The sequence below is a fragment of the Zootoca vivipara genome, chromosome 3 (genome assembly GCF_963506605.1).
Source record: "Zootoca vivipara chromosome 3, rZooViv1.1, whole genome shotgun sequence".
NCBI classification, from domain to species: Eukaryota; Metazoa; Chordata; class Lepidosauria; order Squamata; family Lacertidae; genus Zootoca; species Zootoca vivipara.
The window spans coordinates 96,570,164-96,686,103 of NC_083278.1; the positions used below are offsets into that span (position 1 = coordinate 96,570,164).

At 40.5% G+C, this 115,940-nt stretch overlaps 1 protein-coding gene across 4 annotated transcripts; it reads right to left on the bottom strand.

Moving 5' to 3' along the window:
• Window positions 1-834: 834 nt before the first annotated feature.
• SYT14 (synaptotagmin 14) lies at window positions 835-72,555 on the bottom strand. Of its 4 annotated transcripts, XM_060273031.1 has the most exons (9): window positions 72,001-72,555; window positions 66,375-66,422; window positions 58,453-58,535; window positions 48,505-48,669; window positions 45,444-45,662; window positions 16,966-17,234; window positions 14,826-15,275; window positions 10,246-10,435; window positions 835-6,057 (listed from the first exon to the last, which is right to left on the bottom strand). In XM_060273031.1, exons 3-9 carry the CDS (start codon window positions 58,484-58,486, stop codon window positions 5,744-5,746), a joined length of 1,641 nt encoding a protein of 546 aa, XP_060129014.1. In that variant the 5' UTR covers window positions 58,487-58,535; window positions 66,375-66,422; window positions 72,001-72,555; the 3' UTR covers window positions 835-5,743. The 4 variants fall into 4 exon arrangements, with proteins under 4 accessions (XP_060129014.1, XP_060129013.1, XP_034967146.1 ...); XM_060273030.1 differs by lacking the exon at window positions 58,453-58,535; XM_035111255.2 differs by lacking the exons at window positions 58,453-58,535; window positions 66,375-66,422; window positions 72,001-72,555 and adding an exon at window positions 46,799-47,798 and having other exon boundaries at window positions 48,505-48,632.
• Between the last annotated feature and the right edge of the window lie 43,385 nt (window positions 72,556-115,940).

A 115,940-nucleotide genomic window follows, 5' to 3' on the forward strand; every position in this document is an offset into this window, starting at 1 on the left:
GCATCATGGTAGAAAAGGGTCCTAGCATTACACCCAGTCTCCAGCCACCACGTTTTGTTTTTTAATTGCTATTTGATTTTAATGAGAGTCTGGTGGCCATGGAGGTGGTCTCATGCCAGAGCTTTTCACGCAGCTCATTTCCCAAGGGTTCCCATAGTAAGGGAGGCTAAATAAATACATAAATCACCACAGTATCAAATTAATCCACACCTAGAATTTCTGTCTGTGGTTCAAAACCCTCTTGCAATTAATAAGAGTTCTGTACTTGGTTTAAAATAGCAGCAGGCCAAAAGATAAGCAGTGATGCCAGCGTCAAACAGAGAAATTATCTTAATGCAACAGGTCCCAGCCCAGTTCTAGTCATAAGCAACTAGGTGTACACAACATCCATAGTCCTGAAGGGATATACATGTTCCCAAACCCATCAAATACTCCTCCTTTCTCTATGTCCAGCAGCAGCAGGTAGGGCAGAAGATGCAGCAGTGAACCTGCTGCTTCTCACCTTCCCGGTCCTGGTAAGTGCCTTACAGACTTTGAACAGAGCAATTTGCCAAAAAGAGAATCTATAATTAATCTCTCTTTTCATGAGGACAGATATTCTATAACTGCTATTTGAATGAGGTGTTCCTCAAATGATTCCCTTTCTTTTTAGCTTTACAGTAGACAAATTCCAAGCTGCTAAAGGATGAACAGGATATTAAAATCAAGACAGGGGATTTTAATAAAAGCTCATCCATGTTAAAAGGGGTACTATACTTTACACATCATTCACATAGCATCTGTGGTTGCCTAATGTCACTTGCCTTTAGTGGCATCATCTATTCGTTTATTTAAAAAAACTAATATCCTGTCCAGGTTTTCTTTTTGTAAAACACCCAAGATGGCTGAGCATAACAAAAATGAAAAACCATCACTATTTAAAACAATGTAAGAGAATCCAAACATGAACAGTGAGTCAATCTACTACACTAAAAGAACCAGGCACCACACTATTCCCAACCTCACATAGGATGCAATCTCTGTTCTCCAAAAATCAAGAGCAAAAACAAAAGCCCTAATGAGTTTGATCACATGAGGCTGATTCCCACTTCTGAGTCAAACCTCTGGCCTGCCTATCCCAGTACTTCAGTGGCATTCAAGGTTTTGGACAAGAGACCTTCACCAAAGTTGCTACCAGAGTTCCTTTCAACTGCATATACCACTGATCCTGCCATAAAAGCCATAGTCCTCACATAAAAGGCTTGCTGGCATTCAGCAATAATCCACAGATTAGCAAGAAAGCAGTTGGAACAGTTGGAAACGATACAGAGAATATGCCAAGTCAGAGTTTGAAAAGCATGACGGCCCCTTTGCCAACAGCATTCAAGCAAGAATATTTCCAAGACACCCAAAATGAGTACATTAAAATGCCTCGCTCTCAAGCAGTGCAGAGCCCTGCTAATCTCTGGGTGATCTGCTAGACAGGAACTTGCAGCAACACAGTCCCCTTGTGAGAGTCCACAACACCACAAGGCCCTTTCCCTAAACATACAAATCAAGATATAATTTCCACTCAAAGAAAAAGAGGGTTGTAGCTAATTACGTTCTACTCAGGGTAGACCCATTACATTAATGAAAGTAAGTTAGCCATGTCTATTAACTTCAGTGGGTCAGTTCTGAGTAGGACTAGACTGGGATACAACCCACAGTACTTTCAAGTGAAAAATTGCAATGTTTGGGTTAAAAAAATGGGGGCAATCCATATGATCTTTTGGGTGCAGCTGCTGGTACAAAGTTGCATGTGTTTGGCAGGCTCTCCTGCCCCAGATAATATTTTGTATTTATATCCTGTTGTTAGGGCAGACCAGCCTTCGCCAACCTGCTGCCCTCCAGGAATTTTGGACTACAGCTCTTATCATTGCTAGCCAGCACAAAACATCTGTAAAGTATCAGGCTGGTGAAGGCTGGATCAGACCATGTAGATACTTCCCACACTAAAGTCAGGTAGCATGGGAAATGCCCCTGTGATCTAGTACAACGTGGGAACTAGCTTTAGAGAAGCAGTGTTATGGCAGCAACTACACTGAGAAGGCTATACATCTGTTGGCCCTAGCTCACACTATATTTTGGTATCATGGTGGTGGAAAAGCTAACCACATCCTGCTTTCCTAAGCATGTTACTCCACCATATAGGAATAAAGTGTTAACTCACCTATTTTGTTGTGTGTACACAACTGGAAACTGCACATACACTGTCTTTTAAAACTTGTACCTGTGTTACTACATGTACATGCCATTTCCAATTTGTGTACACATTATGCAGTTATTGCATGTGACAGTTTACACAGACTTTATATGATTTCCCCCGACATCAAAATGCTATGCACTTAGGACAATTCTTGCACTAAAAGGAGTCACTGAACATATTAATAACCCTACAGCACCATTTATGCAAATTGTTCTACTATGGAGATATGACCCCACTCAGTTGAAAATGACATTAATCTGTTGCCTTGAGTTAGTTGGAGAAGGGCTGTGTGTGGAATCTAGTAACTAATACAGTAATGATAATCCCAAAAAACAAAAACAAAATCACTGAAAGGAGTGTTCTATTGATAGGATCTTATGTTAAACGTGACTTGCTGAATTCCCTTTAGGTCTTTCTAAATACATACCTAAATAAGTTTGTTGTTTTTAAAAAGTTGTCTTATGGTACAAAAGTTGAATTTTCAGTTAATACCTGTACAATAATCCTGTAGAAAGATGGAAGAAGATTTGAATGTTTCTTACCCATCAAATGCTTTATGTGTACAAGGTAATATCCAAACAAGGCAACCAATGTGAAAATTAGGGCAAAGGTGTTAATATGACAGATTGTTGTACAAAAAAACCCAACAATGTTCTTAAAAAAATAACTCTGCTCACTTCTATCTTGCCTTTTAGCAGAATTACTCAATAGCTGTATCTATACTGTACTTTAAAGAGCAAAGAATATGCAGAGGTACAATCCTGATTAGACAACTTTCTGAATTAGGAATCTCTTAGGTCATAATCACCAACCAAGTAATACATTTTTAAAATTAGGAATATTGTTATGAAGCCACAGTTTATTCATCTGTTCCTTCTCTGTATGAATGCATAATCCAATCTTCAAGGCACTATGACAGTGCAAGTCTTACAGCGCAATCCTAAATATGCTTACTCAGAAGTTTAAATGAGTTCAATAGTAGTTATTTTCTGGCAAGCCTTCTTGGAACTGGAGGCTTAGATCTATAAGTGTCTCCATTTTAACGAAAAGGTTGTAAAGTGAGGACTTCTGAAACAAAAAATCTTGTAATAAGGCTTGTATAAGGATGCACTGCGAAGTCAGTAAGAAACAAAACTGGAAATATTATACTATACTGAACAACTATTAGCATTATTTATGTTTGCAAAAGTTCCTGAATGGTTTTCTTTTAACAAATTATATTTTGTGTGCCATACTCTTCATGCAACACAGGAAGGAAAATTCATTTGGTAAATCTTTAAATCAATCAAGACTTAAATCATTCAGTTCAGCATCACATTACAGTTACAAATTTAAGTGGTGAAACATGAAAGGCACTGAATAACAATTTCAAGACAACAGCTGGGAATTTTTAAGGAGGTTCTTAAGAATTTTGAGACTGGGAACATTGCACATATTTCATATGATGCACTTGTATCCATTCATGCAAGAACTGGATCTCAAACTTAGCGGCATTCAAAAATATTGTGAAGAAAACAGAGTGATAAATATGCAATTTCTCAATCAGCTCACTCTAAATAAATAAAGGAAACATGAATCTTTTTTCACAGACTCACCTCATCCAGAAATCTTAACTGAATCTGGCACTTACTTAGGAATTCATGAGCTCTGACAACACTTGCAACAGATAGATTCCATCCTCAGATATGCATAATAGAAGTTCTAGGTGCTTATTTAAACTGTACTAATTTTTAATCATGATGCCAACCTCATCCTCAAGGAAAGCTTCAGTATCACACAGTATCCCTGAAATTTACCAGTAGTTGAAACAGAAAGTGGTGAAACAATTTATTGCAAGAACTTTAAAACTAGCAGACTCTAGTCATACTTTCCTTTGTGCTTCACATCTCATAATGCATGTAGGTGCCGTTCAAAGATTTATATTACGATTAACACATTGCTGAGGTTAAATAAATTGACAGATGTCATACAGGTTTATTTCCCTTATTTATTATCTAAGATTACCGAAGTCCTTATTCCCAGCTGTATTAATCCTTAGATTTTACCACTTTTGAATTTTCAAAGGTTTGTAATACAAGGTTCATATAAAGACCAACTGATTTAATGACAAAGAAATTTTACTAAAGTTATTAGCTGTAGTCCTGCACTCTGCTACCTAAACAAAAATACCACTGGTATCATCAGTGAGACTGGCCAGAAACTGCATACATGATCATAGCTGCCAAGTTATCCCTTTTTTTAAGGGATTTTCCATTATGCTGAATAGGCTTCCTCGCGAGAAAAGGGAAAACTTGGCAGCTATGTACATGATTTCAACCATGCTCTACTTCTGGGGGGAAATAGGATGACTTTAGTTGTGTCCTGGTGCTTCTGTTCATGCAGTGAAACTTTTTTTTAAACTCGATCTCCATACTGTGAAAATTCCTGTCAGTTTCAAAGCATGGAGGGCTGCTATTTGAGAAACACATGTCTAAAGCTCCCTTAGGCACATTGAATTAGTTGTGCAGCTCTTTAGATCCTATGTTTTCAACCTGTCTAAATAGGCCTGTGAGGGATCCATAAAAAAAAAAATCACTGCATGACATAAAGTGGAGATTATTCCTGAGGTGGACTCAAAGACAATTTGATCAATGCCAAAAATATTGAGACCTGATTTGACAGATCCTAGGAAACAACATGCAAGAGGATCCTGCATGGTAAATTGGCACAATAGTTCAAGAGAGCAGAAAGATTTTTGAGAGAGGCTTCCCTTCCCATGGTGTATACACACACATCTTTCTTTTCTCTCGCTGCTGCCACCGGTCAAACAAGTCTGTAAGTTCCTGAAACAACACAAAAAGGTGTTTGCCAGGGACGAATTGTGATGGGTTTATTATGCACACCATTAACAGTGATTCATCATTCTAACAACTTCCGCTCTTGGGAGCGAATAGGGAGTTACAACCCCCAGCCTAAAGCAGGCACCACAGAGGAGCTGTTTGTGTATCTGATAAAACATGCAGGAGTGCTCTTGCATGTTGTTCTTCAAAATTAAACTCCGTTAAGGAAATGCTAAGTTCCTAAGGGGGTGGGGAAGCAATGTTCCAACTACTGTGTGCCAAAATCCTAATTTTTGTGTTCCACTATTTAACTACTCCCCCAGCTCTCTAAATCTGCTTCTCGACAAGTCATATATAACACAGCATAGCACCTCTAAGAAAACAAACACAACCAGAGAATTTTGTAATAGTAGATGACTTACACAAAATATCTATTAGTTAAATGGAAAACTGAGATGTGAACAAAAACAATCCTGAAAGTGTCAAAATAAGGAATTGCTCTTTCTTCTGCGTCCAGTGCATGTCACCTGAACTCAGGTGATGTTAACTGAAGATGTGAAAGTAAATTCTGCTCCACGGCATTTTGTGCATCTGTAAAAGTGGAATGTTGAATTGTAACTTCTGCAACACTTCTCTTGGTTGCACCTGCGGGGCAGCCTCGTGGAATCCTGACATTACGTGGAGCCGCAACTACTCATTAAGATTCTAACAACGAGTGCCACCTACATACTTGCTGTCCTTTGGATTCCTTCATCTCAGTCCAGTGATTTAGTTCCTCTTCGCCAGAACTGTTCAAACCTAAAGAAATCCAGCCTATCATTTCCTTTCGTTTCATGCTGCGTTTATTATACACAGACAATATGAGTGTAACGTCAGAAAGCTGAAACAGTGCCACCTGGAAAATAAAGGTCTCTTTGTAGACTGGATTCGGTTGCCCTCTTCGGATAGATGTCTTGCATTTGGACATCTCTTGGCCCATAGAATTCAGCAACGTCAGCTTAACAAACGTATCTACAAAATAAACAATGTCATGCATAAGATGCTTTAGACAAAGGATTTCTCCTACGAAAATACACCAGACTATCTTTAAGGTTATGGCGTATACCATGTTGAAATTTGAGTAGTTGACTAAACTTAAGCCATGTTTAAAAAAGGAAGTAAACATTGAAGTTCAACTTTTACTTAATTGCATTATCCTTACATAACAAGTTTACTTAAAGGTATACCTCATAATCCTTCTATCCATTCACCCCCTGCTCACTTGCATAAAGCAGACATGTGTAGCATTAACACTCAGCAAGCTACAACTGGCCACAACACTGTAAAGCATTTCAGAGTTTTCAGATAATGTAAACAGGTGGATAAAAAGAGAAATGAAATAAAGAAATAATTTACAAGTAAAAATATATGTATGAGATGGAGTGCAGTGGTGACATCATGGGCGCTCAGATTGAAATGTTTACTGGGGGGAAATTCTCTGCATGGATGTGGTTCAAGGGTTGTCAGTTTTTTCTTTGATTTGTGAATATTTACAATGCCAAAAAACAAAATGCATCGACGAGCTGATGTTTACTCATCTGAGTAAAGCTCTTCATGCCTAATTTTTACTATTCAATGTATTGTTTTGTTACATTATTTGGGCACAGTTGCTTTATAGTGCTTTTAAGAAGTACTATGCTAGAACAATAGCTCAGATATTCAGGCCACGATCCAAAATCCTATCTGCACAGGGGGAAATATTCCAATGTTGATAGAAGAGAACGGGAAAGCATCTATCTGTACACCAGAGCTACTGAATCGTGGACATGAATTCATTAATACATTTGACACCAAAAACTATCAGTTTCATTATAGTGTTTTCCACTTTGTCTGGGAAAATACACTCACGGCCACTGAATGCAGCATGCTGCATCCATATCTGTATTTCATGGTATTTAGAAACAGACAGTTTTTGTGTCTTCTTTTTTGGCTTACCTATTAAATTAGACTTCACATTTTAATTTTCAGATCTTTGAAATACCATCATCCAGTCAGAGATTTGGTCTATCTCCATTATAAGAGTGAAATAGTTAATTAAGGTAAATTGTCATAAACAAACATGGTGGCGAGTGGTGGAGAGCTTTGCTGCTGGCAACTTTCTTTTGCATGAAAAAGACAACATCCAATTAGTCTCTACAGGAACTCACCTCGTATTATATAAACCTGTCCACCTATCAAGTGTTTTAGACAACAGAACAGTCCGTCTGACAACAGGGGGTGGAAAGCAGTAAAAGAAATAATGACCAGATGTCAATAGTTGGGTGAGAGAGGATCAAAGGTTAAAGTTTAAGAGGAAACACTATTCACCAGAGTGGAAGAAAATGAAACCTTAACAAATCAGTTTAGAGAGAGGGACCAAACAAAAGGATTGGCAGGTACAATTTAATGAAATGAATTCTGTAAGGTCACTGTGTAATCTTTAACAGGGAAAAAAATTACACCGTTTCAAGTAATGGGATATTTTAGTATTAATTTATATTGTGTTTCTAACACAGAACATACAGATTCATGCAAAAGATTATGCTACAAAACTACAGAAATAATAGTGTCACCTTTATCGGACCATCCTCTTTTTCATGCAAACTCCAGCTTTTTGAGTAAGGGTCAGTTCAATGACCTCAAACTAGTGGAGCCTCATTTGAGGTCAATGGGATTACAAAAGGGTAAGCGGTCACTGAATTGAATCCTGTATATATTACAAACAACAAGGTGAAAGCTAATTGGATTAAACGTTAGTTTGATCAATACACTGGTTGTTGTGGTGTGTGTTTTTTTTAAAAAAACACCACAACACTATTCTGTACATTTAATGCTACTTTACACCATCATTCATCTGAGATAAATTATTACACCAAAGTGCAAAATCTTGTGATCACAGACCATCTAAAGCTTAATGGCTGCTTAAACGCACCCATAAAGCTCTCCTGTAAGCATAGGCTTTCTACTCAAACTACAGTGTCTGGGAAGCCTGAGTGAAGAGCACAGCGGAGATTAATGCCTAGATCTGTTCCCAACACTGCAATGAACAGACAGTAAAATTTGGTGTGTGCATCACAACACCTGCATGTGCAAGGAGATTCTGGATCAGGGCACGGGATTCCTCAACTCATGACTGTGATATGGGTCCATTTCAAACAAAATGGAAGGAGATATAGGGCAGAACATGTATAACTTTTTTCTTGTCTTGGATCTTCAAGGCTGTTTAAAAGATTTTTTTTAAAAAAAAACAATGCTTGCAGCAACCCAAACGGATAGATAGAAGTGTATACAATTATGAATGGCATGGAAGAAGTGGATAGAGAAAAGTCCCCCCCCCCTCTCATAACACTAGAACTCAAGGACATTAAGCTGAATGCTGGAAGATTCAGGACAGATAAAAGAAAGTATTTCTTCACACAGCACATAGTTAAACTATGGAACTCACTCCCCCAACAGCAGAGATAGCCACCAACCTAGATGTAGCTTTAAAAGAGGATTAGACAAATTCATGGAGGAGAGGGCAATTGATAGCTATTAGCCACAACAACTATCTCCATGGTTAGATGCAGTAATACTTCTGAATACCAGTTGCTGGAAACAGCAGGAGGGGAGATTGCTGTTGCACTCAGGTCCTGCTTGCAGGCTTCCAACAGACATCTGGCTGGCCACTGTGCGAACAGGATGATGGACTAGATGGGCTATTGGCCTGATCCAGCAGGCTCTTCTTAGGTTCTTACAACTTAACATCTTGGTAGCAATGGTTGTTGAGTATCGTACCTAGTTTGTCTTTTCTCCTCCCAAGGTTCCGACTACCACTGTGGTTTTCTACTGCTTACTTTTTTCTTGACTGATTTATATATGATATGTGTGGCTCCCAGGGGCTAAATTTGGGTGCTAGCACAATGTACATCTGATTCCTGGGCCCACTTGCACATTCTGGTCCCGACAAGTGAACAAAAGGAACTCAATTATGCCCAGGTCAAACACATTCCTAGCCCCATCTGAGGCTATGGGGTGGAGAAGTCTACTGGGGCCAGGAAAGGAAGAATTCACAGTGGAAGAACAGAGCCTTGACAGTCTTGTGATAACTAGGCTGGTAGGTGGGTGCCAGGCTGCTGCAGGGAAAATATGTGGAAGTTCCATGACATCCTTTTCATCTATTGTTGGCGGCATGCCAGGGCACAGGAGAGGTTTAGATCGTGTGGATCCAATGTCTCTTTCATTCTTCCCTGACATGCCCCCCTTTCCTTACCAACACAGCAGAAGCACTGGTAGCAGAAGAGACTTCCAGTTACAGAAGTGCCCTATAGGGGTAGATCTCCTCTGCCTGCAGATCTCCCTCTCCATCCATGGAGTGGGAGGTCTGCAATTTCTTAGGATTACACCCTTATTTGCCCAGTTTATCCATAAAGGCAAGCCAAACCATGGCTCAGCATGACTGTTCAAGTGCACAGGTACTCACAGTAAAAATCACAGCCACTTTGCTCCTTTCTTGTCTTGCTACTGCTGTCCAACCCAATGCTACCTCAAGATTTGGCTCAGCATTATGTCTGAACTCTGGTTTGTTGTTTGAGTACCCCATACAAACAAGAAGCAGGAAGCAAGAACAAGCCACAAGTCTTCCTATCTGTCTATCTCTAGAGTCTTCCTATCTGTCTATCTCTAGAGTGTGCAACATTTCTTCATATCTGGTATCAGGAATAAATATAATATAAATCATATTATACTATGAGAATATAAAATCTAAATTATACATGTCGGTATCAGTTAAACTCTCACACACTGATAAACTCTTACAAGAGGATCCTTAACCGCAGTAGCATCAACACATTTACATAAACATTCATTGGCATTCACTTTTAAAATACATTATAACTTTTTATATTGGCTCTGTGATGTGAGGCATTAATAGTTTAGCAATTAATCATTATGATAAAGGCAATTTATTAGTCAGCCAGTCATGAAAAATTAAAAGGATCTTGTCAAATCACAACTAATATTTTGAATTTTAGATTTCTGCCATTTCCCCAATGACTGGAAATATAAAACATGAAACAGATTAACTGATGATTGCAGTATTTCAGTTTGACTGGATAAAGCTAAATGATAGGATTGAAGTCCCCACCAGTGAAATCCCCCCAAGTGCAGAAGTATTAGGATAAAAAAAAATATTCCACTCACTGGGTGGTCTGTTTGCTGCCAGGTTTTTGAAGTGGCTGCCTTTTATCACTTCTGCTGCTAGTCTTCCAGTTGTGGCATTATAAAGCAGTCCAATGAGGATTTCTGGAGCTGAGCCATGTGCCAGAGACTGACAGGAGGAGGTACTTTCACTGCAGGACATTTCTGACATGCTCATTTGGGAGTCGCAGCCCTAGAAGCAAAAGCAAAGCGTTTGCAAGCATTTTAAGCAGCCAAGATACTGAAGAACCCATTCCCAGTATTTATATTTCCCTAGATTTTGACTCTACAGTAACTTGATCTTAACAGTGCTTGACAGCTTAATGAAAATAAAAAATGGGGGTGTGGATCTGAAAGAACAATACATATAAGAGTGAAATATAACCCTCCTCAAAATATAAAGAAGGCCACTTTCTATGCCAACAGAACCAGTATCACAAATAGGAATAATAAGTTCTCAAAGTGCTGGAAAATGCTCAGTTTTCCTCTTTGAACAGAGCTGCATGTGATAAACTATGGGTCAGGAGGGAAAATTCATGCACAGAAAGGTTTTCACTACCCTCTTGGTCTAAGAATGAATTCCCATGCTCAACGCCTGCAGAGACACACAGTGTCCCTGCACCATTCATACAACATTAAACCAAGGACCAGCCCTGATCACCTTCTACCAGAGAGATCAATTCCAGGAACCTCTATCTTTCTATAACAGCTGTAGGAGAATGCAGCAAGGCGAGATTCCAGGGGCCCCCAATGTTCAGAACAAAGCTGAGGCAAAATATCAAGCTGTGAAATTCGATGCTCAATTCACCCACCCCAGAAAACAATTAAATCTCATCACATACATTCTAAGCCAGGATTACATTACCATCCCAACCCAAAGAACTGGAATTACCTTGCCTTAAGTCAGAATCGCAGTATGATAAATCTGGTTGCTGGAAATCAAAAGGTATGCTTCTGCAGGTTTCCCATAACTGCAGGCAATGGTCTATCACTGACACTCAGTGTGGACCATGTTCTTATAAATTAGGAATCTTTTCCAGAAAGCAGTTGCAAGCACGTGTTTGCTGCTATGAAGCACATTCTACTCAAAATGATTGCCCTGTATTTGCCTTTGTTTGGGACAGTAAATAATGTAGTGGAGTTAGCGGAGTCTGTAACCTGAAACGTCTGTAACCTGAAGCGTCTGTAACCCGAGGTACCACTGTAGCTCAGTCAGATGCAATTGGAAGCCTCGTCCAAATTCACTCCAGTGCAGGGGATTGCTCTGCTCATCTACAATCCTATATCCACTTATCTAGGAGAAAGCCACACAGAACTCATTGGTTCTTACTTCTGCATAGACCATGGGTAGGTAAACTAAGGCCTGGGGGCCGGATCCGGCCCAATCGCCTTCTAAATCTGACCCGCAGATGGTCTGGGAATCAGCATGTTTTAGTAGAATGTGTGCTTTTATTTAAAATGCATATTTGGGTTATTTGTGGGGCATGGGACTTCGTTCATCCCCCCCCAATAATATAGTCCGGCTCCCCACAAGGTCTGAGGGACAGTGGACCTTGCTGAAAAAAGTTTGCTGACCCCAGGCATCGACTCTACAGAATTGCATGAAGTAACTAATCAGAGTTTTAGAATAATTGGTTAAAAGACAACTTCTCAAAGGCCTTTGCTTATAATTTGTTTGTTTTTTCCAATCTCAAGAGGGCAAACTGGTAGATGCATTATTAAAAATCTCCTTCTGTCTTGGGCAAAAAACACTGATTAAAGTAAAATCAAATGAAAAACATAATTCCTTCACTGAGTATAATCAAGAGACTCAAATCTTTAAAAATTATTACATACAGCTGTAATTTATTACTACCGAGTCTATAAAGTTATATCAAATTTCCTTCTGAAAATCATAAATGATATGTGAAATATATGCACAGGCAAATTATTCTAAGAACAAAAGTATCACGCTATTCACAGATCAGCTTTGTTCCCAAACTTAAGCTACTGTGAATAATATACTCTCAAAATGAAATGACAAAACAGAATTTATATGTTTTGGCAAATCAGTGTTCCAACTTCCTCAACAGACATTTGGCAAGGTAGGAATGGCACCCTTGTGCCACTTTTCTCATTTGATGCACAATGCGGTGTCTTTATAAGTTTTCTAATAAAAATTATGCATTACATCTTAGTGGGTAAAAATGAGAAGATAGATTATTTAATTTGTTTGGAATGTGCTGTGACAGAGCATTAAAATTATTGCCTAGATACCCTTTTTATAATCTACATTAGTGTCAAATAGTGTCATATGCAAGGCATCTTTCGCTGACAAACATACTTCACAGCTATGTAAGAATGCAGTCATAAAAACTTTTCAAACATTTGATTAAAGGGTAAGCAGGCACATATCAGTCTATTTCTGGTTTATGCCTCTTTCAAACAATGCTCTTTCATAAATCCATTTCATCATGTTTCTGCATTAATCTGCAAGATTTTTTTAAAACGCACAAATGTCAAATTTAAATAAATATTTTCTGAACATATTTTATCTCTAAATATGCATTTATAAATGTATTTTACCTCAAATACTTTACATATTTTTGAGTGGAAAAACTGCAGCAGAAAATTCAGAGGCGTGCTAAATCTAAAGAACAACTACCGGTAGGTTCCAATCTGCAAAAATAGCTTGGGAGGTGTGGGTCAGCTCAGTTTCTATCAGCATTCACAAAGAGCAACTTCCTCAGGCATCCCCGATAAAGGGATCCCAAGTCAAAAATCACAACCTAACATTAGAGTTACCCTGTTTCTCATATTTTAAGACATACCCATAAAATAAGCCATAGCAGGATTTTTAAGCATTCAAGGAATATAAGCCATACCCCGAAAATAAGACATAGTGATAGGCGCAGTAGCAATGCCAGCTGCGGCAGGAGGAGGAGGAGGAAAAAAATAAGACATCCCTTGAAAATAAGCCATAGTGTGTTTTTTTGAGGAAAAAATAAATATAAGACATGTCTTATAATATGAGAAACACGGTAACTACACATAAGGTCAGTAGTAGCATGACACTGGCATCACTGCTGCTTACCTGGACAGGGGTGGGAAAAGGCCACAGTCCTACCAATGGACCCATGTAGCCCTAACCTCACTGTTGTCCTGCCTTGTCCAGGTAAGCCGCAGAAATGCCAGTCACAGGAGGCCACAACACACACTGCTACTGATTAAGCCCACTAAAAATCATGGTCTTAAATGCTAATTCATGGCTGTGAGTACTCTGAAAGAACAGCCCATTATCAAAATAATGTCAGTCACCTCATGATTTTTTTGGCAAGCTTTATAGAACACACACACGCCCCTCCCAAGAGAATATTGCATGTATGTATGTGCGTGTGTAGATCCACTATTCTTTGAGGAATCCGTTCTATAAAGAAAGCATATGACCTTACTGTAAGCGATAGATAGCCCCATTGTCCTTAAAGTCTTCTGACGGCAGACAGATGTTTCTCGAATATAGCATATGATGCTCCCCTGTCTCATTGCAAATTCAGTTGGGAAGGATTTGGTTGAGTGCTGCCTGCACCTGATGCAGGGTGGTTCACTCCATTTGGCAGAATCCAACCGTACTTCTCACAAGGTGATACAATAAGCACATATCTGAGGAACCCAGAGGAAACTGTGTAGTAAATGCAGGGGAAACTAACTGGAGCTTAGGAAGCTGAATCATTCTGTTTCTTCTCTTTTCACCCCTCTGCCCCCCTACCCGTGTTTGTCTCTAGTACCACCAGCTTCTCAAACCTAGACTTGAGCAACAGTTGTTCGTTGTGGATCTGTTCAGACAAGCCACTTACATTATTTCAGAGAGCTCACACATTCCAACTTAGTAATACTCATCTTGTATTACACAAATGAGAGCCCTGTTGTTTACGTTACATTGTAGGATAAAATGATGTGCACACATTGAGCTGGATTAATTACCTCAGATTTACCATTTCCTGAAAGCACCCCCTCAGATGATAATTATTACAGAAGCAACTATCAGAGATCTCACATTTCTTTCTGTCTTGTTCTCCATTGGAGGAAACCTCCCCGTATTTCTGATAGCATCCTGTTACAGAGGAATCTCGGCTGACACGCAACAGCAAAAGCAATACAGTTCAAAGCACAATTAATAGCATCCATCTTTTAATAAATAATAATAATAATTAACTAATTTACTATTTTCAGGTGGCTTACGCACACACACACACACAGACACAGAGCTCTCAAAGGCCAAGATAAAGAGGTGTGTCTTTAGCATATGACAAAAACTAAATAATGGTAATACTACATGGAGCTTTGCTGGGAGGGAATTCCAAAGTTTTAGGGCTACTACCAGGGCCAGTCCAAGACATTTCAGCTCCTGAGGTGAACTCCAAAATGGATGCTCTTCTTCCCCACCAGAAAAGAAGGGGTGAGCGAATTTCATTAAATAAACCAACTACTCATCGCCCCGCTGTAACGATTTTCCTGCTGTACAGAAGTATATTTCTTTGTGGCACAAATAACTTTTCTAATCAGAATCCTTGGTTGTACACTTTTCTGCATGATTTAATACTCACGGAAATAGGGTACGCTGGCTCCAATGTCACTGGTACCGACATCTTCCCTTGAAGATTTAATTTGGTTAAGTAAAATATCTTTTCTCCCAAAATCCTCTCTCTTTTTACACGGCGTATACTGTACAGTCTAAAGCGCACTGCATAATTCCCAATCATCTCAGACTCAATGTGATTAAATTTAAATGTCTCAGTGAAGACAGGGCATGGACCCCGCTGGATGCTGGTCTTTGCTCTCTGCTTCTTGATAGGAAGAAGAACCAGGTGTACTTGCCATAAACTTCCACTTGTCCTGCTATAATTTGGAATGTCTGTGACAGCTGTCACTGTTATCAGAAGCCTCTGTTCCTGCGAGTCGTAGTCAAAAGTCACATCCAGGGTGCCATACTTAGCTTCTGGTTCAGGATCAAAAGATTTAGGGAGCTGTGATGATGATCCTCGAGCTGACAGATCCTAAATGAAATGGAGCAGAGGTTTTACATACATTCACGCCCATTTAGACATCTATAACTGTATCGAAACACTATGTGATACATTTTGTTAAAAGTGATTTCGCGAGTATGTCTTTACAAAAATTGTTAAAATTAAAATGCTTGTCCTCAGTGACGGAGTATGATGTTTTTATTCCTTTCACACACAAGGTATTTGAATATTCAAGGAAGGACAGCATGCTGTCAGGCAATCAAAGAAAAAAAGAGAGGGCTTCTTTTACAGCTTGTGAAAAGAGCCAATCAGAAGAGAGAAAGGCAAGAATAAAAGGTTTATAGCAATAAGGTGAAAGTGTTTGGGAACAGTTGGGAGAACTGGCTAGGACAATGTTGAAGGAGTCGGGAGGAGTTGAAGAATTAAATGACGATTTAATTCATCAATGGCATAATAAACCATTTTGAAATGTTTGCATAAAAATAAATAAAACAGAAATAAAACATAGAAACAAGTGACAATTTTTGGATTGTGCATCCTGCTACATAGAAGCAGGGGCTGTAGAAATTGTACTTTTAAAGGCACGACTAGGACATGCCGTTCATGACATTATCAATTGTGGGCATGGCATTTTAAAAGTTAAAAGCATGTGCAGGAGGTCTGATCTGGATCAGGATTCTGATACAGGGAATGGGTGGGTAAGCTAACCCTTTCCCCCTACTATAGTCACTTTCAGGATTAGGCCTTCTGCACCTGCTATGTCTACTGGGGGGAAAGAACTTCCATTGGTGATTATTATTATTATTATTATTATTATTATTATTATTATTATAGCTGTTTCAAAACACCTGGTGATTCTTCAGAGTGCCACCTTCCTAATTGCATGCTGTACATTTAAACTATCCAAGCACATTATTAATTATAAGTAAGAATGAGATTCACATGTGTAGCCAAATCTGCTAATAATTTATGGTTGTGGTGGATGACGGTGGTGTTATCTGTGTACCAAACATTAAGATTGCAGTCAAAGAATTCCACTGAAAAGTTAGCAAGCCTAACTATAATAGACTTACATTTATATATTTATTTGTTGCAATTACTTCTTTCCCACCTTTCAGGATACAAACCCTTCCACGGCAGCTTATTAGTGACATAGAATTACTTTTTTAAAGAATGCAATATTTTACTATGAGGATAGTAAAAAGTCATGGCTATTCTTCCCACAGGGCACTTGGTGGAGGAAAGGCTCGGGGCAGAGATGGGGAAGGAGAAGTTAACTTCATGCCCTGAGGTGGTCTTCTGATATGTCAGAATTGGGGAGTATTTTTCACCCCGGGGGCCACGTTTTCTTCAGGGCAAGTTTCCGGGGGCCACATGGAAGTGATGAGTGGGGCCAGAGGGAAAGGTGGTTTTCACCTTTTTACAGTAGGCTAGTTTCTACATACTCTCACACACTCCTTGATCCTCTATCCAGGCAAGCAAAAAAGCATTGCCACATCCTCTCTGATGTAAACTCTAGCAAAGGCTTTGATAGAGGCTGCATCTCAGTTCTCATGCTCAGCAGGAGGAGCTTAAAGAGTTCTCTGCCTGGGTGGTGCATGTATGGGTCAATGGGGAAAGCCATGTTTCAAGGCCTGACTGAACTGTAATGTATTGGAACCAATGCTGCTTCAGTATATCCTGAATAATTTTGGTACAATTGGGAGAATGTGTGGTTTACCTCTGGGCTAAGGACTGCAGTGCTGTCACTGGGTACATCTTCTTCATATCCTTTGTTATGGAAGCTTTCTATTTCATGCCCAGTGCTCCCTTCGCTTGGGCATTTATACGAGCATCTTGGACTGTTGCTACACTGAGAGAATTCACATTTGCTGTCACCAACTTCGGAGGGCGTGCATGAGAGATGCGGGGAACCACTATCATCTTGGTAGGGTGGGGGCTGCAATTCATCAAGAGGAGGTGTTTGTCTCATTCTCTGAATGCAGTTTGCTAGGAATAAATAACAGTTATCATAGGCTTTCATTCTGTAAGAAATGTGGCTGGAAGAGAAAAACATCATTTGTTTAGCATGGTGGTGCTTTACGAGGAATTCAAACATGGTGGCCCTGATCCAAAGAGTTATGTGCTGAGCTTGGTGCATGAAGAAGGGACTGCATCCCTCATCTCTAGGTATGCTCCCTTACCACTCCTGCCCCATGGATCCAGATACTCTTTTGCCCTGCCCTGGTTATCCTGAACTTCCAAAACGACCCATTGTCACCTGCTATCCAACAATGCAGCACCGGGTTGCACAGGGTTGAATTCTACCTCAAATTGCCGCCCGTGCCTTCTCATAAAAAGTACTTCCTAGGTGTGATCTTCTGTCCTTGATAAGATTCTGACAATTCTTGTGGCTTCTTTCCTTGCCTAACTTTCCTAGCTTGATACTTGAATCATAACCCTGAGTCTGTCACTATGAGGCATGTGCTTGCTTGACTGCTATAGTTGAGTTCATCTCCTGGTTCTGAGGTCTAAGAGCTCATCTACAGTTCTGATTCTGTAGTGTATTCAGTCCCAGTCTAGATCCTGCAAAGACAATCAAGAGTGCCAAATGTTGCGGCTACGTTTTCCAAAACATATAGCCAAGTTCTTTTAAATGGATCCTTATTTTAACTTTGCAAGTACTGTAGTATATTTTAAATATTATTAGGGGGCTGCACCATTTAGCTGTTTAAAAGCTTTTTAACTGATCAAAAGGTGCCCCCAATTTATAGGGAAACACATTGTGTTAAATATGAACACATATAAAAAGGGCATATATATGGTCAACAGCGTATTAGAATAGGGTTGCCATATTTTAAAAAGTGAAAGTCCAGCCACAAAAGTTGGCAAAGTTGTTGAGCTTTTTAAAAGAAAATTCGCCCTTCTGGCATGGGTTGCCATACATTCACGGACATTTCAGTGATTTCCACTGTTTCCGATGGCCAAATCCTGGCTATGTCTGGGAAATTCCAGACGTATGGCACCTCTTAGAAGAGGATTCCAGCTTCTTTTTCTATGACACAGGAGGGAATATATCTTCTAAAACTGTGTGTTCTGTGGCACATACATGCCTTGTCTGAAAACAAGAAGGCACTCCCCCCCCCAAAAAAACCCAAGTCTCTTATTCATATGCAACTTTAAAATTGATTAATTACTTATTAAAGGCTGCAATCTTATACCCACTTACCTAGTAATAAGTCCCATTGAAGTCAGTAGGGATTACTTCTGAACAGATATGTATAAGATTGCACTGTAAACCTCAAACAATTTATTAAATAACTTTAAGAAAGAAATAAAGAATGACAGCCCTAATATATTTCAAGACAGTACATAGTCAAGTAGAACCTATGAACACACTGCATTTGCCCCCTCCCCCCAAATAAGACAAAATAGAAACAAATTAGTGTTTTCCATTAGCAAGGATTTATATGAAGTAAAGTTTGAAGTAAAGTGTAAGAGTATATGGGATGCGTCTAAAAGCTGGATAAGATAATGAAGAAAAGAAAGGTGCATTTTGGAGTCAGGAAAGAAGCAGAGAAGTGATTAATGCTACTAAACAATTTAAGTGGGTTGCAAATTTCCTGTAGAAGGAAACAAATGGAATCCATATTAACTGCAACCATTACTGTTTCAGAGGTAAGCTCCATCTTATTCCTTCTTTTTTCCTCTCCTTTGAAATGTTCAACTTTTTCGTTTCAATTCAGTTTGGTCTCTTGCCTTACATGTTACTTACTCACAAAAAACACACCATTTGCTAGTAAAGTTCTTTTGCATTGCGTGTCTTGCAGTCTCCCACAGGTCTTCATCATCTCCACTCTTCTTGTTCTATATTTGGTTTCCCCAAACCATGCCTACACTGTCTGCCTCATTAACATCTGGAAACTGCTGCCTTGTCTCGGAGGTTCAAAATCCCTAGCCAGAGAACTGCTCTACCAAATCTGGTTTTGCACATTAGCTTTGAGCTTCTCATGAGCTCCTTTAAATATTCAAAATAATCAGAAAAGGGCCTATTGTTATCAGTGAGCAACCCAATTCCAGCTTCCTTGTATAGCTTGATAATTTTTTGCAAGTAATGCTTTGTAATCATCATGGCTGGTATCTTTCTCAGCAGCATACTTGCATCTCTCTCTCTCTCTCTCTCTCTCTCTCTCTCTCTCTCTCTCTCTCTCTCTCTCTCTCTCTCTCTCTCTCCTCCCCCCATTCCTCTCTCTCCTGTCATTCCTCCACATGCAGGATTATTCATGTTTATTTTTAAGCTAACCTAAGTTTCCAAAGTTTTCGTGCTTCAGGGGCTTCTCGGCAAATGTTAAAACAATTTAAATAAAACATAAAATGAAATACATGTTTAAAAATTAAAGAAAATCCTTTATTTTGAATGATTAAATACCCACAGAGGTTTCTGCTATGCTACTCCAATGAGCGCAAATGGAATTTTCATGTTTTAATATTTTTGAGCTGGGAAAAGTTCATCTCGCCAAATAACCCTGCACCGTGAAGACAGTATAGAAGATAAATAATAAATATTTAATGAAGACCCGGGGCGCTTTCCCCCCTTCTAAAACAGAAAGATTACACGAGCTTACGCAAACATTGTTATTTTACAATGAAGTGGGTTGTCTCAGCATCCTGCTACAGAGGAATCTCGGCTTATACCACCTGCCTACCAAAATGGAAACAACATATATTAAACATGAAGGGTAACTTGTGCAGCGAGAAAATAAATATACCTTACGAGTAGATTACTGGGTTGTTTGGGAGGAAGACAAATCGTTTTGATTTCATTTCCAAATAAATTGCTACTTTGGACATTCCTAAATTCTGAAAGCAAGCTGAACTCAGGGAATGTGCATTCAAACGCATTATAATGCAGTGAAAATTTACAGTTGCCATTCGCATCCTCCTCTCCCTTGGGTTTTCATCTACTCCCTTGGGTAGATGAAACCCTTTGGTGCTACTAAGGGTGAGAAAGGAGAGGCCCACTTCATCAGCTCAGCTGAGAAATGAACTTCTCTTTGGCTCCTCCTCTCCCTGGACTGTCTCCATTATAGCTGGTCATCGTATGAAAAAATAAATAACTCCAAAAACTAGGGCCCAAGTTGGCTTGTTTCCCTCTTTTCTCCCCAATCCTATTTCCTTTTGCATCACGTTCAGTAGACAATACATTTGCACGCAGGAACTATATATATATATATAAAACTTTGACAGTGGTTAAAAAGTTGCACGTGCTTTATAAATTGTTATTACTGTTGTCAGTAGTGGCAACGATAAAAAAATTTGTTAATCATGCTATGTATGTGTAGTGCTGGGTGACAAAATGGGGGAAAGGAGAAGGCACTTGTGGGTTGCGCCGCTAGATGTGTTGGAAAAACCATGGGGTGATTTCATCAAATCATAGAATTGTAGAGTTGGAAGAAATCCCAAGGGTCATCTGGTCCAACCTCCTGCAATGCAGGAATCTCAGCTAAAGCATGATATCATACCTGAAGGAGCATCTCCACCCCCATCGTTCACTGAGGTCCAGCGCCGAGGGCCTTCTGGCGGTTCCCTCACTGTGAGAAGTGAAGTTACAGGGAACCAGGCAGAGGGCCTTCTCAGTAGTGGCGCCCACCCTGTGGAATGTCCTCCCATCAAAGAAATAGACAGCTATCTGGCGGTTAGAAAAAAATCTGAAGGCAGCCCTGTTTAGGGAAGTTTTAAAATGACTGATGTTTTAATGTATTTTTAATCTTTTGTTGGAAGCTTCCCAGAGTGGCTGGGGAAACCCAGCAAGATGGGCGAGGTATAAATAAACTATTATTATTATTATTATTATTATTATTATTATTATTATTATTATTATTATTAGACCATGGCACCAGGCAGCTTTGATGGGAGCAGGGAGCAGGAAAACAAGCACTAACCCTGAGCTGGCTGGGTCCGGGAGGTATGCTGAATGAAAGCATAACACACACCTATGCTGGGTACCACTGACTATTTGGCTAGCACATACCTGCACTGTGTCCTTTTGGCTGGCCCCTGCCTCCACTAAGTTACTATACTTTGTCACCTTGCCACACAAATGCCACCATGTTTTGGTGAACCATGCTCACATTGGAGCCCAAAAGCAATAAATAGCGCAGCTGGGGGGGGGGAAGGAAGCAAGTTTTGTTTTTCTTGTGCTTAACGAAATAAGCTAAAATTCAGTTTAGAAAATAACACCCCCAAAATCCCATCGAAAAGCGAGAAACTCCTAGAATCTGAACCTATTAAAGAAATGTGTCATAACAAGATTTTCCATCAGTAATCAGCTCTGTACTAGAAAGGAGCAGAAGAAAAAGGCAGGCTGACAGAATGAATGAACAAGGAGGGAAGAAAAAAGGAGCAGGGAGTGGCACTTACATTCACTTGAAGGCAGCTCAGCTGTCTTGCTCAAAAGCTGAAATAAGCATCAATCAGACAACCCAGTTCTAGTTTGCTACCTACACAACCTATTCCCTTTAACTGATTGCTGGGCAGAACAATCCAAAAGGAAAGGAGAATCGAAGGTGAGCAAACCGCCTAATCCAAAGCCCCATAGGGCTTGTGTCAGTATGGCAGAAAGCAGTGGTGTGGGTTCTTCCTCCTTTTCATTGGTTCACTGCTACATTTAAAAAAAATTAAAAACAAAATCCATGCCATTTCTTCCATGCAGCACACCTGCAGTATCTGTTCCCCCTGTTCTAGATTGGAGACCCAGGAGTGCCTAGAATCCCATGATTCTTTTCTCTCTTTCTAAGAAATGTGGGGAGGCTGGAGAAGTAGTGAAATAGGGAGAAGGGAAACTTTCTAGTACCAGCTCTCTTCTCTGTGGCTACCATTTTATTTCCCCGGAATCCCTCCTTGGAACAGCATAATTTAATCATTCTGTGAGAGGCTTCTGTCAAAGCAATATGGCGTCCCTTGACCAGCATTGCCCCTCTCGCCGAAAAGCTACCTAAGAATCATCCTATGGGGGAATAAACTTTCAGCTGAGACTATTTATTTTAATGCAGGCTGGGCGTCTAAGTCAGGGTTTGGGAACCTGTGGACCTCCAGACATTGCTGGACTACAACTCCCATCATCCTGATCTTTGGCCATGCTGGTTGGGGCTGATGGGGGCTGGGAAATCCACAACAACTGGAAGGCCATAGGTTCCTCACTGCTTGTGGATGAAGGAGATGTGGGCAGAGATTTAACCTTCTCCCCATCCTGCAGGAAGACACTTCAGCTCAGAATTGCTCGACCCAAACTGCTTTATCACCACCATGGGAAAAAATACAAGGTCATTATGCCAATTCAAGAACCAGAATGAGTTCCTTCCTAATGGAAAGCTAATCATCAGAAGGCAATCTGACTGTGGGGAGACACAAGTACTGAACAATCTACTCTCAAGTGCTGGTTTTACCACCTTATAGTCAATAGTGTCACAATGGAAGTTGTAAAAGCATATTGCAAAAGAATGCTGATGTATTTACTATTTACAGTTATTAGTTTACACACTAAACATTTTCATGGGCATAAAATGTAACATTTTAGACACCTAATTTGAAATTACTGTTTTATACAGCTTGTTAAACAACCCATTTGAAGGTAGCAGATAAGTAGCTAATTACTAACAAATCTGACAGCTACAGCTGCAAAATGTTTGTATGATAATTCCAAAATTGAAAATGGTTTATTGAAGATCCATTCAGAAGCTAAATGACTTATCTGAAAAAAAACATGATTAAAACATTCCAATGTTTTCTTACAAGGATACAAACCAAGACCACTTTGATTTCTTCTACGCGGAAAAAATCGTTGCATGTTGGGACTGCTTAGTCAATAAAAAGCAAATAAGAAAATAATAATTCTAGCCCTTGATGCCAGCAAAGTAGAACAGGGAAAAATTGTACAGCCAATCTTTTAAAACCATGTATTAACTGGTCACTGTTTTGAAGGTGTGGAAGTTATTTAATAGCAAATAATAAAAAAAAGTGTAGGATTTTAAAACATATAAATAGGGAGATTTGCATTTAACTCCTTCACTTTGGTCCCAATTCAGATTTATGATTTGCACAGCAGAGGGTGGAGGACTGTCATTTGCTTTTCTACGAGTGGGGGCATAGTGGCGGGCAAATGGTTAAGCCCCTTCTCCCAAGCTACACTTTATTTATTTGTTACATTTATATCTGATATTTCCTCCAAGGAGCTCAAGGTGACATACAAAGCTCTCCCGCTACCCATTATTCATTCATTCATTCAAATATTCAGTTAACTCATATCCCACTCTTCCTCCTGAGGTAGACCAAGGTGGCAAAGATGTCAATAGTAGTAGTAGTAGTAGTAGTAGTAAAAGCATTCTTAAAACAGTAAAAAACATTATAGAAACTGTGAAAAGTGTTCTCTCTGCTAGTGATCTGAGAGTTATATCATACCCTCCAACTTCATTCATTCCCCCCCAAAAAAATATCTCGGTCTGAGGGACAGTGGGCTGGGCTCCTGCTGAAAAGGTTTGCTGACCCCTGATCTAGTCTCTGAGCCATTTCATCTCAGCAACACTGTTTTATTTCACGCCCAACCTCCCACGCATGCCCACCTTAAGATTATGGGGAACAAAGAGCTATGCATGCTTCCCATATCTTCATCCAGTGTTTTATCATGGCTGTATGCAACCTGCACATGTCTCATAGACGAAAAAACTTACAGAAGAGAAAACTGGATGGGGATAAGGGAGGAAAGGCCCCATAATACTCCCATGCACTGCCTAGAGGAGAAATGGAGCTTGACTGAGCCCTGTGGGGACTGCTCTGTGAACAGATGCTGCACCTGCACCAGAAAAGAATTATCATTTAGTTTCGTTTTTCATCTCTCTCCGCCACCCAATCAAAACATTAGTAATATGGATTCTGTATGAATTAAGCATGAATTGGCTAGGTACCAGTGGGAGTTTTTCCCTAATGTGAATCACTGTGCTTTGGAGGGGATTTTTTTTACCAAGATCACAGCTGGCGAGGGAAGGTTTTAAACCTTCCCTACCCACTTGGAATGTTATGATCAACAGTTGATAACAATGATATGGAAGGGGGTAAAAATAGGATGGATAAATTAATGGATATGTAGCTAAATAAGATGCATCTGAACTGCCATGGAAACCTGGGTGGGGAACTCTATGCAAATTATTGTATAAGGATGAAAAATATAATCTGTAAATATAAAACTGGAAAAAAACGTTAACCTTTAAAAAAAAAAATCTTCCCTGCCCACATGCTGACCACCAGCTCTCTCTGTGCCCGGTGGTATATGTTTTTAAAAACTCACAATATGGTGGCTAGTAACATTGTAAATATAATATGCAGTTAGGCCATAAGCACATGCAATTGAAATAATCACACATTCTTTTCCTGTTTCCCCATGCTTCCCTTCCTTTTCCTTCCTATCATCATAAGATAGGTTGCATCAGAAGGTAAATAACTTTTTGCAAATCTCATCAGACTTCCACGAATTGAACAGCCACCCCTGCTATAAAGTTCCCTTGCCTGGAGTTATTTTTACTGTATTAAGGTTTCAATAACAGGAATAAAATTATTTCACGGCTCTATGCAAAATCCACTTATCTACTTGCTTAAAATGTTTATCAAAGGACATCGGTAGGGACTGCTGACTGCACCCTACCTTAAAAGTAGTGATTCCTGCAATGCAGGGGGTTGGACTAGATGACCCTTGGTGTATCTTCCAACTCTCCAGCTTTATGATTCTAAAAGAAAATGGTTTGAATATAATGCTCACAGTAAGATTATTTTGTTTCAAGTTTTCATAGTATGTATACCACTGTTATGGTACTTGTCCCACTTCACCAAAGCAGCTGTTTTAAACTGTTATCATAGAAGACTGGTTTGTTTATAGAATTATAAACCAGAATAGAAGTCGCAGCATAATCAAATACTTTCAAATTAACTCCTATTAGAAACAATTGTGGCTGAATAATGTATGACCATGAAATGAAACAAAGATTGGGCTTGCAAAATACTGTATCATGTGTTTCCCCAAGCTGCCTGAATTTCAGTTAAAAACAACGATAAGTAAGCACTCTTGTTTTCTTGTACAAAGTTGCAAAAAAAAAAAGTAGGCAGGGACAGTTTTGCACTATCATTTTGGCCATTCAACAATTCTTGAATGATGAAGTACATGGTTTAACCAGACACCATATTGCAATTTACTTTGAAGTAAGAAATGTGTATTGTAACATAGGGTAATGTTAGAATTTTGATAGGCGATCACAGCTGCAGCAGAATTAGTTTCTATAGCAACCAAGAAGAAATAATGTGGTGAATTGCATTGTAATACACAAAGATGGGTTCCTTGCAAACAGGATTATTTTGCTAAAAGTTTAGCCTCCCCCCCTTTCAAATTAAAACATTTTCTCTAAATAATTATTCTGTTTAATTAGTCTAAAAATGTTGCTTGTTAAATCCTCCTACACCCTTGTGCCTGGACAAATATTACATTGCAATTGCTGTTCCTATAAATAAATTCAAGACATGTCCTTAAAAAAGGGGGGGGGGATTTCTAGTCTAACCTGAAGTATCATTTTCAACAATGTGCGTTGCATCATTCCCTTGGAAAGAAAGGCATATATTAAACATACCTTGGAGTAATTCCTTAGAAACTGCATGATGGACTTGGGAATTAAAACTGAAATGCACCATCTAAAACCTTTGGACACCTGAGATGTATAGAAGCTTTTATCAGCATGTACTCTCTCATGGCTGGCACGTGATTTCACAAATATATTAGTATTCAAGGTACCATGGACTTTTTCAGGACAAGGTTTTTTTATTTAAAAAAATCAGTTCAAACATATCTTTAAAATCTCAAAGGTTAGTGATTTCTACCAGCAAAACAAACCATTGCGTTTTGTTTTAAGCTATTTATGGCAATTAATTACAAGCATATGTCTGAGCCTTTTATGCATTTTGCCCTCATAATGCGACCCATTACTGTGGCACAGTCTATCCCCCAGAGTTCCAAAGTATCTTTGGCGTTGCCATGGATACCAACGACATGCTTTCTCTTGCAACTGCTTTGTGTGTCTTATCAAACACCAGAAAACTGACACAGTAGGAATCTGAGCCATCTATATAGGATGAATTTCTAATCTCTTGGTACTGTTCCTTGAGGTTCCCACCCCCACCCTTAGAAACAAGCTGCACAATACTGTATACACTTGAGTTCTAAATGAAATGAATTCGTAGATTAATTTTCAAGGGGGAAAGGAGTCATTTAACCCAACTGACTGCATTCCAAGAAAAAGAAAAAAAAGTGTCAAAAAAAAAAAGGTTAGGGTTTCAGTTTCTAATGCTTCTGCACTGAGTAGCGATAATATGAGAGTTTCAGAAATAACACTGAAGTTCTCAAGCAAAGAACAGCTTATATTCAGCTTTGGCCCTGAGCTCACGTGGCATTGTGAGACATTTCAAAAATTATTCAGTGGACCAAATTTAGGGACTCTTTTCTTATATTTATAACTATATCCTGCCTTTCTTTTAACTAAAGGGAGCATATTCAAGGTTCCTGGGCAATGAATGGTCAGAGGGAGCTGAATGAGAGGAGGTAGTGTTGGAAGCTGAAGAGGTAACAGGATTTAGTGAGCAGGAAGAGACTGTGGCAGAGAGCAGTGCAGACTCAGAGGCAGGAGAGGAGGGGGGTAGGGTTGGGCGATAACTGATTTTCAACATCACGATATCACCAGTTGAATATCATGATATCTTGATATATCACAATATATATCTACGGTGGCAGAGAGCCTTGCCGGGCCTCCCCCCAGTGGCAGAGGGTCCCGCCATACCTCCCCGCAGTAACAGAGGGTCCTGCCGTACCCCCCCCCCCACAGCAACTGAGGGCCTTGATGAGGCTCCCTGTGGCGGTGGAGGACCTTAAAATGTATACTAGTAGATTTAATAAAAATATTAAATAAACTTCCATATAATATATTTAATATATTTTCAACTAATTTAAGAGTTGTTTAAATGATGTACTCATGTACTAGTCAAATTGCATCTGCTTCCCCACTCAGAGGTCTAAGCGGATTCTATGCATGCATAAGCCCCACTGGGTTCAACTAAACTTACTTCTACTTTCCTGGGAGTAAGCCTCATTGAATTCAGGAGGGCTTGCTTGTGAGTAGACATGCATTTGCTTGCACTGCCTACTGCAAAACACCCAACCTCCCATTTCAGCATAAGGCAGCCAGCTAAATCTTCTGCCCTCCATGTACCCCCAGAATGACCCCCCAAGCCTCATCCCACCAATCTTTCCCTTTTTATCAAAGGGAGGGGGAGGAGTTTGGATTTGATAGCCCGCTTTATCACTACCCAAAGGAGTCTCAAAGCGGCTAACATTCTCCTTTCCCTTCCTCCCCCACAACTAAAACTCTGTGAGGTGAGTGGGCTGAGAGACTTCAGAGAAGTGTGACTAGCCCAAGGTCACCCAGCAGCTGCATGTGGAGGAGCGGAGACACGAACCCAGTTCACCAGATTATGAGTCTACCGCTCTTAACCACTACACCACACTGGCTTGGGAGGACAAGCAAGTAAATTCTTTAAATAAAGAAATAAAACCTTCCCTTTTGATATGGAGTGAAAATGTTTAGGGGGGAGCAGCATAAACACCACCAGAAAATAAAAATAAAAACTCTCCCTTTTTTCCTAAAAGGAAAAGGAAAGAAGTGCTGTTAAGTGTCCACCTGCCTTGTTGAAACACTTATCACAATGATATTTCAATACCGGTACAGTGGTACCTCTGGTTAAGTACTTAATTCATTCCGGAGGTCTATTCTTAACCTGAAACTGTTCCTAACCTGAGGTACCACTTTAGCTAATGGGGCCTCCTACTGCCACTGTGCCGCCGCCGCACAATTTCTGTTCTCATCCTGAAGCAAAGTTCTTAACCCGAGGTACTATTTCTGGGTTAGCGGAGTCTGTAACCTGAAGTGTCTGTAACCCAAGGTACCACTGTATTCAAGGGTGTGGTGATTTATTGCACAGCCCTAGAGGGGGCCCAGGATGCAAGAGATAAGGCAGGCTGCTGAAGAATCCAGGGAGTTTCCCCCTCCTGCTGTGAGCAGCTCCCCTCCTCTCTCAAAGAAATGAAGAGGATGCAGCAATGAGAAACAAGATGATGGAGCCTTAGGCTGCAGGGGAAGGAACCGGGGAAGAAGCTTTAGAGAGCAGTGGGAAGGCAGAGACCTTCAGTACTCACAACTGCTTCACTGGGGCAAGGGTTGCTGTGACCACTAGGACTGAGCTGTTTTGTTTCCTTGAATAAAAATAATTGTGATGCTGATTCTCAATTTAACACACCTGAGACAAAAAAAACCCCATAAATATCATCTGGTGTAACAAGTGAGACATGCAACAAAAGGTCGCACTGTGTCCTTTTCATCCCCTAACTGTTCAAAGTTAATCACATGGACAGGATATTATAAACTGTAAACTGCCCAGGAAGGACAATTAATTCCACCCCCATTTTCTGTTTTCCTTTCCAGCTGACACTCAACGTTCTGTGGCTCCTGGAAGTCACTCAGCATGTTCAGTCCTCACTGGGTTGTGGTGCATTCATGCTCGAATAAAGCCCTCTCATTTCTCAGTGGCCATTTGAGCTCCAATCCTGTTGGCATCGCTCAACAACCTGGGTTTGCCATTAGATGCAACAAGTGGCACCTGCAAAGAACATTGTAGTAATATATAATCACACTGCCATGCCTTCTTCCAGAATTTTATTAGCTGTAAGAAGCTCAAGAAAAGCAATCCATTCTTCTTTCCTCCTAATTTTTTCACTTTCCTTTAACAACTGACCCTCAGCTCAGTCTTCAGTCTTTAAGCAGGGGCATTTTTGCAAACTTTGGATTCCCTCCAAAAATGCTGCTTCTGCCTCAGTGTCTCCAATTCAGATTCTTTCCTGTTTGCACTCACACCTGAGTTTGCTATTAGACAGTGATGTTATACAAAATAAGAACTCTGAGAAACAGGTTGCACAGTTGTAACTGATGACACAGTGATGTTTTTTGTTGTCAGCCTTTTTCTCCTGCCATCATGCTAACTTACATGAATTCATACCATCAGATACCAAATCCAGGTTCGAGGCAAAAGTATGGCAAATTATACTTCAGTGAAAGCCCTAAGTTTATATTAATCCAGCTCATAAGAAATAAGTACTAGAAAAATTATAGACTACCAAAAAAAATTCAACATTCACATTTCAAGTGTGGCCTGCTAATCAAAATAAATTTTTTTTATTATTATTTTACTTCGATCCAGACCAACACGGCTACCTACCTGTAACCAAAATAAATTTGTATGTGTGTCCTTAGCACCTGAGTAGCAAGTCCAATTGGCTTAGTCCCAGGTGAGTATTTATAGAATTGCCATCTATGGGTCAACGCTAACCCTTAACAGGACTTCAACAGATATGGCTATGGTTGCACTATAAAGTATTTGTGACAAATTTCAGCATATAAATCACCCTCCCCACCTATGCACATGGATACACATTCTCTCCATCTGAGGCCTTGGGTACTAAGTCTATCCTCACTGTAATGGCTATTCATTAGCAACAGATCAATTGAATCCCCTTGGCCTTTTGACTTCATTATTTACAAATATAATTGTCCAGGAGGGGCTGTAGACAACTGATTAAATGTTGGGAGATAGTCCATTTAAAAGTAGTCAGTAGTAAGTGGTGTTCTCTCACTTTCACTTCCTGTTCTCAGGCCCAGAACCAAGACTACTGTACCTTGTAGTCTCAAACTATGTAATAAGTTCAGCTTTACATACCTCTGGCAGTATAACAAGCTCAATCAGTGTATTTCCAGTAGTGATTATGTTAGCTTACCACATGGCAAAAGGCCACAGATGGTCATCTCCCCTTGTTGTTAGCATCACCATGCTGCAGGTCATGTGTTTCCATCCTAATTCAAGTTGCTGGGAGTGATCAGCCTTCTGTTCTGAGATTCACATCTTCCAAATATGTACTCTTATTAGCTCTATTTTTAACCTGCCACTCATATAGTATACTTAAAATTCAGAGCATGTTTACATTATCCAAACAGCAGGCTAATGGAACTGCAAACCAGACAGTCATGCATAATTCAAATCAGTATCCTAAGGCTTGCAACTTCTAGTCAAAGATGCCTCTAAATTAGATAGGGTGTGACTTTAACATGAAGAAAGTGTAGCTAATTTCTTCCTTTATCTGACAAATTGATGCATTTTGCAAAGGAATGCTATTAATGTGCAACATCCATATAATAGTGCATTTGTAAACTACTGGTAGAAGGATGAACTACTACAAAATAAAATTAATCTGGAGACTGTAAAACCAAGTCAATAAACTCTAAATACTAAAAATATAAACTAACTCACAAATTGGAAATGAAAACAGGTTTCTGAAAACATTTCTATACAAGCCATGGAAAAAGGCAACATGCTGGAACTGCTGAGAAAGGACTTTGCAAAGACAAGAGGAAGATGGCCCAGAAACTATTGGATCAATCTTAGCAAGCTATTTCTGTGTCCCTGAGGGTAAATTAGACAAGATGCCATTAGCAACTGTGTCAGTGTTTCTGTTTTAAATAGTTAGCACAAGAGGGGTTTGATTTGGACCAGGACCCTGGCTAGCAAGGGGATAGGACGCAGGGCTTTAGCACTTGCTGTGGTCCCAATCTTGATCATGCCTGTTATTTCTATTGGATTTCAATTTGTGGGGGGGGGGGGTTAAAGGCTCGAGGGCTGCCTTTCCCCATATGGACTGACCCAAATCCCACATTCATCCTCTGAGGACTTCTTTGTATGCCCCCTCCACTAGAGGCCTGGAGGGTGGCAACAAGAGAACGAATCTTTTCTGCAGTGGCTCCCCTTTTGCAGAATACTCTCCACAGGGAAGTTCAGCTGTTGTCTTTATTATACACATTATACATCTTTAGGCAACAGACGAAAATGTTCCCCTTCAACCTTTTGGCTGAAATGTGTTTGTGGAAGGGGGAAGGGGTTATTGGTTTGTGGGTTTTTTTTGTTTTTGTTATGTATTTTGTGTTTTTTATATTGTAATTTTATGTTGTGAATGGCCCTGAATCTACAGATGAAGGGCAGTAAACAAATTTAACACAACAACATCCACACAATTGTTAATTACACAAATGGCATCTCACCTAGTTGAACCCTGAGTCTGAATATCTGTGAGGAAACAGGATATGAATGACAAACATGGTGTGTAAAGCCATGACACTAAGTAAATTTAGAATTAAAGTCTCAGTACTGTAACTTAATTCTAAATATGTATCTGGTCATGTAACAATAAAGCAAATGCTTCCAGATAATACTTTCTGTTCTGTTAGCAGAAAACAACCTGTTGGTTTTCAAAGCAGATGAGCAAGCTAGCTAAAGACAAAAATCAAATAATTTTGAGCTGAAGGAAGAAGGTGCTGATCCACGTTAAAAAAAAAACTGTTCTGAGAATGTACAATTCTAATGCTTCATCTACAAGTTTAATCAGGTCAAAGTAGTAGACGACAATATATATGAGCACAATCTCACAGACCAAATGTAAAGTGAGAACCCACAATACTGAAAATATGTAAAACAGATACGCGAGAAAACATATTTACATAATTACTTTGATATAGAATGAGAAAGGTCACATGATGAATTTAAAACTGCAGGCAGCCATGTAAGTCCATTGGGGTGGGGGAGTTAATCCAAGAGCAACAGTAGTGTAATACCTTCCATTACAAAATTTAGTGAGCAAGATTTTAAGTTCCTCAGAAATTATCTTTCATACTGAATTCTCTTTTCAGCAAAGAAGTGAGGAATAAGAAAAATGAATTGTTTTAGGGTCTGAGCTTCTGGGAACCAATCTTTGGATAGGGCTAATTACATGATTCCTCCCTAGGCCAATGCTGCTCTCCCCAGGTAATGTATGCATGTGAACCAAGGCACACTTATTTACCCGAGAGTAATTGGAACCTTGTTTAAGTGTTCAGTACCTGTGGGTATGAAACATATGAAAGGACCAGCAGGAACATAACTCTGCCCCCTCAAAGATGGCACCAGCCAGACTTTTCCATCCAAAGTGTGATTGGCATCAGTTTGAAGGAGTCCCCTTCTACATGCATAAGGTTTCCATCGCGTGGATGAGAACTCAGATTAAGCAGGTGGGGTAGCCCTATGTGGTGAGTTCCAATTGGCACTGAATGCCTAAATAAGGATTTCAGCAATCCTCCCAGTTTTGATCCCCTCAACCTAACTCTGTAAGTGGCAGGAAAAACTACACTCATTTATCTTCTCACACAAAAAGCCATGAACAAACTCTTAAGTTTCTGCATCTCCCCTCCTCATAAGGAGTTGGGGAATTCTCAATACATCATCAACCATGTGCTCCACATAATCCCATACATTTTAGAAGATGAAACAAAACAATGGGTGCAAGTAGAGATAGAGATAATTGGAAACATCCCCACCTCAGTGTACCCATTAAACCCCATCGCCTTGGAAGCAAACATGATATGGAGGGAAGGTTTGGTAACCTACTCCCACATAATCATCTTTGTGTTAGTTCAATTCCTGCTAAAAAGGGGGGTTGGATATCTCTACCATTACTACCAATATAGTGGTATATTTCCTCTATAGAAAGAGATATAAAGACAGATGAAGTATCAGACAGTTTCCTACGTATTGAATATCACTCAATGGAAATGTTTCTGTCTCTGATATTTTCCAAGTACATAAACTCAAGGTCATCTTAAGGACTTTATTTTCCTTTTCTTCTTAGACTTCAAGCCACAGACTGGTGGGTTGGCAGGGTAGGGGGATTGAATGAAGCAGTCCTAGCTACATACAAACTCTGTTCCGTTCTCCCAATACTGTACTGTCTTCATGCTTCTTCAATATGGCTCTCTATACCTGGTGGAGTTCCCACCCATTCTGCATCCTGCAAACTGCCTTTTCCTTCAAATCATCCTCAAAAGACTTCTACACCTACAATACGTCTTTTTCGCCACATCAAACTCCACCACCTCTTTATTATTGATTTATTTTAGCGATTTATAACCCACCCTTTAACAGTTCCCAGGGCAGCTTACATAAGTTTGTGACAATAAAACAAATTCAAACAAAAACCAAACCCATTATATGCTCATCACATGTATCATAAAGGTAAAGGGACCCCTGACTGTTGGGTCCAGTCACGGACGACTCTGAGGTTGCAGCACTCATCTCGCTTTACTGGCTGAGGGAGCCGGCGTTTGACCACAGGCAGCTTCCGGGCCATGTGGTCAGCATGACTAAGCTGCTTCTGGCGAACCAGAGCAGTGCACGAAAACGCCGTTTACCTTCCCACCGGAGCGATACCATTTTATCTACTTGCACTTTGTGCTTTCAAACTGCTAGGTTGGCAGGAGCACATGTATCATACCAAAATCTTATTTTTTGATGATTCTGTGCAAGGCAAAAAGTGTATCCAATTATTTATAAGGACAAACTTGGGTAAAAAAGAATTTTTATTTTTATGACAGGTGTAGGAAATCTGTAATCTTGAATTAGAGCTCCCACCATCTCTGGCCAAGGATCATGCTGGCTGGGGCTGATGGAAGTTGGTTTCCATCCTTATCTGGAAGGCACCAGGTCCCCATCACTACTTGGTGCATCATGCATATATTTTACATATATTTATGTAAAAGAGCTGACAATTCTGTTCTTCTTTATGATAATTACCGGTATATTAAAAGAGCAATGTTACTTTATTATGCTTATGTATGCCCATTTATATGCAAGTTTGTTGTGCTAAATGTTTGTTCTTTGTATTTTCTTATTTTTAATATGTGCAAATTTTTCAACAATGCAATTTTTAAAATTTCTTCTTATTTGAGATGCTTTGTTTGTAGCCCACACTTGTTAACCCCAAGGGGTTCTGGCGCAGAGAACAAATAAAACAATCAATTAAAACAACTGTGCATCAAAACCAAAATATTAAAACAGTAGAACCTTCTCCAAAATCGCATAATAGCACAACTAGTAAAATTAACTTCTCTGCCTATGAGGGGGAATCCTGCCCTTGGAAGCCTTCTTCCAACCTCCATAGAAAGGTTCACCATCAATACCTCCTTAGAAGACAAGGCAAAAAAGATGGCATTCTGTTGTTGCATCTTGATTAGATGTCATTTCAACACATTCTAGAATGTGGGATACTTATTTTCCATTACACTGAAACATTTTTAATGGCCACATACAGTAGGGAAAAGATAAGGGGAGGACACTCCTCCTGCTCCAACAGTGCCCTGGATCTGGCAGTTCCTGAACCTCAAATTCTCCCTTCCTCAACCGTTTATATCTGTCTGATAAAAACTGGCTACAGTAAAGCCTCTCTAGGCGGCTGCATATGCTCTACTACTGGGCTACAGTCCTTCTTTGAATAGGTACCACAACCATGGATCTTATGGTTATGGACGAGTACTGTGCCTCACAAGGCCAGCATCCATGACAAATCCAGTAAAAGTTGTGGGTGTGAAATCAGGTTTTCTAGATGTTTGGCAGCCATTCCTTCTTTAGAAGAATGTTCTTTGAGCAATTGTATACGTTAAACCACACAGACACACACCATGTTTTACTTGCAAATCCTTGCCAATAAACAACTGGGATCATGCCTCATCACTAGGGTATGCCTGATCCTGTGAACAGCTAACCCACTGCAAAACACTATAACACTAGCCGATAAACCTAAAATTATTTCTGGTATCTTAAGGATTAAACAGGCACGTGTCCTCTTCTCCTTGAATAAGTAGTATTAGGTAGCAACATGCAGAGTTAAACAGAAGTATTAACTCCAGTCGTGTTGTTCGCTTAATAGTAAATGAGAAAGGAGGGGAAATGATTTCAGACATAACCATCCTTCACCACAGAATTCATGCAAGCTGATGCAGTCTTTAATCTCCCCACAACAGCATACATTATGACAAACCGCTTGGATGCAGCACAATTCAACATGTAACTCTATCTTCAAAACCTTCAGATCAATTACAATCAATGGGATTTTTGCCAGTGACTTGGATAGAAGGTGGGTTTGCACCCACAGTGCGGTAGGAAAATTTTAATGTTCACTAACTATAAACACATTACAAACACCAGCCTTTTCCAGGAGCCTACAGTCTGTTATTGCTTTTAACTTGGCAGCTTGTAGCTGGAAGATTCTGATGCTGAATTGTTTGGAGAGAGAGAAAGGCATCTGGAAAGAAACAAGACACTAGGTTATCAAAAATGCTTCAGTTTGTTCCTTTCTGTCAGCCTACTTTATGTCATGAAAACAGCTTTTAAAAGCATTTCACATCTTCCTCTGCACTCTTTCATTTTCACTATTAAAAATAAATTCTTTTCTAACCAGGCCCACTTCTATGTTAGACTATGTAATACTGATACCTAGCAAATGTACAGCTGGAAGGGCTGTTGCTAAAAAGGCAAAGATGTTCTTAAATTGCTATTATTATTATTATTATTATTATTATTATTATTATTATTATTATTACTACCGGTATTAACATTGTTATTTCTACCACCCTTTAAAAAAAGCTAATTCAAAAAAGACTATACTAAGGGTTCATCCAGCCTTTCTTTTGTGCCACATTTCTAGGCACAGGTCTGGGCTTTAAAGCTCTGTGTCACAGCAGGGTGGAATTTTTTGTCTCGGAGCATTCAACCTGTGTTTTACTGCTGAACTGGAGCAAACAGCAAACAGGTTTTCCATGCAAAGCGTGGTGCAACAGGAAGTGTGGATGAGCACTAATGTACCCTTTGAGAAAGGCTATACAAGATATGTACTAATGATTTCCCTTAAGAATTCCAAAGGAAACTAACAAAAACATTATGTGCAAATTCACCTAAATAGTAAATTCGAGAATTTGCTTGTAAATTAGTTTGTTGAACACTTAGCTATATCTGCAGCAGCAACCTATAGTCAAGCCAGGATTATGTCTGGAACAATCATGCTTGAGAAGTACACTAGGACCTAGACAGTCACCTGATGTCTTAGATGCACTTTCTTCAAGAGATAAGTTTAGGATAAAATCCTTTATTCCTATATTAGATGCACTTGAAGCCAAATTTTAAAAAGTACCATATACAGTGATGCTGCACAATTGTTTTCCCATTCGTACTATTCTGATAGCATCTAAGCAAGAAATTCAGCAAGGTGTTGAACTGTTAATAAGAAGATAATAATAAATTTTTGTTTATATCCCGCTCTCCCCAGCCAGGGCCGGGCTCAGGGCAGCTAACACCAAATATATATTACAATAAACATAATAGTAAAAAAACCACAGTTAATTAAAATACGGCTTATAATACAGCTTAAAAATGCAGCCTCATTTTAGTAGTACCCCATAAATCAAGACCATAAAGGGAGGAAACATCAGATATTCACCTGAGCCAGCTATCCATGCTGGTCCTACATGGACCAGCAAAAAAGCCAAGGGAAAATTTTTATACCAGATCCAGGGGTCAGAGTGAGTCAAAGGCCTGGCAGAACAGCTCCATCTTGCAGGTACTGCGGAAAGATATACAGTGGTACCTTGGGTTACGAACACGATCCGTTCCGGGACGCAGTTCGTAACCCGAAATGGCCGTAAACTGAAGTGCCATTTTGCACTTTGCGCAAGCCGCGTGCGGCAAAAATACTTCCAGGTTTGCAGAGTTAGTAACCCAAGGTGTTTGTAACCCAAGGCGTTCGTAACCTGAGGTACGACTGTATAATAGTATCTTGAAATGCCATATCTGCTTAAAGGAACTGTCATTCTTGTAACATTTTAAGTTTTATATATATATATACTTCATTATTTATATAAAATGTAAAATGAGAAATAAGAGAAAAATTATAGGAAATATTACATGTTGAAACATGTTTAATCATAGCTTGATCTTCCCATACTGGTAAGTCATCTTTTTAAAGTATTCCCATTCTTAAAACAAAGAAAAAAAGATTAATATGGCCACCTAGAGGTGAAAAGAATAATCCTAAAGTAGCCCATATTTGTTTCTGAGTATTTTAAACTAATAATCATGAAACAAGTATATCATGAGCTGGTATGCCTACCAGGGAACACCAGAAAAATATCAGTACAGTGCATTGGTACAAGGTACTTTGTTTTACTAGCATAACTATTACTGTAGTTCAACCTTGTATAATGACGCAAGCTTTCTGATTGGTTTGGCCAGCTAAACTTGTAGTCTCCCCCCCCCCCACACACACACTATGGTGAAATATGAGTTTACAACACTGTGCTTTTTACAGTATTCAATGAAGTAGGAATTGACTAGTCTGCTCTTCAATACAAAGATTCCCATAATGCTAATTTAAATCAGCAGCAATGAAGTTAAAAAAATTAATATAATAATTCCTCAAAAGAACTGTATATTGTTTTGGGAAGTGTGAATTAGATAACTTGCATTCTATGTGCTGTAAGTGGGTAGTTAAATTCAATCCATCCATCCATTCATCCATCCATCGTTGGGAAGAGGCTACAAACCTATGATATGCATCTAGTTACCACACAGACCATTAAGGCATGATATTACACACCCACCCCCTTTATCTATCCATATACACACAGCCATTTGTGTGTATCATATCCATCTTGTAAAGGTAAAGGTACCCCTGACCGTTAGGTCCAGTCGCGGACAACTCTGGGGTTGCGGCGTTCATCTCGCTCTATAGGCCGAGGGAACCGACGTTTGTCCATAAACACCATCTGGGTCATGTGGCCAGCATGACTAAGCCGCTTCTGGCAAACCAGAGCAGCGCATGGAAACGCCGTTTACCTTCCTGCCGGAGCAGTACCTATTTATCTACTTCCACTTTGATGTACTGTACTTTCAAACTGCTAGGTTGGCAGGAGCTGGGACTGAGCAACGGGAGCTCACCCCGTCGCGGGATTTCGAACCACTGACCTTCTGATCGGCAAGCCCTAGGCTCTGTGGTTTAGACCACAGCGCCACCCGCATCCCACTATCCATCTTGTATTATAATGTATATTTTTTGTATTATGCACACATCTGTTCCTAATGAAATTATCCTAGGGGTGGTAACTCTATTTCTATCAAAGGAATATTTTTTTCTTCATACAGTATATGTATGTGCCAAATGTTAAGTCACTGAATGGCAGTGATTGGTGTGTAAAATACGTTTCAGATGGAAAGTGCTCCATAAAATTTCATTCCTTCACATCCATTATTTAGCAGATATCCTTAGGAAAGGACAAAACTCAGTGGCAGAGCACACACTTTGCATGCAAAATTTTAAAAAACCAAAAACAATATCCCTAGGTACCCCAATATAAAATACAGAAATGTTCAACCCCTGAGGTTTAGAGAAAATCCCGGTGAGCTTGCTGTAGCAGCCATGAGGTTAGGCTACTCAGCTTGTAGAAGATAAGCTCAATAATATAGTGAAAAAATCCAGATCTGTTTTCAGGGTAGGCATTCATTTCACAGCAGTCAATCTTTATCTTTAGTTGGGGTTTGTTGGACACTTTTGTTTCCTGCACCAGTTTTCCAAAGCATGCAAGTTACCCCAGCAGAGACAGATCACAATAAACCTTTATGCACTACTACATATCAGTTATGGTTATACTGACCTTGCATGGGAGTTGAAGCAGAAGCTATAGGTAGCAGTGTATCCTAAAGAGTTCATCTCTAGGCTGTATGACAGAGCAGTGGAGTCTAGGGTGGGAATAGAAAACCTCTGGCCTTCCAGATGTTGGACTCCAGTTGCCATTGTCAGGGATGAAGGAACGTGTAGTAGAATCTGGTGACTGAAGTTGAGTGTGTTTCTCCCTATCTAAGAGGCAATGAGCACCACACAAGGACTAGCGTACTCCTTCCTCCAAAGCTGTGATTCTGCCAGTGGGTCAGATCCTATCAATCATGTTAATATTGATGCAGTTAAGAAAATATTCCTTTCATTCCTCAAGGTGACTTCAAACAATTCAATGTGGTTTAGGTAGAATTTTTATAGGTGTAAAACTATATATATAGACTCGCAATGAATAACGACCTTCCTAATTCTTTCTATTAGCTAAAAATACTATTTAAATAACTAATAAGTACTATTTTTCAGGGAGTCTTCTCTTCTCATGAGGTGGACAAAGTATTGGAGCTTCAGCTTCAGGATCTGTCCTTCCAGTGAGCACTCAGGGCTGATTTCCTTCAGAATGGATAGGTTTGATCTTCTTGCAGTCCATGGGACTCTCAAGAGTCTCCTCCAGCACCATAATTCAAACGCATCAATTCTTCGGCAATCAGCCTTCTTTATGGTCCAGCTCTCACTTCCATACATCACTACTGGGAAAACTGATGCTGGGAAAGATGGAGGGCACAAGGAGAAGGGAACGACAGAGGATGAGATGGTTGGACAGTGTTCTCGAAGCTACGAACATGAGTTTGACCAAACTGCGGCAGTAGAAGACAGGCGTGCCTGGCATGCTATGGTCCATGGGGTCATGGAGAGTCGGACAAGACTAAACGACTAAACAACAAGTACTATTTTGGGATATGAAAACCTACTACCGTATATATTTTGAAAGATGGCTTTTCCGTTTCTACGGCCAACTCGTGAGATAGGGCCTACTGTTGCCAAACTTGGGACAAGGGTTTCTGAGACTGGGGCACTGGTTTTCATTGGTGTTGGGCATCCAGCCACCATTTTGAATCAAGATGCTGATCTGAAATGTGACTTTGGTGTGACTTCATCCAGTTTTTGGTGTGATGGGTACAACTATGCTGATTTCATACTCAGCCAAGGTGGAAATGGCAGTTTTCATCAACACTGGGATGCCGGATGCCAATGGGACATTGTGCATATGGAGACATCAATCATTTCACAAATGGAATATTGATTGGTGGGCAAAGACTCACACCATCTATACAACATTGTATCCTTTTAAATACTTTTAAGACAATCAAATCTGCTTTTCACCCTCCATTGACTCATGAAACCTTATGGAGAGACACTTTAATTTGATTGCCTTTCTTGGAACATCTAAAACTACAACCAGCATCGACTATTCCCACCCCCACCCCTGTACAAATACTAAGCTCTGTTTTCTTTGTATGGGTATGTTTGTTACTTGAAATTAAAAAACAATTTTAAAAATAATAAACTGATACAAAAAAGTAGAAGTCTGATGTTCCTGACAGAAAGTAGTATGAAATGTCAAAATAAGAGCAGGCAGGGCTGTGAACTGCTGCTGCCCCATGTAATAGCAGATGTGAATTCAATTTGCCACATCTTGTCTTATGCAAGCATATCCCCTTTATTTCTGTTTTTCTTTTTACATTCTGGAGAATCCTTTGAGGAGATCCTTTACTTAGCCTCAGAGTTTCAGGCTCAATGATCCAAATCAATATCCTTGCCCAAGGGAGTAATTTATTTATTTCTCATCCAGCACCATTCTTAAGTACATTTCTTGGTAAACAAGAAAAATAGTTCTCTATTATTTTATATGTGTGTTTTATATAAAGTTACACAGATTGTTATCTATTTAAAACTTCCATATTAAGGTTGCAGTGATATTTTTCTAAAGCCCAAAAAATAAACATATGTTTCAATATAATTTATGTTGAAGGTTTAAAATGTCCCTTGATGTCCATCACTTCTAACCTGAGATAGAAACTTTTTAAAAAAGTTCTTTTAAAGTTATACAGGCTGGTAGTGCTTGTTAGCCTCCTTTATGGCCTGCTGCTTCCTGCTTTCTCAGCCACTATAATCCTATGCTGCGCAGATTTTTCTCCACCACGAATCTGATGCAACTGTGAACGTCCTTCATTATGTTTTCCTGCATTCAAAGTAAATTTATTTGTGATATTGTAGTAATATTTCAAAAGTTTCTTAAACAAAAATAATTTAGAAATAGCCTAAATATGTTCATACATTTTAGGAGAATGTGTACTCTAGTATAAGAGTCAGTACTAACAATACCCTGACAGACAACTTGTGTTTAAATGGTCCACGTACTTCAGCACTGTTAACATTAAACCTGCAAAGTCATGTAAGATCACAACTCCTTTTTTGTTTTGACTGAAATGCTGAGATCACATGTGAGTTCAGCTTTCTGAAGTTACATTGCACTAGCAATAGACTGCTAGTGTGAGCCAATTTTTAGGGCAAACTAATCAAGAGGTATGTTGCTAGAACCATAAAGAATGGGGAAGATAACAGGGATGAGAAACTCATGACCCTCCAGATGTTATGCTATGTTGCAACTCCCATCACCCCTGTCATTTGGCTATGCAGGCTGGGACTGGTGGGAGTTGGGAGTACACAAAATATCGGGAGGCCACAGGTTCCCCTTCCCTGTCCTAGAGAGTCAACTCCATTTCTATTAGCAAAAGTTGTCTTACTTGGTCACCTAGAGCAGGTGTCTTCAAACCTTTCAGACTAAGGATCAACTTTTAACCCAAACATGCTTTGAGGACCCATTTCTTAATATTTTCTTAATCTTTTACCATATATTTATATGGTGGTAGTACTCCTGTTGCGACCCACTTTGAATCAGGCTGCAACCCATTAGGCTGCACCCTAACAGATGAAGACCTAAGACAATTCTGACTCACTCCTATTGAGAAAGTGACTGGCTATTTACAAGCCTAGTGCTGTGTTGCTTGCAGTAACACAAATGTAAATCTTAATTTACTCTACCTGACTAACAAATACTCAGAGTAAACCTACTGAAATGAATGACACATTAGTCATTATGAAATCAGTCCATTGGTTTCAGTGTCTACTTGGAGTATGACTTAGTCGGATACAATCGTATGACTTATATAACTACATAAGAGTTGAATCAGAAATGTTTTCATTCAGTACATTTAATACTACAGAAGAAAGATCAGAGTGGTGGATTGTCAGAAGAAGGGCATGGCAGGTTGTACTGTCCCCCTGAGCCACACTATGATTATATTATTTTAGAGAGTTTCCTGTACTCTGCCTTACACAAGTTTTCCTGTACTCTGCCTTACACAATCTAATGTGCAAATATATCAATAGCTCTATAAAGAACAACAAATCCCTCCCACTCACATTTGCTAGACACAAAGCCTGCTGGTCGTAATTACATCAGGCTTGCATGGTTCACGTCCAGTTTTTGCAATAGTTAAGCATCTGGTAAGCATAGAATCTTATGCAGATGAGAAGGATAGGTGATAGTCATTTGCATATCAATGACTTCTAACTGCAAATTGCCATATATTTCAATACAGCCTCTATATCATGGGTAGGCGAATAAAGGCCCAGGGGCCGGATCCAGCCCAATCACCTTCTAAATCTGGCCCGCAGACGGTCCGGGAATCAGTGTGTTTCTACATGAGTAGAATGTGTCCTTTCCACCTCTGGGTTATTTGTGAGGCATAGGAATTTGTTCATTCCCCCCCCCCCCCAATATAGTCTGGCCCCCCACAAGGTCTGAGGGACAGTGGACCAGCCCCCTGCTAAAATGGTTTAGGCAAGTGTGAGGAGAAGAGGAAATACTATGAAACCTTATGAGAACTTCACATGAAGCCAGAGAGGTAATGAGTAAGCATTCATCCTTGCTCTTCCAGGAATGGACAGATCAGATCAGCAATGTCCTATTTCACTGTCTTATGAAAAATTGTAAGGATTCCAGCCATAGCACCAAAACTCCATCATGTCAAAATCTGCTAAAGTTCTAATAGGATCAATGATAGTCACAACATCATTAGAGCATGCTAGGAACTTGACTTATGTAGAAGTCACTGATCTACCTAAAAGTGAGGCTACATCAAAGGGAGATGAGGGAAGCAGTGTCACCATCAGTCTGTAGAGAAATAACCAGGCTCCTCCCCCAATCAACTGTCAATGGGCAGCAGCCATTACATCAGGTAACAGCAGAAAGAAGCAAGTCACTCCATTGGCTTGGCTGAGAGACCAGCAACTTTGGATCCCTCTTTTCCTTGAACTCTTTGTAATTAAACATTAGTGCCTGGATTTGCTCCCCCCACCCTTCTATCTCAATCTATTTTTTATTGTATCATTTAGACTGGGAGCCTGAGGACATGGACTGTATTGTTACCTATAAGAACGTAAGACTAGGATGCTGATCATTTCCCAAAGACTCCTTTCAAACTGACTGAAGACTTGTCACTATTTTACTATGAGGAAAAATAAGCCTAAACTTATTTGCCACTTTAGAAAGGGAAGAAGTAATGCCTGCCCCAAAGGGTCGCAAAACACTTAAGTTACCTTAAGAAAAAGCAGAAGGAGCTATCTCAAAGGTGGAAAGAAAAATCATTTCGTTAACATCACCCAAAAATCTTCTAATTTTTGGCAAGGCCAAAATTGGTAAGACACTTTGTTAGGGAAATGTGGATTTACAAAAAATCTTATGAAAACACTTCATTAATTAGTAGTTGACACAATATGCCCTCATGAAGCAGGAAATATTAATTAATATAAGAAAAAAACCTTTTGGATCAGCCAATGACCCATCTGATCCATCCTGTTCTCACAGTGGCCAAACCAGATGCCTATGGGAAGCCTGTAAGGAACACCTGAGCACAACCACACTATTCCTACTTGTGATTCTCAGCAACTAGCAGTCAAATATATACTTCATCCAACAGTGGATGTACAACATTATTGGTTGAGAAGCTGAGACTTTCAGATGAAAGAGAAAATAACAGATTATTCAAATAAATTTATCCCCTACTTTTATTATCTCAGAGACAGATTCTATCTCCCTTTTAACTAGTCCCCAATCCAAAATTATATGTCTGTTGTTGATGATAAATCACTTGATGATGATTTCCTGACCCAAACTCTGAGCACACACCAGAATTCCACTACCTTATTAGAAGTCATCTAAGACAGAAAAGATAAGCGTCACACATGGTATGGTACCTTAGAAACTCTTGAAATTCCCTTAGACATTACAGTATGGTAATGATGATGATTACATTTATGAATAATCTTCCAAGGCGATTTACAGACAGTATTATGTGTTTCTTCCTAATTTACCCAACTAACTTTTTTCTGTCTCAGAATAGGTCCTTAAATAAACTGACACATATATGTAAAACTCTAAATAAATTCTGCTATAGTTACACAACTAAACCAGATCATCACCAGAGTTCTCAAAACGTGAGTTTTCTATCATCCAGCTGGTATAGAAGTCTCAGAGGATGTATAATCTGGTATCCCAGTAAGAATATAATAGGGCTAGAACATGTACCTTTAGCTCACAACAACAGTGATTTCTTAACAATCTCATTTATAAAGAGTCAGTACAAACCAGGGTGACCAGATGAAAAAGAGGAGTGCACCTTTAACACCTGCATAGAAGAGGTAAATTTGGGATGGTGTTGTTTGTATGACAAGTAACACATGTTGAAAACACCTCTTTTACATAGCTACTAAAGATGCAGTAAAGGTAAAAGGACCCCTGACCATTAGGTCCAGTCGTGACCGACTCTGGGATTGCAGCGCTCATCTTGCATTATGGGCCGAGGGAGCCGGTGTACAGCTTCCAGGTCATGTGGCCAGCATGACAAAGCTGCTTCTGGCGAACCAGAGCAGCGCACAGAAACGCCGTTTACCTTCCTGCTGTAGCTATTTATCTATTTGCACTTTGATGCGCTTTCAAACTGCTGGGTTGGCAGGAGCTGGGACCGAGCAATGGGAGCTCACCCCGTCGCGGGGATTCGAACCGCCGACCTTCTGATCGGCAAGCCCTAGGCTCTGTGGTTTAACCCACAGTGCCACCCACGTCCCGCATTAAAGGTGCAGAGCCCTGTCTTTTTCATCTAGTCACCCTGAAACCACCATATACCAAAGGCAATTTATTATCAGGAAATGTTTACAAACTTTTCTGTACATAACAATAAATTGTAAACTTCTATGCTTTTCGTTAAACATTTCCTATATGAATATAGGGAAAATGCTTGGAAAGCACAAATATTCAGAAGGTAAAAGATCAATAAAATAAATCCAGTCTTTCCCCCTAAATCCCTAACTATTTAAGTCAGGGTTTTAGATTTTACTGGCACCTTTACTGTTAATATCTTGCAACCGCTGTATCTTTATCCTATAGTGCTTTTTGATGAATGTGAAATAAGATGAAGTAAAAACTATTGTAAATAATGTCATACCTTCATCTATTGAGGCTTCACTACTGTACCCATCATACTCTGCAGACAGAGGGCTATATTTTTGTCTGGTTTCCCAAATATAGTTTTTCTGTTGTCTGTTATCGCCTGCTGGTGGCCTTGAACTTTGTGTTCTGGATAAGGCTTCGTGATATTTACCCAGTGCCTCATCTTCACTTTCAGATGATGAACCATGCTGATCTTTATTTATGTATGAGTTGTCTATTTTGGAAAAAAAGGAGGGGGGAATGATAACAGATGGCACCACAAAGGAGAGTGCTAAAATTATAATGGGTAAACATTTAACTGTTAATACATTTTTTTCCTAAACAGAAGGTAATATAGTTCACATTTTAACCAAGTTTAGGCAAGAGCTCAAACTTCACAATAAATGTATTATCATTAACATTATTTTTTGTTTCTGTTATTCCTGGAAATATTTATTTTAGTCTGAAATATTCAGGCTTTTAAAGGGATGAACCAAGGTTGTTTCCTAAATACATGCCTTTTTCTGCAGCCCATGGGGAAGATTCCCCCCTCCCCATGCATTTCATTTTGTTTTGTCTTCCCTCTTTGCCCTATCACCCTTAGTGGATTCAGAAAGCTCTTCTGTAACTTGATATAGGGGTTTATCTTTCTTGTTGGATAGATACATTTATTTTCATGTATAACTGCAAAGTTTGCGATACCTTCATGGCTTCGCTAGCAATCGCTTTAAATGTTTGTTTTCCTTCAATTATTAGAGGTATGACATAGACTATTTTATAATTTATGCATTGACTGATTTTAGAGGAAAAAATATTTTTGATAATATTATATATATATGACTTGTTGCATTACCACTTCATGATTTGTATGTTAGTTTTCTCTCTTTTAGTATTACTCCTCATGAAAAGCTATATGTAGTTTATAATATGTTAAGTTCCCAGATAGTATTTCTTATAATAAAACGACCTCTGCACACTATGTCCTGATGCACTAAGTAAACAAACGCGTATAAATATAGAATTCAAGAATCATGTACAAAATATTCTTGTTATCCAGTGAATCCGTTGAAAGATCTAGCAAAATTTAAGGGAACAGAAATATTTTTTAAAAAATAGTTGATTAATCACTATTCAAAAGTTAGTAGCATTAATCAGGAAAGAAAATATGTAACCAGTTTTCAAGGAGTGTGAATAAAATTAGATAAAGCAAACTTCAGAGAAAATAATATACATATCAGAATGAGTTTCTACTAAGGAGACTGTTTTAAAGATCATTATGAATAAAATCTAAAAAAACAGTTGGGAAAAGAAGTATGTAGTAAAAGATCCAGGAAAGGCCACATGGATAAAGTATGATATAAGACACCTCACCTTTTTCTGGCTTCTTCTTACTACTCACTTCTTTTGAGAAACATTCTGATTGTTTAGCCTTTTCCTTTTTACTTTCTTTTGAAAGAATAGATGGTGCATTTTCTTCCTGCTTTGTTACAGACTGTCTGTGGCCATCAGAAAATGGTTTGCATTTCTTTTCTTTTACTTCCTGAACCCCATGAGCTTTTTTAGACTTTAACTTTTGTAATTTTGGAGTTTGCTCTTCATTTTTTTCTGAATTCCTGGAAGCAAAACTGTGCACTTCTTTGGTGTTTTTGAAGTCAAGTCCTGGTGACCTTTGTTTTGCTTTTTTATGCAATGGGCCCTCATTTTGTTCTACTGCGGCATGCAATTCTTGATTTAGTTCTTTATTAAGGGACTCATCTGGTCTATATGTATTGCAGTTCTGCCTAATATCTTTTGGAAAGGTAACGTTTTTCAAGTCTTCTTTCTCTTTATTTTCCTCTTTATCTACTACAGATTTATCTTCTTGTGCGGTAGCAGTATCATCTGTCCGAAGGCTGTGGATCATACTTGTTACCTGTTCTGTAACTGAGTCAGCTACTGTATAGCTGACATCTCCAACAGCACTGGTTAGATCATCTACAGCATTACTGAGTGTGTCAACCAGAGAAGACATAGAAGGAAGGCTCAGATTTTGTTGAAAACTTTTAAAAAATGCCATGTTTTGATTGTTAGTACATTATTGTAGTGGAAGAGCTACTACTGCTTTGAGAATATGCTATTCCTCAAATGCATTGCTATTGTATTTTTTAAAAAAGTATCCTAAATCCTATCCTTTAAATTGTGGAGTCTGCAGATTAGTCATTCTCTAAATTCTGTTACCTGAAAAGCAATAAATAGGAGCAAGTGTTTCCTACGACATGAAGTCAAAATCAATTGATAAAAATCAATTATGTTTTTTATGTTGTGTTGTATGTTGTGTTGTATAACCAGACATTTTAAATATGATATGTAAATTGTAGAATGTACTCTACACCTGCAAAGAAAAAGTTTAAACGTATTTAAAAGACAGATATACTGTATTGTTTCAAAACACTAGCATATACCCCGCATTGAATCAGTTATTAAGAAACCATAAAACATAATTTTTAACATTGCACTACATTCTTAACATTGTATTCACCCAGACCACAATAATTCTGTACCCATGGGCAACAGTCTGTACGAATATAAGCATACAACCCCAGTAAAATCAACAAGTTTATGCAGTCTAAACTCTATGTTGAACTGTGGTCATGGAATATAACTCAGTTCAAATATGATTATTGTGTGTTTTCCCTCTAACTTTGAATGAATGATACACTGCAAATAAGAGGTTCGTCCTACCACTTTTGAGATTCAGAAACATCTAAGATTTTGTCCCTCATAATTGAGAAAATATGGTTTCCTGGTATATAAAAGCTATCATCTAATTATTCTTATTAAGCATATTTGGGAAATATAAAACCATTTGTTTCTTTCCAATATCTAAAATGTCAACCCCTTACACAAGATTCAACAGACCCCAAAGCCATTAAATTTTGACTAAGCACTACAGATGGATTAGTAAAAGTATTCTGGACTATATAAGATATGTATTTTATTCAAGTCAAACTTTTATGCCTATATAACATTATTCATATGATATTACACCAGGGGTTTGCTGTCTTTCAAAGCCATAGACCATAGAATTTGATACTTACAAAGTTTGTCCTGTGAATTTTTTCTGGCATTGTATCGTGAATTGAGGTCTGGGAAACCTCCAATATTCTCAAAACACATCTTCTTGTTAATATATAGAAAAAGAATCAACAACAGGATAATAAACACTCCAACTGCTGACAGAAATCCAACTGCCTCAGGAGATACTAGAAAAAACACAAACAATGACCAGACTGGAAAGCCAACACATTTCATTAAACTAGATTGTTAGTAAATCACACCCCAGACCCAAACTTCCATGCAAGCACATAATAGGGGGAAGATGAAACAAGAGACCTTGTTTCATATTCCCCTTCAGTCAAGTGGTTACATGGGCACACTGCCTTTTCAGTGGTGGTAACAAGTATGTGGAACTCCATACCCAGGGGAGTTGCTTTGCTTCTTTTTTGTTAGTTTTTGGGCATTAGGCCAAGATGGTTTTATTTTAGGCTCAACAGAGTTCATAGAATAGAATTCAACTGCTGGTACTGTACTGTACTTTGAATGCTTTTATTTAACTCTTTTACCTTGTTTCATTTATTTGGTCTTTAGGTTATTTACTAACATTTATTATATTATCATATTGTTTATATATTTGCCTTGTAGAGTTAAAAGAATAAAATAAAAACCTTTAATAAATAAATATTAATTGCCATCATTTTCATTACAATATAATTTTTCAGCCTACTTTCTTTCTTTTCTTTTTTTTAAAAGAGTTTTTATTGATAATTTAAACAAATACAACAATAAAAACAAAAACATAACAAAACAATTCAGCACACTATCAGATACAAAAAATCCCCCACCCCCACCCTGAGTCCTACCCCTACCCCTATCCCTGTTCCTTCACAACCTAACTTAGACTTATCCATACTATACTTGTTTCCGGTCACACACGTTGTTACACGGTAAGTACTTAATTTCTATAACTACTAAATTCACAAGAAAATTATGATTATTACAATGTCAATAACATTCATATAGCTAATTTACTCTCTTTTTATTTCTAGAGTCCTGCTACATCAGAGAGGAGAGACGATTTATCTATATAAGTGCTCAGATAAGCGGTAAGTGACTCCCATTTCCCTACGTTGTCCTCCAGATTTGTTTCTTTCAATATTTCGTGTTTTCTTGCCAAGTTATAATATAAAATTAATTTTTCTAACCATTCCTCCTTTCTCGGGATTTCTTGTGATTTCCATGCTCTTGCGACTAGTAATCTTGCTGAGGCAGTCGCATAGCTCACTACACATCTATCTTTAGATTTTATATCCTCTCCCAGCATTCCTAATAGGAAGATTTCTGGTTGTTTTCTAAAAGAATATTTCAGAATTTTTTTCAACTCATTATAAACTAATTCCCAAAATTCCTTGATACGATCACAATTCCACCAAACATGAATATATGTGCCTATTTCTTTGCAACATCTCCAGCAGATATTATTGGCACTAGGGTACATTTTAGCTAGTTTGGCCGGCGTTAAATGCCATTGATTTTGCATTTTAAATAAATTCTCTAACAAATCGTAATTTGGAGTAAATTTCGAATCTCTTTTCCATAATTGTTCCCATTTCTGTAAATTAATTATTTTACCCAAATCCTGGCTCCATTTGATCATATAATTTTTTGTTAGCTCCTCCTCTGTTTCCCATTTTAGCAATAATTGATACAAATTGGATATATATTTACCTTCATTATCGATTAAAATTTCTTCCAATTTTGATTTATCTTTTTCAAATCCCACATTTTTGTCTAATTGAAATCTCTGATTGATTTGGAAGTAATCTAGCCACGTATTTAGATAACTTTTGATTTCTGCATATTCTTTTAGTTTCAATACTCCTTTTTCTTCCAGGAGTACTCGATATGTAGGCCAAATGCCCTCCATATTACGCCTCCTCACTGCCAATAACTCAGCAGGGGAGAGCCACCAGGGGGTTTTTGCTTCAAAGAATCTCCTATATTTTATCCAAACTTTGAATAGTGATTTCCTAATTATATTAAACATGAAAATATTTCTCTTGTCTACTCTATCTTTCATCATATAATGATGCCAGCCAAATCCTAGCCCATCACCTTCTAGATCTAATAAATCAAAATTCCTTAACTCTATCCATTCTTTGATCCAAACTAGTGCCGCTGAATCGTGATAGATTTCCAAATCTGGGAGGCCATATCCCCCTCTTTCCTTGTGGTCAATTAATATCTTATATTTTATCCGGGGTTTTTTCCCGTTCCATATAAATTCTGCTATGTCTCTCTTCCAGTCTTTAAAGCATTTCTCCGTTCCCAACAATGGGAGATTTTGGAAAAGAAAGTTCATCTTGGGAACCACACACATCTTAATAGCTGATATCCTACCCATAAATGATAATTTTAATTTCCTCCATACTTCAAATTTCTTTCTAATTTGTTTCCAAATTTCCAAATAATTGTCCTGGATTAAGTCAATTGATTTAGTTGATATCTCTATTCCTAAATATCTCATTTTCTTACTAATTTTGAGATTTGTATTCTCTTGTAACACTTTTTCTTCTTTTTTCTCGAGGTTTTTAACTAATATTTTTGTCTTATTATAATTTATTTTTAGGCCGGCCAATTCCCCATATTCTTCTATTGTCTGGATGGCACTGGGAATACTTGTAATTGGGTCTTCTGAGGTTATTATGATATCGTCGGCAAAGGCCTTTACTTTATGTCTTTTATTACCGACCACAATCCCTTTGATTTCTTCCTTTTTCCTTATTGTGTTTAATAATATTTAAATATTAATATTTTAATAATAATATACTTTCAATCAGGTCATCAATCACAGATCTACTGTCAAGACCAATGTGTGTATATATCCCCATCCTGACAACTGTGCAATCTATGAGGCATTGGCTGGAAATGACAGCAATTTTATGTCTACTTTTATGAATTGTGTTTACTTTTATATTTCATAAAAGCAATGTGACCCATTAATGAACATAATGTTTAAATCAAAGTTTAAAATCACATCATTTTGGATTATAACCAGGAAATTTTTCTTAATTTTTTATTTTATTTTATTTTTGCTGCAAATAAAGTTACCACACATGGAGATCTATGTGGAACCTGTCATTGTGAATGAATTCAACACATGCTTTCTCATATCCACTACAGATATACAGTATAGTAAAATCTTTGACTTGGTCAGGTAACAAATTGACAGCCAGTGCATGTTTAATGTGTTGATTTGGATCCCACACCTGTCAGTAATCTGGACCTGGTTTTGAAGCCACTGCTTTCTCACTCCAGCTTCCTCTTCTCTTTGCTTGCCTCCAGATTGACTAGTGGCCATCCAACACCCTCGAAAGTTCTAACATTTAGTCTTCCAAGGGTCTAGACACACAATTCTAATTTTATTGTATGAAGTTCTATTAAGGATTAGTGCTTGTCGTACACAACAACCACTACAGAGGGATTTGCATGCATTTTTGTATGTCACAAGTCTGTGACTGCAAGAGACTGTGAATCTGGGGCGGCCACACCAACTTGAGTGACTTACACATTCACTTTAGCTATGCCTGCCAGTGGCATGCAACCCTGTTTTCATCTCTAAATTGTTAACAATGCCTTGCTTTAGGTGCTGCATCAAATTTATGAAAACTACTTGCTGTTTCAATTGGCTTTTTATCAAGTTGTGGCTAATGGCTTCAAGCATGCAGGTGTTTCATTTGCCCCCATTTTCTCTGACTATAATGCCACAGCACAGAAACAATCAATTAAAACAACAACATCTTCACGTGAACAGCATTGAAAGATCACAGAACAATTGAATTCAAACCCTTTTATTGTAAAAGGGTACATATTTCATAATCTTTGGAGTCTGTTAAAACCCAAATGCATAAAATAGTTATTAGGGTTTTTAAAAAGTAAAAGTAAAAAGGTGATTAACTACATATTCTTGAATTTTTTACTAGCCCCATTTTATTGCAGAGGTTACTCCTGCCTGTACAGTTCTTCTGCAAGGGCACTGTCCCAATAGGATAAAACTTTTTTCAAACATAGAGTATACCAGTAGCTGGTTTGCTTATTAGCTTAATGTTAAATTTAGTGTTTAATGTGATAATATCAATTATAGATCTAAGGTCATTTTCTGAGGTTAAGAGAATACAGCAATTAATACCTTATGAAAGAATGATACTTTAGCTTCAGCTAGACTAATTAATTATTCATCTACCTTAACACCAAATGCAAGTATTTGGAATTATCTATCTTGTATCAATTTGCATACATGAACCCATCTTTAGAACTATAAGCAGCCTAATTTTATCACATGTGAAAAAGACATGACTATTCTGATAGTTTTCTTAAACCTGTAACCAGTATTTCTATAACCCCATGAGGGATTATGTACAGTACAGTATCCCTTGCTGTTTGCATTCCATTGTGTAACATTAAGCATTTAAATCTCTTAAATGAACTATTAAGCACAGGTAGGTAGCCGTGTTGGTCTGCCGTAGTCGAAACAAAGTAAAAAAATTCCTTCCAGTAGCACCTTAGAGACCAACTAAGTTTGTCATTGGTATGAGCTTTCGTGTGCATGCACACTTCTTCAGACACTGAACAAGTGTGCATGCACATGAAAGCTCATACCAATGACAAACTTATAACCACAATTATTTTATGGACAGAAAGTAACAATAACTCTCATAAAATTTAATTCAACAAAATTATGCAGAGGATGCACTCCATTAAAAACACTGCTAAAGTTATACTGTATCCTAATTAATGACCCACAATAATATTAATTGCTTCCTGAAAATTATTACAACTTTCAAAATACAACAGATTTTGTAAAGACTATCTTAGAACTGCTTTTATGAGGTTGAACAGTTTTATTCAACATAGCAGATGTACAATGACAAAAAGAATGTAAGTTCTATCAAATGAACTAAAGTAATTCAAGGAACATTATTATATTTCAATCACAGAATAACAGGTGAAAAAAATTCAATGAAATCAATTATCATAATGCACTGTCAATACTAGCAATGAATTCAAAGGTTATAAAGAATGCTAACAAAATTAGTATTTGGCAACTTACCATGAATTAAATTTCATTATATTAGGACTTTAGTTTTCTATGCCACACAAATCAACATATGTTGTATATTTAAATTTGTTTTATCTCTTTCCAAAAGAAATTTCAAACATATTGGAAAAGTATTTTTTTTGAAGAGTAGCAGTATCAAGAGCATTAAACCAAAACAAATACCTTTAATTTTAAGAAAGGATAATCGCTTTAAAATAGCATTTATAAACTTCTTTTTTTACTTACATAAAGTGTTGACTGTTCAATTGCTCCAATAGTGTGTGAAACTATATATTTATCTTACTGCATGTCAAGACAGTTTAATTATTAATGTGGTCAATGCAATAGTATCTGCCTTGTGTACAAGCCAAACTGGTACTTGATCTGAAACCCCAGGATGGTCAATGAACATGCTCTTATTTTTAAAAACACAATTCAATGGGTTGTATTCACAGTAGCACTAAGGGGAATGTTCTATGAGAGCAGGGATTTCTCCTTGCACAAGGGAATGTTCACCTTCTCTCTTCTCACTTGTGTGTTCCCTAAATCTGTTTTGGGGGTTAGCCCAGCACTCGAGAGCAGATTTGGGGATGGCATGGGATGTAAGGAGGAGTTAAGTCCCTTTGCACAAGACAAGATACTCTTTATTGTCATTATCCCCTTGCGGGAACAACGAAATTACTCAAATGCAACTCATTCTATTTGTGGAATTATTTAGTTGAATACTGCTTAGTATTAAAAGTTATGCTATTTTTACAGTGATAAGGTATCAAATACAGTATTGGTATTTAATTTATATAATAATTAATTCACTATAACTAAATCACTTCATTTCTTTCACAATAGTATAGAATTTTAAAAGTTTAAAATAGGCATATAACAAATAGGCATATAACAAATAGGCATACAGTACTAAAAAGTTCATATTTTAGCTCAGGGGTCCCCAGACTTACCGCGCAGTGGGCTGGAGGGCAGGGGAGTGCGCGCGCAGCGGGCCAGAGGGTGGGGGAGTGCGCGCCCGTGCGCATGCGCACACGCACACGGGCGGGGAAAAATCGCCGAAAATGACCTCTTCCGGGTCGGGAGAGGCCCATACGCATGCGCACAAAGGATTTTCGGCGATTTTTTGCCGATTTTTAAGATCGTCGCCGCGCCGCGCGCCGTAAGAGCATGCGGCGGCAGCGGGCGGCGGGGGTCGTCGCGGGCCGGATTGGGAGGCCGATTGGGCCGCATCCGGCCCGGGGGCCGTAGTTTGGGGTCCCGTTTTAGCTGCTTCTAAAGATCCTCATTAATCAAAGGGTATTTAACCAACCTTTGCTACATTTACCCATGGGATGCATGCTGCAACAAAAAACAAGTCACTATTGGCAATATCTGTAGCTCTTTATATGCTTTCTTGGCTTAATAGGCCAGTGACCATTTAAGACAGAGACAGAATCATTATCTGCCATGTTATCCCAGAGACCAGCCCCAGTGTTAAAGGGGTAGCACAGATATCACTGAAACTATGGCACAAGAAAGCAGTCCGTTTCAGTGGAAGAGGCATATTCCTAGAATCTTATGTTACTTGCTCACAACAAGCAGACAAACAGAAATCCACAGCAGAGATGTTGGCAACTGCCTTAATTGATTCAGAAATAAACCAAGGCTCAGAAAATATTCCTCCTTCCAGTCAGCCCAGAACCCTCCCCATCAATTCCCCACTTCAGCTCCCTTATTTTCTTTTTCTCAAGTCCTTACCTGACCAGGCAGTGGTGACAGTAGTTGAAGGAACATATGCCAGCTATCCTAGTATGCTGGCTTGCTGACACACTGTATATCAGCCCACACCTTGACTTGTGAGAGATGAAGTAAGAGGCTACTGCAATTTCTGCAGCCTTCTGAACCCATGGATAATCTGGGTTTATACGTTTAAAACGCATGTTTAAAAACATGGCAGGGAGATCTTCTTTATGACAACCATAGTTTAGTAGTTCACATTAGTAGAGACGTCATATAAAAAATAAAGTTTTTAATAATTATTGGCAGTTTCAGATTGTTGTCAATTAATACTGCTCACTTTAAAAATACTATTCTCCGATTCTTTTGAAGCAGGTGAAAACTCCAAACATTACACTGCAATTGTAATCACTTCTACGGTATGCTCACTCAGGCTCAGGGAACCAGATGCAAAATCTATTAAATATAATTTACAATGGAAAATAGGTTTTATCTGGCTAACTCATCCCCAGAGCAGCATCTCAAAATCAACAGAAATAAGCTTTTAAAAAATTCCTTCCAGCAGCACCTTAAAGACCAACTAAGTTTTTTATTTTGGTATGAGCTTTCGTGTGCATGCACACTTCTTCAGATACACTGAAATAGAAGTCCCCAGACGCTTATATGTAGAGAAAGGGTGGGGAGGGGTATGAGTGATTGACTGACTGACTGAAAGAGAAGTTGCTGAATTGCAACTTATCACCAAGCTTAAAACCATGGAGAGACCTGGTTTGAACAGAGACATTGGATTCTTATCTCATTATACCGGTACATGATAAAGCGATCTTCAGTCATCTCACCCCTTGCTTTTTCATGCAAGACCATTTGCAGTTGTTTACAGTCGTCAACAGCTATCAGTCAGTCAATCACCCATACCCCTCCCCACCCTTTCTCTACATATAAGAGTCTGGGGACTTCTATTTCAGTGTATCTGAAGAAGTGTGCATGCACACGAAAGCTCATACCAAAATAAAAAACTTAGTTGGTCTTTAAGGTGCTGCTGGAAGGAATTTTTTTATTTTATTTTGACTACGTCAGACCAACACGGCTACCTACCTGTAACTAGAAATAAGCTTGTCATTACTAACTTAAGTCCACTGATGTCAATGGTTTCTATGATGGCAAAAAACAACAACTCATATAGAGATTTCTTTTGCATAGTATTCATTGGCCATGGTTTTCATGGGAAATTGTTTAACGTATTTCATAAATTAGCCATTAGATGGCACTATAGGTCAACTAGATTACAAAGTGCAAACCCTACACTTTAAATGTTCTGTTCCCACTAAATAAGTACCACAGATAGTAACTATTGCTTACTCAAATATTGGGTAGAATCCAGATAAAGCTCAACATATTTAAATCCTTTTAATTTCTAAGAGAGGGAACTTAGCAAGTGCTTAACTCCAACTGAAACGAACAGGCCTTCAAAGTGCTTCATTTAAGATGGATCATACTTTCTTGTTTTATGAAGATAAACATAATTTTAGATTTATAAAGTAATGAGCACTGACCCATGCAACAAGCTCATCTAAAGGCTCATCATTTCTAAATTTAGGATTTGTCCTTTTTTGTTATGATTATCCGTATTTATGAATAATGGGTATCAATAAATAGAAAATTATCTCTCTAGAAATCAGCAAGCTGGTGCAATTACATGAATTTATTGCATTTATTTTAGTGAGATGCAAATGCACATAATTGTATCACATAATTTAAGTAACTTAATGACAGATCATTGATTACGTCCAACCTAAATCTCTAGCTAAACAAATAAACTGTGACAACAAGACAATGAAAATATTTAAAGAAACATTTGCTACTGCTTAACCACATAACCCTGGGGAATGGAATACCTGCATTGAGCAGGATCAGTCATGTCTACATTATTCAATATCTCTAACGTATTCGTCTGATGCATTCTAGATTACATTCAGCCTCATTCATAACTCAGGACCAATTTATATGTAACCAACCACTGAATTGTGAGAGAGGTTCTGCATAAATGAATCACATGCCGCACCAGTAGCGTCTATTTCTAGGAACCACATGGCACAATTATATGATTACACCTACATCAACACCAGAATACTAGTGCTAGTGTGAGAAGTAACCACATTATCCGCTGATTTCACAAGATTCCTATAAACAAATTGTATTCAATGTGACCTAAGAAAGCAATTCCCTTATCACATTAGCAGGACAAATTACAGGTTTTATGAAAATAGCCGCATAATGTAAGCAAGAGAGCCACACCACAAATAATGACAGGTTTAAAGGGATCCTCCAAGTTGAAATGCTTTTACAGTGGTACCTTGGTTGTATAATGGCTTAGCTGTCAAACAAATCGGCTCCCAAATGCCACAAAACTGGAAGTGAATGTTTCAGTTTGCAAACGTTTTTTGGAAGCCAAACGTCCGACGCGGCTTCCACAGCTTCTGATTGAGTGCAGGAAGCTCCTGCAGCCAATCGGAAGCTGCGCCTTGGTTTTCAAACCATCTTGGGAGTCAAACGGACTCCCCGAATGGATTAAGTTCGACAACCAAGGTACTACTGTACTAAAGTCTCTCTGCCATATTCCTTAACATTCAAGAAAGGAGCAAGCTTTTTTCCCATTGTTGAACTTTTTATATTATATTGAGGTCCATGAAGTTCAATGCTTTCAAAAACATTACCCTCATAATTTGCTGAAGCACTAAATACTCTAAATACTGTAATTATTCATTATATTTCCAAAAACAGAATTTTTGTATTATAGTTATAAACACATTGGTCTTCTTTGCACATAAGAGACAGATCATTCCAAATCTGATCAAATTTTGGTTTTAGATTGTAATTCATGTGAAGCAAATCAAACCACAGTTGCTAGTTCAGACATAACTCTAATTCAGGGACTGAGGTTTGTTGCTCCTATTTGAGCTAGGGGAACGGCAGTTTTACTGCAATATTCCGATACAGTCAGTGTCTAACTTACTTTACGCTATACAATTTTTGGTTTCACAGAAAATATTTTATACATAGTTTAAAACTAAGAAATCCTAGTCATCTTTACTCTTTTAATATATCTGTACCACAAATTCAATAGGAAATGTTGATTACTTTGCTTTTTTTCTTTTGAGACATGTTACGGTACCTATGTCAAAGCTGCTTGTCTCGTTCTCTACCATCCTTCACACTCTCATGTGCTCTAACTACACCCAGCAGAAGGTCTATAAACTAGATGAAAATGGGGAGGGGAAGAAACTGAATTACTTTTTTGCTTCAAAGTCCATATGTTTAACAAAGATTTAGACAAAAATTAGCCCTTCAAGCAAAAATTAGCCCATCAAGCAATTAAGACTTGCACAAAACCTTAATAAACATTGTGAAATATGTATTATAAAATATATGATATAGTGATGGGATAAAAACTAAAAATATAATTCAATGAAAATAAATTAGTTCTTTTAAAAAAAATTAATAAGGTTAATTTTAAATTTTAACACAGAACAAGCGGAAGTCTGAATTTACAAATCTAAAAAATCTTATGCATTTTTACCTCAAAGTAAGTTTATTGTATTCAGTTAGGCTTACTCCAGCTAAGTGTGCACCGCAAACAAGACTGCCTCCATGCAGCACAATTCTCTACATGTCTACTCAGTTCTGAGTAAACCCACAGATTTACTTAGTATTTGCTTCCTGGTGAGTTATAGGATTGTGGTTATAATCATTTTCTCTAGTCCATATAATATTCATTGGATGTATACAAACTATAAAGTAAGGCTTTTCCCCGGGAAACCCCCGTTTTTTCATACCGTTTCCCGGCAGTCTCCCGTATCACTTCGTCTCCCGTTATTCTCCCTTATATTCTCCTGCCGGCAGCCATCCCCCCCCCCCTGCTTTCCCCATCTACGTGCACCGAAAATGGCCGGCGCCGGCACCGAAGGTCACGCCTACGCATGTCCGGAAGTGCGTAGACGCGACTTCCAATGTCGGCGGCGGCCATTTTTGGTGCCCATAGATGGGCAAAGCAACACCGGAAGTTGCGTCTACGCACTTATGGACATTCGTAGACGCAACTTCCGTTGCCGGCGCCGGCCATTTTTTGTGCCCATAGATGGGCAAAGCGACACCGGAAGTTGCGTCTACGCAACTTCCGGTGTCACACGGCTGCTGGTCCCGGATTCTGCAGTCCAGGACTTGGCAGGTATGGGGAGAGGGCGTAACCCCCAATTTAAGGAATGTGGGGAAAGTGAATGAAATATGTACAGTACCACATGTGGTGGACATGCAGGAAAATTAAAGAGTTTTGGAATCTTATTTATGATAAAATGAAAAAGATTTTTAAATCAACATTCATAAAAAAAAGACCAGAAGCTTTCCTGCTTGGAATCGCTGGCAAAGACATACCAAAAAATGTAAAAGAAAATATTCTATACACAACAGCGGCTGCCCGAATATTAATCCCGATGAACTGGAAAGGGGAAAGGGTTCCAACAAGATTGGAATGGCAGAATAAATTAATAGAATATGCAGAAATGGCACAATTGACTAATCGGTTGAGAGGTAACACAAAACAATCATTTATGTGGTTGTATGTGACATCTATGGCTGCATTTGAATGACCTCAATATAAAATAATAACAAAGAAATAAGGAATATTGGTACGAAAAGTTGTACTAATATATTAGAAAATATGAAAAGATGATGGTAATAATCATATGTACATTCGATATTAGAAATTTTAAATGCACCAGGAGTTGATGGGAAGTCTAGCACACATTAGTAAGAACGTTGAACAAAAGAGATTGTATAAGATTGAATCAATTTTTATTTGTATATTTACATAAGATTACTTACATAATATTGTTTTTTGTTTATATAAGTTTGTTTTTGTTATGTATGAAACTTAATAAAGCATGGGGAACTTTTTTTTAAAAAAATGAATGGTTTATTTCAGGAAGGAACTGTGCCAGTGGGGCAGCCAGGTAATTTTAGACCCTGAACTTAGTGGTCTTATTTGGAGGGGGGCATTATGCACTCATATATGTTACTTCAGTTATGATGCCTACTATTAGCATTGCTTCTTCCCCACTGCCATTCTGTGGTTTAAAACTGCACATTTTATCCTTCTGCTTTCAAAAAGTGTTTGACTAATTCCTGCACCAAAGTAAACTTAGAAGCTAGTGGATAAGAGGTCAGAGCACAAATGGATGGTTTTCACAATGAGGGAGGTAAGGAACTGTATTGAAACAAGAACTTTTTAAATTATTCATTAATTATCTGGAGCTAGGCATAAGCAATAAGATGGTAGAGTTTGCTGATGACACCAAATTATTCAGAATGGTTAAAAACAAAACAAACAAACAAAAAACCTCCAAAAGCAGCTCCCCTAACTGGCTGAATAGGCAATAAAAAGGTGAAATTATCTTACCCACTCAAATGCTTCAATCTGCAAAGCTGGCACTTTGACAAGTGCCATCTAATGATGAAAACCTCACTGTAGTTTCTGGTAACTGCTAAAAACTTTTTTGCTGGAGGGTGAAGTCAAATGGGCCTTAGAAAGCACTGCTAATAACAAGGCCAGTGGAAGTGATGATATTCCAGCTGAACTATTTAAAATTTTGAAAGATGATGCTGTTAAGGTGCTACACTCAATATGCCAGCAAGTTTGGAAAACTCAGCAGTGGCCAGAGGATTGGAGAAGATCAGTCTACATCCCAAAGGAGGGCAGTGCCAAAGAATGCTCCAACTACCGCACAATTGCGCTCATTTCACACACTAGCAAGGTTATGCTTAAAATTCTACAAGGCAGGCTTAAGCAGTATGTGGACCAAGAACTCCCAGAAGTGCAAGCTGGATTTCGAAGGGGCAGAGGAACTAGACACGAAATTGCAAACATGTGCTGGATTATGGAGAAAGCAAGAGAGTTCCAGAAAAACATCTACTTCTGGTTCATTGACTATGCAAAAGCATTTGACTGTGTCGACCACAGCAAACTATGGCAAGCTCTTAAAGAAATGGGAGTGCCTGATCACCTCATCTGTCTCCTGAGAAATCTCTATGTGGGACAAGAAGCTACAGTTAGAACTGGATACGGAATAACTGATTGGTTCAAAATTGGGAAAGGAGTACGACAGGGCTGTATATTGTCTTCCTGCTTATTTAACTTATATGCAGAATTCATCATGCGAAAGGCTGGACTGGATGAATCCCAAGCCGGAATTAAGATTGCCGGAAGAAATATCAACAACATATGCTGATGACACAATCTTGATGGCAGAAAGTGAGGAAGAATTAAAGAACCTTTTAATGAGGGTGAAAGAGGAGAGTGCAAAATATGGTCTGAAGCTCAACATCAAAAAACTAAGATCATGGCCACTGGTCCCATCACCTCCTGGCAAATAGAAGGGGAAGAAATGGAGGCAGTGAGAGATTTTACTTTCTTGGGTTCCATGATCACTGCAGATGGTGACAGCAGTCACGAAATTAAAAGACGCCTGCTTCTTGGGTGAAAAGCAATGACAAACCTAGACAGCATCTTTAAAAGCAGAGACATCACCTTGCCGACAAAGGTCCGTATAGTTAAAGCTATGGTTTTCCCAGTAGTGATGTATGGAAGTGAGAACTGGACCATAAAGAAGGCTGATCGCCAAAGAATTGATGCTTTTGAATTGTGGTGCTGGAGGAGACTCTTGAGAGTCCCATGGACTGCTAGAAGATCAAACCTATACATTCTGAAGGAAATCAGCCCTGAGTGCTCACTGGAAGGACCGATTCTGAAGCTGAGGCTCCAATACTTTGGCCACCTCATGAGAAGAGAAGACTCCCTGGAAAATAGTACTTATTAGTTATTTAAATAGTATTTTTAGCTAATAGAAAGAATTAGGAAGATTGTTATTCATTGTGAGTCTATATATATAGTTTTACACCTATAAAAATTCTACCTAAACCACATTGAATTGTTTGAAGTCACCTTGAGGAATGAAAGGAATATTTTCTTAACTGCATCAATATTAACATGATTGATAGGATCTGACCCACTGGCAGAATCACAGCTTTGGAGGAAGGAGTACGCTAGACCCTGTATGGTACTCATTGCCTCTTAGATAGGGAGAAACACACTCAACCTCATGAGAAGAGAAGACTCCCTGGAAAAGACCCTGATGTTGGGAAAGATGGAGGGCACAAGGAGAAGGGGACGACAGGGGACAAGATGGTTGGACAGTGTTCTCAAGGCTACCAACATGAGTCTGACCAAACTGTGGGAGGCAGTGCAAGACAGGAGTGCCTGGCGTGCTATGGTCCATGGGGTCACGAAGAGTCGGACACGACTAAACGACTAAACAACAACAACAAACAAACCTACTAGACATATAATTTTATTACATCTATTTTTTGTGAAACTGCAGATTTTTACTCATATTTTGATAAATTTTATTTTGCCTATTGTTTTTATTGGTGTTTTAATGAATTTTTGTATTGTTTTATGTAAAACTTAAAAACATAAGAGGTTTTTGTTGTTTAAACAGTATATAAAACTTGTTAAATAAATAACATAAAGTGTGGTTCAGTGTAAGTAACAGCAAAGTGATACATTTCATGGTAAAAAAAATATCCTAACTTTACAAGGCAACTTATGGAGTCTGAGCTGGCACTGGCTGACCAACAAATAGCTCGATGTTGTGGTGGATAGCTCAATGAAAACAATTGATCAGGATGCTGCAGCTGTGAAAAAAGTAAATCCCATGATAGCTATTATTAGGGAAGGAATCAAAAATCAATCTTCCAGCATCACATAATTAAAATACAAATATATGGTGTGTCCATGCTTAGAAGTACAGTACTGTGTACAGTGGTACCTTGGTTCTCAAATGCCTTGGTTCCCAAATGCTGAAAACCCAGAAGTGTGTGTTCCGGTTTTCTAACATTTTTCGGAAGCCGAACGTCTGATGCAGCTGTCGGCTATTGTTTCCAGGGCGTCTGCACCAATGAGAAGCTGCGCCTTCGTTTTCAAACATTTTGGAAGTCAAACAGACTTCCGGAACAGATTAAGTTTGGAGTTTTTGTTTCTGCAATTTATTTTGTGTTTTTGAGGCTTTTTCAGTTAATTTGTTTTTGTGACTGTGTGGAACCCAATTCAGCTACTGATTGGTTGATTGTGTGACTGTGGAAATGCATAAAAGTTCCCCATCTAAACAATGACTATCATCAGTGCAGGTAAGGAAATAATAATAATTTTAATTTTTATCATCTACAATACTGTTTTATTTATTTTATAGTACAGTACATTGATTATTGCTTTCATTTTATGGACCAATAGTCTCATTAGATAGTAAAATTCATGTTAAATTGCTGTTTCAGGGGTTGTTTTTAAAAGTCTGGAATAGATTACCGGTAATCTGTTTTGCATTACCGTACTTTCTATGGGAAAGCGTGCCTTGGTTTTGGAATACTTTGGTTTTGGAACGGACTTCTGGAATGGATTAAGTTTGAGAACCAAGGTACCACTGTATTGTTCTGGGCATGCCATCTCAAAAAGTTATGTAGAACTAGGGGCGGGCGGGGAGATATTAAAAAGGGGGTAACCAAAATGTTTAAGTGGGTAGAGCAATTCCCAGTTTATGCCATAAGGTTACAACTGTGTTTTGGGGTTTGTTTGTTTTAAGGGCATTTAAGCAGTGACATGACATGAAAGGTTAGAAGTGTGACCCTACTTTCATTTGTTAAGATACTTTGGAGGATATGGCATTTTTGCTATTAATACATAAACAAAATTGGTTCTGTATTTATGTATAGTTGTGCTTTTATTCTATGTTGGAAGCTGCCCAGATTGGTTAGGGCAACTCAGTCAGATGGCCTGATAGAAATATTATTATTATTATTATTATTATTATTATTATTATTATTATTATTATTATTACTACTTCTTTAAGAGTTGTCTAATAAACAATATGTCATATGGAAATAAGTGGACAAAGCTACACTATGCAACGTTTTAAAGCTGGAAATCACCAGACAATATTTCAGTTGATTGTTACCAATGGAAATTCAATCAACCATAGCCAAGTACTTATCTAGTTTCATTGGGTTATATAATCTTGATTTATTAAAGAGCTAGTAAGTGGCTTTCAAAACACAAGCATTATGATAATAACAGACTAAAGGAAAAATACATATCTAGTTTCATACCTTCTAGAAAACAAACTGGTGATGACAAAGTTATTTTGCTAATGCTTAAAATATTTAACCATTTTACTTCCTATTCTCAATGCTCAAGGCAACAATGATAAAAATATGTTTCCTCACATCCATTCAGTCTTAATTATTTAAACAGGGGCAGGAGTATCTGGAATAGTTTCAAAACTCTCTCTATATCCCACAGGTTATTGGAATTTAGGCCTCTTTGCAAATTAGCTTCACCCCTTTCAAGTGTCAGAGGTGGTGATAGACCAACAAAAGGAACAATGCTTCCAGTTCAGTGGCGCATTGGGTTATCTCTACAAAACATTTTGCAAAACAGCCCCCATAAGCACACTTCTGTTGCTAAGAAAAACAGAAAACTAAAAGGCTGAACCTGAGGTAGGCATAAGATGCCATCTGAATGCTTGTGGCCCACAAATAGTATCATGGTGTAAATTAATCAGCAGCCAAGGTGTATAAGGAAGGGTTCACTCCTAATAAATTCCTCTTTGCACAGTTTTGTGATGGTTCCATGTTTGTCTGATACTACTCTGACATAGCATTTTGGTGTTGGCACTTTGGTGCTGAGATAAACCTGTATTTATCCAGGCATATATGGGATGTTACTATGCTGCTCTTACTGATATGCCAGACAACTATGGCTATGCATTAAAATAAACTTTTGACTTGTATTTCTGGAACAGCAATTTTCCATGCTGCACTGCAAGCCTCTTTTGAAACTGAAAATTTCAAATGCAGATTGTGATACTGAATGGGAGTTCAAGAAGAAGAATAAAAAAATAAAATAATTCCCACTGGACAATCCTAGTGCTTTGGCATGCTTAAAATAGCTTGATAAAGGTTTAATTTATTCATTGAGATTCCTGCATTGCAAGGGGATGGACTAGATGACCCTACAATTCGATAATTCAATTATTTTATTATTCTATCACATTTGTAGTATGTCCTTCCTTAAAGGGAGGTCCATCTCTGTCCATCTCTGGACCAGGTCTTGCCTTTCAATTCTTTTGAAATGGCCCACCAGTCATCTTTCACCCAATTTTTTGCCACGCTGAAGGAGATTTGAACCAAGGTCTTCCCAGGCCAAATCTAAGATTCCATCCACTACACTACAGTGCTACAAATTGCTCTGTAGCAAGCATTTCTCACATGAAGACTGCAGGAGATAAGTTGGCCTGAAATAGGCTTTACTACATGCAAAAATACAGAAATGATTCTTAAGCACAACTAGATTGAATTTGAAGCAACTTCCTGTAAATCTGATTGCAAATTTTAATTAACAGTCATTTATCTGATAGCCTGTGATGAGCAGGAATCACTTAAAAACAACCAGGTGAGAAAATTTAGTTATATTTTTATTTCCAAGAACTACATATCGCCAGATAGTCTATTAAACATTTGTGTGTGTTAGAGAGCAACCCTAACTCCCACCCCACCAACAATGCCAGGCCTTTGCAGAGTAAAGGAACAACCACTGCATCCCATGTCCTACCACTCATGGTAGTTACAGCAGAGTACAGCAGAGTAAGAGATAGGACAATTGAGCCCAATTCAGACCTGATTGCTATGCCACCTCCCAGCTAGCACAATGGCTAGGTCCAATTATAACATACAAGCTGTGAAGCTGGCCCAGGATCCAGCAGATCTTGGGCCAGCTCAGCATCAGCCTCTTCACAACATAGGAATGCCCCATTCCAGGGCTGTGTGCTGCCACCACTGGTGGGGACATTCAGCAGTCAGTGGGAGACCGGCTGAGCTGAGGAGAGATAAACATAAGGGAGGGTCTGGATTGCTCTTTCTTTAACTCTTCTAGGATGTTCCACTATTAAAAAAATGTTTACATATTTAAAAGTATTAAAAGAAGTTGCTTACCTTTTCTAATGCAAATTAGTTCATGTACGCCACAGGGTCTTTCACCACCTGTTCATAGAAAGAGAGTTAAGTGGGGAAACGATACAATATATTTCAGTATTCATAAACTTATCTTAGGCGGGCTTAATAATCATCCAATTGTATTTTTAATTATTTGAAAGACCTTCAAACTTACAGTGGTACCTCGGTTTGAGACCGCAATCCGTTCCACGGAGGCGTTCGCTCGCCGAATGCACGCTTCTGCGCATGCGCAAAGTGCCGATAGAGCACTTCTGCGCACGCTGTGCATATCACTTCTGTGCATGCGCAAGCTGCGCCGATCGCTTCTGTACATCCGATGCCGCGGAACCCGGATGTAAACACTTCCAGGTCCACGGCATTCGCTCACCGAAGCGTTCGTAAACGGAGGTAGTCGTAAACCGAGGTTCCACTGTCCAGGGGTCCCCAAACTACGGCCCCTGGGCCGGATGCGGCCCAATCGGCCTTCCAATCCGGCCCGCGACGACCCCCGCCGCCCGCTGCCACCGCCCGCTCTCACAGCGCGCGGCGCAGCGACGATCTAAAAAATCGGCAAAAAATCGCCGAAAATCCTTTGTGCGCATGCGTATGGGCCTCTCCCGACCCGGAAGAGGTCATTTCTGGTGCACTTCCGGGTCGGGGGAGGCCCATACGCATGCGCACAAGCGATTTTCGGCGATTTTTCCCCCGCCCGTGTGCGTGTGCGCATGCGCACGGGCGCACACTCCCCTGCCCTCTGGCCCGCCGCGTGGTCGGCGCGGCGGGCACCGGCCCGCCGCACGGTAAGTCTGGGGACCCCTGGTCACTGTACTTACAGTATCAAATGGGGGTTACTAGTTTCTTATTCAATCCTCTATAGACAACAGTAGATTCAAAATACGTATATAAATTATAATTATAAATCATATTGGAGCTATTTACCTTGGCACATAAGTATGCAAGCTTTGCAGTTATACAGAGTATTTTACTGGGCAGAATGAAATTTCAAGCCAATTAAAATGAGTTGTTCCCCAGAGCAAGTAACCCAATCAAAAGCCATTTGTACATTTACAATACTTAAGTGTCCAAAAATGTTGGCTTGGCTTACTAGCCAGCCCTTACTTGTGCTTGTCACCAATCACTTCCCATCTCTTGAGATGCAGGGTCATCTCACATTTTGGCAGCATATGGGTAAGATAAGAAACAGCAGCAGTCTTTCTTATGCTGATGGGAAGGGACTCCTGCTATTTCTTACCTGCTTAAAAATTGCAATGGAAAAACGAGCCTGTGGGCTGCTGTGTATACTTGTCCCTGGCAAGTAGATTTGTGGATACCTGTAATACTATACTAAGCAAGACTATATTGCTAGGAGTTTGGGGTGTTGAGATGTGTGCCAGAACCTTCTAATCCCTGGATCCACCAAGTGTTAAAAGCTAACCAAGCCAAGTTAGCTTTCTGGTGAGGCGATTAAGGAGCTTGGTGTGAGATGGTAAATGGGTGGGCCCCCCTTACTCAAGAGACAAGCCAGAGTTTGGAAGAGAGTTGAGAGGGCAGTGATGTGATCTAGAAATAAAGCAGCAAGCTGGAGACAGATGCAGAGAAACATTTGAGAGCAATACTTGATTTATATTTGAATCTAAGGCTGTGGCTATGGGAGAAACAAGATCCTTTTGGGGTATTAATGCTGGGAACCCCTCCATTGTAGGCTTGGGTTGTATGTACAGTGGTACCTTGGTTTACAACCATAATCCATTCCGGAGGTCCATTTGTAAACCAAAACAGGTTGTAACCCAAGGCGCGCTTTCGCCAATGGAGCCTCCAAAATCTGTTCATAATCCAAAAAAACGGGTTGTAATCCAAAAAAAAGGTTGCAAAGTGGGACACGCACTTACGGATTTGACGTGTTTGTAATCCAAAACGTATGCAAACCAAGACGTATGCAAACCAAGGTAGCACTGTATGTGTAAATGAACCATATATCATAAAGACACCACAGTCTCCACTGTGCCTCATTTCGAAAAGGAAACATAAACCCTGGGAAAGTGCCCAGAACCCCTGGAAAATTGCACAGCATGGAGACTGGGGTGGCATGCAACATTAAGACGATTCGTTCTGCGACCGTCTTCGTAAGTCGAGGTTTTCGGATGTCGAAGCGCCGCTTGTGCGCATGCGTGAAGCGCAGTTTCGCGCTTGTGCGCATCCACCGAATGCGCACGCCGCTCTGTTTGGTGAAAAGACTTCTGGGGTTAGGAAGTCGAAACCTTCGGAAGTCGAAGCGTTCAGATGTCGAGGTATGACTGTACAGTGGTACCTCGGGTTAAGAACTTAATTCATTCTGGAAGTCCGTTCTTAACCTGAGGTACCACTTTAGCTAATGGGGCTTCCCGCTGCTGCGCCGTCGCCACTGTGCAATTTCTGTTCTCATCCTGAAGCAAAGTTCTTAATCCGAGGTACTATTTCTGGGTTAGCGGAGTCTGTAACCTGAAGCGTCTGTAACCCGAGGTACCACTGTATATAATTACTACAAAATGTGATCCTCAGTCCCACCAGCCAGGTTTATTCATTAAGTCTTTAGCAGCCAGAGATTCAGCAATTATTTCAAGAAATTGTGTAAGAAAGTTTATTTCACTGTATGTAAAGTAAATCCCTTCATCCATGTACAGTGAATAAACCTATATGCTTCTTAATTTCTGAATTTCAGAGACTGGGGTAGTTATATTTACAGTACCTCACTATTTCCACTACTATTCAATCAAATTTGCACCATGGACCTTTTTTAATGCTCTGGGTTATGACAAGCATAATTACAAAACCACACCAAGGTTAAGCAGCAATATTATGCTGCTAAAAGCAGTATTGACCAGGCAATTGTGCTGGGTTATAGAGGGTGTGGAACTTGCTCTCATTGGACCAACTGCATCCTTTTGGATTGTAAGGGAGATAGCACAAGATCCACAAACAAAATGCCTTTCCTACTCAGATAACTTTGGAAGCAAGACCTGCAAAAGCTCTGTGCCTGAAGGCACTCACATCACAGGGATCGTTTGGCAGATAACAGGGCTAACAAAACATATCCCTCAATGAAAACTATGTGTAACTCGCCCTCCAAGATAGAGTAGGGAAGGGGGAAAATGAAGTGAACAACAAGAAAAAATTAGATTTCAACCAACAAAATGCAAACACTGACAGTAAAACAGAAAGCAACCTGGAGACAGAAGACCAAAGAAAAAGATTTAGAAGCAACAGAAGGTGAAAGGAAAGATAAACCCCAAAACACCCATAGCAACTCGAAAGTATTTCTGACAGAACTCTTCAAAGCTTAGGTCAGACCCAACCTAATCAAAGCTCTGTGTTAGTAATGTCTCCCAGCATCATCTGGCAAACAATACTTTGAAAAGCTTAACTATAGTTTGACATGATGTCCGAAATGATGAATCATGTTTTGTAAAGCAGAATCGCAACCCATGTTTTGAAATGACGGACCACTGCTCCACCTGCAGAGGCTACTGTACCATGAAAACAGGAGAAAAAGTGCCAAGAGGTACTCTTAATTCTCAAAATAAAAAAATTCCTTCCAGCAGCACCTTAAAGACCAACTAAGTTTTTATTTTGGTATGAGCTTTCATGTGCATGCACACTTCTTCAGATACACTTAATCCTCAGTTCAAGCATATAATGGTTAGGCACCTACCCAGGGACTCAGAAGGGCCCATCACTGATATTTCTCTTGTATTCTACGTAACAAAATTAACACCTAGAACCATTCCCTACTATTACAGGATCTTCTCAACACTTTAAGAATGTATTTTCCATTTAGGAGTTTTAACAAATATCCTATCTTTAGTAACTTTGGCTCTGAAAAGTGCACTTTAATGAAGGCAAGATGTATATCAATAAAAAGCTACAACAAAACACCCAACAATATTAAGTGTTAGGCACCTCTGGAAGATGCAGGATATAGATTTAATGAATAATATATGTGTTCTCTTGTTATTAAATGTGATGAATTGTAAAAATAATTAAAATAGTTTTAGATATAAGACATATTCAGATATTTGCATGATAATCTCCCTCATTTTTTCTTTAAAAAAGAAAATCAATGTCTACAAGATAAACAAACAGGGATAATAAAGATGGCAATGACTACTAATTAATTTGATCAAGACAAATAACTGTCTTCTAAGACAGGCCAAAACACCAGACAGCATAGTTGGAAATGATCAACAAAGACTGCACTACTCTATTAATGTCATGTGTTGTTACACACTTTTCAAGACTATAAAACAGACACAACCTAGTTGGCTAAGTAGAAAATTACTCTGTCCATAAGAACATTTTCCAGCTCATCAGTGGCAATGAATTCTCCCCCTCCACAAACTCCCTGCAGTGTCAACCAAATGTACTGAATACTCCCACACTCTACAAAATTTAAAAGGTATATTTGAAAAGAATGGAGTTCAGAAAGACCAATGACTGCCTTCCTTGGGAAGTGGGGAAAGAGCAGCTCATCTCTCTCTCTCTCTCTCTCTCTCTCTCTCTCTCTCTCTCTCTCTCTCTCTCTCTCTCTGTTTGCAGAATTTTAGTTGTGAAGCAGCTAATTAAAGTCTGCCTGAAGTCTACCCAAGTCTTTCTGCATCATTTGAATATATATTTACCCCCCCCTTATTCAAATGATGCAGAAAGAGCAACAGACTTGAAAACACTCCACGCAACCAGCTGTATCCAGGGCTGAGGGAAGCATCTCTAGAAGATGGGTCAGGCGGTGGGGAAGGGGGGGGGCGTTGAACCCTGCTTGTTTGCAGCCCCCACCCCGAAACCCAGCTGCGTGACGGCAGCCTTTGCGAGGCTGGTTTTATTTCTCTCAGGCACTTATTAAAGCATTCACATAAAGGCTTGCCAGAAGGCGTTTGGCGAAGTGAGAAAAAGAAAGCGGGTTTCTTTCGCCCCGCTTCTTCTTGAGGGACCTTTTCGCCTTCCAGGAGCTGCTGCTGCTGCCTGTGGCACAGGGCGGGGGGGGGGGCTAAGACAGACACAACTTCTAAGTAAAACGGGTCAATAACGGTGTAGCAACTACTATTCCTGAAGGGGACTTAATTTTTACATGCCACTGAAGAGTCAGCCACCTACACCATGTAAACAGACTATACAGGACCCCCCACCATTATATCGGCTTGTGTTTGCGGAGGCAGCTGCCTCTCGTCTTCGGCGCCCACAAAAAAAAAATCCTCGACTCCACGGGGAGCAAACGGCCGCCGCTGCCGGGGGTCGAGCTGAGGCAGCGCCTGCCACCACAGGGGTGGAGAGAGCCGCTCCGAGCGCCCCTTCGCCCCCGCCGCTCACTTTGGGGGAAAGACCACTCATCATCATTCTCCCGCGCCCGCCACCCTGGTTTGGGGTTTTTGTTCTTTAATTCTCATTCTTTTAATTTATGCGTTTGTTTATTCCGCCGCCTCTCCTCAGGGGCAGGAAGCCCGCGCGCGCGCCCCCCGACCACCACCACCACCACCCACCGGCAGGTACCACAGCGCCGTTGCTCGCCCCTCCCCCTCGCCCCCCTCGCCCGCTGCCCAGGTAGGGGGAAGGAGGGGGGTTATTCGAGAGGAGAGGAGCCCGTTATTGGCCTACTTACCATCAATCGCCATGATCTTCCAGGTGGGCCGTACCAAGTGGAACGCACGTAGGAGGCACACGCTGTCGGGCAGATCCGGGAAGGAACAGCGGCGATGGGGAAGGGAAGCGCCCGAGGGTGGGGGAAGGAGGAAGCAGCGGCAGGAGGAGGGAGGGGGGCTGTTAAACAGAGCGGAGCGTGCCAGGGCTGTGGACCTGCGCGTGACTCCTCCTCCCCCCCTCCAACTCCTCCTCCCTCCCTGCTCCGCGCGCCCAGATTCGAAAGTGCGGCGGTTGCTTCTTCTTCTTCTTCTTCTTCTTCTTCTTCTTCTTCTTTTCTTCTTCTTCTTCTTCTTCTTCTTCTTCTTCTTCTTCTTCTTCTTCTTCTTCTTCTTCTTCTTCTTCTTCTTCTTCTTCTTCTTCTTCTTCTTCTTCTTCTTCTTCTTCTTCTTCGGTTTCTGCCGGCGCGCGGCGCGGCAGTTGACACCATCTCGCGGACCGACGGTCGTCCCACATTCTCCCGCTGTCAGTCAAGCCGCGCGGTGAGGCCGCCGCCGCTGCCGCTGCAGTCTCCCAGCGCGAGCCAAGCCTCGCTGCTCAGCCTCTTGGAGGCCGGGCGTGGGTGTGAAGGAGGAGGTGGGATGTTTGGGTGTTGCCTCCCTCTGTCTCACCCGCCGTGGGCGTCGCCGGATAAAAAGGCCTTATGTGGAAAGAGGCGCGCTTGAGGCAGTCTTATCTAAGGAGAGTCGTGCGCATCCAGCTTCCAGAGAGGGTTGCTGCATTAGTTCAGCGTCGCAAGCGGAGCCAGGGCCGGCAAGGTGAGATGACAGCCTCAGGTAGCAGGATCCACCCGAGCAGCAGATCCCCATGTCGATCTATCTTTCACCACCACCATCCTGCCTTTTTTCTGATGTAGATACAGTACTGTACTGTATTCCCGTACTCCAAAGCGCATGTGCATATCCAAGGGGAGAGCAGGGGGGCAGCTGCCCCCCAATCAATACAAATCTGAGGTTCTCCCCTCCCCCCAACAAAAAATCTGCCTGCACACTGGGTAGCAAACCCAGAAATAGTACCTTAGGTTAAGAACTTTGCTTTAGGATGAGAACAGAAATCGCGCGGTGGCAGCGGGAGGCCCATTACCTAAAGTGGTACCTCAGGTTAAGAACAGTTTCAGGTTAAGAACGGACCTCCAGAACGAATTAAGTTCTTAACCCGAGGTACCACTGTACTGGGCGCCAGAGAGGGCGCTGCAACAATGATGTAGAACAGAGCGTCAGAGGTTGGTAGGTGGGTGTCAAATTTTAGGGCCACACAGGGCGCTGCTGAAATTTGAGAGCCCAAAGTCTGTTACTGCTAACTCTTCCTGGGTGGGGAGGAAAGCGCCATTTCGAGGTCTGCCTCAGGTGCCAAAATGTCTTGGGCTGACCCTGAGCGGAGCAAGGGCTCTTGTGGCAACCACAAAGCAGTGGCGGGTCTTGTGTTAGATTTCAGTGGCACCCTATGTAATGCCAAAATTCAGTGCCCCTCCGCCTCTTGTGCTCCATTGTAAATCATAGTGGTGGCGCCCACAAGGCTCTGCACCCAGTGCGACCAAACCGGTCACGGCCCCCTAAATTTGCCTTTGCATGAAGACTTAACAGATTTCTTACACCATAGGTTTTCATGGTGTAGTGGTTAGATAGTGGGAGATACTGGGCTACATATCCCCACTCAGCTTTGAAGATCACTGGGTGGCGTTGGGCCAACCACTGCCTTCCAGCCTCACCCTCACAGGGTTGTTGTGGGGATTACATGAAGATTCGGGAGAACCATGTATGTGAGCTCCTTGGAGAAAAAGGCAGGATATAAATGTAATAAATAAATCTTCAAGTGTTTTAAGTGTTATCCTGAGCTACAGGAACATATACAGGGGTGCAGAAATTGTACATTCAGATACATATATGCATGCATATTACTTTCAAATATAGACTTACACCATGGCTTATTCAGAAGTAAGTCCTATGGAACTCAATTGCACTAACTCCCAGATAAGTAGGGTTAGGGTTGCAGCCCAAGAAATTCAATAGGACTAAAGTTAGTCACGATGTAAATTTGTTACAACTAACTTTAATCCCATTTAAGATCTGGGTTACAAGCCAATCTTTATTCAGAGCCATTGCTGCTTCATCCCAGAATCCTTGGTGTGTAAAAGGAAAGATGATGACCAATTTAAATCCCACCTAATTCAATGTAAGCTTCTATAACAAGAGAAATGTGCCAGAAGTTGTACAAAGATGGTGGATTGGTGTTTGTCCTCTGGTCTTTTGTTAGTGTCATTAATACCCTGTTTCTCCTAAAATAAGACATACCCATAAAATAAGCCATAGCAGGATTTCTAATCATTTGTGCAATATAAGCCATACCCAGAAAATAAGACATAGTGATAGGCGCAGTTCTGGAGGGCCCCAAGGAAGAGGTGAGGCTGGACGTGTAATAAAAAACAAGACATTCCCTGAAAATAAGCCACTGTGGGGCTTTTTAAAGGAAAAATAAATATAAGACATGTCTTATTTTTTGGAGAAACACGGTATGCATGGCACTTTACAAGTATAGGTGCATTTCCTGGGATTGACAACCTTATTTTATTAAATCCAATGCAGAACTGAATACCTAAATAGTGGAAAGATGGAATATAAGCCTTTATTTACACAAAGCAAGAGTGGGTATTTTAGTGCTATTTACAATTAAGGCAAAGTTAATATATGTTTTATGATACAAGTAGGCAGTACTTATATTAAGGGGGGGGGGTTGCCAGATTTACTCTATCGTTATTTGGAAGAATCCCAACAACCAGCAGGTCCTAGGGGTCTACCAGAAACTAGCAACAATCTACCTTCTGCCAACATTTGGCTGCTGCTGAACCTATTTCTTGTCCACCACACAGAATGTATGACTGATACCTGGAGGGTTTAAAATGAATTTATGTTAGCTCAACAAAATTGGCAGTGGGGATTTCAATCATATATATAAGAATTGTTGAGAATACTTATTTTTCTTTTTAGAAGCTTGTGTGCTTTTAATGTTATCATGCTATTTGTGTGTTTTGCATGTTTTAGATTTGTTCTATGGCTCATAGAGACTTCAGTATTAGACAACTAGCAAATAAATAAATAAATAAATAAATAAATAAATAAATAATAGTGTGCTACCCTAGAGGTACATAAGTTAACATTTCTATGACTTGTAAGACAAATGGGAGACTGAAAATGTTATTCCTGTGCCCATTTTCCTGTGCCACTTAATTCCAATTAGCAGGCTGCTTAGTCACGAAAGTGTTCCAGTGTTAGAATTAAAGGGGTGGCTTCAGGTCAAGAAGAGTGTAAGTTGGCAGAGATATTCAGATGAAGCAGGTACTCAGTGTGCCAGTACTATGGCTAGCTATAGTTAATGCTTCCTATCAGCTCCTTTTCATCTATACCTTTTTAAAAATCCAGATTCTCTTTAATCTGTTTTTTTTCCTTATTTTGAATATGTCTGGTTTTCTCTGTCTTTTCCTCTGTCTTCTGAAAACTTTCATTTCTGGACCAGTTTTCATTATATATATTTGTACTACACATTTATAGTTCATTATAAAAGAACAGGGAGGCTTACAAGAATTAATACACACAAAAAGATTGAAGAAAATGCATAATAAAATGAAATTCACAATTTATTAAGTCAAGGTCAACTAATATTTTACTTCATCAGGATATGCAAAATGTTTTAGCTTGACTCCAAAAAGCAAAAAATGGAAGCTTCTAACAAGAGAGCTCCACAGAACTTGAACTGCATTGTCTGCACTTCATTTACATTGTCTTTCACCTGTAGAAGGCACAAAAGAGCAAAAGGTTTAAGGATGAATATGTAATGGCATTACCATAACAGTAGCAGGGCTATCAGAAGGAGCCATAGCACCATCCTATATAATAATATGCAAGTGTCTCTGCGTCCAGTCCCTGTGTCCCTGTGTCCGCGCTACTGCGCATGTGCCCCACGGACACAGGGATTGGACGCAGAGACAGTTGCTCGCACGCCCAGGACACTCTCATGGAAACTGGCTCTCGCCGAGGCTCCCCGGCCGGGTCCCGCTGTGCCGAGCCTCACATGCCCGCCGCCGCCGCCCTCCTTCCCCGCCCACCTGCGTTAGCAGCCGCTGCGGCAGGAATAGTTTGCGGCTCTTTCCCCCACACCTCCGCCTCTCTTTTCTCGGCCAGCTCCCTCAAGCGCCGGCGCTGCCATTGCGGCCGTAGGGAGCTCCGACACTGCCAGGCAGGAGCCCCGCCTCGTGAGGGGAGCCTTTGCCTCAGAGGGGAAAGGCGGGAAGAAAAAACGCAAAGAAGGAAAGAGGGCTCCGCACGGAGGAGGAGGAGGAGGAGAGGGTAAGGAAGTGTGCTTCCTTCCTTCTCTCTCTCTCTCTCTCTCTCTCTCTCTCTGCGTCTCCCCTCACCTGCGCCTCAGTCCCAGAGGCGGGGAGCCGGAGTCATCCCCCTCGCTTGGTCGTGGCTGGCGGCCTGCCCTGCTCCTCACTGCACCCCGCCGGGCAGGTCTACTCGGGAGGAAGCGGGCTTCAGAAGGCTGCCTCCCCTTCTCCTCCCAGACGCAGCAGCCGAGCACATGTTCTAGCGCCCGTTTACTAAACGGGCTGAATGACACTAGTTATAAGAATAAAGAGGAATGAAGGTGCTGAACTAAAACTCAAGTACCATTCTGTATTCACTTACAGACACCAGAAATTAAAGCTCAGGATGTTGAATGATTCCCAACCCTCTTCCCCCCCCCCCATGCTTTGTGGCTGCTTACTCATAGCTTGTTTTCCATCAAATGCCCTCCAGCAATATTCTTCTTCAAGTAGCTTATTAGAGTTCCTTGCCATCCCTTCCCTTTTGCTGCTCCCTTTCATTTTGTCATTTCTTTATTCTTTCTGCTCTTTTACTCCTATGTACACCAAACATTTGAAAGTGGAAGTGTTCCCAACACACATTCTCTGCATTTTTAGTGATTTGTGTTCAAACCTCTCTTCCAACATTTAAAATCATATGTTTGTCTTCATCTGTATTTTATATTCACCTGACAGACACAACAAAATAATAAAGCATAAAAAGACAGTAATAATAAACCTAATTTGGGAACTAATTTTTGGTCTTTCTGCGCTCTCTCTCACACACACACACATTCAAAGCTGGATTAAAAATAAATTGATATAAAATACTGGTTAATGGGAATGTTAACAATCCCATTAATTATATAGTTATTTCATAAAATTTATACACTGCTTAGTTGTAAAAAAAAACCCAACAAAAACACCCTCAAAGCAGTTTACAAAAAAGATAATTAGTAATAGTAGCAAGTATTGATAAAGATACTCAGAGGGTGTTCAAGCAAAAGTCTGTGGTTTTCTTCTCAGGGATTTTCTTAATCCAGCAAATGAAGGGCAAGTTGAGATAATTATAAAGCAGTACGATGACCTTAATTGATTTGAGAACTATGTCTACATCTTTGCAAAATTTTGGCAGCAATACCATATGCTTTCTGTTCCACCTTAATTAGTATATCATGCAAAATGTTTCTCATTTGATGGATTTGAATCTTTTGTTGACACAAAATGAACTTATCACTACCTGAAGGCCAACTACATTTTAAATGGCATATGTATCTGCTGGGTTTACACAGATGACAGGTTGACACTTCTAGTCTACATAGCAATTGGCATTTCTGTGCACTCTGACTTCCGTCACAGTGTTCTACTGCACCAGAAGCAGTTTAGTCATGCTGGTCACATGACCTGGAAAGCTGTCTGTGGACAAACGCCGGCTCCCTTTGCCTGAGGTGTGATGAGCGCCACACCCCATAGTCTTTGACTGGATTTAACTGTCCAGGGGTCCTTTTCCTTTACCTTTAAAGGTAAAGGGACCCCTGACCATTTGGTCCAGTCGTGACCGACTCTGGGGTTGCAGCGCTCATCTCGCATTATTGGCCGAGGGAGCCGGCATACAGCTTCCATGTCATGTGGCCAGCATGACAAGTCGCTTTTGGCAAACCAGAGCAGCACACAGAAACGCCGTTTACCTTCCCACCGGAGCGGTACCTATTTATCTACTTGCATTTTGAGGTGCTTTGGTTGGCAGGAGCTGGGACCACGCAACGGGAGCTCACCCCGGCGTGGGGATTCGAATTGCTGACCTTTTGATCGGCAAGCCCTAGGCTCAGTGGTTTAACCCACAGCGCCACCCGCGTCCCTTTACCTTACATAGCAATAAATATGAACTTGATATATTCAGTTAAAAAAATAAGAACTGGTCAGAAATATAGATGCTAGACATAGTGCTGGCTTGGATTAGCTAGACTGAGAGCCTGTGGAGCAGCTCCTGCTGGAGCATGAATCATCTCACTCCAGAGACCTGCTAGAAAGCGGCAGATGTAAGATCCCAGAAGTCGATTCAAACAGCAGGATGAGGGTGAGTCTTTCAGGACCTGGGAGAGCTCCCAGCAAATGTAGCAAACAAGACAGGCCTTGCTTAGAGTCTTAGACGATAATCTGAGTTTAATTGAGAGCAAAGGTTACTTAGGCAGATGTCAGGCCTGCAGGATCCATTTTGTTTTTTACTAGATCCTGAGGACCACCAACAAGAGCCAGGCGCAAAATCATGGCTCAGGATGTAGATATACACAGAAGTTAGGAACAGGCTGCTTCTGAGCACATGCTTAGCCCAATAATTTGCTTTCAGTCCCAGGTTTGAGCTCAGTTCTTTCATGTTCACTCCTGACTCACACCCACTTGCTTTCTTTATTTCAGCAGTCTTATTCTGGAGACTGAGAGCTTTTTAATGGTTGCTTTTGCTAAACAATTGGTACTTCGAGACCCTTTCTGATGTACTGCAAATCACTCTGAGATCTACCAATTCCTAATGTACCTTCAGGCTATGCTTGCCTCTGGAGAAAGCTGGTAAGAATGCTAAAGGCCAGAACCCTACTTTAGAGACATGTGCCTGCTGTGGTTGGCTTAGAGCTGTATATGGCTCCCCATATTGGCCATTGGCCTGATCAAGCAAGCTCTTCTTATGTTCTTATGCACTGTCTCCCTTTGTGACCTCTAGGTGTGTTTTCTCCCTCTGCTCTGAACTTATATGGGAGTGAAGGTCACTGGGCACTTATTGTGGTTGTGGGGACTGCAAGTTATACTTAACTTTAGGAATTTGAACCCCTGGCCTTAAAGGCACAGTCTGATATCAAATCCTCTTATGTGTGGTATGTGTGGTGCTGTCTCTCAGACTGTTGTATGTGATCCCTAAGTCAGAGCCCTGTTGACCTGCATTTCATAGAATCATAGAATCAGAGTTGGAAGAGACCACAAGGGCCATCCAGTCCAACCCCCTGCCAAGCAGGAAACACCATCAAAGCATTCTTGACATATGGCTGTCAAGCCTCTGCTTAAAGACCTCCAAAGAAGGAGACTCCACCACACTCCTTGGCAGCAAATTCCACTGCCGAACAGCTCTTACTGTCAGGAAGTTCTTCCTAATGTTTAGGTGGAATTTTCTTTCTTGTAGTTTGAATCCGTTGCTCCGTGTCCGCTTCTCTGGAGCAGCAGAAAACAACCTTTCTCCCTCCTCTATATGACATCCTTTTATATATTTGAACATGGTTATCATATCACCCCTTAACCTTCTCTTCTCCAGGCTAAACATACCCAGCTCCCTAAGCCGTTCCTCATAAGGCATCGTTTCCAGGCCTTTGACCATTTTGGTTGCCCTCTTCTGGACACGTTCCAGCTTATCAGTATCCTTCTTGAACTGTGGTGCCCAGAACTGGACACAGTACTCCAGGTGAGGTCTGACCAGAGCAGAATACAGTGGTACTATTACTTCCCTTGATCTAGATGCTATACTCCTATTGATGAAGCCCAGAATTGCATTGGCTTTTTTAGCTGCTGCATCACACTGCTGACTCATGTCAAGTTTGTGGTCTACCAAGACTCCTAGATCCTTTTCACATGTACTGCTCTCAAGCCAGGTGTCTCCCATCCTGTATTTGTGCCTTTCATTTTTTTTGCCCAAGTGTAGTACTTTACATTTCTCCTTGTTAAAATTCATCTTGTTTGCTTTGGCCCAGTTGTCTAATCTGTTAAGGTCATTCTGAAGTGTGATCCTGTCCTCTGGGGTGTTAGCCACCCCTCCCAATTTGGTGTCATCTGCAAACTTGCTCAGGATGCCCTCAAGCCCATCATCCAAGTCATTGATAAAGATGTTGAACAAGACTGGGCCCAAGACAGAACCCTGTGGCACCCCACTAGTCACTACTCTCCAGGATGAGGAGGAGCCATTGATGAGCACCCTTTGGGTTCGGTCAGTAAGCCAGTTACAAATCCACTGAATGGTAGCATTGTCTAGCCCACATTTTACCAGCTTCTTTACAAGAATATCATGGGGCACCTTGTCAAAGGCCTTGCTGAAATCAAGATAGGCTACATCCACAGCGTTCCCTTCATCTACCAGGCTTGTAATTCTGTCAAAAAATGAGATCAGATTAGTCTGACATGACTTATTTTTCAGGAACCCATGCTGACTTTTAGTGATCACAGAGTTTCTTTCTAGGTGCTCACAGACTGTTTGCTTAATGATCTGCTCTAGAATCTTTCCTGGTATTGATGTCAGGCTGACTGGGCGGTAATTGTTTGGGTCCTCTCTTTTCCCCTTTTTGAAAATAGGGACAACATTTGCCCTCCTCCAGTCTGCTGGAACTTCGCCTGTTCTCCAGGAATTTTCAAAGATTATTGCCAGTGGTTCTGAAATCACCTCTGCCAGTTCTTTTAATACTCTTGGATGTAGTTCATCTGGCCCTGGAGACTTGAATACATCTAAACTAGCCAAGTATTCTTGTACTACCTCCTTACTTATCCTGGGCTGTGTTTCCCCTGCTGAATCATCTGCTCCATATTCTTCAGGTCGGGCGTTTTTTTCTTTCTTGGAGAAGACTGAGGCAAAGAAGGCATTGAGGAGTTCTGCCCTTTCTCTGTCCCCTGTTTGCATTTCACCATCTTCTCCTCTGAGTGACCCCACTGTTTCCTTGTTTTTCCTTTTGCTACGGACATACCCATAAAAGCCCTTTTTGTTGCTTTTAACCTCTCTAGCGAGCCTGAGTTCATTCTGTGCTTTAGCTTTTCTGACTTTGTCTCTACACGTGCTGGCTATATGTTTGAATTCCTCTCTGGAGATTTCCCCCCTTTTCCATTTTTTGTACATATCCCTTTTAAATCTTAACTCAGTCAAAAGTTCTTTAGATAGCCAGCCTGGCTTCTTTAGGCACCTTCCATGTTTCCGTCTCATTGGTATTGCCTGAAGTTGTGCTTTTAATATCTCCCTTTTAACAAACTCCCAACCATCATGAACTCCCTTCCCTTTTAGTATTACTGTCCATGGGATTTCACCCAGCGTTTCCCTAAGTTTTCTGAAGTTGGCTTTCTTAAAGTCTAGAATTTGGACCTTAGTATGCTTGGTTGCTCCTTTCCGCTGGATAATAAACTCCAGAAGAGCATGGTCACTCCCACCTAATGATCCTGCCACTTCTACCCCACTAACCAAGTCATCACTATTGGTTAGGACCAGATCTAAAATGGCTGATCCTCTTGTTGTTTCTCCCACTTTCTGGACAATGAAGTTGTCTGCAAGGCCAGTGAGGAATCTGTTCGACCTTATGCTCTTGGCTGAGTTTGACATCCAACAAATATCAGGATAGTTGAAATCCCCCATTACTACTATCTCACTTCCTTTGGAATGCTTGGCCATCTGTTCCAGGAAGGCATCATCTGTGTCCTCAGTTTGGCTTGGGGATCTATAGTAAACTCCCACAATGAGATCACTGTTGTTTTTCTCTCCCTTAATTTTGACCCAGATACTCTCAATTTGGCTTTGAAGTTTTAAATCCTGGATCTCTTCACAGGTATACATATCCCTAACATATAAAGCTACTCCTCCTCCTTTCCTGTTTGGTCTATTTCTCTTAAATAGATTGTATCCCTCTATTACTACATTCCAGTCATGAGACTCATCCCACCAGGTTTCAGTGATGCCTATTATGTCATATTTAGTTTGCTGTACCAAGAGCTCAAGTTCATCTTGTTTATTTCCCATGCTCTGTGCATTAGTATACAGACATTGAAGACCGTTGATCATTCCCCCATGTCTCTTATTTAAGGATATTTTCATCCCACCACTAGGTCTGCATGCTGCTTGCTCCATTTGGTCCTTGACATTTGGATGATCATCTTCAGCATTTGATAGACTCCTACCTTCAGGACCACTGTCTCCCTCCCCCACATAAGTCAGTTTAAAGCCCTCCTGATGAGGTTTTTGAGTTTTGTGGCAAAAACATTCCTCCCAACTTTTGTGAGGTGCAGTCCATCACTTGCCAGAAGTCCATCTTCAAGAAACTGCAGACCGTGATCTAGAAATCCAAACCATTCCTGTTTGCACCATTTGCGAAGCCAGTTGTTCACTTCCCCTATTTTTTCCCTCTCTCCCTGGGCCATGTCGTTCAACTGGGAGGACAGAAGAGCCTCATAATCATTTTTGATCTTCTGTAAGCTATGGCTTGCAGTGTCATTGGTTCCCACATGCACCAAAAGGAAGGGGTATTTGTCGGTGGGTTTTATGATTCCTTGCAGCCGTTCTGTTACATCTTTGATCTTGGCCCCAGGTAGACAGCACACCTCTCGAGACATCTTGTCAGGCCCACAGATCACTGCTTCTGTACCCCTCAGTAGGGAATCCCCTATCACCACTACACGCCTCTTCATAGGCTTGGTTGGGATTCTTCCATGTGCTGTCCCTTCCAAGGTTACCTGCATATTCCCGGAGGACTGACTTTGCTGCTCGTCTTCATATTCCTCATCAACTGTGATGAGGGAGAGATCCTCAGGTGGAGTCTGTTCCTCGTCTTCCATGAGCACTTCAAAACGGTTGTGTAATTCTAAGCACTCAGAGCGATCCCTGGGCCTTCTACTTTTATGAGTCACGTTCCTCCATACATCTGGCTGCTGTGTTGGGGAACTGACCTCCTCCTCAGGGAGATCCCCTGTCTCCTCCTTGGTGCAGACAGTGTGCTCTGCTGCATCCAAGAAAAGCTCCAGCTCTTTAATTCTCTGGAGCGTAGATACACGCCCCTGAAGCTGCTGCACCTTCTCTTCCAGAAGGGCAACCTTGTTTTCTAGTAGGGCAACCAACTTGCAATTGTTGCACGTGTAGCTACCCACATCCTTTGGCAAGAAAACAAACATTGCACAGGAAGAGGAGAGGACACCTTTGTGTCAAAATCACTGTCCAAGGTGACCAGGCACTGGGATATTAAAAGTATCAATGGAAATTACATCATTCCAATGAGCTGAAAATACCATCTGATTTTGATGGAGAAAGGACTAGGATCATTTCTTTGTACATAAATCACAGAAAGAGAGAGTGGAGTTATTTTGATTGTTCCCACTCATATAAAGGTAAACTAAAATAATATTTTGATATCTGAACTATACATTGATTTTTTTTTCAAGAAACCTCTTAAACAACTGGACTTACTAGCTTGTTCAATAAAAATATGGATACCATTTAAGATTCAAAGGTTGTTTTAGCAAGCTCAAAATCAGCACATCATGGCTATTTATTACTATTCCAAAATGATCCTCACTGAAACTCAGCACAGAATTCAGTTACATTGAACACACACAACTTCATTCATCTGCTTCCATTTTATAAACTGAGAAACTTTATCCACATATTGAATTTATTGTATCCATCATAAGAAAACAGTGCAGTATCATAATGCTGAGTGCAAAAATGAAATGAGTGGATGGATGAACCTATAGGATTCAGTTACATAAGTTTAAAAGGGAAAGCAGTATAAAAGAGAGCTGGTGAGGGGTACGCTTGAGAGAGACTTTGTGTCCCCCGCCCCCATGAACAGAATGTAATATATGAGTGGTGTTATAAGTATTGCCCTAATATTGGAGAAAAGATATAAAGCAAGCCATAAAGAGAGAAGCCCCATGCACATGATCCCATACCATCAATGAAAAGGGAACGGTAGCAGCCGTGTACACACTTCCATAGAAGTCAGCTGCAGTGGCAGTTAAATAAGCAAAGGGAAAAGGGTGCAAGCCTCTCACAACATCCCTCCTGTTTTCCATAAGTATTATTGCAGCCTTCTGCCTTGCTTCAGAAGTGAATAAGGAACGTTAACTGAAATGAAAAATCAATATAGATATTTTTCTAAAAGAAACAAATAGTGTCTCCTATTTGCCTCGCTTCAGTCTTACAAAAGTCCCCATTACTGATATGGGGTTGAATGAGCAGAACTTGTTAAAGAACTGCGCTTTATTCCTGAACACATCTATAGCACCTTGGATTCAGTGTATGCTTTGCTACGTTCATCCCCTGAGCCAAAGACTGGCTCCATGATGGTCTCAGGGTTGAAGGAAGGGAAGAAAGCACCCAACCCTCAAATCCATGCTGGGGTCCAACTTCCCCGTGTTCCCTTACCCATGAAGGAAAGGGAGGGGGGAAATATAAAGTGTCTGCTCTCCCTCACCTCCATGGATTCCTCAGAACAGCTTGTTAGTAGGGCTAAATGGGCTTTCTTAATCCCATTATCTTTATCTTTGTGCACAATTCTTTATACAGTACAAGATTTTTAAAAAATAAATATTTTAGTCTCATTTCTTAGATATATGTGGCAGGGCCTTAGATCTGTACCCATTGTATCTAAAACTGCCTCCCCAATATTGTTAAGCCAACAAAGGTCCGTATAGTTAAAGCTATGGTTTTCCCAGTAGTGATATATGGAAGTGAGAGCTGGACCATAAAGAAGGCTGATCGCTGAAAAATTGATGCTTTTGAATTATGGTGCTGAAGGAGACTCTTGAGAGTCCCATGGACTGCAAGAAGATCAAACCTATCCATTCTGAAGGAAATCAGCCCTGAGCTGAGGCTCCAATACTTTGGCCACCTCATGAGAAGAGAAGACTCCCTGGAAAAGACCCTGATGTTGGGAAAGATTGAGGGCACTAGGAGAAGGGGACAACAGAGGACGAGATGGTTGGACAGTGTTCTCGAAGCTACGAACATGAGTTTAGCCAAACTGTGGGAGGCAGTGGAAGACAGGAGTGCCTGGCGTTTTCTGGTCCATGGGGTCATGAAGAGTCGGACACGACTAAACGACTAAACAACATCAACAATATTGTAAGTTGGATCCATCTTTAAATAGCAGTCTCAACAGAAGAAGAAATATTAAATTTAATAAACAAATAAATGCTTGTGTCTTCATTTTGTGTTTTTGTGTTGTAAACCACCCTGTGATCATGTAATTAAGGGCAGTATATGTTTAATAAATACATAATATAAAAACAAACAAATAAAGATAGTTTCACTGAGAATTATTTTACCAAAGATCAACAGGTGTGAAATGAATCTGCTGTTAGCAGTTGTGGCAAAACTTGCTTTTAAGATGTGATTATTTACCCTTCCAAAAGCTCACTGAGGAGTCATCAGTCTAATGGTACATGGGCATAATTTAGGCATTAAGTTTTATGACAGAATTGGATTAACAAATGTGTATTGATTTCTTTAAAGAAGTTTTCTTTCCATAGCTCTTTGAAAGACCTGGTGTTTGAGAGCTTGCCCTTTTACAAAAAAGGTTTTAAAAACTCATGTCATCTGCTGAATTCCTGATAAGGAACTCCTACACTACAATAGTTGCCCGGATAGTTTCACTAGTTGAAAAATCATTTCCACCCTTTCTGTTCCTTTCTGTTCTGTGTTATTTTCAAGGATGCAACTAGAGTGGCATTAACAATTGTGTTCACAAATGAGAATAGATTATTTTCAGTGAGTACTGTTTTCTGTCACTTCAAAAGTGCTTGTGTTTGGGAGCTTGCCCTTTTAAAGTATATTTCTTTATACTTAAAAAATCCACAAGATGATTCTTTTCACTAAATAACATTTCCTATGTTTTATTATTGAGCACAGTTGAAACCAAAGTTCTCCCAATATTTAAGTTATATTTATATACAGTTCCCAAAAGTTCATTGTGTACACTTGAAACTGAGAAATTATCACGACTGTTGAACAGAGTGCAGAAGTTGTAGGAGGAAGGATATTGTAGTAGCTCTATAGGAGAGTGAATGGTGCTTAAAAGCAAAGGTTTCCCATTGGGCTCCATTTCCATCTCATTTCAACTCTCTATTTCAGCATGAAAAGGAAAAATATCAAAACCTTGGATGGTGGGAATACTGTGGGTGAGTGTCCCACTGAGCATATAACGGAGATGCAGAAACTTTTTGCATCTAGAGGCATTTTTCCATTAACAGACACATCCCATCTCTCCCCCCCCCCAAAAAAACAGCAATCAAGTAATTATTACACCTGCAGAATTTTTGGTAAGAAACACAGCCACACAGTTTTCCAGAAAACAGTTCTGTTCATTTTTGTTCTTGTGTTTGCTTTGTTTTATTTCAAGCATGCTGTTCTTAAGGGTGAAGTTACCAGTAATTAGTTTAAAACCACTGAGTCTCACATGATCATATCAAACATTATTATTTGTAAAATCACATCTTCTTAATTGATTTGAAGATGTAACTGGAAATCACATTAAGTATCCAGACTGTACTTAGGATAATGAGAATGCCTACTACATCATGATTTCATCAAACTAAATATATTTTGGGAGCTGTTGTTATATCAACAATTTTGTAACAATATTGACAGTGAGTCTTTTGTTGGTCATTCTACCTCATTTATCTATAAAAGTGTGGAAGGAAACCAAATGAGCTGGATTATTGCAAGGTCCACCAATCCAGCACCCCATTTCCAACAGTGGCAAAGACTCTGGAACACCCATCAAGAAAACCCTCTCCTGACATTTGCCTGTTTGTGACTACTATTCAGAGATACACTGTCTTTAGGCACCATTATTAATACATGCTGTTAGAAGTATCCCTTTGGATTTTTTCTTATCTTTTTCAAAACCATCTCAGATGGTTACCATCACCTCATCTTGTGGTAGCATATTATGTATGGTATAAAGAACTGCCATCTATTGACAATCAGTTTGGGGGAGTGTATGATCCTGGTTCTAGTATTATAAGAGGATGGAAGAAATGCCATTTTCACATATCTTTCATCTACCATATATTTTGGGAAATGGTTTGTCTGGCAGGGTTTGGAGGTGACAGGGGCATCAGTCAGACTGTGCCAAGGGCTGCCTGAAGTCAGCCCCCAGCCCCAGAGAAAGAGCAAAAGGCAGCTGGTTTTTCAGCAGAGCCAGTGGAATATCTTTGCTTCCCTTCTATGTAGATCAACACACACACTTCCCTTTCAATAAATTTTATATCCAAGGCTCACCATAGACTCCTTGGCGAGCAAGAGTGGGATATCAGTTCAATAAATAAATGTCCCACCAATTATATTCATCCCACCAAGATTCTGATATTCCCATTACATCTATGTTCACTTTTAGTACCAAGCACTCCAAGATCCCACATCTTGGCTTTTGAGACTTCTGGCATTAGGGCATAAACGCCTAAACACTGTGTCCTTTTCCTTCCTTCTTTTTCTTTTAGCATGATATATGGAATGCCAGCAAAGTCATTAGATAGATTAACATTTTTGTAGGGGGAACACAGAACAGACCTTCTCATTTTATATATACCGGTATACGAAATGCAAACCAGGAGTAAACAGAAAACAAGTGGGACTTGCAATGAAACACAGGGCTCCTGCTGTTCAGGGTTCCAGCCAACCAACCATACCTTCTTCAAGAATATTTCATTTTATGCCCTCCCTTCCTGGCATATTCCCCCACCCTAGATTTGAAATAGTCATGTAAACCCCTGGGGCTCCCCTGAGCCTACTGTTGCCTCCCTGTTAATGTTAGAACATAAGAATAACCTCCTGGGTCAGGCCAGTCTAGTGCACTATCCTGTTCTCACAGTGACCAACCAGATGCCTTTGGGAAACCAGGGAGCAGAGCATGTGCTCAAGAGCACTCTTCCTTCCCATTATTTCCAACAACTGGTATTTTGAAACATTGGTGCTTCCAATTGTGGAGGTAGAGCATATCCATCATAGCTAGCAGCCTTGATAGCCCTCTGCTCCAAGAATGTAGCTTGCGCCATTGGGCTGGCACTGGGAGAATTGAAATTATTATAGGGTTTAGTTTTCATGCATATAGCAGGACTTAGAGAGACAAGCAACCCATTCCTTAATATACTTGGATGCAAGTGTGCTAAATGGAGCTGATTTCCAGGTAAGTAGTTATTGCTAATTTGAAAGAAAGAAAGAAAGAAAGAAAGAAAGAAAGAAAGAAAGAAAGAAAGAAAGAAAGAAAGAAAGAAAGAAAGAAAGTAGCATGGCTTGTTTTTTGCTTTGTGAACAATTGCCAGAAAACCAAAGGACAAGGATTTTGTTCTTTTCAGCTGTGTGTGTACTGTTGTGCCAGCAGTAGACTACTGCTGGTGGAACCCTTTATGCCAGTGTGACTTGCCAGTACTGTACAAGAAAATTGAGTGACATTGGGGAACTGCTCCACTAAGGATGTAATGATAAATCTGCAAAATAAGTGGTGTAAATGAAAACAATCCCATTTCAACCAATGGAACAGGTATTTATTACACACACACACACACACACACACACACACACACACACACACACACACATACTCTTCTGAGAGAGGAGCCTCCCCTCTTGGGAGGGGCTAGTTCTGCTGCGGTTCCACATCCCTTCCCTAGGGCTGCTGGAGGATGAACAACTGTACCTCCTGGGGGGTGATCAAAGAGTGCCAGGCAGCTGAGCTCAGGGGGGCTCCAAACTCTGAAGTGCTCCAAGCAGGAGATGGTCCAAGCCATTCTGGACATCTTGGGGCCCTTGGAGCACTTCAGGGATCACCCCCTGGCCCTGGCCTTGGAGGCCCTCATCCAGCTGAGCATCATGAGGCCTAAGTTTAGAGGAGAGATGATCAGTGCCATCCTGCACAGGACCTTGGAGGCTGTTCTTGAGGGCCCACAAAAGGAGGAGGACAGAGAGGAACTGATGAGGCACTTCCGGCTCCTGCTGGGTAGTCTCCTGATGGAAGCCCCCAGTCCTGGCACCCTCCTCCAGCTGCAGTCCATGAGACTCTCAAGTCTCCTCCAGTACCATACAGTGGTACCTCTACTTACGAATTTAATGCGTTCCGAACACACATTTGTAAGTCGAAAAAAATTGTAAGTCGAATCCCATAGGAATTCATTGGGAGAAAAAATTCGTAAGATGAAGCAACCCTATCTAAAAATTCGTAAGTAGAAAAAATCAATTCTTCGGCGATCAGCCTTCTTTATGGTCCAGTTCTCACTTCCATACATCACTACTGGGGAAACCATAGTTAGTTTTAATTATACAGACCTTTGTCAGCAAGGCGATGTCTCTGCTTTTTAAGATGCTGTCTAGGTTTGTCATTGCTTTTCTCCCAAGAAGCAGGCGTCTTTTAATTTCGTGACTGCTGTCACCACCTGCAGTGATCATGGAGCCCAAGAAGGTAAAATCTCTCACTGCCTCGATTTCTTCCCCTTCTATTTGCCAGGATGTGATGGCACCAGTAGCCATGATCTTAGTTTTTATTTATTTATGTTGATGCATTCCCCTTTACACAGCAGAAAACTAGTTGCAAAGTCGTGTGAGTTTCTTAAGACAATATGCATTTCAATCTGGCTTGTCCAGATTGAAATGTGTTGTAATATTTTCCTGGTAAGACCCCTTGAATCCCTCCTAAAAGAATAAAGACACCACAGTCTTATTCATAAGCAATAAAAAGAAAGTTTACTCATGAAAAAAAATCTATTTTCAACTGCATATCAATACTTCTCCAATTTTTCATCTTCCTAAGTTATACTTTCTGTTACATTACAAGTGTATTTAGAATCCTGCTAATGTTTTGACCTGTTTGCAATGATTTTGTATGTACATTATAAACATTTTCCATTCTTTTTAAAAATTTCTTGTCTTCTTTGTCCCTGAGCTTCCCAGTTAATTTTGCCTCTTAGGCATAGTCCATCAACTTGATTTGCCATTCTTATTTGGTCGGGGTTGTTTCTTCCATCTCTGGGCTAGCAGCATCCAAGCAGCCATTGTAGCAAACATGAACAGTTTCTTCTGATCTTTTGGGATCTCGGTACCTATACAGTGGTACCTCTACCACTGTGTGTATTTGCAATTTTTCCAACTGTGGTTTAAAATAATTAATTCTAAAATGGTTCTGTTTTAATATTCCTCATAGTTTCAGCTTTCAACCATTCTGCATGAATTTTCCACATCTTTAAAGATTCATACACATCTGAAATAATTGAGCCATTGTACTTTAGTACTTACGTATGTACTAAACAGATCTTACTTACACTTTCAACCACTTAACTGCCCACTCTTTTCCTGTCCAACTCAGTTCAAAAATTGCCCAAACTGCTTTTCTCAAATCCTTTTCTCTGCAACTTGAGCCCACTTACCAAAATTATACCTCGGAAATGTTCCCAAACATTTCAGCCCCAAAACAGGAAAATCCAAGTCTCTTTTTGCTCATCCCTGCCCCCCAAAAGCTACTGCTCTTACCAATGGAAAATGACAAGGATATCTTGGCAACTGTGATTCATGTGTCCATAATCTCACAAATGGACAGTAGTAATGCACTATCATGGTGGCTCCCTTGAGACTGATCCAGAAGTTATTGCTGGTGCAGAACGCTGCAACCAGGTTGCCAAGTGCACTACCTGGGTGTGCACATATTACACCTATGTTAAGGGAACTGCGCTGGCTGCTAATTGGCTACTTATTTCTAATATATAAAGCCCTGAAAACTCAGAACTAGGTTACCTGAAATACCACCTGCCCCCATATTGATCTGTAAGATGATGATGATTACTATTATTATTATTATTTTATTTATACCCTGCCCTCCCCAGCCAAGACTGGGCTCAGGGCGGCTAACACCAAATATATAAAATACATTAAAAACACAAAATCAAACAATTAGTTTAAAATACAATTCAAATCACATTTAAAATCAAATCAAGATCACTTAGGGACTCCAAACATTCTTTTTAGTGTGCATTCATAATGATTTGTGTTCATGATGCTATCTCGGCATTTACACGCAATCCCACTTTCAATATTGTTCGCACCTGCAAAAGATTTTGGAGTGGTTACACTGCTGTATTTCCAATGAGTGCATATCTCATAGCTTCCTGCTGAAATTCCACAACTTGCTTATTTTTTTTCTACAGTGGTACCTCGGTTTATGAACACAATTGGTTCCGGAAGTCTGTTCATAAACTGAAGCGTTCATAAACTGAAGCGAACTTTCCCATTGAAAGTAATGGAAAGTGGATTAATCCGTTCCAGACAGGTCTGTGGAGTACTCAACCTGAAGCGTACTTAACCCGAAACATGGGTGTAATTGGTTCCGGAGGTCTGTTCATAAACTGAAGCATTCATAAACTGAAGCGAACTTTCCCATTGAAAGTAATGGAAAGTGAATTAATCCGTTCCAGATGGGTCCGTGGCGTTCATAAACTGAAAATTCGTAAACCGAGGTGTTCGTAAACCGAGGTTCCACTGTACTTCTGTTTTGCTATGGCTCCTATTATTGTGAAGAACATGTTGCAGAATACACCTTAAATAAAACACCAATCTCAAGGGGCCCTTGGATCATCTGGGGATATTTTACTCATGGTATCACACCTGTGACATTCGGGGGGTGGGACTAGCATTTGCAGTTGGGAAAAGTCAATGAAAAAATAGTAATGAGACAGAAAAGAAACATACTATGTACCAAAAAGCAGTATTTGTTAATACGTATCTCATGCCAATAGCAAAAGCCATGGCTGCAGAGCTTCCGCCCCTAGAAGCTATTATAAAGGTAGTGGATCAAAGGAGAACACTTCAATCTCCCAGGACATTCTATACAAGATCTCAAAGTTGCTGTCTTATTACCTGGTACAGAAAAATTTCAGAAACAGACTGGAAAGAGAAGTTGCTGAATTGCAACTCATTACCAAGCTTAAAAGCATGGAGAGACCTCGTCTGAATAAGGATATTGGATTCTTATCTCATTATACATGATAAAGCTTTCTTCAGCCATCTCACCCCTTGCTTCTTCCTGCAAGACCAATTGCAGTCGTTAACAGTCATTAACAGTCGTCAACAGGTTTACCACTCCTATCAGCCAATCACCTATTCCCACCACCCTTCTGAGTAATACCCCTCCCCACCCTCTGACTATTCATAAGGGTCGGCTGACTTCTGTTTCAGTGTATCTGAAGAAGTGTGCATGCACACGAAAGCTCATACCTATGACAAACTTAGTTGGTCTCTAAGGTGCTACTGGAAGGAATTTTTTTTTGTAGTCGATCAAGTGGTTTTTTTGTGCAAGGAACTATTTTTATTTGTTTATTTTTTATTTTTTAAAAAACTTATCTAAGTGATATACAACATAAAATAATTAAACAATATCATAAAAAGAGATGCAAGCATAAGAATATTAAAACAATATTATCAAAACAGATAAGATCAGTAATAACAGGGTCCAATGCCTGGGCAAAGAAATGCCTGGGCAAAAAGATATGTTTTTACGAGATGTCTGAAGCAACTGATGGTTGATGCTTCATGTATGGCAGAGGGAAGGGTATAGGGGCAATGATTAAAACCTTGGAGGCAGAGCATAGCCATCATGGCTTGTAGACTTCAGTAGCCTTATCCTCCACCAACTTGTCCAATCCTCTTTTAAAGCCATTCACATTGGTGTCCACCACTGCCTCTGGGGGCGGGGGTGGGTTGGGATCAGGTTCCATAGTTCAACTGCGGATTGGATGAAGAAAGCCTTTCTTTTATCTGTCCTGAATTTTACAGCATTCAGTTTCATTGGGTGTGCATCACAAAATGCAAAAGGGAGAAACACTCGTCTCTACCCAGTTTCTCCATGTTATGTGGAGTTCTGTAAACTTCTACCATATCACCCCTTACTCACCATCTCTGTACAAAAAAAGTCCCAAATGCACTCACACTCATAAGCCCAGGCCCTTAATGAAGGAACAGTGTTACATTTCATGAAAAACTGAAAGACCAAGAAACAGGAATTCTATTTGGTTCATCACAATCAGCGATGAAAACAATACCAGTTCTGAGATTTGTTGACAATATCTCCCATGGTTCTGTTTAGTCTGTTCAAGTATAAGGCATATTTTCACTTTCTCACATTCATTTTTTTTGCTGGCATCTCCAGCTGGAATATCTCCAGCCCTGATATCATTCTGCATGGCTGCTCTGGCTTGACAGTCACCATCTGTCTCCTTTACTTACTATTATAAATCTAAGAAATGGCCCAGGTAAAATGGCATGCCAGCCAGTCAACATGCCCTACAGAGAAATCTTATCATCCACAATCACAATAATGTATTCTCCTTCTGCATTTTTGTTAGTTTAAGAATTTAATTTCCGTTAATTTCGTGGTCTTCTTTATATGCATGGGAAACAAATGTTGCACTAGAAAGATAATGGAAAGAAACAATGAGCTTGTCCTACTTTCTTTTTTTGAAGTTGATTCAGGGAGAGGAGAGAGAGGGGGGAATTGGCTAAAAACATGGAGCATGGGAAGGGAACAGGGGAAGGGAAATGATCCACAAATCAACAGTGTGATGCAGCAAACAAAGCTAATGCTATTCTAAGCAGTATAGTGTCCATATCAAGGATTGTGCCCTCTCCTTGCATTAATTGCAAGATCAGAACAGAACCGACAGATGTACAAATCAACATGAATACAATCCATTATTCAGGGAACCTGCATGTTGCAGAGTTCACTTCCCAAACACACAGAGGGCTTATGTGCATACATATTCGTACACAAACTAACTCTCTTCTGACCTTTAGGTGAGCAGATGAGGGTGAGGGGATGTGCCAGCAGGTATGATCTCTCTCTCCATGCATTTCTCTCCATAGATTGCTCGAATGGGGTTTAGTTTGGCCTTCACATCAATATGTTTCAAGAGATCACTTATATATTGCACCCTAAGACTGAAATCTTATACTTACTCAAGAGTAATCCCCATTGAACATAGTGGAACTTATGACCAATAAAACATGCATAGTATTGCAGTTAGATTCAGGAAGGGTACTACATCAACTGTATATTGGCATCCAATATTAAAATAATATGCAAATTGTGCAGTTACAGGCTCTGTTCTCTGTCCTGCTTATTTGTGCTGAACGAGTTACACAGCTCTGCCCTAAGGTTTCTAAGCAGATCTCATCTTCGGTTGTATTTCTTTGGTTAATTAAGCTTTGAAGTTATTCATATTCCCTAATTTTGGTATAACAGCTGATTTGCTTCAGCTGCTGGAACACAATTTCTAAAACTAAGAGGATGTAGAGTACAAATGGAATAGGTTAGATATCTGTGGCAGTTTTAAATAAAAGAAACATATTGGATTCAAACCATGGATGGCCATGTTAATAGCCAAGTTTCTGGAGAAATTATAATAGATTGAAACTACTTGTTTTACGCACACATTCTATTATCCAGCTACATTGCAGCAATTTTTTGGGGGGGGAGCCCCAATTTACAAATAAACAAGCCAGTAACATTCATAACAGCTCAGTATTTTCTTTGACACAGAAAACTATTCCCTTAGATGAGGCTAATATGGGGAAGTCTAGACAGAAAACATTAAAACTGAACTTTTCGCTGGAGTTACATTATTCTATAGCAAGGTCATAGCTTGCATTCTGGCAAAATGATAGAAGACAACACAATAGAGGCAATATTTTTCAGAAGTACTGTCATAGCAGCATACACTCCCCTCCTATAGTTCTGTATTTCTTTTTTTAAAAAAGATGTTTATTCAGACATCCTGAACAATTATGACATAACTAATTAGCTACTGAAAATACAAAAATTCACACTGGTCCTGGAGCAGAGGATAGGTATTGCCTTTTATAAAATCTACTCCTAGTCTCATGACTATTGACTTTTATGGATACAGGTAGGTAGCCGTGTTGGTCTGAGTCGAAGCAAAATAAAAAAATTCCTTCAGTAGCACCCTAAAGACCAACTAAGTTTATATTTTGGTATGAGCTTTCGTGTGCATGCACACTTCTTCAGATACACGAAGAAGTGTATCTGAAGAAGTGTGCATGCACACGAAAGCTCATACCAAAATATAGACTTTTATGGAGTTATTCTCTTGTTTTGGTTATCTGAACATTTTTTGCAAATGAAAAGTTGTATAGAAATATTTTAAATGAACAAAAATAGTGTGGGGTGTGCAGGTTTTGGTTCTGCTCAGAACTGTCCATGGGGCAAAATGGGGGGCTAGCTAATGCTTCCTGCCCAGAGAAGCACCCCACCCCATCCTAGATCATCCTTAGCCACGAGGGGTCAATGTCAGAGTGCAATTCCCAGCCGTGCTGCCTGTCTTGGCTGTAGGATGCAAGTCAAGCAGAATGTTTCAATGGTTTATGAGCAAGTGTTTCACACTGCTTGGTACATTCTGCCTCAGTTACAGCCAGGCAACCTGGCAATGTCAGGATACAGGCAGAATGTAGTAGGTGGTGCATCTTGCTACACTTCCCTGAAAGAGGGAGGGAGGAAAAGAAGCACAGACAAGTTTTAGGCAAGAAGGAAGTAGCTGGTTTATGCTCCAAAAATGGAATGGCTGTGTTCAAAGGATTGTGGCTTCAGGCAACGGACATTATTCAGCAAATAACTGGGGTAATGGTGTGTCAGGAACTGTGCCGAGGAGGGCTGCACTGAGGAGGAATGGTGGGAGCCTCCCCCTCCCCCTGCTCCTGATCCGGACCCTGAATCTTCCCAGGAGCAGGAGGACAGTATAGATTTGGAACAGTGGTTTGCAGAGGCACATAGTTCAGAAGGCAGAAGCTGGGAAATACTGGATGGGGAACAGCTAGGAGAAGAAACACTGGAAGAGAAAGGGTTAACAGATTCACAGTCTCTGGACAGCATCCACCCCCCTTCTCCAAAGTCACGGACTGCTCAGAAAGTGGCAGAACAGAAAGCATAGTGGGTACAAACTCAGATTACAAAACATAGAAGTAACGTAGATTAATAGGGACGTAAAGGGGTGGGATCCTTAATTGGGAGCACCACCATTTCTTGGAGATAGGTTCTTTGTTCTCTCACTGTGATTATTAAAGTTTCTAACTGGTAAGAAGACTCCTTTTCCTTTGTTCTGCTTATCTACTGCCATGGGGGAGGAAGCCGATTCCCTGAATCCTGACATGGTGCATCCTCAAGGTCTGGTACTTCTCCAGAACATGACAGATCTAAAACAGCTTGGTTGTTAATTCTAAGCCTGGAATGAAGGCACAACTGGGGTTTCTTTGGCTACTCTGAGTCAAGATCTCCCAGTCATTCCTGCAAAAGCAGAAAGTCTGTCTGAACTGAACGTGTCCAGAGGAGAGCAACCAAAATGGTCAAAGGCCTGGAAACAATGCCTTATGAGGAACGGCTTAGGGAGCTGGGTATGTTTAGCCTGGAGAAGAGAAGGTTAAGGGGTGATATGATAGCCAGGTTCAAATATATAAAAGGATGTCATATAGAGGAGGGCGAAAGGTTGTTTTCTGCTGCTCCAGAGAAGCGGACACGGAGCAATGGATTCAAACTACAAGAAAGAAGATTCCACCTAAACATTAGGAAGAACTTCCTGACAGTAAGAGCTGTTCGACAGTGGAATTTGCTACCAAGGAGTGTGGTGGAGTCTCCTTCTTTGGAGGTCTTTAAGCAGAGGCTTGGCAGCCATCTGTCAGGAATGCTTTGGTGGTGTTTCCTGCTTGGCAGGGGGTTGGACTGGATGGCCCTTGTGGTCTCTTCCAACTCTATGATTCTATGACTTAAAACTAGCATTTGCTTGTGCGAATTACCCTCAAAAGGAGCCCTGTCTAAATCCCAGGGGGTGTAATGTATGACCTTGGAGGGTTGCAGCATTTATGAATTGTGTTGATTGGTCAGTGAATTTTTCAGGATTCCTGTCTCTGACATACTACTATATAGCTTTGTTTACAGCATGGGTTTGGGACTATGGGACGGATGAGCTCCAGGGACACCATTCTGAGTCAATATGGCAGACCAAAGTGTGGCCTTTGCATGACTTCACCCTATTATTGGCATGATATGTCCAAACTGCACTGGTATGGATGCCTCTGAAGATCTCATCATCCCCCTTTTGGTGGGACTTCACTCAATTTGGCATCACATAGATCTAGTGCAATTCCACATTTCTGTCACAATTTTCATAATAATAATTTATTATTTATACCCCGCCCATCTGGCTGGGCTTCCCCTGCCACTCTGGGCAGCTTCCAATGAACATTAAAATACATCAATTTCTACAAAGATTCTATGAAAATGGTCAGCATGTTGCAATCAGATTATTAGGCTTTTATGGAATAGTTTTATGTCACTGTCCTAGGGTCCCAGACCCCTCCGAAATTAGATAGCAGTCCTTTCTTCTTTGAGGCACAGATCTCCTTTCCTTCTCTCAGCCTTCTTGCCAGACCATTGAAGCCTTGCTGGTGAGGTGCTAAACAAGCCCACTTAACACAGAGACTCCATTATAGATTACATTATCCCCCCCAGTGCCTCCTAGCTTGCTAGCCTTTACTCAGCTCTGAACTACCTGGCTGATTGCTAGTTGGGCTACTTGTGAGAAAACAGCCAGTTTAATTGCTTCTTCCTCGCATCTTAAAAAACAATGAAACTGTAGGTATTGGCTATTTCAGATTGTACTGGTAGCGGGTTTGGGAACTGGAGCAAAGCACTTAAAATCTGTGAACTAGCAATAAAACCAGCAGCAGCAGCAGAGGTAAGTGTTGAGGCAGTGAGACCACATCATATTACAACTCCACTGGGTACACCTTCTTTTCTAAATGATTAAATTTCTAGGAGTTGTAACAAGTTTAAGGTTATAACATTGTGTTGTAGGTAGGAAAGGAAACAGGGTGTACTGCTGCATGAAATAATCATGAGCACAATGGACATTTCAAAAACAGCAATGCATACTATGACTGGAGGTGAGGAGCCTGTATCCTGGTTTAATGCAGCACTATGAAAGTAGGGACACGGGTGGTGCTGTGGGTTAAACCACAGAGCCTAGGGCTTCCTGATCAGAAGGTTGGCAGTTCGAATCCCCACAACGGGGTGAGCTCCCATTGCTTGGTCCCTGATCCTGCCAACCTAGCAGTTTGAAAGCACGTCAAAGTGCAAGTAGATAAATAGGTACCGCTCCGGCAGGAAGGTAAACGGCATTTCCGTGCACTGCTCTGGTTCGCCAGAAGCGGCTTAGTCACACTGGCTGGAAGCTGTACACCGGTTCCCTCGGCCAGTAAAGCGAGATGAGCGCCGCAACCCCAGAGTCTTTCTAGCACTGCCCTAGTATCATAGCAAGTGTGCCGATATCAGCTGCTGTTCATTGCAAAGACATATCTGTGGGGAGTTACAGATCAGTGGTTCAACAGAGTACAAAGGCGATTTCAGAATCTAAACAAGACAGACTCTCAAAACCATTTGTCACAATGCTAGCAACCCTTTCATTCAAAATCTAGCAAAACTGAAACTGAGCAAGGGATGGGCTACATAGCAGACAGGATTTTCCTATGGTCATTCAACGGAGCTGTGCATCTCACAGCTCAAGACCATAGATCTATATTGATTTCCCCTATAGGTTGTTTGGTGAGGAGTGGGAGGTGGGAATAAGCTGCTAAGAAATTTAGATTAAATTCTATGCAAATTGAAACATTTTGATTTAAAAAATTTAAGCGTTTTACAAAACTGTAGGCATTAACACTAATTTCCTCATTATTATTTATGCAGGTATGAGGCTGCCATATTCTGAGAGACCTTTGGTCTAATGAGCCAAGGATTTTTCTCCTGGGCCTTAGGCAGAGTGGTCTTTTCAGTCATTTGCTACTTTATCATTTTAACTGAAGATGTCAGGGATCGCTAGGGACAGATTCTACCAACTTGGGGAATCAGGGTAAGTCATCTCCTTCATCACCTAGGCTTCTTTGCTGCCTTGGGATAGCCTATGATGCTATCAACACTCTTTTGTCAAGTCCAGTACAGTGGTCAGGTGTTACTGGCATTACCTCAGCCAGTGAAAGGACTCCCACTAAAGCAATAAGGTTCCCCCTCCTCTCCCTAATCCACTCTAGAAGGTTGGGCAGGGGGCAGGAGAGATTGTCCATAAGACAAACAGAAATGCTTGTGCTGGTGGAATGATCTCCTTAGCACTATATTGAATTCCACCCCATGGGTTCCTAAAAATAATTGGTGGTAGTATTGAATAAATGAGATCACTGAATTTTTTTTCAACATTTTGTGATTATTCCATGAAGGCGGCTGAATGCTGTCGAAATGGCAGCCGGGGAGCAGCTGCTACTGTTTTGTATTCTGTTCTGCAGCCAGCAAAAAATACACAAAGAAAGAAAGAAAAATGTATTATGAATGTCTTAACTATTTCTGGACCAGCCTTGCTTCTTGCTTTAAAACTGGATCATCTGCTTACTTATTAACTCACAAATCATGGCCAAACCATGGTTTAATGGTTGCGAAACAGGCATAACCCTTTCATACTCCCTTTTCTCTTTTCCTATTATCTGTTTGTGCTTTGATTCCCTGACTTCTTGTGTGACATCCTGACTGGACAAGCTTCCATAGTTTTAACTGCATGATTTCCAGGTCTGGTTTCCCGGAGAAAACTATGGTTTGTGGTAACAATAATTTGCTCCCTTTGGATGTCACTGTGTGGGGTGGGATTTTTTCACATTTGAGACACCATTAACAGGGAGAACTGTATGAGAAGTAAGTTTATTCAGAAAATTGGCACCCAAAAGCCGATTGCTAGCTCTGCTTCCTCAATGTACCACATTTTGTTTGAGGGATTTGAACATCACTCTTATGTTCAAAGGCAAGGTTTTCTCCACAAACAAACATGCTAAGCATACTTGTTTCTTGAAACACCTGCTATTTTAGATTACTAATCCATGCATGGATGGATGACACAATGAGCCAAACACTGACCATCAGCCTGTCCTTCATAGCAGCTAAGAACCCGTGGTTTTATTGCCTGAGAGTGACCAAAACAAGAGAATTGGGAAGCAGCCGGCAGGCTAATGAATACACAGCTGAGACTAGAAGGATGTGCATTTGGCTTTGCAGATTGTGCAAGCTCACATTAAGCTCGGTATACATAATTATGAAAAGGGGTACTTGCATTGGAAAACATGCCTTTCTCTTCCCAACCCCCACCTCGTTTTTCTCACTAGTGGGTGTCATTTCAGGGCTGTGGAATTAGGCACACATGAGTCAAATAAGATATTTCTCTTCCACTGCTCCTGATATGTTCCACACTCCAGAATGTCACCTCGCTGCTAAAGTCCTGCTGCCAAGGACATCTGTTTATAAACCCAGACTTGCTCCCTTATTTAGGGAATTCTGTTTCCTCTAAAGCTAATTTGGTCGCTCTGTGCAGGAAGCCAGGTAGGCGCCTTTTCATATGCTAGGCAGACTAGGCAGTGCAGTTGATCGATTAACAATGGGCATGTAGTGGAAGAAGAAGAAATAAATGGCAATTCCAGCAATACAATGGAGGAAAGCAGTTAATAATAATAATAATAATAATAATAATAATAATAATAATGCAAGTATTGCTTCGCTATTGACTGGTTCTTGCCTAATCTACTCCCTGACACTGTTTTCTATGCACAAGGAAATTTTTCGTTTCAATTTCAACCCAATCAATAAGAGGTAACTTCTGAAGTGCAAGAGCTCATCATGACAGCCCCCATCACCATACCACAAATAGAGTCCCAAATATAGGCAGCTGTATTGATCCCTTACATGCAATACAGCAACATAGCTTAGCTTAAGACCTGGTTTGCTTTAGCAAGTTGTTACCTTGGTAGAGCATACCCTGGGGTCACCACAAAGCTATTTAAGAAGAAGAAAATGGATTCTTTGACAATCCTAAAATCATGTCATCTGACATGCAGGTACTTTTCATTCCTCCTCTTCACAGCAAATAATTGAATTGGAAGTGCGTGATCAAATTTAACAGAACAGAACATTAAACACCCCTTTTCCAGCATGCACGTAATGCAATTAGTGACCTAGCTAATTCCCTGACAGCACATTTAGTGAAGCTATTGCAAACAATATTTCTTGGGTAATTGTCTAAAATCTAGAGAATGCTAGAATTGGTGGGGTGGGGGTAATTTTTAAGCAGAAAATATGGTTGTGCAATCATTTTGGCTCCATAGAGTTAGAATAATAAAATAGGTGACCTAAGATATTTTATTGATCCTGTTTTGTGAGCTTTCCAGCTCCAGTGTTTGAGTTTGAAGACTGTGGGACTAGACGTTCACAGCATGAAATTGATTTTGCTGTAGTTTGCCTGACTATGCTGTTCTGAGAACAAAGGAAACAGTGAGAAGTCTGACTCCCAATTGGTACATTAATGGACAACAAAGCATTTTCCCATGGTGATGGACGTAGTGAACAACTCAACTTTCTGTGGTGCTCCTCATGCAACCTATGGCATGGGGGATTTTTGCATTAGACCAGTGTTTCTCAAACAGTGGACCTACCAGTAGATCTTGGCCCCCTTTCAGATGGGTCTGAGTACCACAATCTGTCTGGAGCATCCTCAGCCACCTGGTCTACCCTCTAGCTATGGTAGCCTTTTTAAAAGAAAAATTGCAAATTGGTGCAGAAATAGGGAGAGCTGAAATCAAGATTGAAAAAAAACAAGAATCTGCGAGAAACAAAAATTGACAGATTGCACCCATGTCTAATCACCAGAAGCCAGTGTGGTGCCCTGCAGATGTCAAAGGGCTGGTGGGAGTTGGTCTCCAACACACATTCAGGGCACCACATCTGCTATCTCTGATGGAGAGTATACAGCAATAGTAAAGACTGTTATATAAGGAGAGTTCCGGTTTCCGCCGGCAGGAATGGCGGACCTGTTTTCCATCCCTCTGACCTTCGTAAGGAATTTGGCGGTTGCTAGGGGAGTAAATGGCAACCCCCTACCCTCTCCGGGGGTTACAGAGAGGGGCCGCTGGCCCGCGATGCCCCCAGACCCACTCCGACTGTTTATGGAGTGGGGGGAGCTTGGGCTGAAAAGCACTTACGAGGGCCAGGACTCCCGGACGCTAATCTGCATGGCGGGGATTTCCATGATTAAAGAAGATAATTAGGCTTAAATCTATGGACATACTTCAGAAGGAGGGGAAGAAGCGCTGTTTACTGCTGAGAAATCTATGCTGCTGAGGGAGAGGAGTTAAAGGCTGTATATCATCTGGAAGAAGGATTGATGGGGACGGAGCGATAAGGGAATGGAGTTTTATTTTTCTTCATATGAGTTACTTCGTACCTTCCCAGATGCGATGTCCTGGCTTGTTTGGAGTGAAAGAGAAGCAAAAGACTGTGTGAGTTGAACTTTATAAACTGTTGTTACTGAGCATATTTTTTAAAGATGTGGAGTTGCCGATGAGAAAAGCCCCCCCCCCTAGTCGGACGGAAGGAGTCCTGGACGCGTTCGGAGGATTTATGAGCTGTGACGCACTTTGAATTGGAGCAGCGACCTGAAGCTAAGTTCAGCTATAGGGCAAGGAGATCCATTAATTTACCAAGAGTTTATGGTTTGATGTTTGGGTCTTCTGCCTGGAAAAGCTGTAAATTTTATAAAGATCGTTAATCTTCATGGCTATGAGAGAAAACGAAAGTGATTTGAGCTTTTTAAGATGGCGCTGCTTCGACGCAACAGGGAGCTTCAGACTAAGAAGATTTATGGGGAGGCTGGACTGATTAACCCACACAGGAGAAAGAACATTTGTGAAACCTCGTTTGATATTTATCTCAGCAGCTGGGAAACAATCGGTTGAAAGTGGAAAACATCTATGTGACTGTAAGGGGAAGATCTGGATTATTATGAACTTGGAGGACGATTTGAACTTTAGAAAAAAGACGGCAGTGGACGGTTGCGAGGAATCCCCAATTTCTTGAAGCATGGGAACCCAAATAAAAAATTCTTTAGACGATTTGGCATAACATTCGGTTTGATTGATATATATATGTGTATAATTTGAAATAATGAATGTGATATAATTGGTTTTAATTGGAAAATTAATAAAATATATTTTTTTTAAAAAAAAAAGAGAGAGTGGCCCAAAATAAAAGGGTTTGCGTGCTAGTGTCATAGACATGGCTGAAAATGGACATTTGCAATGGAACAAAATATCCCAGGATATATTTTAGCAGGGATGGGCATCTGTAACTTTGACCAGGGATTCTATACCCCAGCAAGGCCTACAGACTATCAACATTTCAGCTTTCTCCGTGTATGTTTGGCTTTTTCAGCAGATACTTTAAATTTTTAAATTTTTATTATTATTTACACCCCACCCATCTGGCGGGGGTTCCCCAGCCACTCTGGGTGACTTCCAACATATCTAAAAGCCAAAATAAAAACATCAATTCTTAAAAACTTCCCTAAACAGAGCTGCCTTCAGATGTCTTCTAAAAGTCAGATAGTTGTTTATTTCCTTGACATCTGAAGGGAGGGCATTCCACAGGGAAGGTGCCACTACCAAGAAGGCCCTCTTCCTGGTTCCCTGTAACTTTGTTTATTGCAGTGAGGGAACCAGCAGAAGACCCTCAGTGCTGGATCTCAGTGTCTGGGCTGAGCGATGCAGGTGGAGACGCTCCTTCAAGTATACTGGGCATAGGCTGTTTAGGGCTTTAAAGGTCAGCACCAGCACTTTCAATTGTGCTTGGAAATGTACTGGGAGCCAGATCTTCAAGCCTGGGGTCGAATGAACACATTTCAATTCAATATGGTTGGAGGATGGATGGCGGCTAACAGATTGAGGTTGAATCCTGACAAGACAGAAGTACTGTTTGTGGGGGACAGGAGGCGGGCAGGTGTGGAGGACTCCCTGGTCCTGAATGGGGTAATTGTGCCCCTGAAGGACCAGGTGCGCAGCCTGGGAGTCATTCTGGATTCACATCTGTCCATGAAGGCGCAGGTCATTTAGGGAGGCTTTTAATGTTTCATAGATTATTTTATTTCATTTTTCTGTTGGAAGCCGCCCAGAGTGGCTGGGGAAACCCAGCCAGATGGGCGGGGTATAAATAATAAATTGTTATTGTTATTGTTATAATGTGAATCTGCAGCTGAGATGAAAACTTATACACTCTGCTCCTAAAACAGTGAACATGCTGTTTCAGTAGGCCTCTTATATATCCATGTCCTCTCTTGTCATTCTCTGAGCTCTTTGATTGCTTCTCTAGCAACAGGTACCTTCTCCTGGCATTGTATTTGCCACTATAATTCTGAGATTTTATATGACAGGTTGAGTAATGTATATACCAGTTATCTTATAATCATCTGCTTTTGATAAGGTGTTTTTTCTTGGATAGCAAACTTTTCCCCATGAGTGCCAGCAGCCTCCTGGCTCTTAATTATGGATTATTATGAATATCTTATGAATAATATGTTACCAACAGATGTAATAAAAAGGCCTCTATCATAGGAGAGAAGTGTACTCAAGGCTTATTCTTCTATGCTTCCATATAGAACAACTGGTTTCTAATTATAATGGTGAACTGATACCTGGGCAGTGCTGGTGCCAGGCTATTTTATGCCCTGGGCAAGGCTAACTACTTGCACCCCTGTAAAAAAATTGCTAACATCAATTTTCAAAAGCTGTAGAAAAATAAAAAGCACAAAACTTGAAACTGCTAAATTTATTTTAAAACGCAGCATTCTTTGATTGTCTTTCTCAAATGCAAAAGAAATTTATTTATTTTTTAGCTGCACACAAAGCTTATTGAATTATCTTGCGAAATGGGATGTTAAAATTCAAGTCTCTTAAAAGTTTCCGTTTCAGGCACATCAAAATCTCACTTTGTGTGCCTTTTCAGGTTTGTCTGAGCCTGCTTGTTGTTTATTGATTGATCTAAGGAATTACAGAAATAAATAACTGCTTTAGAGGAAGGTTATACAGTCAGCCCACAACTTGCACACATTTAACTTGTGCGCATTCAGCTTTATGGACTTGGCAGAACAATAATAAAACATAAATTAGGGAGCAGGAAACAGCATGCATCCAGGAATAAATACATTGGCAGTCCCACGTGCCATTGAACCCAATGTGTTTTGACTATAGATGATTTTGGTTTTAGGCAATCTTACTGTATTGCCACTAAGATTCTTAAGTTACAGGGTTTTTTAAATGATTGCTTAAGATTCTTAAGTAGGTTTTTAACAACTAAGAAAGCATTCAAACCAGTAATGTGAAGGTGGTTTTCATTTATGTCTATTATTTATTCATTTATTCTGCTGCATTACACTCTACGTTTCAGTCAAAATTGGCTCTCAAAGCCGCTTACGAGTAAAATGCACATGAATGTACAGATATAATAAGAATAAATTGGGATGTGTTCCGCAGAATCGTCTGTTCCCTAGCAGTTGATGACAGCCCAGGTTCCAGTTTATTTTTATTTTTTGAACAACTTGTAAGTAGGATAGCTGCAGAAAGAGATATTTTATTAATGCAAGGAGGGTTTGCAGGTTTCTGGATGGAGTCAAAACATTGCAAACCCTCTTGGACCAGAATGATAGTTTGAGAGAAAAAATGGTGAGTATACTGTAGCAACTATGGTTTGCTACCTTCAAGTCCCTGAAAAACTCTTCTGACCACAGATTGCTGTCCCAAATGCAAGTCATTTAAAAAGCTAACAGCAAGGTTGTGGGGTTCTAATAAACAAAACATTGGCCTGGTTTGGATGGCATGCTGAGCCAAGGATGAGGAAGTTGTGGGCTGTTGGCCAAGTTTGTTTGAGCATGCATTTCTCTTTGGCCCACAAGGCTGTTTCCCCCAAACCATGGCCACTTGCTCCACACCTGGCATCGTATGTGATAGAGCAGGTTCTACCCTTAAAGTAGAACATGGGCTACGGAAGGGTTAACAAGATATCCCAGGGTTGGTGGGGGGGTCAATTTGGATGGCCACGTGTGTGATTGGTGGGCTGTGCTGTTGCTGGGGAATTTAGCATGTAGCAAATGATTGATTGACAGCCTCTGACCTACATATATGTTTAGCGAGCAGCTTTTACTCACTTTTGCTGCTCGCAACAAATCTCCCGCCAGCCCTCCTCTAATTCTAGGTGTTCTTGCATTGACCTTGCTGCGCCTCTCATGGGGTCGCCTGTTTTGGATCAGGGGCCTTGTAGGAATTTTGCCACTTGGCCGATTGGCTGGTGCCAGGTGGTTTTTGCCTACTACGCTGCAATAAGTCACAACTTGTAAGGTTGGCGGTTGGGCATTGGTTCAAATTGGATGGTGGAGGGGCACGGATTTTGGTTGGGCCTGCCCCTCATGGTTGCTGCTGCCTTTAGGAGTATTCCCTTAAGGGAATCCTGGGGCTCTTACATGTTTGTCCATTTATCCCCGTTAGGGGCCAGGGCCGCGCACAAGCCTCAGGGAGCATCTGAGGGGTGAGGTCAAGAGCTTGGGCCCCTGCCCAGACCTCTCCCAGAGGGTGTTCACCTACTGGCTCCCCTACTAGGCTAGTGAGAGTCAGATCTGTCCCAGGCGGGGAACAGATGGCTGGAACCAATGCCTAAGCAACCACTCACATTCAGTTGTATTTAAATAAAGTTGTGGCCAAAATTAATGCCAAAAACCTCAAACTTAAATACCGTGTGATGTGTGAGTTATAGGGGGGATACCTTGGTACCTCGGCACGCAACAGGTAGAGACATGGCTCAACCAGCTATTCAACTCTGTTCCCTATGGGGAACTTGATCACACAGCCGATCTCTGCAGAAAGCAGGCTTAAAATCACTTGAAGAAAGCTTGAACTTTGATAATGCTGCTTGCCAGGGGCGTACCCAGGATAAAAATTGGGGGGGCAAGGGGCGGGGACAAGGGGAGGGAGGGGAGGGGAGGGGCCACAGTGAGAATGTGGGTGGGGCTACATTGCCTGCGCCTCCCCGGTCTTCCGAGGAGGCGGCCCCAGGCTCCCGCTCCCGGCGCAAAACTCCAGAGGCGCGCGGGGAACGCGAGCCTGTGGCTGCCTCCTCCGCGCCTCCCCGGTCTTCCGAGGAGGCGGCCCCAGGCTCCTGCTCCCGGCACGAAGCTCCAGAGGCGCGCGGGGAACGCGAGCCTGTGGTTGCCTCCTCCGCTTACACTCCCCACTCCTGCTTAGCGTTCCTCCGCTTACGCTCCCCACGCGCCTCTGGAGCTTCGTACCGGGAGCGGGAGTCTGGGGCTGCCGTGCCTGCGCCCCTCAGCCTTCTGCTTCTAGGGGGGGCAATTGCTCCCTCCTGCCCCCCCTGCCTATGCCCATGCTGCTTGCTTTGAGCATGTGTAAGAAGCTAACCTATAGTACAGACATAAATTTTACATGTGCTTCTGGCCCCACCCATCCCTGACGTGGCCCTTAGAATGCCTCCTAGGAAGGAATGTGGCCCTTGTGCTGTAGAAAGGTTCCTAGTCCCAGCTATTTGCTGGGGAGGAAGCAAGATTGAACTCAGTAGGATTTACTTCTGAGCAGACATGCAAAGGATCACAATGTTAATGAAGGTAAATGTTGAAGTGGAAAAGAACAGCACGAGTGGTTTAAATTAGTCTCTTGTGATTTGGAGAGATAAATAAAAATTATCCTTGGAGTCAGCTTCTCACTATTCAGCACTTTTGGTCATGGATGGTATCTCAGCGGTAGCACTTTGCATCTTCTATACATCTTTTATAGCTTTTACTGTCTCCATAAATCAGAAAAACAGTTACTTGGAGCCAAATGCAAGTATTCAAAAATATGTCCCTAACAACTGAGGGGACCAATGAACTGTGTAAGGGTGTTAGCTTCCTCTGTTCCATTCAATAGAGAGATAAATGGATGTTCCATTGGGAAGAGGCTGCAGTAGTTCAGATCTGACAACATTCCTTTGCCTTATCTCTGTTAGGATATTCATGGCTTCTATGTACAGCCCTGAGTGCTCACTGGAAGGACAGATCGTGAAGCTGAGGCTCCAATACTTTGGCCACCTCATGAGAAGAGAAGACTCCCTGGAAAAGACCCTGATGTTGGGAAAGATGGAGGGCACAAGGAGAAGGGGACAACAGAGGATGAGATGGTTGGACAGTGTTCTCGAAGCTACGAACATGAGTTTGACCAAACTGCGGGAGGCAGTGGAAGACAGGAGTGCCTGGTGTGCTCTGGTCCATGGGGTCACGAAGAGTCGGACACAACTAAACGACAACATGTACAAGTACAAAAATAATACCAAGAGTATAATAATTTTTCCCTCTCTGATTTTTGTAACACTTTTCAATATATGCTTTACAAACATCTCTCTCTCTCTCTCTCTTAATACTTGAAGGGTCATGCAATAAAGCCAAGGGTCGGAAGATTCTGGCCAGGCAACAAAGGTTCTCTTTTTCCTAAGTAAACTCTTTGCAACTACAAGATGTGGCCATGGCCACCAACTAAGATGGCTTTAAAAGTGAGGTACATTCAATTAATTAAGAATAAGGCTAGCTGTGATGGTTGTATACTGCCTCTGAATGCTAGTTGTTAGGAATTACTAATTGGAGAGTGCTGTTATGCTCCGACGAGATCCTGCTCAGTTGGGCACTGTCACAACAGGATGCTGGGCTAGAGGAGCCTTTGGTCTGATCCAGCAGGGCTCTTGTTGTGTTCTTAGGTTGTTGAGGTAAAGAAAATGCAATGAAAAAAAGGAAAAATGGCAGGAGAAAAGATCCCATCAGGGGTGCCAACTTGAATAAAATGTTGTGGGAACCCAGGTAAGCCCTGCCCCACATAACCGATCACATGATGCAATGCACACACACCATTTGAATGGGAATGCCTCTCAACTTTGTTGGGGCCCAGCCCTCTCAAATATTTTATTGTGGGGACCAAAGCCCGCATGGCCCCCTAGGAGTTGGCACCTATGTTGGCCTTGGTGAGAAGAGGATCCTGGGCTAAATGAGCCATTAGCCTGACCCAGGCTTTTCTTATGCAACGCATGAGAAAAAATAAATAATGGTTACTACTTCAGGAATTAAAGACCTGGGTAAACAAAATGGTCTTTGTTTGGGCCAGAGAAGATATCAAGGTACTAGACTAGCCTTCCTAGGAGTTCCATAAATGGGGCATCACATTCAGGGGTCGGGGTGCTGGAGGAGACAGGAAGAAGAAGTTCCATTGTGAATTCACAGAAATCCTTTGCACCAGCAGAGCTGCAATATTTTCTCAGTTTCTCATTTTTGCAATCTTAAATTCAGTTTTCCACATTTTTGCAGGAATTCGTGAAAAAAATTTTTAAATAATCCTCATGAAAATTCTTCAAGTTTTCCTCTAAATAAAACACATTTTTGTATCTTGTTTTCATTAATGAACACATGCTTGCCAGCAATTTCTCCCAATAGAATGCATTTTTGTATGTGATTTTCACTAATATATTCATTCTTATGCACATTCTTACCTAATATATGCATTATTGCCATCATCGTTAGGTTGGACAAGTACACTTCAAAATTTGGATAAGTGCAGTTTGGGGAGGGTGGCTAGGTTTCGATTCTCATATTGTATCAGAAAGCATCAATTTGATAAATTTGGCTTTAAATGCGAACGGAATCAAATCCACCACCCCCTTCCCATCCCTAGGTGAGAGTTGAGCAAGTGTTTTCCATCCTGTTGAATATTCATAGAGTACAGAAAAACAATCATAAGGGAGATTTATTGTAAATCTAATCCTGGCAAGGTGAAGAGAAAGTTCAGTTCTTTCAAGACTGCTTGGCATTTTTAAGAGTTAGGTCTAAAAATCAATGTGCCCTTTGCAAGCCCAATCTATATCAAGTCTAGATCCAGAAGAGTTTGTTAACCTTTGGGACTGGACTTAAATTATGAAACTATAATTGACTTTCAAATAGACATTGGGGGGGGGGAATATGGCTGTCAGCTAATGCGAAAACTTTTTAGTTCTGAAAAGCTTTGACTTGCCTCAGCAGTTATTAATTAGTACCATAGATCCTTAAAGTCTTTTGCTTTTGAGATGTCCCACTGAATTCAATATTTGTAAGCGGCTTCTGCCAGGTGTGTCACTCAATAATTCTTAAATAGCATTGTCATATGTCCGGGATTTCCCAGACACATCTGGAATACTGCAGTTGGTAGTGGCAGTGTCGTGTGAAAATAGCAGCCCGTGTCGGCAGTGCAGTTTTTGCCAATTTTCCATAAAATTAGGCATTTTTTGTTATTTTGCCAGAAAAGCTCAACAACTTTGCTTGAAATATGGCAACCCTACTAATTAGGACTGTCACCTGATGAAGGATATCTTTTATCATAGGGCATAGGAAGCTGCCATATCATATCTTATATGCATCTAGCTCAATATTGTCTGCACTGACTGGCAGTGACTCTCCAGGGTTCCAGATAGGAGCCTCTTCTAGCCCTACCTAGTGGTGCTGGGGATTGATCCTGCTCTTCAACAGAGCTGCAGTCCTTCCTGTCGCAATCCTTCACATGGCTGCTGAGTGTGGGGATGTTAAGGATAGTCGGAGATGATATAGATTAAATATTATCCTTCCATCACTCACACTAGTGAGTCATGTAGCAGAGCAGATTCCCCTCAATACAGCAGGAAGCAAGTTTGCAGATTTGTTTGCATCTCTTTAGTTAAGCAATCTAATCTGGCTTGCCCAGATTGGATTATTCCTGGTAAGTACCCTATGATCCCTCTTAAAAGAATAAAGATACAAGTCTTTCCTTAAAAGTAACAAGAAATTTACTCACATTCAGTTCACAGTATGATCCCTGAAGGCAGGCTTTAGTTTGTAATTACATAACAAAGTGTGAGTTCATCCCATATGGTGATTGAGCCCATGTGCTGCTGGCTGAGAGCCAGCAGACAGCAAAATACATTAAGAGAACAGCATCAAGAGAACAAAATGGCTGCAGGAGAGCAGAATGGCATCAAGAGAGAAAGATGGCTGCGTGGCTTGGCTCTTTTATGGAGTCAGTCAGGGTCACGCCCATCTGCCTGGTCACATGCAGGCGAGGACACTCCAGACCAGTGGAACACGAAGTTAAACTGGCTGGAGTAACACCCCGCCCCTGCCTGTGTCCACTCTAGGGAAACAAGGAATGTTGTATTTGACTGCTCCAATGGATTATATCCCACACTGAGAAATTCCTCTGAATTCAATGAGACTTACTTCCAAGTAAGTGTGTATAAGATTGCAGCATTAGGGGGCAATTCTAAGACTGGATGGGGCAGAATCCAAAGGTGTATTTCAGTACATATCAGACTGACACCACCCCTATTGTATTAGTAGTGCCTATTTAAGTTCTTTTCTTACAAGCCTTCTAAGTTGATATCTTTATCTCAAACAATATGTGTATTGGATCTGAAACTGCATTTTACATTCTGCCCGCCCCCATTGTTATAATTGTTTTTGCAGGGCCGGCTCTAAGGCAAGGCTGGGTGGCGCAATGCGCCAGTGCGCCGGGCCACCAGGGGGGGTGCTGCGCTGCGCCCGCCAGACAGCCGCGCTGCGAAATGGGGGGGGCGCCGAAGGGATCTTCGCACCATAGCGCCAGGGCACCAGATACACTTAAGACAGCCCTGTGTTTTTGTATATACGGTATGACATTGTGTAGAGGTTTTGTTGCTGATGTCTTTATTGTGAAATCACTTTGAGATATTTTATGGGCAGTAATTAATAAATGGAATTAAATAAACAAACATGCAATAGACCAGGACTGAACTACAGTTTCCCAATTCAGGTACAACAGGAAACTGTGGTTTAAACGTTAAACAGACCATGACGAAACGCAGAAGTTGATGCACAGGGTTAGGAAGGGAGGGGATTTGATTGATGTTCGTGTTGACTTAATAAACTGGGGATAAGAAACCAAGACAGAACTGGCTCACAACTCTGCAGAATAACGTATGCTACAGATAGCTGTAAGGATGAAATTGGAGTAATGAGGAAATTATCCACACCTCCTTGAATTCTGCATAAAATGTCTAAAATGTTGCACATTTTTAAAAAAAGCAACCTACTGTAACACAGTGGTTTCACATGGCAAGTTAAGACTTCAGGTAATATATTATAGGTGGGCTATTTTGAAATCTATGTGGCAATCACTTGTCATAACATATAAGTTTCCACTTGAGGGAAATTCAGCCCCCTGGGCTTCCTCATTAATTATTATTTTAAAAAAATCCTCTGAGTATTATAAAATAATGACATGTGACATTTAAATTGTGGGGAAATTAATGAGCCACCTCAGTAGCACCTTGCATTAAAAAATTGTGACAGGTTATAACAAATCTGCCCCAATTGTAACATTTTACCTGATAGATTAATAGCCACTGCTGCTTCTTCCCACCCAACCTTTGAAAGAGAATCGGAAGTTGTCAGCTTTATTAAGGCAAAACTCCAAGTAATTTCTGTGAGACATTGTCAAATGGTGCCTTGCTCTTTCATCTTCCATTTCACACTCTAGTTATTCTTCTCATTAGCTTTAACAAGGTGCTATTTATTAAGTTGTCACGGCACTATGGAAGAGAGTAAGGTAAGTTGAACTTGGACTTGTGACACCGAGCTGCAGTCAGAATTGCTAGGTTACTGAACCTGAATTATAACTGTGAAGATGGCAAATGCAGGGACACCTAGAAATATCTGTGGACATAAAAAAAAAATAAGCTAATGAGCCATCAGGTTTAGCTTTACATATGGGAAAATATGGGTTGTATCCAATGAGGTCATTGCACAAGCAGAACAACATCCTATTGTGCAATGGAATTCCCCCTCCCTCTGTCCCTGGTGCACCCCCAGAATCTGTTTTGGGGGTCCCCACGAAGCAGATTTGTGAAGGTTCCGGGGCATGTGCAGTTGGAGAAAAGGAAGGGGGCAATTACTTCTTGTACAGTTACTTAATTGGACTCAAACCTATCTCAGTTATTAATTTTGATATTTGTACTCCATTTCCCAGCCATGATAGCTTATAATTAATATACACAAAAAGCACAATATTGGTTAAAAAAAAAAGGTAAAGGACCCCTGACAGTTAAGTCCAGTCGTGAACAACTCTGGGGTTGCAGCGCTCATCTCGCTTTACTGGCTGAGGCAGTCTACGTTTGTCCGCAGTTTTTCCGAATCATGTGACTAGCATGACTAAGCCTCTTCTGGCGAAACCAGAACGCCGTTTACCTTCCCACCGGAGCAGTACCTATTTATCTACTTGCACTTTGACGTGCTTTCAAACTGCTAGGTTGGCAGGAGCTGGGACCGAGCAATAGGAGGTCACCCCATGGCGGGGATTCAAACTGCTGACCTTCCAATCGGCAAGCCCTAGGCTCAGTCGTTTAGACCACAGCGCCACCCGCCACATACCCCAATCTTCTAAAGGTGAGAGATTTCAGGGGCTCCAGTGTGTGCCCCAAGGAAGGTTCCTTTGAAGGTTGCTGGAGACTTGTGACATTACTTTAACATAAGGTTTCATTCATACCCTTCATTCATATGCCTCCTGAATAAGCTTAGCAGTCCTGTAATAAGAGACATCCGCTTATGGATCTGGTTAAGAAACAGGAAGCAGAGATACACAAAGATTGGTACTGGGAACTGTACTTTTCAACTTGTTCATAAATGGTTTAGAGCTAGGGGTGAGTAGTGGGGTAGCCAAATTTGCTGGTGATGGCAAATTGTCAGGGCAGTTTAAACAAAAAGGAACTATGATGCATTCCAAAAGGGTGTCTCCAAAATGGGTGAATGGGCAGTAAAATGGCAAGTGCAATGCAGTCTAAGCAAGCATAAATTGATGCATATTGGGACAAACAAATCTAAATTTAACATTCATGGTCCAGAATGCTAGTGATGACCACCAACTTGAATGGCTCAGAAGAGGATTAGGCAAATTCATTTAGCATAATACTACCAATGTCTCCTAGGCATTATGGCTCTGTTCTGCCTCTGGGTGCCAGTTGCTGGAAATTGTAAGTGTGGAGGTGAAGATGATAGGATACTTACGGTAGAACTTGCCAAAATGACTGGGAGAATATGAAGAAACTCAAATCAGTGTGCAAAGATTGGATAATATTTAAAGAATATTTAAAACAATATTGTGGAAATGTAAATCTGGCAGGTTTAGATTGAATCTTGAAGATTAAAAGGAAAGTTACAAATGTAGATAATTTTGGGTATGCAATAGATACAATAGAAAGTGCATATAGGTTAAGAATACACAAGGAGGTGAATCGGAAGTCAGAAGAGTGTGCAATGTTAGTTGATGTGTTGTTAGTTAATGTCTAGTGTTGTTGTAGTTTGTTTCTTTTGGTTTCGTCTTTTAACAAAACAGTTGTTTTGGTCCCAACTGTTTTCTTTCTTATTTGTTCTTTTATGTAAATTAAGGCATTTTGCAATGCAAAGAAAAATGTTGCACAGGCACCCCACTCACAATATTTGTTTTATAAAATGGACAGTTCCTCCTTGTGCACAGCAGCACCAGGTCTCTTTCGAAGTAGCCCCTGCTATTGCTTAGGGCACCATCTAGTGCTTGTGGCTCTCCTAAGCACATCCAGAAATTCTGCTCATTGGTGATTCCTGCTACGATCACATAAAATGAAGTTGGGGGAAATGCTTGTGAACAGCTGTTACATATGCGGATACACATGTCTGGGATGCCTGGCTGGGCAAAGCATCCCTGAAACATTTCCACACAAGATTAGAGATGCATACATTTTTATTATTTGCTTATTAAATTTATGCTCCACCTTCTTTTTGAAATGCTCCTCCCACTCCAAGGCAGCCTGGATTTCCTGCTTAAAAACCAATCATATTGTATAGCCTTTGTTCTCATCTGATGCAATATTTTTTATTCACGGGGTGGGTGGGTGGAGGGAATACTATTTCTGTTTCTGTTTTATTAGAATCCCTGTTCACACATCATATTGGTGAATATGAATTCCTAGATGGGGAGCAAAATCATCCCAGATTTTGGCTTCCCTTTTTTAATTTATTCCCTCCCTCTTTTTCATTTCATCCCTTGTTTTGTTTTTTATTGCTCCCATTCTTTGACAATGTAAATATTCACCAGAGTCAGGTGATCTGTTCCTTGCTGGAAGTCTTCAAGCAGACAGCCATCTGTTGCGGGATCTGGATTACTAGCTGTGGATTACTTCCTTGAGCAAGAGGTGGACTTGATGGCTTGCAAAGACTTCCTCAGCTCTGTGATTCTATGAATAAGAGTTGTAATACAATCCTGAAAATATTACACGTGCGCTAAAATATTAATAGTCACCAGGGAACTGTGCCTGTCTCTAGCACCAAATCTGTTTGTCTCCCAAGAACTGCAGCCAAGCAATATAAAAATGGCTCGCCTTTGCTTTTCATCATCTGCTAACTTCCCTATAATTAATAGATCCCATGTACTTTGAAACCAAAATTAAAGCATCTGGAATGTCTTCCCTTTTTGGCTGCCTAGCAAGTGAGCAGCTGGCAGAGACCAAATAGAAGGGAGCAGTCTTGATCAGATTGCAGCCTTGCGCAGGAAAACCGAACAGAAACATCACAAAATAAAAGGAAACTGGGTCAGATTTATTCCTGGCACCATTCCACAAAAATCGGGGATGGATTGATCTGTCAATGCTTGTTGACAAGCCATCGCCCTAAGGGAAACCACCGTGTATACTGACAGGTGAGAAATGTGTGTGTGTGTGTGTGTTTAACAGCCACATCATGCTTTATTTCAATGACCGGCTCTTGCTGCAGCAACATAGTTGGACAGGTTAATCTTTCTCAGGTGATATGCATGCAGAAGATGAGAGCCAATAGTGTCCATCTGCATG

Excerpts from the sequence above, each read along its gene's own strand:
- SYT14 (XM_035111255.2), bottom strand. The coding sequence starts at position 47,483 with ATGGCATTTTTTAAAAGTTTTCAACAAAATCTGAGCCTTCCTTCTATG. Across the intron at positions 45,663-46,798 it reads TAAGAAGAAGCCAGAAAAAG|ACAACTCATACATAAATAAA; the intron begins GTGAGGTGTCTT and ends TTTCCAAAATAG. Across the intron at positions 10,436-14,825 it reads AGCCAGCGTACCCTATTTCC|GGCTGCGACTCCCAAATGAG; the intron begins GTGAGTATTAAA and ends TTTTGCTTCTAG.